The sequence below is a fragment of the Vulpes vulpes genome, chromosome X (genome assembly GCF_048418805.1).
Source record: "Vulpes vulpes isolate BD-2025 chromosome X, VulVul3, whole genome shotgun sequence".
In the NCBI taxonomy this organism is placed as follows: domain Eukaryota; kingdom Metazoa; phylum Chordata; class Mammalia; order Carnivora; family Canidae; genus Vulpes; species Vulpes vulpes.
Genome location: NC_132796.1, coordinates 91877493 through 92021671, shown reverse-complemented (window position 1 = coordinate 92021671; position 144179 = coordinate 91877493). Strand labels below are relative to the sequence as shown.

The window sequence follows — 144179 nt, the reverse complement described above, 5'->3', positions numbered from 1 at the left end:
ATTCCCTCTATTTTATTTTTTAAGATTTATTTATTTATTTATTTGAGAGACAGGGAGAGAGAGAGAGAGTGCAAGCAGGTAGAGGGGCAAAGCAAGAGGGAGAGAGAATCCTAAAGCAGACTCTCTGCTGAACATGGAGCCTGCTGTGCTGAGCTTGATCCCAGGACTCCAAGATCATGACCTGAGCCAAAATCAAGAGTCAAATGCTTGACTGACTGAGCCACCTAGGTGCACCTCCCTCTATTTTAAATACTCCGAGCTGTTTATATTTTCTGGCTGGACTCTGACTGACACTCTTACAAAGGAAAATAAACCAGGATTAGAGGGGTTTTCTTTTCCTTATAAGGCTGGGGCTTTAAAAAAAGATTTTATTTATTTATTTGAGAGAGAGCAAGTGAGTGAGCACGAGCAGCAGGGCAGGGGATGTTAGAGGGAGAGGGAGAAGCAGACTCACTGCTGAGCAGGGAGCCTGACTCCAGGCTCAATCCCAGGACCCTGAGATCATGACCTGAGCCCAAGGCAGATGCTTAACTGACTGAGCCACCCAGGTGTTTCAGGATTAGAATTTTTTAATATATGACACAGAAAGCTAGAAAATACTGGAATACCACCTATAGAATATTGGGAGAAGAGAACTGCTGGCTGACAATCCTATACTGAGCTGTGACAGGCTGCTTCTAAAATGGCTCCTAATAATCCTTACCTCCTGGTGTTCACTCCCTGTGTAATTCCCTCTTCTTGAGTGTGTTGGTCCTAGTGACTTACTTATCACAGACTATGGCAAAAATGATGGGATGTCACTTTCATAATTAGGTTATGAAAAACTGTGGCTCCTGTTCTGCTTACATTCCCTCTCTGGCTGTTCTTATACTCTGACATAGAGAGCCACCTGGCCAAAAACTGAGGACTCCAGTCCAACAGCCAGCAAGGAACTGAATCCTGCCAAAAAAACCATGTGACTGAACTTGGCAATGGATTCTGCCCCAGCTGAGCCTTGACATGAGATTGCAGCCCCAGCTGACACTTTGATGGCAGCCTGTGAGAGACCTTGAGTGGACACCTTGGTGGAAATCTTCTGAGAGATTGTGAAGTAGATGACTCATTAGGCCATGCTATATTCCTGACCCATAGAAATGATGAGATCATACATGTGTGTTGCTTAAGCTAAGTCTTTTTTTAAGTTTTATTTTTTAAGATGGAATTCAAGATTAAAAGCAATAAACAATACAAAAGGGGACATAAATTATATGATCCTTAATGATGAGATGAGCCAAAAACCTTTATGGACTAAATTGTGATAGCAGCTTAAGATCTAAAGCAAAACTCTTAGAAACACAAGAAGATTTTGATAAAAAACACAACCATAATGGGAGGCTATAATATACCTCCTTCAGAACTTAACTGATCAAGTACACAAAAAATAAGCTGGAAAATAGATGATTTGGGGGGTACCTGGGTGGCTCAGTTGGTTGAGCAGCCGTTGGTTTTGGCTCAGGTCATGATCTCAGAGTCATGGGATTGAGCCCCCTGTCGAGCTCCACACTCAACAATGAGTCTGCTTGGGATTCTCTCTCTCTCCCCCTCTGCTCTGCCCTGCCCCCCCCACCAGCTGACACTTGCTAAATAAATAAATGAATGAAATATTTTTAAAAAAGGAAAATAGATGATTTGATTAATACAATCAACAAACTCAATGTATGACTATATGTATATATCTATATGCATCCAACAGTATGAATTATTTTCTAATGTTCATTAACCATGTGTTTTATCACAGACGAAAAAGTTGATAAATTTAAGAGAAGAGAATTTCTTTTCCTTTTTTTTTATTTTTTTTTTATTTTTTTTATTTTTTGAGAATTTCTTTTTCTTAAGTAAACTCTACACCCAATGTGGGGCTTGAACTCACAACCCTGAGATCAAGAGTCGCATGTTCTACTGTCTGAGCCAACCAGGCACCCCTAAGAGAGGAGATTTTAGAGGCTACATTTTCTCATGATAATCCAGTGAAATTAGAAATAAATAATAAAAGATGGTCAAAATATCTTTACTACTTGGAAATTGAGGAATGCCAATTTAATCCTAGATTAAAGAGAAAATAAAAACAAAACTCAAACATTTTAGGAAGTAACAAAATGTGGATATACCAAAACCTCTGGGATCACCTGAATCTTTATTTAGAAGAAAATTTACAGCTTTAAAACAGGAATCACAAAAATCTAGGTGGGTGGTGGACATGTAGGAAGTGGCTAGATGTAAAAGTAGAGGGAGGGGGCCTGTGGAGAATTAGAAGGTACATGACTGCCCTGAAAGCACTGAAGTCCACCAGTTTGTTATATTCCATTTAAATGCTTTTAGTAGGTGATCCCTGGGTGGCTCAGCAGTTGAGCGTCTGCCTTCGGCCCAGGGCGTGGTCCTGGAGACCTGGGATCGAGTCCCACATCGGGCTCCCTGCATGGAGCCTGCTTCTCCCTCTGCCTGTGTCTCTGCCTCTCTCTCTCTCTATGTCTATCATGAATAAATTAAATGTCTAAAAAAAAATAAATGCTTTTAGCATTAAAAAAGAAAAAAATGGGGGTAGCCCGGGTGGCTCAGCGGTTTAGCGCCGCCTTTGGCCCAGGGCCTAGTCCTGAAGACCCAAGATTGAGTCCCTAGTCCGGCTCCCTGCATGGAGCCTGCTTCTCCCTCTGCCCGTGTCTCTGCCTCTCTTTCTGTGTGTGTTTCTCATGAATTAATAAATAAAATCTTAAAAAAAGAAAAAAAAGGAAAACATAAAGGAATCTACTAAGAACACAGTTACAAAGCTGCAAAATTATCTAAAAGAAAACATAAACGGAATTAATAAAAATAAAGCTCAAATTAGTGAAGTAGAAAATTGTCAACCCTCTTGCTAATTGCAAAAAAAAAAAAAAAAAGAAAAAGAAAATTGTCACAAGTTGGGTTCCCTGGGAAACAGATGCTGAGGACTAAAGGATCCAAAAGGTTTATTGGTTTATTGAGGAGTAACATCTGTGAAACAGAAGAGGCAGGGCATGTTGTCAGTAATGCAGACCCACAAAGTTTCTGCTAGCTCACTGGGGAGCTGCATAGCAAAGATTACCTATTAGAAGGATCCCGTGTTGGGCAGAAAAGGCTATACCCCAGTCCTACCATCTTGCTCAGTCATTAGCCGTGGACATCCCAAGAGCAGTGTGTCCCTCAGCTCAAAATCAGAGGTGGACTCTGAAGGTACTAACAGCTGCTGGCACTCCTTGCAGCTGGATGATTAGTCCTTTCTTGAAGTGGGGTCTGCATGTTGCCTCTCTGCCACAAAAACAATAAAAAGTGGTATAAAAGTTAATAAAACCTCAATAAAACCAAAAGGTGGCTTTACAAAAATTAATTCAATTTATTAAAGCTTGGACCTTTTGTGTGTGTGCACACAATTTGCAAAATTGTTCTGCAAGTGTAATATGTATGCACAAATCTGCAAAGAGTGGACATTTAGGATATGTTGAATGGTATGAGGTAAAAACAGGTAGCATTCAAAGACCTGCCTTTCATGGTGGGGCCTTTAAGTCCCTCATCTTTTTAAACCAGATTTTTGGTGCTAGCCTTCCTTCCACTGCTCTGTAAATAAGGAACTGATTTTTAATGACCTGACATTAAGAAAAGGCTACCCCTACTAGAAAACAAGAGAGGAACATTGTTACCGGTTTGAGGTTTCATTATCTCCCAAGATCAGGAAGGGCTGGGCTAGAATCTGACAGGGTCTGTGACTTGCACTGGACCCCTGAGGATTCAGAGATTTGATGGACCCAGATTGCCCCAAGTGCCCAACTCACTGGGATTTCCTGCCAGTTTCTACACTGATTTGACAGCATAATTCAAATGGGAAAAACTCACAGTCATTCAAATTTTCTGGAGCTCCCTGATAACATTTAGTAACAACTGGTAGGATGTATTCCACACATTGCATTATGGAATTTCTTCAAGGAATTGCTAAAATATATGGGGCTTAATTATTTTGTAGTACTCCTATAAGTTTTATCTAGATGAGATTCTAGATTGTCATTAGATTCATTAATTGGCTCTGCAGATTTAGCACAACTCTTCAGAACATTTGGCCTCAATGGCAGAAATGTAAGAAATGGCATTGTCCAGTATGCTGATCACTAACCACATGTGGCTGTTGAGCACTCAAAATGTTGGTAATCCGATTGGAAATGTGCTAGAGGTGTTAATACATGCAAGATGTCAAAGACTTGGTATGAAAAAGCAAACTAGGGGTGGTGTTAGGGGAGGTGGGTGGGGGATGAGGGTGACTGGGTGACAGGCACTGAGGGGGGCACTTGAGGGGATGAGCACTGGGTGTTATTCTGTATGTTGGCAAATTGAACACCAATAAAAATTTATATAAAAAATAAAATAAAATAATTTTTCCAAATGAAAAACAATTATACATACCTTTTAACCCAACTGTTTCACTTCTTATTAAAAGAATATTTTAAAAAAAGGAAAAGCAAAAGGAATGTGAAATGTCTCATGATTTTCATACTGATGAATATGGATGTATTTTGGATGTATTAGAGCAAATATATTAAGATTTATTTGACCTGTTTAACTTTTTAAATGTAGCTACTAGTATTTAAAATCACACACTTAGGGGTGCCTTGGCTGGCTGAGTCCGAAGGACATGGGACTCTTGATCTCCTGGTCCTGAGTTCGAGCCCCACATTGGGTGTAGAGATTACTAAATAAATGAACTTAAAAAAAAAGCCACACATGTAGGTCACAGTTGTGACTTGCATCATATTTCCATTGTACAGCGCTGCACTAGATATTTACTGCGAAGTTTCCCGAATGCCCGTTCTTTTAAAAAAATTGCTTATTTTTTTCAATTCCAGCATAATTAACATAGAGTTTGAATTCCCGTTCTTTGAACTCCCTCGGCGTTGCAGCCAGCACAGGAATGCTGGTAAACGCATCCGTACGGCTTGCTTTGCCTTGAACCGGATAAAGGCTGAGGTATGTCACTACTGTGTTCATTCCCAATTCGCCACAATCTTCTGGTCAATGGGGAGGTGACGTGAAGATATCCGGCGTCTGTCCACACTGAAAAGTGCACATCGAGGGCGGGGAACACGATGGGAAGGTCACGAGCAGGGGCGCAAACCCAACGAAAGGCTCAGTAAGTTCTCCGGCACCGCGAGCGGTCATGGCTCCAGCGAGTCCTTCGGTTGACCGGCCTGTGAAGGCCGACCTGCTCCGGGCGCGTTCAGCGGAGCCCCCGCGGCTGTGCGCCCCTCGCTCCCGCCCGGCGCTCGGCGCGACACCCGGTGCGGGGGACAAAGCGAGCGGAGGCGGCGGCGCGGCCGGAGCGGCTCCGGGAGGGACCAGGCACCGCGAGCCCGGCGGGGGCGGGGGCGGGGGAGGAGGTGACAGCATCCGGGGCCGCGACGCCGGAAGATGGGGCGGGCGGCCACTTCCCTAAGCCCGGAAAACCCCGGAGTTGCCGCTCCTGCGCCGCGGCTCTGGTTCCGCTGGTTCCGCGGTCCTGCTGCGTCCGCTCGGAGTGGCCGGGCCCCGGGCCCCGCGCCCGGGCGCCCCCGCCTGACCCCGGGCTGGGCTTCCCCGCCCGGCCGCCCGGCGCCCGCTCCCGAAGCCGGGTTGTTTGGAAGGGACGAATAAAATAGATGCACTCTTGGCCCCCAGACTAAGGTAGGAAGGAAGAAAAGGAGGAAGTGGAGGCAAAATATTAGAAAGGACGATGGAGATAAAAACAGACATATATTAAAAACCTTTAAAGAGAACCAATCTCGTGTGCGACAAATGTGAATGTGCGGACGGAAGGGTGGATTTCCTGGCAAACCATAAACTACCAGAATTGACCCAAGAAGTAGAAAACCGGAAAAGAGCGGTAACTGTAGCCGAGAATGGAAAGGCGGCAGGTCCAGTTGCTTTCATAGCGAAGTTCTAGAGAATAATAAATCAAATTTAATAAAACAAATAATTTGAATATCATGTGGTCCCTTTTGGACCAGTGTTTTTCAAAACATCTGTAGTGAAGGATCCGTTTATTTTTTTTCTTTTTAAAATTTTTTTTAAATTTATTTATGATAGTCACAGAGAGATAGAGAGAGAGGCAGAGACACAGGCAGAGGGAGAAGCAGGCTCCATGCACCGGGAGCCCGACGTGGGATTCGATCCCGGGTCTCCAGGATCGCGCCCTGGGCCAAAGGCAGGCGCCAAACCGCTGCGCCACCCAGGGATCCCTTTTTTTTTTTTTTAAATTTATTTTTATTGGTGTTCAATTTACCAACATACAGAAAAACACCCAGTGCTCATCCCGTCAAGTGTCCCCCTCAGTGCCTGTCACCCATTCCCCCCCACCCCCCGCCCTCCTCCCCTTCCACCACCCCTAGTTCGTTTCCCAGAGTTAGGAGTCTTTATGTTCTGTCTCCCTTCCTGATATTTCCTACCCATTTCTTTTACCTGTGAAGGATCCGTTTAAAAAAAAAAGTTTGATTATTGTGGAGAGGTACTTTTGTAATATTTAATAAGAATATTAGAGAAATGAAGTAAGCAAAGTGCGAGCACAATTTTTAAATGTTAAGATTCATCGGAAATAAATGACATTTTATTAAATATGATCAAAACCAATTTAACATATGGACAAAAAAGTAATTACAAAAACAGCATGCACTGTTCATTGATGAACCCAGCAGTCACTGCTTGGATGTCATAGTGATGTCAGATCGCTATAAAGGTTTCTAAACCCTCTCCATTTCTGTACTTAACCACCATGGGTTGGTAACAAACAGTTCAGGGACTGGCACCAGTTCTCAGTCCACGGAAACAGATGGAAAGATCCCAAATTCATTTTTAGAGCTACTATAGCCTTACATATGCTTATATGATATCAAAATATTTGTACAAAATATACACAGAAATTCCAAATAAAATCTTAATAAACAAAACCTTGCAGTGTAGCAAAAGAATAATACACCATGATCAAGTAGGGTTTATTTCAGAAATGCAAAAATGATTCAGCATTAGGAAGTTTATCAACAAAAAAAAAAAAACAAAAAAAGGAAGTTAATCAACATAATTTATGACAAAACAAATAAATGAGAAACCCCATAGTATTATGTTAACAGAAACTGAAAAAGCATTTAAAAATTCAGCATCCCATCCTTTAAATTTTTTTATTTAAATTCTTTTTTTTTTTTAATGTAGGCTCCACACTCAGGGTGTGGACCTCAACTCACAACCTTGAAATTCAGACCTGAGCTGACATCAAGAGTCAGATGCTTAACCAGCTGAGCCATTCAGGTACCCCTTCAGGAGCCATTCTTAATAAGTACTTCAAGTAAAATAGAAATTTATTAACTTACTAAAGTAGACATTTAAAAGAAACTACTTAAATATGATAAAGATTGCTTACCAAAACTCTACAGCAAACATTATACCAAATGATAAAATAGTAAACTCATTTCATTAAAGTCATGAATGAGAGAAGGCTGCTGTCAGCATTATTCAACATTGTTTTGGATGTTCTAACTAATCTAGTCAGACAAGACAGTGAAGTATTATGTGTAGCCTACTGTTGTCTTCGAAATTCTGTTCTCCCCATCTTCCTTAGAAATATTGTTTTAACTAAGGGCATGGCTGAGAGACTACATTTCCCAGTTTCTCCTGAAGCTAAGTGCAGCCATATGACTGTTTGCACCAGTGGCATATGAACAGATGTGATGAGGTCAACATATCCCTCAATTGCTTAAAAGGAAATTGTTTATTCTAGACTTTCCTCCCACCTTGTTCCTCTGGGGCTGGAACATAGATGTAACTGTAACTCCACTTCAACCATGCAGATGAGTACAACGCTCCAGTAGATGGCAGGACAACAAGATGATAGGAACACGGGTCACTGAATAACCTGGAGGAGCAAGGATATTTGTTCTGCCAGCCTGAACTGGTCAACAATTATGTATGAAAGAAAGAAACTTCGATCTTATTTTCATCACTGTATTTCTCTCTCTCTTTTTCTCTCTCTCTCTTAGGTGTATTCAGCTTTTACTACAACTAGAATGATAGGAATCTGCATTAGAAAGAATATGCAAAAATTATCCTATTTATTTTTTATTATTATTTTTATTTTTTTTTAAGATTTTGTAATCTCTACACCCAGTGTGGGGCTTGAACTTCCAACCTCGAGATGGACAGTCACATGCTTCACTGAGTGAGCCAGCCAGGCACCCCCAGATTATCCTATTTAAAAAATTATATTTGGGCAGCCCTGGTGGCCCAGTGGTTTAGAGCCACCTTCAGCCCGGGGCGTGATCCTGGAGACCCCGGATCAAGTCCCGCGTCGGGCTCCCTGCATGGAGCCTGCTTTTCCCTCTGCCTGTCTCTCTGCCTCTCTCTCTCTTTGTGCCTCTCATGAATAAATAAAATAAAATCTTAAAAAAATTATATTTGTAGAAAGCTTACTAGATTCTAGTTTTATAAAAACTACCAGAAGTAATATAAGTTTTTGGTGAGATGGTTAACTATATGAAAATAGGCAAAAACCAATAATACTTTTTTTTCCAAAAATACTTCTTAATATTATCAATAACCAGCTAGAAATAGTAGTGGGAAAGTATTCCATTCACAATACTGACAAAAATTTAAGATACTTAGGAATGAGGGGCTCCTGGCTGGCTCAGTAAGGGGAGTGTGCAACTCTTGATCTCAGGGCTCTGAGTTTGAGCCCCACATTGGAGATAGAGATTACTTAAATAAATAAAACTTAAAAAAAATACTTAGGAATGAGTGGAAGAGGAAATATACAGAATGTATATGAAGAACATTATAGCTTCTTACTGAAGACCATAATATAAGATCTGAAGGGGGTTGCCTGGCTGGCTCAGTTGATGGAACCTACAACTCTTGATCTCAGAGTCGTGAGTTTGAGTTCCACACTGGGTGGAGAGATTACTTAAAAAAAAAGATCTGAAGATATAGAAAGACATAATACAATACGAACAGTAATCTTCCCCAAATGACAAATATAGTGCAATTCAAAATTCAAATATGACGCTTATAAAAGTCTCATTATTTAATTAATCAAAAAATTAATATTTTATTTATTCTTTTAAATGAGTTAAATATTCATATTGTTCAAGATCAAAAGTTACCAAGAAGCATGCAGCTCTCGTCACCCCTCCCACAGCCACTTATCTTCTGCATAGATAATTTAGGTCATAAGTTTCTCCCATATACTTTCAGAGATATTTGATTCTTTTTTTTTTTAAGATTTAAAAAAAATTTTTTTTTTTTTTATTTATGATAGTCACAGAGAGAGAGAGAGACAGAGACACAGGCAGAGGGAGAAGCAGGCTCCATGCACCGGGAGCCCGACGTGGGATTCGATCCCGGGTCTCCAGGATCGCGCCCTGGGCCAAAGGCAGGCACCAAACCACTGCGCCACCCAGGGATCCCTTTTTTTAAGATTTTATTTATTTATTCATGAGAGACACAGAGAGAAAGAGAGAGAGAGAGAGACACAGGCAGAGGGAAAAGCAGGCTCCTTGCAGGGAGCCCAATGTGGGACTCGATCCCAGGACTCCAGGATCACATCCTGGGCCAAAGGCAGGTGCTAAACCACTGAGCCACCCAGGGATCCCCTATATTTGAATCATTTTTTAACACAGTATTCACATTGTTCTTCATATTACTTTCCCTTTTTTATTTTTTTTTAAAGATTTTATTTATTCATGAGAGACAGTGAGAGAGAGGCTGAGACACAGGCAGAGGGAGAAGCAGGCTCCATGCAGGGAGCCCGATGCAGGACTCGATCCCAGGACCCCGGGATCAAGACCTGAGCCAAAGGTAGACACTCAACCAAAGGCAGACACTCAACCACCCAGGTGTCCCCATATTGCTTTGTCTTACCAATGTAACTCTGAGATGTTCCTGAAGAGCTTGCTTCTTGTTCCTGAAGAGCTTGCTTCTTGTTCCTTTGTGTATATAGAATTTCATTTTAGGGATTTACCATTGTTTAACGAGTTCTCTGTTGATGGACTTTAATATTTAAAATACCTCACAGATCTCCTTCTATAACAAACAGTCTTTCAATGAATAGCATCATATATACAATATGTATATTCCCAACTATACGTATATATATATATGGGAATATACATATATAGCATAGGATTTCTAGTGCTTCTGTAGAGCACATAAGATTTCTGAGTCAAGCAGCATGTATATTTTAAATGCTTGTATAGGGTACCAAAACTGCTCTCCATGTAAGTTGTATCAATTTATATTTCTACCAACAATGTATGAAAGTGGGTGTTTCCCTGCATTCTCACAAAAATAGCATTATATTAGACTTTTTGGTCTTTGCTTATCTGTGAACTGTGGTTTCATTTTATGTTTTCCTATTTATGATAAAGTTTGAGCATGTTTACTTTTTTTTTTCTTCAAGGCGTATTTATTTCTGCGAGTTGAGCACACGTCTTGTCCCTCGCAGTTCCACAGTGCCTGCGGATTTAGTTTCTTTTCTTTTCTTTTCTTTTCTTTTCTTTTCTTTTCTTTTCTTTTCTTTTCTTCTTTTCTTTTCTTTTCTTTTTTTTTATAAATTTATTTTTTATTGGTGTTCAATTTGCCAACATATAGAATAACACCCAGTGCTCATCCCATCAAGTGCCCCCCTCAGTACCTGTCACCTAGTCACCCCCACCCCCCGCCCACCTCCCCTTCCACCACCCCTAGTTCGTTTCCAAGAGTTAGGAGTCTCTCATGTTCTGTCTCCTTCCCTGATATTTTCACTCATTTTTCTCCTTTCCCCTTTATTCCCTTTCACTATTTTTTATATTCCCCAAATGAATGAGACCATATAATGTTTGTCCTTCTCCGATTGAACATGTTTTCATATGTCAAAGAGCCATTTATATTTATGTTTTGTGAACTGTATGCTCATATTGTTTGCCCATTATTCTACTGGGTTGTCACTCATTTTCTTGTTGATTTTATTGTGACTCTTTACATGTTACAGAAATTGATCCTTTGTGAGATTAGCTGCAAGTATATTTTACCAGATATAAAAGGTACCATAAAATCACCATAATCAAAACATATTGATTGTTGTATGATACCTATCCAGGAATAAACATTTGGTCAACGAAATATAATTGTCCAGAAACAAAATCCAACTATGCATTGTAAAGTAATAGATAACAAAAGCAGCACTTTAATCCAATTGTTTGATAAACTGATGTTGGCACAATTGGCTATCCCACATGAAAGAAAACAGCCATGCCCCTACATCATACCACATCAAAAGTATAACTTAGATGAATGATCAATTTTTAATGAAATTATTTTAAGACAATTTTAGACTTACAGAAAAATAGCAAAGATAGTATGGAGTTTCCATAAATCTCACACCCAGTTTCTCTTATTAACATCTTACATTAATATAGACGGTACATTTGTCATAATTTGTTCACCATACAGCAATATTGATTCATTTTTATCAACTAAGCTCTATATTTAGGTTTCCTGAGTTTTACCCTAATGTCCTTTTTCTATTCCAGGATCCCATCCAGGATACTACATTACATTTGGCAGTCATATTTCACTGGGTTCTTTTTGACTGTGACAGTTTCTTAGACTTTCCTTGGTTTCCATTACCTTGACCGCTTTGAGGAATACTCGTTAGGTATTTCGCAGTATGTTCCTCAGTTGAAGTTTGTTTTCTCAATATTAGACTAGTGTTACGGGTTTTGAATATCACCATGGAGGTAACATGCTATGTCATCACATATTAGCAAAGAGGACATATTATCAAAATAGCATCTTTGTTCTTATTAACCTTGATCACCTGTTGAGGTAGCGTTTGTCAGTTTTGTCCACTGGAAAATTGCTCCCCCCATCACCTATACTGTACTCTTTGGAGGGATGCCATCATGCACAGTCTGCACTTTTTAAAAAAAGTTTTTTAAATGATTTTATTTATTTATTTGAGAGAGACAGAGATAGCGACAGAGAGCACAAGCAGGGAGGAGAGGGGGAGGAGAGGGAGAAGCAGGTTCCCCACTGTGTGGGACTCGAGACCATGACCCTAGCAGACACTTAACTGACTGGGCCACCCAAGTGCCCCACATAGTCCACATAAGTAGTGGGGGGTTATGACATACCTCCTTGAGGGCAGAGTGTTTACATAAACTTATTTGGAATTCTTCTGAGTGGGAGATTTTTCTCTTTTCCCTATGTCTTTATATAATCGTTTATTTATAAGAGTATGAATCTGTGAATATGTATTTTATACTTTAATCTAACACTACTTTTTTGTTGTTACTTAAGTTGTTCCAGCTTGGGTTATCAGGAGCTCTTTCAGTTTGACTCCTGTGTCCCTTTGACATACCTCCATCATTGTGGGCTTGTTTTTAAGATTTTATTTATTTAGAGCAAGCAGAGGGAGGGGATAAAGGGAAAGGGAGACAGAATCTCAAGCAGACTTCCTACGAGCACGAGCCCATCTTGGGGCTCGATCTCACAACCCTGAGATCGTGACCTGAGCTGAAAGTGAGAGTCGGATGCTTAACCGACTGTGCCACAGTTGCCCCAGAAGGCAGATTTTTGTCAGTGAAAATACACATACCCGCATAACTTTTGATTAGCAATCCTTAATTTCAGAGTCTATCCTATATAAATAGAAGTACTGGTTCCTTAGGCTGTATGTCTAAGAATGCTTATGGCAGGGCAGCATTGTTTGTGGAGGCAAGTCTGGAAACTACCTAAATGTTTAGCTGTAGGAGGATGGATATGGATATCCATATTATGGAATTTGACACAGCTATTAAGATATGAATTAGATATATAATTTATTGGCCTAAAGAATTTCCATAAAGCCTTATAAAATGAAAAAAGTTTATTGCAGAACAGTGCATATGGTATGAGTTTTTGGGAGGTAACAACCAACAACAATGGCAACAAAAACCTTCCATATGTGTATTTTTCAGTATGAACAGAGGCCAGAGAGGAGGTGTGTTAGGTTTGGTTTTCCCACCGTGAGTCACTGAGGTAAGGCTTTGAGTATAAGTAGTCTACTTGGGAGGTGATAAGCATCGGTAGGGAAATAAAAAAGCGAGGCAGGGAAGGAAGGAAACCAATGCAAATTGCATTAGTGAGCAGGTATGGCTCTGGGAAGTTAGGTCTCAGTCCTCATGGGGTGACTGTGGAATACACCTCAAAGTTGTCTCACCTGGGCAGGAGGTAAGGAAGCTGGCACTATTCCCTGCCAGTCCCATCAGGGTACGGCATTGCTTCTTATTTTCGCTGGCTTCGGGGAGTTTCCACTTAGCCATTTCTATCATAATGGCTTTTGCCTGTTATGTGAGGGAACAATTTGAGAGTTCTTCTAACTGCTGAATATGTCTCTTCCAAGAATATAGTCAGGGACCAGAGAAATTTCTCTGGTGTGGATCCATTGGATTCACTGTAAGACTTGGGCTAGGACTCCATTTCTTACTGAACCTCCACACATCCCACTCTAACAGAGGGCCCTATGACAGTGCTTTAGGTTCTCTGACATCACCTCCACAAAATATGGGTATCAGGTATTCCTTTTCCCTCTGCTTCACAGTCACACTGATAAATGGGCTAGGTCCTGCTAAGGCAGACTTGCTGGAATCATAACTGTGTATATTTGCTGTTGCTTTGCAGAATCCTTCCTCATGGGGACTTGGCCTTTCTTCATTTGATCAGTTCTGGGTCTGAGAACCTGCTCAGGGGTGGAAATCAGAAAAAGGAAAATGATTTTTCCACTGTGGCAACTGACAGGCTACTGAGTAAGTATTCTTGATTTGATCTTCATTTTTTTTAGTTTTATAAGCAATACTCTTGCTGGTTTCTGTTATGAGCTCAATTATGTCCCCTCCTCCCAACATTCATATGTTGAAGTCCTACTCTCAGTATCTTACAGTGTGATGTATGTAGAGATAGGGCTTTTAAAGAAGTAATTAAGGCAGAATGAGTAGGTCTTAATCCAATATGACTGGTGTCCTTATAAGAAGAATAAATTAGGACACAGACAACACACAGACTGAGGGGCAACAGGGAGAAGGCAGCCATCTTCAAGCCAAGGAGAGAGGCCTCAGAAGAAACTGACTCTGCCAACAATTTGATTTGGGACTTCTAGTTTTGAGAGCTGTGAGGAAATAAACTCCACTTCATTTACTATATAGGCTTTGTTGTTTCCAAGTTTCAAGGAGCCATTCCAGCAGCATACTAGGACTGACTCCAGGTATCCCTGCCAACATGTGAAATCCTGAGTCATGGGAGAGTGTTCCAATATCAAAAACTCTTCCGTATCCAGTTTTATATTCTTCCCTGGTCCAGTACCCCCAAAATCCATTCTCAGGTTTATTCTCTCAATTCCATCAAGTATATATTTACCAAGTCCTACAACTATGGTAAGTGAATAATCTCTTTTATCTTCTGCTAGAAATGGTATTTCTCTGCTTGGGCCATACTAAGAATTGTCCCTAAAACAAATATGCTGAGGCAGGGGCAGATCTTAAGAAAGATGAGCATCATCCTCCTTGTAACTCTACCACTCTCACAATCAAATCTGGGCCTGATTTTTAGCCTAGACTGCCCCTTTCTGGAAGAGATGAAAAAAGATAAAAGTTCACATGAAGGCCTTCTACTTCCATTCTGTTCCTTGACTTAATAACTGGTTGACCACATCTGTCATTTGCTTTCTTTTTTAAAAAAAATTTATTTGTTTTTTTATTCACGAGAGATAGAGAGAGAGGCAGAGACGTAGGTAAAGGGAGAAGCAGGCTCCCTGCAGGGAGCCCGATGTGGGACTCAATCCCAGGAACTCAGGGTCATGACCTGAACCAAAGGCAGATACTGAACCACTGAGCCACCCAAGCGTCCCTGTCATTTGCTTTCTTTAGGATTTCTATGATCATTGAGACAGGTCATGTCTTGTTGGACAAGAGCAAACCAATTCCCTGATTCTCAGTTTTCATCTTTCAAGCGCTAGAGCTATTGGATGAATCCGTGCATTTTCTTCCATTTTTATCCTATCCCAATCCAGCATAGGTAAGAGTCTCTCAATTGTAATTCTACAGCATGCCAGGGATTGCCACCACACTTTACTTACCAGTAGTAATGAGGTCTTTGTGTTCATGTGTTATATGAGTAATCCAATTCCAGAACCCCATACTGAAGGTCTACTTCAAAAGACCACTTCTGGTATCAAATTTCTTACTTTGGGTGAAAAAGACTTTCAGATGAGTATTTGAGACCAAGTGATTTATTTGGAAGGTAATCCCAGGAAGCCATGGAGGGGAGTGCGGAAGTGAGACAGGGAAGACCTGAAAAACAATACAACCTTTTAATGAGCAGGTTAGTGCTGTGAGCAACTGGGACTTGACTCTACTGGGACTTCAGGAAGACAAAATATGCCTTGGGTTTTCCTTTTTTTTTATTTTTTTATTTATGATAGTCACACACACACAGAGAGAGAGACAGGCAGAGACACAGGCAGAGGGAGAAGCAGGCTCCATGCACCGGGAGCCCGACGTGGGATTCAATCCCGGGTCTCCAGGATCGCGCCCTGGGCCAAAGGCAGGCGCCAAACCGCTGCGCCACCCAGGGATCCCTGCCTTGGGTTTTCCATCCAGGAAACAAGGAAGCTGGCACATTTTTCTTATATTCATTTTCATCACTGATAGGTTTGCTCCTTTGGACCTTAACTCCCTACCACACTGCTGGCTAAGCACAATCCTGAGCCAGAAAGTCCTCAGGCAGAGTCACAGGTGCCTGCAGTAAGAAGTCATTGAAACAGAAACGAGTGCCTAGGGAATATTGGGAGGGGCATCAAGCACAGGATGTTAACCTTTTCTTTTATATACACTCGTGTCCTTTTTCTAGTTGAGGCGAGCATGTGCCCTGTGCACTGGCTGCCAAGGGGCAGGAAGATGAAAGATTTCCTCCTTTAGACTTTGAAGTGGGCAGTGTAGTCCACGAATGCTGTGCACACTGGGGATTTCCCCCCAAATAGGAAGGGAATTGGATGTTGGACATAAAAAAATTCCACTGTGCACATATTTCATGATATTCCCTCATTGCCGTTTCTACCCACTTGTCACTGAGAGATGTTTTTGTCTGCATGTAACTGAATAACTACAAGAGCTGAAAAGTATGGGTCTATAGGGTTTTTTTTTTTTTTTTCCCGCTCACAGAGGGGAACTAGAAGACTAGATGTCAGGGGCTGCTGGCATTTCTTTAGCAGCTCAACAATATCAGGGCTGATGGCTCCACAGTTGCCTTGGCCTTTCCCTCAGGGTCACTGGATGACTTCTATGGCTGCACATTCAAGGCAAGAATAAGGAAGAAGAGGAAGGGACGATACTTTTATCAGGATAGCAAAAGTTTTCCCAAGTAATCCATGCATGAGTTTCCTATGCCTGCTCTAACAAAGCTCTGTAAATGTAGTGGCTTAAAGCAACACAAGCTTATCATCTTATAGTTCTGGATGTTAGAAGTCTGAAATGGGTATTGCTAGGCTAAAATCACAGTTTTGGTAGGGTTGCCTTCCTTCTGGGGTCTCTAAGGGAATGTCGATTTCCTTACCTTTTCCAGCTTCCAGAGGGTGCCTGTATTCCTTGACTGGTGCCCACCCTTCCATCTTCATAGCCAGCAATCACATTGCTGTGACTTCTGCTTTTTGTCATCACATCTTCTCTGACTTTTTGGCCCTCCGTCTGCCACATTTAAGGATCCTTGTGATTACACTGAGTCTACCTGGATAATCCAGGCTACATTCCCTCTTCTTTTTTTTGTTTCATATTTTTTATTTAAACTTTAGTTAACATATAGTCTAATATTGGTTTCAGGAGTAGAATTTAGTGATTCATCATTTCCTTATAACACCCAGTGCTTACATTCCCTCTTCTAAGGTTAACTGATTAGTAAGCTTAATTCCATCTGCAACCTTAATTCTTTGCCATGTAACCTAACATATGCACAAGTTCTGAGGATTAGGATATGACTGAGGAGGGCAGCCCCGGTGGCGCAGCGGTTTAGCTCTGCCTGCAGCCTGGGGTGTGATCCTGGAGACCTGGGATTGAGTCCCATGTCAGGCTTCCTGTATGGGGCCTGCTTCTCTCTCTGCTCCCCCTCTGTGTCTCTATGAATAAAAAAAGTCTTTTTTTTTTAAAGGATATGACTGAGGGGACAGTGATCTGTCTACCATGACCCACTTTTGTCTCATTGGCCAGAATTCTAGCTGGAAGGAGGCTTGAGAGTGGAAGTTGGGTAAGCTGAACAACAGCCATACCTTGCTAGCACTTCTCAAAGTTTGTAATTACATATTTCTTGTGTGATTTTCTCCCCCTAGTAGATCCTGTATTCCATGAGAGCAAGAACCCATGTCCATTTTGCTGAACGTTGTATTTTCAGCATGTAACGCGGTACCTAACATGTAGTAGCAGCTTGGTAAACTTTTAGTGTATAAAGGAATGTATGAACAAGTACGCAGACACAAACACACACACACACACATTTGAAAAAGCATACTATAGCATTTTCTGGATCATAGCCAAGAAATGGAAGCAATCTAACTGTTCATCTATAGGAAACTCATCATACAAATAATTGATTTTTAAAAAGTAAACCCCTGGTACATGTCTACAAAGGAATATTCAGCCTTTGCAAACAATGAGATGAATCTTAAATGTAGGGACATGAAAGATTGTTCATTATTTATCACTAAGGGATTATGCAAGTTGCAGAACAGAACGTATTGTATGACCCTATTTGTGTGATAGAGAATAAACTGAAGCTTCTTGCCCTGGGGAAGGAAGAACACAAGGAACCAGAAAGAACAAAGAGTCAAATTCTTAGCCTTAAATTGTTCTGGAAACCCACACCAAGCACATTCTTGTCTCATGGTCTTTGCACTGATTGTTCTTTCTGACTCAAATACTCCTTCCTCACATATTAACATATTGATATTAATTAACATTAATGTTAACTTATTAATAGCTTGCTCTGCCCGTGACATTTTCTCTATCCAATGTCATCTTCTTAAAGAGGGCCTGACTTGACCTCCCTGTCTTAACTAGCATGCCTTGTCACTCTTTATTCCTATGATCCACTTTATTTTATATGACATTATATATGTGTTTAATTGTTTATTTTTAAGTGTATTTTTAAAAAGATTTTATTTATTCATGAGCGACACACACACACACAGAGAGAGAGAGAGAGAGAGAGAGGCAGAGACATAGGCAGAGGGAGAAGCAGGTACCATGCAGGGAGCCTGATGTGGGACTCGATCCTAGGTCTCCAGGATCAGGCCCTGGGCTGAAGGCTACGCTAAACCGCTGAGCCACCAGGGCTGCCCTTTTTAAGTGTATTTAAGTAATCTCTCCCTGCCACGTGGGGCTCGAACTCACAATCCCCAGATCAAGAGTCACATGCTCTACTGATGGAACCAGCCAGGTGCTCCTTGCTTAACTGTTTATTATATCACTTCTTCACTAGAATGTAAATACCATGGGCCAGAGATCTAGGTGATTCTGTTGCAGGTTGCTGAAGCACCGCAGTTTAGGAATCACTTCTAACTCTTAGGGCAGCAGTTCTCAAAGTGCAGTCTCCAGACCAGCAACATCAGCATCACCTGGGAATTTGTTAGAAAGGCAAATTCTCCAGCCTCACCCCAGACCTACTGAGTCAAAACCTCTGGGAGTAGGGCCCAGCAGTCTTTTGTTAACAAGCCTTCCAGTTGATTCTGATGCTCACTCAAGTCTGAGAACCACTGACTTTACTTTTTCTTTTTTAGGCAGCATTCCTTGGCTCTTTACTCAGGGATCTTTTCCAGGTAGAAGGAGGTTAACTCTCTTCCCTATTCTTTCCTTTGCATGCTCCTAAGAAGATTCTGAATAAGATAGAAATGTTGAGATTCTGTGTTTAACTTACCTTAATGTAACTTAAATTTTTCTTGAACTTTACTGCCTAGAAAAGGGTCTGACAGTAAGCATTTTTGGCTTTGTGGGCCACACAGTCTGATGCAACTACACAACTCTGCCACTGTAGTGGGAAAGCAGCCAGAGACAATATGTAAATGAATGAGCATGGCTGTGTGCCAATAAAACTTCATAAATGGACACTGAAATTTGAATTGTCAGCAATCTGGTGGCATAATGTGTATATAATATGATGTTATTCTGCATTTCTTTGATTACATTCATTTGGCCTTTTCTGTGAAATACTTGCCCATTTCTTTTGCTCCCTTTCTTATTTGCTAAATGGAGCTCATTCCGGTGGGCAGTACCCTTGGGCATTCCTTTTGTATGGAGGAAGATGAAGCCTGATATAAGGACAGTAGATCCTGAAAAGTGGCTAGTATATTGCCTCATTGGAGGCATGAAAGGAACAACACTGCCATACCAGTGGCAAGGCTGTCTGGGAAAGAGGTATGTATATGGGCCACTGGGGCTGGCTCCAAGTGTGCATATTTTTGTCTCATTAATATTCACCAAAAAGCATCCACTGCAGAGTAGATTCAAAACCAACCAGGTAGATAAGCCAAACTTTCTCCTTGGCCACCACAATACTTGTGCAGTGGGCCCCAAATAGGTTGTTATGCTGACAGGCAGAGAGGGAGGCAATGAGTGGGCCTAGCAGCGTGGGCTTCACCTCTCCAAGCCTGGTTTAGCTACTGCCACTGCTGAGTGCCTAAGAAGCCAACAGCAGAGACCAATGGTGAGTCCTTTATTCAGTGGATGGCTAAAGGGACACTAGCCAACCACCTTATGGTCTTAATTCCATTAGACCCTTTCTACCTTGGAAGGGATGGCGAGTTGTCTTTGATGGAATCGACATATACTTTGGATTTGGGTTTGTTTTGCCTGCCTGTACTGCCTCTGCCCAGTGCCGCCTCCTCCTCATTTGCTTCACAGGTTTTTCTCTCCAGTAAATGCTTTGCATCCAAACTCAATTTCAGCTTTGGCTTCCTAAAGAATGCATTCTGTGACAACCTCTTTTCTAGGGGGAAATGAGACACTTGTAATGCGTGGTATGTGCTGAATGATGATTACTCAAATTATCAGCGATGGCGGCTTGAAATGGAATACAAGTGGAGGGCAAAGCTTTGGGAAATCAAGTGGCTAGAGCACTTATCCCTATGGTGACAGTGATGATTGCAAAGGATGTGGCTAGGGCTAACTGCTTCTGATGACCGTAGAGAGCTTATACAGAAAAGAGGACAAATGGAAAGCCTTGAATGCACAACACAGATCAGAGTGGAAAATCAAAGAGCCTCACTGTCACCATTTAAGTAGTTTTTATTCTCCTGGAACTGGAGGACAGATATGCCTGGCAATCATGCTCAGGGACTGATCATAAACTTTGCAAAGGTGCAGCACTGATTAAAGGTACGGCCTTGTTGGAGCTCTTAGGTTAACTGACAGGCTCTCCTGGGGAAATAATAGAACCCTGACACATTGGGTGGAAATATTTGGATATAAACAGATGAAGCTGAGAAAAATTTAACCTTCATGTTCCCCGGAACCTTCCTTGCCAGTAGAAGGAGTCATACATCTTTTGTCTAATGGTACCAGCCTTCCTCTGCATAAAAACCTTTTGATGACTTTCATGGGGGTGTTTGCCTCACAAGAAATACTGATTCTCCTCAGGACCAAACCCCACAACAGTTCATTGTCTCCACTCCCATAAGTGTTATTGGATTTCAGTAGAGCCTATATGTTCTAATGCCCAAGGAGAAGGGCATGTTGAAGTGGATCTATGATGTGCAATCTGCTCAGTGCCTGCCTCTAACTCTACTTGTAGAAAGACTGCAGTAGGGTTTCCTGGGCTGTGGGATTTTCAGTTTTAAAACTGTGACAGTCCCAGGAAAATCTGGACCAGTTGGTCACCCTGCTGGGAGGACACTCTTCACTAAAGCATTAAGAAATATATTGCTGAGAGGAGCACCAGTATGACTGAAAATCTCCACCGAATAGTCTCTGTAGGCCACAAATGATAGTGGGAGATGCTTCAGTGGAATTGGACACCCTGATTTCAATAGGATAATGGAGCCCTAAAAAGTAGAGTCCAGGCGATGGTGCCTAGCTGTCATAATTAATGTGGGTGCAATTGACATAAAGCACAAGGATAGAGTGTTTCGACTTCCATCTGTTGCAGAGGATGATTATGGAATTTCCTAGAAGTGAAATAGATGTGATACAGAGAAGCAGAAAAATTCTAGGTCAAGTGGGAAAAAATTTTGCAGGCTCTTGAACTCTTACTCTATTCCCAGATCTACTAGGCCAGTTCCCAGATCTGGAGCTCTGTGATTTTTTTTTTTTTTTTGGAGCTCTTTGGTTAAGGGGGAGGGCAGATCTCTTTGAGAAAGGACCTTACCACAATGCTATTACAGATGGATACTGAAAATCTTTTTCCAAGTCTTCCTTCCTCACACTGAGACCTGTGGTCATTTACTAGGAGGCCATGACCAGGGTAAAGAAAATATCTGGAAACTTTTGAGGGTTATAACATTCTAGCTATGAATTGATGCTAATTATTGGATAGTGTGCCACTGTGGTTCATATCCAGGGTGGGGACTTAGGGAGTCAGGTGATAAATTAGGTCTTGGTCTGAGTTCATTTCAGTGGGAACTTGGACCCATCTTGGCATACTCACCACACGTTATTTTTCTGACTTAATGATCCACGGAGGGAGGGTTCTTATTATAGGGAAAGGTCAAGTAGTTTCACCTGGAACTGCAACCCTTTCCCTTTCACCTCTACTGCCAAGAAAGTAAACCAAAGCAACACCAAATTCCTGGGGAAGTTGAAGAGATAAGAGCCACCACCAAAGACTTGAACAATGGAATTGTGATGACTCCAACCACATGCCCCGTTTGGCTTGTAGGAAAAGGCATTTAAGTTTTGGAGAATGCTTTTGAATTATTGTTAATTTAATCAGGCTGTGACACCAGTCACAACTCTGTTTCTTAATGTGGTATCTTTACTAGAGCAAATGAACCCAGCCTCTGGCACCTATTGACCTAACAACTATCATCAGCAGAGATAATCAGAAATAGTTTGCACTCGCTTTCTTACCTTAGGGCTATCTCAAACTATGCCATTTTCTGTCATAATCTACCAGAAGGAACTTCTCTTTTTACTCTATAGATATAATGCTGGTCCATGACATTGATAGCATTATGCTAATGAGTCTAAGGGGCAGGAAGAATCAAGTATTTTAGATGCCTTATGACCAGAGGATAGGAGATAAGCCTTGTGAAAGTTCAGGAGCCTGCTACATGGATGACATTTCTAGGGGTCCAGTGGTATAGGAGAATGTCAGAATATCTCTTCTGAAGTAAGAGATAAGTTGTTTTTCCTTGTACTGCCCACCACAAAGAAAGAAACCAATACTTGGACCTCTCTGGATTTAGGAGGCAACATATACCGTATTTGGATATGCTGCTCTAACCCATTTACTGAGTAATCTCTGAGGCTGCCAGTTTTGAGTCGGATCTGAAGCAAGAAAAGTCTCAGCAACAAATATGAGTCTGTGGTGCATGTTCTATGAAGCCTCGTAGTGCAGACTCTTAGGGTGCTGAAGTAAGGCCATACTTTCCTTTTTTAATAATTTTTTTTAAATTTTTATTTATTTATGATAGTCACACAGAGAGAGAAAGAGGCAGAGACACAGGCAGGGGGAGAAGCAGGCTCCACGCACCGGGAGCCCGATGTGGGATTTGATCCCGGGTCTCCAGGATCGCGCCCTGGGCCAAAGGCAGGCGCCAAACCGCTGCACCACCCAGGGATCCCAGGCCATATTTTCCTTAACTGACAGTTATTCTCCATTTGAAAGGCAATGGCTACCAGGCCCTGATAGTGATTGAATTCTGACCATGAGACACCAAGAGACTATGTGACTTGAACTGGCCATTAGGAAATGGGTATTATTTAATTCACTCAATTATCAAATGGCCATGTGCAGCAGCATTCCATTGTTAAATCGACACTGTATATGAAATCAGATCTGAGAAAGTTGGGAAGGTAAAAGTGAATGAGGAAATGACTCAGACTCACATGGTACTTGGTCCTATTACATCACTGCCTCTCCATCAGCCCCTACATATGACCTCAAGGAGAGTTCTCTATAATCATTGAACAGAACAAGAAAATGTATTCCTATGGCTTTATAGATGGATCTGCATGGTAGGCTGGCACCTGGCAGAAGTAGGTCACAGGTGGCTGACAGCTCCACTCAGGGATGGCCCCTAAAGACAGAAGGAAAGGAAAATCCTACCAAGTAGTCTATCTAATTATTTACTTTGGTGGATGGACAAATGGCCTAATACACTGATGTAGACTGATTCAGGGACAGAGGCTAACATGTTGGCTGGACAGAGAAGAATGTGGAAAGAACAAGATAGGAATTTGGTGATAAGGGGACCTGGGAAAAAGGTATATGTATAGGCCTCCTAGAATGGGCCAGAAGTGTGAAGATATTTGTGTTCCATACAATTGCATCTAGAGGACATCCACCATGGAAGAGGCTCTCAGTAATCAGGTGGATAAGATAACCTATTCTGTTGGTGTCAGCCTCTTCAGCTACCCTAGTGCTTGCTCAGTAGACCCATATACTAAATAGTTGTGCCAGCTGGGATGAGGTATATATACGGGGTCTTCTCTCACTGAAGCTGATCTGTCTGCTACCACTTGAATTGGCAACCTGCTTATCAGCAGAGACCAAATGCTGAGGCACCAATATGGTACCATTCCTTGGGGGGACCAGATAGTCATCTGGTGGCAGATTGGTTACACTGAACCCCTTCATCACGGAGGAGGCACTGACTGTCTTCACAGGAATAGATACATATTCTGAATACGGATTTGATTTTCATGCTTGCAAAGCTTCTGCCAGCACTACCATGTGGACTCACAGAATGCCTGATTCATCACCATGGTATCCTACTCAACATTGCTTTCAACAAAGGAACTCAGTTTAGCGTGAAGTAAGTGTGGCGATGGGCTTGTTCCCATGGAATTCTTTGGTCTTAGCACATGTCTCATCACCTAGAAGCAACTGGCTTGATAGAATGGTGAAATTTCCTGCCAAAGGCTCAATTATGGCACCATAACCTGCAAATTTGGGGTACTGTCCTACAGAACCTAGTATATACTTTAAACCAAGGGCTAATATATCATATCATCTCCCTTGTTGTCAGAATGTGTGGGTCCAGGATTTGAGAGGTAGAGGTGGGATTGACCCCTCTCCCTCAAGAAATGTTTGCTTCCCATCCCTACATCTTGGACTCAGTGGATTAAGAGGTTCTAATGCCCAAGGGAGAAATGCTTCCACCAGGGAACATGTCAGGATCCTGTTTTGGGAACTGACATTGCCCTCTGGCCATTTTGTGTTCTCCATGCTGTTTAACAGGCAGGCAAGGGGTCACTGTACAGACCAGGGTGGTCTATCCTGATTACCAAAGGCAGATTAGGTTGCTCCTACACAATGGAGGCAAGGAGAACTATCTCTAGAACTCAGGGGCCTCACTGAGGTGCCTCCTATCACTCTCTTGTTCAATAGTACTGGTCAGTGAAAACTGGTAACCCAGTCAAGGTAAGATTATAAGGATTCACATCCATGAGGATGAAGGTTTAGGTCACTCCACCAGGGAACATATCCTGTCCTACTGAGATGCTGACAGAGGGCAAGGGAAGCATGGAGTGGGTGGCAGAAAAATTGAAGCTATGATTATCAACATTGGGCCTGCTTGAAGGCAGAAGGAGGGACTGTAGCAACTATGTTTTTAAAAAAATTAAAATATTTATTTGAAAGTGGGGGGGTTTGAGGGGGCAGAGAGGGCACACACTGGGAGAGGGGCAGGGGAAGAGGGAGAGAAAGAATCTCAAGCAATCTCTACTCCCAGCATGAAGCCTAATGCAGGGCTTGATCCCACAGCCCTGATGACCTGAGCCGAAATCTAGAGTTGGACACTTAACCAGCTGAGCCACCCAAGTGCCCCTATAGCAACTATGCTTTATGTTTAGAGCCCCCATTCCCTTCTACTGTATATGAAAAGCACTGGTGGTGGTGAATATTTTTAGATTTCATGTGGAATTATGAATGAATTGACATCCCCCTGCAATAATACAGTAGCTGATGGCAATTTGTACATTCTGTTGGAGGGCATGGGTTTTTCATCTGGACGAAGGGCAAGAGTGGTTTGGAGGGGCAAAAGGAACAGTCAGTGCTGGGAATTCTGTTTTCCTTTTTTTTTGTTAAAGATTTTATTTATTTATTCATGAGAGACACGAAGAGAGAGAGAGAGGCAGAGACATAGGCAGAGGGAGAAGCAGGCTCCACGCAGGGAGCCCAATGTGGGACTCGATCCCGGTACTCCAGGATCATGCCCTGAGCCGGACGCAGATACTCAATCGCTGAGCCACCCAAGCGTCCCGTTTTTGTTTTTGTTTTTGTTTTTTTTTTTTTTGTTCCCTTTCAAGATTCACTTTACATCCTTCTCCACCCTGCTCTGTTCCCTGACCCATATTAACTGCATTTGGCTTCCCCCGCCCTCCCCCCTTATGGCTTTCAGTAGCCATCAGCCAATGGGAGGTATCAGCCACAGGAGATCAGATGGTAGAAGGAGGAAAAGTCAGGACATGTATTCCCCACATTCCCTCCCTGCAGGGATGTGAGTTGGCAGTGATTCCTCTACAGAAGGCCACATTTCCTGTTGAATGTTTCTTTCCTTTTTATTTTATTTTTCCTTATTTCCTCAGTTTTTGGTAACCATTCCCTCTCCTTGCCTCTTCAGGCTTACAGATGGTAACGTCTTTCAGTGTTGCCAGCCCTGAGGTGCCTCACCATCCATTGCTGATTTCCCTTAATCTGGCCCACTCACATCGTTGTGCATGGTTCCTTCATTAAACCCTCTTTAGGAGAGCCTGGCTGGCTCAGTCCATGGAGCATGTGACTCTTGATGTTGGGATTGTAAGTTTGAGTTCCACATTGGGTGTAGAGATTCCTTAAAAATAAAATCTGAGGGGCACCTGGGTTGCTCAGTGGTTGAATGTCTGCCTTTGGCTCAGGTCGTGATCCTGGGGTCCTGGGATCAAGTCCTGCATCAGGCTCACTGCAGGAGCCTGCTTCTCCCTCTGCCTATGTCTCTGTCTCTCTCTTTCATGAATAAATAAACAAAATCTTTTGAAAAAATCTAAAAAAAACCCCAACCCACCTGTCTTTAATTATCCACTTTGAGAGGTGCCTGGGTTCCTCAGCTGGTTGTGCATCTGCCTTGGGCTCAAGTCATGATCCGGGGATTGAGCCCCACGTTGGGCTCCCTAGAGCCTGCTTCTCCCTCTCCCTCTGCCCCTCCCCCCTGCTCCTGTGCAAGCATGATCTCTCTCTCAAATAAGTAAATAAAATCTTTAAAAAAATAATTATTATCCACTTTGTGTATGTCATCTATTTCCTGTCATGAACCCAACTGATACAATTCCTAATACTTGTTTATACATACCTTCTCCCATTTTTGTTATCAGTCTTTCCACAGGTTTATCTGTTTTTTTTTTAGGTTTATCTGTTTTATTAGACTTTTCAACCAACCAATTTTTGGTTTTATTGATCTTTTGTATCGGATTTTTTTTTATTAATATTTGTTATTTTGAAACATCCTTATTTTTGCTTTCTTTCATTTACTGTTATTGTAACTTCTTAAATTGAATGCTTAGCTTTTTAATTTCTAGCCTTCTTTAAAAATACAAAGGTTTCATGACATAAATATCTTTCTAAATACCACTTTGGTGGCAACCCATAATTTTTTATTAGTTTTCTTTTTTTTTTTTAAATAGGCTTTATGCCCAATATGGGGCTTGAATTCATGGCTCCGAGATCAAGAGTTGCTTGCTCTACCAACTGACCCATCCAGGTGCCCCTATTAGTTTTGATATATAATATTTTGATTATTGTTCTGTTCTAAGTATTTTCTAAGTTTTAGTATGACTTTTTTCTTTGATGTATGATTTCAAAGTATGTTTTGAAATTTCCAAACATAAATGTTTTCTTTATCTTCTTGTTACTAATTTCTACTTTAATTGCAGTGTGGTCAGAAAATGTGAACTGTATGAAACTGATTCTTTGGAATTTGTTGACTTTTTTTTAACCTAGTATATGATTAACTTTCATAAATGTTCCATGTGCTGGACCACTACTGGATGACATATTGCTTTTGTATGAATTAGGAAAATGTGCTCTTTCTTCTAGATGGATATAGCACCATACCTGAGCATGTGGTTTGGCAAGTGGAGCATGGGATGGATTTTGACCCCCGTTTGTACCCTTGGCTAAGTGCTTTTGATCAGTGAACAGTCTGTACATGGTGGCTTGTTCATGTGTTCTTGTAAAGAATGTTTATTTTCCAGTTGCTAGGTACAGTGTTCTTTGTGTATCTACTAGAACTAGCTTGTTCATTTGATGTTCAAATTTTCTACATCTTTACTGATTTTTTTTGTCTGCTTCATCTATGAATTTATGAGAGAGACGAATTAAAGACTCACTGTGCTGGTGGATTTGTCTATTTCTCCTTGAATTTGTGTTAATTTTTGTTTCACATAGTCAAAGCAGTTGAATACATCCAAGGTTAGTATTATATTTTTTCTGTTGAATTGAAATTTTATCAATATATTGTAACCTTCTTTATTTTTTAAAAATCATTTTTAAAATATTTATTTATTTATTTATTTGACAGAGAGCGAGACAGAGTGAAAGACAGCACGAGCTGAGGGGGGCAGAGGGAGAGGGAGAAGCCGACTTTGCTGAGCAGAGAGCCTGATGTGGGGCTTGATCCTGGGATGTGGGGCTGGATCCCAGGACCCTGGGATCATGACCTGAGCCAAAGGCAGACATTTAACCAACCCAACCACCCAGGCACCCCTAAAAGATTTTATATTTAAGTAATCTCTACACCCAACATGGGGGTTGAACCTACATCCCCAATATCAAGAGTTGCATGCGCTATCAACTGAGCTAGCCAGGCACCCCTTGTAACCTTCTTTAAATCTAGTAATTATTTTTCCCTTGAAGTTTGTTTTGTGTGATATTAATTTAGCTGTAACAGCTTAAGTTTTGTTGATCATACTATTTCCTGGTGTATTTCTTTCTATCATTTTTACTCTCAAATTTACTGTGTATGTGTGTTTTGGGGCTATCTCTTAAAAATAGCTAGACTTCTTTAAATCCAGACTGATAAATCTTTACTTTTAACTGGAGTATTTGGTTCACTTACATTTTATGCAATTATTGATATATTTAAGTTTAAATCTACCATCTTCCTCTATTCTTTGTCCCACTTTTCCAAAAAGTTTTTCCTTTGCCTTTTTTGGATTGGTTGATTTTTTTTTCTCTTTCTCTCTTTAAATTTCTCCCCTCTTGGTAGTTTGGAGGAGATATAATATCCTTTTATGATAGTGGTTATTCTAGAAATTTTGATATGTATATTTAACATAATTAAGTCTTTAGTTAATAGAAATCCATTACCAATAGTCAGCATTCTAGGGCACAATTCCACAACGGATACAGTTTTTGCATTCATTCTTCGATTATTTATTTTGTCTTGTTTTGCTTGACGTTACACGACCTAAAATTAACCTATCACTTCATGCATCAGACTGTCAACATTGAACACCCAATCCTTAGCCTTCACCACAGACCTCAGTCCCTGCCTAGTCCATTGGTACCCCGGAGCCAGTGAGATCACCAGGGAACAGTACTCTCAGGGCCTGAGTGAAAAGCCAATTAGCTCTGAGGAATTCCTAAAGGAGTCATAATAACATGTAAAAATAGTTCTGCAGGCTCTGGGAGAAGGGAAAATCAAGGCTTCAAAGGACATCACTGCAGTCAGGTCATACCACATTTGTGGCATACTGAGTAGTATGCATACTGCACATAGTTCAGTGTTTGGAAGGAGAAATCACTGTGATAAAGTGGCAAGGTAAACCACAATACAGCAGAATATGGTCATTGGCTCTCAACAGGGTTATTTGCACTGAAAGAGACATTTTGCAATGTCTAGAGAGCCTTTTGTAACAACTGGTGTGTGTTGGGGGGTTATAAACTGCACACCATCCTCCCTGTCCTCTGCAAAGATCTATTTGGACTCAAATGTAAATAATGCCCACTGCTATAGGTTACACAGTAAAGTATCCATAAGCAGCAGGAGAATGTTTCTTGTATCACAAAAGCCATTCTGTAATAAAGATTTCACATGTTTTTAAGGGAGGATGATGGTGCAATGAGGATTCACTGTGCCTTTCTGTTCATTTTTGAAGAATCCATAATAATGAAAAATGAAAAAAATCAGCGAGCATATCTTTGAACCTCCTTGAAATGGCAAAGGGTTTTTATGAACAGATTTCACTGAAACTAAACGGTGTGTATTTTCTAATTAGTGGCTTTAGGGCTTCAAAATCAGGACGTTAGGAGACTAGAAATAGCTGATGAAAAACAATCATGAACAATGTAGTATTTTCCCAGAACTTATTCTGAATACAGCCTATCCCTCCCAACATCTTTTCAATGCAAATGAACTTGATCCATTTGGTGAAAACTGCCAAATTTAGAAGATACTAGTTCTAAAGTTCATACCTTAATATATGTGTGATAAGGTTTATTTCTTTGGTTTGCCTAGGCTTTCTAAAATTTCTGCCAAACCCGTATTTTAAAAAACTTTTATTTTGAAAAGTTGCACAAATAGAACAGAAAGTCCCTGCATGTCCTTCACTTAGACTCCTAGCATGTTAATATTTTACATTTGCTTAATCATCCTACGGTTTTCTTCTGAGACATTTTAGAGTAAGTTGCAACATAATGTCCTATTACCTCTCAGTGCTCCAGCGAGTATTTTCTTAAACAAGGACTTTCACATTAACCATAGTACAAGTATAAAAAAAAAAATCAGGAAATTTACATTGGTAGAATATTGTTAATCTACAGATATTCAAATTTTGTCAATTGTCCCAATAATGCCCTTAGCAAAAGAAAAATGATCTTTTTCTGGCTGGGGATCCGTTGTCCTGTCAGTTGTTTCTACTCATCCGGAGGAGTTCCTCAATATGTCTAGATTGTCTTTAGTGACTTTGATGATTTTGAAGAGTGCAAGCCAGTAATTTTGTAGACTGTCCCTCTATGGGTTTGTTTGATGTTCCCTCACGATTGAATTCAGGTTCTGCGAATTTCCGTGTCATGAATGCTACAAAATTGGTTAGTGCTTTTCTTATCACCTTATCAGGAGGCAAATGATGCTCATTCCCGGGCGTGCTGATTTTTCATCATAATTGGGACGGTGTCCGCCATATTTTCCCACCATAGTTCCTATTTCGCCTTTGAAATAGTATTTGTCAGGAGATACTTTGAGACTCTGTAATGTAAACAAGTTGTTTCTTATGGTAATTGCGCCCCCTAGTTTTGTCTAAGGTTACGGAGACAGAGGCTGATTACAGTAGGGTGGCAGCGCTGATGGCGGCAAGTGTTTCCAGGGGTCAGTTTCTGCTTGTATCCCTTGTATTAGCATGTCTAGCACATAGTAAATGGCTGCTTATTTTCTGATGAATTTCTTTGATCTCAGCAGTTAGTAGCGTGTATTGTAAATTGATCTTCTTATGTTAGTTTTTCCCACAGACTGTGAGCTCCTTGAGGGTAGGCACAATGACTTGGTGCTTCTCTGTCCCCAGTGTCTAGCACACACTAGGTGCTTGAAAAATACATGTTTGAATTAGTGGCCTGGAGTAGATACTACCGAGGAGGACAAGGGCTATGTGTCGGTCTGGGGATGGCATTCTTCCTGTTCTAAAGGGAAGCCAGAGCAAGGGTTGTAGAGGGCGCGGTCGGCGTAGTCACTGCCAAGGACCCACGGGTCTCAGCCACCTGGTTGGAGGCCAGGCCTCGGGTTTCCGCGGGTGGGGATAGAAAGTGGGGCGGGAAACCGAAAACCGAACTCGCAGCTCCCGGCATTCCCCGTGGGCGGTGCTCCCCTTTGACCCCTCGCTCGCGTGCTACACATCCGGGCCTCTGCTACTAGTGAGGGGAAGATGGCGGCCGCAACTGTGGTGGTTCCCGTAGAGTGGATAAAGAACTGGGAGAAATCAGGGAGAGGCGAATTGTGAGTGTCCGGGCTGGAGGCGGGCGCACGGCCGGGCCGGGCCCGGGCGTCAGCCGTGCTCTCCCTTGTGGGGAGAGGTTGTGGGGGGAAGATGTGCCCCCTCCCCCATCCGGGCGGCGGGTGTGGAGGGTTGGCTAGGAGTTTCGAACTCGGGGAGGAGAGGTGCTGGTAACCGCCGCCGACCTCCTTCCTTCTCTGGCCTCTCCAAAATCCCCGTTGCCCGCCGTAGGCTGTCTTCCTTTAGTGTCTTAGCAGAACTCCCGTTTCGCCCCTGCGGGTCTACGTGCTCCCGCTCCGTCTTTTTGTCCCCCTCTTCGCTTGAGCTCACTTGGCTCCTTTCTCTTTACGGGGCCGCGCCGGGAGGGGGGGTTCGGACTTTACATCTTTGTGTCCCATTTCTTCACTCTGCACCCGTTCGACTCTGCAGTTTGGAGCCCGACGCCTCCTTTGCCCGAAGTCCGAGGAGGGCGAACCGTCCCGACTCCCTCCCCTCCTCTCCGCCCGCCGCCGCGATGCCCGGGGCGTCGCGAAGAGCCCCGGTTGGCACGTCTCGTCCTCCCGGGGAGCGGTCTTTCGGATTGTCCCGGCCTCGCGCGGCGCCGCTGGCCGTGGGAGAAGTGTAGCTGGGATTGCCGCTTTCCCACGAAGACCTACCGGCATTTCTTTGCTCCGGCTTTTCACTTTAGAGCCATTTCGGTTTTGATTCAACTTTCGTCATTAAATGTTTCTTAAACCCCATTTTGTCCTGGGACTGCAAGTAATTTTGGCGACTCTCAGGGTTCTCAAGTACCTGGAATAACGCGTTTCCTTTAGTCATAAAACTTGTTTTTTTCCCTGGTAATACAGAAAACAGTAATTTGCCATACCCGCGGTTTCCTCGCCCCAAATTTCAGTTCGCGCTCCCTCGGAAAGAAAGAAATCGTTTAAGCAGTAAAACCCCAGATTCAAAAACAAAGAATTTATTTCTAATTTCGTTCTCTGAATCGCTTTATTAACCAAAGCTCAACGCTGTATGAGCTAACTCTCGTTAGCCATTTTTGCGGTCGGCCGCCCCCTTCCCCCATAGTCAGTTTACGGTTGCTCGCGCGAAAGATAACGAATCTTTGGAACTTCGTTACTTCGAACGAAACCCGGGGAATGCGTTGCCCGATCTTGCGCGTGTGATATTGCCAGCTTGTATGGACTCCTCCTCCTCCCCTCCCGCGCCCCCCTCCCCCCCGCTCCACGCGCACTCGCACTCGCGCTGCTTTACCAAGTCTTAACTGTGTGAGCTCTAGAATTGTATTTCCTGGATAAGCGGCGGTCTTAGCCACTTAACTAGCTGAGTGACCTTGGGTAAGTTCCTTAACCACTTTGACCGTTTCCCCTTGAGTAAATTGGGATTAATAAGTACTCTACTCAAAGGATTGTTGTGAAGACTAATAATACCTGTAAAGCACTTGGCTTATAGTAAGTGCTCAAGTGATAGCTATTAAAAGTAATATTATTATTCCAATCTTTAGATATTTAAACTTCTCTGGACAGCTCTTGCTCTTAAAGTCTGTACCACTCAGGTTAGCAATTAGTTGGTCTTTGACTTACTGCTGCGTACTCTTGTACTCTAACGAATTGAGAGACCCTTGAAGAGTGGGGACTATGTTTCAAATTTAGTTTGGTCCCCCCTCCCACGCCGTCCCCCCACTGCAGGCCCCAGCTCCCGCCTCACTCCCCCTCGCCTTTCTAGCATATGCTTGGAGTGAGAGCTTTTTGGTTTATTAAATGAGATGTCTATTTGATAAACATTCATTTTTAACTGTTAGGAACATTTTCCAGATCCTTGTACATGCCATTTAACAAATTAAGCTATTAAGTTCCTTGTGTGCAGGGAAAGCAGAACGGGAGGTTACCTAAACCATCGTTTTCATCTATATTAGATTAGGATAACCTCCCCAAACTGATAAATCAGTCACTATTTTGTTTACTTATTTAGGGCCTGTCATCTTCATAGATTGCTCAGCTTCCTTGTTCCATCTGTTTTTGACAGTTTTATTATTGCTTTTACCTTACAATGAGTGGTATTAGGGCTAGGAGGTGAAAATCTGAATTCTGATTGGCTTCTTGGCATTGGTTGGAGAAAAATAGTGATGTAGGAGGTTGAAATACGTTGTCAAAATGAGATTTTGGATACGCTGTATGTATATTTGCATGATCCATGCTATGTGTATTGTTCCTGAAGAGCTTTTTCAAAACTGTTAGGGCTTATTTGTATGTAGTTACTCCATGACGTGAGGAATGTTGTTTGAATTATAGTAGATGCAAATCAGTGTAGTTTTATAATTGTATTCTGTTACATGAAGAGAGCATAAAATGGTCAGTTGTATGACATAATCAGATATTTTAAATAGACAAATACATCATCATCCAGTACTTAGGCTTCATTTATTTGACTCCTTTCCCCTCTTTGAAAACTTGGTTGCATATAGTCTAACTTCAGAGTTCTTGTGTCTAGCATTTCATTTTATTAGAATGAATGGGGTTGTAAATATATTACCAAAAATCTTTTCCTTTGTCTGAAAACAGAGCTTCTTAAATATAAACTAGCAACTAGAAATGTTAAAAAATGAAGTTAATGTGCCAACAGATAATTAGCAAATCCATTTATAGATTTGGCTTTTAGAATATGACCAATATTGTAAAATACACAAGAAAGGTGAACATTCCAAAGAATTAGAGAACAGAGAACTCTGAATGGTTTCATTTGCAGACATATTCCCTGAATATTAATTTAAAACAAATCAAGGCACCTGGGTGGCTCAGTGGTTGAGTGTTTGCCTTTGGCTGGGGTTGTGACCCTGGGGTCTTGAGATCAAGTCCCGTATGGGGCTCCCTCAGCCTATTGCTCTGCCTCTCTCTCTGTCTCATGAATAAATAAATTAAAATCTTAAAAAAAATAAATGCAAACATTTGAATTCTGCCACATATGAAAGATACGGATTTAATCACTTTAATTTTGGGAATAGAGTTTTAGTTTCTTGACAACTTCATTCTAGCATAGGACTTGCTATGATTATACTAATAAACTTTCATGTACTGGTAGATCCAGTGGTGAAGTTTGTTTTTAGAAAAATCGTTAACACGGGGAACTTAGCATTTCTTTGTGTCACAAGCAACCTTAATGGATTTATGTTCCAAGGTGTTAATCTAAAGATGTTAGCCTCATGTCCATACCTGGTCTAATTTTGAGATATTTATATTTGTTGAGTATTATCTATTTGTTAGAAGAACTTAATTATTTTAGTTTTTAAAAAATTACATCTCAATTTGAAATTTTTGTTAGGTCTTATTATTGGTAGTTAAAATAAACTTTTAAAATTTAATTGGCAGAGTTTTGGTTGCCATTCTTTTTCTTCTTCTGCTACTAAATGATTTTACATCTTACAGAACTTATCTAAGTGCATTTGGATGTTCATTAAATGTTGTCTGACCTGAATTTTTTGGAGGGAGGCAGGAGGAGGGAGTTTATGGCAAATAATCATTCAAAGAGATTTGTCTTGGTTGTTGAGTCTTTTTTTTTTTCTTCAAAAGATACTTTAAATTCAGCTGCTTCATATTTTAGTTTTCATTGACATTTATTTTCTCATTTTGACCTGTATTCACAAGCTAAGAATAAGTCTTGGTCCATTTTCCTGGTGAGAGATGTGTTTTTCAAAAAAAAAAATGTAGCAGTATCAGGAGATTTTCTAGGCTATTGCTTTCTTTGTTAGAAAAATTATTCTCCAATGCTTAAATATTAAGGTAGAGAGAATGCTCTTAATGTACTTGTATGCAGGAACCTTTGCCTTTTAAACATTTCCTGTTCCCTTTCCTCCGCATAAGTGAATATTTTCATTTTCATAAATGCATGTTTCAAGATAAAACTGCATGTCAAATATCTCATTTTTGTGTCATATTTCTGTTCTGATAATGATAGTAGAGGCAGTACTTTGCTTCACCAAATTTAGCCTTTTTTGTTGTTTTGCTTTGAAGACTTAATTGAAGCACAGATTGACATCAGCGTTTTATGTGTGAAGCCAACTTTGAGATGTTGGCCATAATCAAATAGCTCAGGCTTGTGGTGTGCTTCCTTTTTTTTACTGGAAAATGGGTTCAAGTAAGGTGGAAAGCTAAATACTCCAGAAGTATTCACAAAATATGTGGGGCCTTGGAAGAATTTAAGACATCAGTTTAAGTTTCACAGATCTTTGACAGAATGTAGATTCTGTCTTTGTTTTCAGGGATCTGAGACAGCATCTCCACAATAGCACCATATTGTTTTAAAAGTGGAAAAACTGGCAAACTCAATTATTTGAAGATTATGAGAGGAATAAAATAATATGGACTAAGGCATAATATTTGATTATTTTTAAGCCACATTGAAATGAGCACTGTTGGAGGTAGTTTTGTTTTTTTCTTCCTTTATAATTTAGGGTAGAGTACTAAAACTATTTAACAGGTGTGGTAAGACATGCAGCATTCAGAACCAGAATTTTTTTTAAGGATACTTTATGTTCTTTTAGTGAATTACTTAGGGAGAAGAGCATGGACTGATTGGGGGAACATTCTTAGCAATTGGTTTAGTTTCCTCCTACAACTAAGGAAGAACTTTTATACTAGGGAAATAAAAGTATCTTATGCAAGTGAATTGCCTTATCATAATAAACCATCAGTGATTCCTTACACAATTTGAGCAAATCTTTGAGATGCTAATTGATACTTTGTGATGACATTATTACCTGCATTTTTTTTTTAATTTTTTTTTTAATTTTATTATTTATTTATGATAGTCATACAGAGAGAGAGAGAGAGAGAGGCAGAGACACAGGCAGAGGGAGAAGCAGGCTCCATGCACCGGGAGCCCGACGTGGGATTCGATCCCGGGTCTCCAGGATCGTGCCCTGGGCCAAAGGCAGGCGCCAAACCGCTGCGCCACCCAGGGATCCCCTATTACCTGCATTTTAACGAATATGTTTGTGGCCTTGTGACTGACAAGATGGAATTATGTTTTAATTACTTCTTAAAATTATGTAACAATGGCTGTACCATTAGATGAGGTGGGATGAGGTAGGAACACTGACATTCCCTCTTCCCTACTGGAAGGATTATTGTGAAAGACACGCTTTAAGCTTATTAGCACAAATAGAAAATGAAGCTATTTAAAATGTGAATAAGCAAATACATTCACCATAAGAAGGAATATTTGACCTTGCTTTTTAGTAGCCGGGATACAAAGGGAAAGGTGAGTTACTTGATTCCATTCCATTCTGTCAAAAACCAGTGTTTCCTACTACTACTGTCTATAGGGAATTGAACCTTTGGGGGCAGTGAGAACCACAAGGAATTGTTTTATTTAAAGCAAATATTGAAGTGATCTTGATATACTTTCTCATATATTTCCTCTTAAAAAGGAGCTGGATGTAGACGTTTTTAGATTACATTTTCTGATGCTAGTCTGAATCAGATATTTCTGTGTTGCTTGTTGGAAGGAAGATTGATTCTGTTTTATATTTCAGATAAGCTTGTGGTAGGTTTAACATTTTGAGAAATTAAAAGCTTAACCACTGTTCTCAATGTATTGGAAGATCTGTCTAGTTCTTCAGGGAAGTAGTTGAAAGTTCTGGGTCAAACTTTAATCAGTTTATTTCACCATTTATAATGTGCTCTGAACGTTTTTTTAAATAGAAGTTGGTTAAAAACTAATAACTAAATGAGATTTTCAAACTATGCAGATTTAATTAGTCTCCTTTGACAAGGCTTTTTTATTCTTTGATTTTGAAGATAATTTTGTGAGACTCACAAGTGAATTGTTGACCAGAAAAAGTTTACTTGGGGATGCCTGGGTGGCTCATTGGTTTAGCGCCTGCCTTCGGCCCAGGGCGTGATCCTGGAGTCCCGGGATCGAGTCCCACATCAGGCTCCCTGCATGGAGCCTGCTTCTCCCTCTGCCTGTGTCTCTGCCTCTCTCTCTCTCTCTCTCTATCTATCTATCTCTGTCTCTCATGAATAAATAAATAAAATCTTTAAAACAAAAGTTTACTTTATTGACTTTAAAAAACCTTACTCTGCTCATCAGGATGATGGGGTATTGAAATAATCAGAAGACAGAATGGCCAGCTGCAACAGCATAGATAATCTGCAAAGTAGATAATCTCTCTGTGGGTGATTTATGTGGCATATTTCAACTTTAGGTGTGATATAGAAACATACTCTATAAGTCTTATAAGTTATTTTATGGATTTATGGGAAAAAGATTGCTAGACATAAAAGTAAAGAAAATATGCATTAATTTTTTTGTTGTTAGAGCCTTGTGAAGCTTGTAATAGGAATATTTCTTTTTGTAAGTTGTGCAATTAAATATAGAAAAGTGCATAAAACATAAACGTAGAGTTTAAAGAATCAGTGTAAGATGCACGCCTGTGTAACTCACACCCAGGTCAAGACAACTGCCCTTCCAGATTGCCCATTTTTTTACCTCTCCATGGTAACCATTATCCTGACGTTTATGGCTTTCTCTTCCTTGTTTTTATTTGCAGTTTTATTACCCTATAAGCTTAAGTTTGTTCTTGAATTTCCTATAAATGGAATCATAGAGAATGTATTCTCTGACTGGCTGCTTTTGCTCATTATTATATTTTTAAGATTCATCGATAATTTTGGAAGTATTAGCCATTCTTTGATTTTCATAGTTATAGGATGCTTCATTCCATAGCTGTACCATAATTTATCTCTTATGCTATTGATTAACAGTTTTGCTGTTTTGAATTTTCAGCTATTACCAACAGCGCCAATAGAAACATTCTTAAACGAATATCTTGGTGTACACAAGCACGTGTTTTTGTGGAATATATAAGTATAAGAAATCACTGGGTTCTAGATTGTGACTAACTTTAGCTCTCCTTTCAACTGTGAAACTGGGGCAGCCCGGGTGGCTTAGCGGTTTAGCGCCGCCTTCAGCCCGGTTTAGCACCGCCTTCAGCCCGGGTCGTGATCCTGGAGACCCACGTTGGGCTCCCTGCATGGAGCCTGCTTCTCCCTCTGCCTGTGTCTCTGCCTCTCCCTCCTCTCTGTGTATTTTCATGAATAAGTAAATAAAATCTTAAAAACTGTGAAACTATTTCAAAATACATTCCCAACAACACTTGTGTGAGAGTTCACCTTGCTTCACATCCTCACTAACAGTTAATATTTTCAGACTTTAAATTTTTTGTCAATATGGTATGTATGTAATGATGTTTTATTGGGGCTTTTCTTTTTTCTTTTTTAAAAATTTATTTAAATTCAGTTAATTAACATATAATGTATTACTGGTTTCAGAGGTAGAGGTCAGTGATTTATCAGTCTTATATAACACCCAGTGCTCATTACATCACATGCCCTCCTTTTTTTTTTTCTCCTCACATGCCCTCCTTAATATTCATCACCCAGTTACCCTGCCCTCACACCCCTGCCCCTCCAGCGACCCTCAGTCTGTTTCCTATGATTTTAAAAATGGAATTCCTGTTGCAGGGGCTTATGTTTTCATGGGCATCTTTTTATGTGTTTTTGGCCATTTGAAATTTTGATTTCTTGTGAAAGGCCTCTTTATATTTTTTCTCCCATTTTTCTATTGGATTGTTAGCATTTCTTTCATTGACTTGTAGGAGTTCTTTATATAGCCTGTATTTGTGTCCTTTGTGCATTATACCGTATATGTGGCAGATATCTTTTGTTACTATTTGGTTTGTATTTCCGCTCTTAAAATGATGAACAGAAGTTATTTATTTTAATGTCATTTATTTTATTATTTTTAAAAGATTTTATTTATTCATTAGAGAGAGAGAGAGAGACATAGAGAAGCAGGCTCCATGCAGGGAGCCCGATTTGGGGCTCAACCGCTGAGCCACCCAGGCGTCCCTTAATGTCATTTTTGATCCTTTGCTCTATGATTAGTAGTTTTTTTTTATTTTAAAAGATTTTATTTATTCGTGAGAGACACAGAGTGAGAGAGAGGCAGAGAGAGAAGCAGGCTCCATGCAGGGAGCCCAAAGTGGGACTCAATCCAGGGTCTCCAGGATTACAACCTGGGCCGAAGGCAGAGCTAAACCATTGAGCCCCTCGGGCTGCCCTGATTAGTAGTTTTTTTTGTGCTTAAGCAATCTCTTTCCCCATTCCAAGGCAAATGAACTTATCCTCCTATGATTTTCCCCATTCCAAGGCAAATGAACTTATCCTCCTATGATTTATGATTATTTAAAAAATATTTTATTTATTTATTTATTTATTTGACACAGCGTGTGTGTGCGTGCTCTGATGAGTGAGCACAAGCAAGGGGAGTGGCAGGCAGAGGGAGAGGGAGAAGAGCAGGCTCCCTGTTGAGCAGAGAGCCCAATGTGAGGTTCAGTCCCAGGATCCTGGGATCATGACCTGAGCCAGAGGCAGCACTTAACAGGCTGGGTCACCCAGGCGCCCCTGGAAACATCTTATTTTGCTTTTTATTTTTTAAGCCTTACCTGAATGGAGTTGATTTTTGTGTGTGCATAAAATAGAGTTTTATAGAAGTAGAATTTGCAATATATTGTGGTTGATGATGTATATGAAGAAAATCTAGCCTCACACAGGTAAATAGTTGGCAAAAGGAGGAGAATTTTAATAGTCTTTTCAGATAATTGAAGATAGTATTCTTTGATTATCATGACAAAATTTGTGAAGTGGTAGTTTTTATTTTTGGAAGATTTTATTCATGAGAGAGAGACAGAGACACACAGGCAGAGGAAGAAGCAGGCTCCATGCAGGAAGCCTGATGTGGAACTCAATCCTGGGACTCTGGGATCACGCCGTGAGCCAAAGGCAGATGCTCAACCACTGAACCACCCAGGCATCCCGTGAAGTGGTAGTATCTTAGTGATTTGTTGCAATGTCAAATCCAAAACAACATCAGTGAACTTTTTGTACTTTTTAAATTAAAATGCATTTGCCTTTTACTTGGGATCTTTTACCCATGCATTATTTTGCAGTATCATGCATTGGTCAATTGGAAAATACTGGTTCACTGAAGGATGCACCTTTTCAAAGTATTGACACAATACATTGTGTTAAATAAAAGTCCCCCACCCCCGCGTTCTTTAATATCATCACTGAACTAATCCGGAAAGTTTTTGTGAATTGGGAACTAGTCAAGTCCAAGGTGGTAGCTATAAGTTTTTCAATACTTGAATTTTTGCTTGAAACCTTATATTTTATCATTGGCAGCAAATACTCTCAGTTGTTTTCCTTGAAGTGACTGGCTCAGTTGGTTCATTTTTGAGAAAATGCCTGCCAAAAACCCAAGTCTGAATAACCATTATCAGTTCTTTCAAGTAAAAATGGCATTCTATGTAAAAGCAGCTAACTCAACTCACAATTTAAACAATTGCTTAAGTGATTTTCTGGAGACAACCATAGTATTTTGGTGTGTGGTAGAAATGCTTTATGTGTACTTTCCATTTTGTCACATAGAATATTAAAATACATGTTCTTAAAAAGACGTGTTATCAGGGCTCAGGATTTAATTAAATATTTTTCACTACTTCATCAAGCACATTTTTTCATTGTAGGTAAAAGCACATAACGAGATTAGCCTTAATAAATTTTTAAGTGAATGGTACTGTGTTAAAGATAAGCACAATGTTGTACAGTAGATCTCTGGATGTTTTTCATCTTGTATAACTGATGTTTTATACCCGTTGAATAGCAACTCCCCATTTCTCTTTCCCTCTAGTCCCTGGCAACCACTGAAATTATACTTTTTGCTTCTGTGAGTTTGACTCTCTTAGATATATTTCAATATAAGCAGAATTGTGCAGTATTTATACTTCTGTGACTGACATTTCATTTTATATACTGTCCTCAAGGATTATCTATGTTGTAGTATATGACAGGAGTTCCTTATAGCTGAATAATAGTCAATTGTATGTATATGCCACATTTTCTTTATACATTCATCTGTTGATGTATATTTAGATTGTTTCTGCCTTTTGGCTATGTGGATAATGCTGCAGTGAACATGGGAATGCAAATACCTTTTTGAAATCCTGATTTCACCTCTTGTGAATAAATACTCAGTGGGATTGCTGGATTGTAGTTCTATTTTTAACTTTTTGAGGAACTTTCAAACTGTTTCTCAAAGGTGCTGCACCACTTTACATTCCCACCAACAGTTCACAAGGGTTCTGGTTTCTCCACATCCTCCCCAACACTTGTTATTTTCTGTTTTTTTTTTAAAGATTTTATTTATTTATTCATGAGAGACAGAGAGAGAGAGAGAGGCAGAGACACAGGCAGAGGGAGAAGCAGGCTCCATGTAGGGAGCCCCACATGGGACTCAATCCCAGGTCTCCAGGATCCCACCCTGGGCTGAAGGCGGTGCTAAACCCGCTGAGCCACTGGGGCTGCCCTTTTTTTTTAAAGAAATTTTTTACAGCAGTTTTAAGTTCACAGAATAATTGAGAGAAAGGTACAGAGATTTCCCATTGCACCCACACATGCATAGCCATCTCCCTTATTTTCAACATTCCCCACCACAGTGGTACCTTTGTTACCATTGGTGAATCTATATTGACACATCACAGTCACCCAGAATTCATAGTTTACCTTTGACTTCACTCTTGGTGTTGTATATTCTATGGGTTTGTATAAATGTGTACTGATATGTATCCTCCATTTTGGTATCAGAGTATTTCCCCTGCCCTAAGTATCCTCTCTGTGTTCTGTTTGTTCATCTCTCTGGCTACCCCCAACCCCTGGCAACCACTGATCTTTTTACTCCCCATAGTTTTGCCTTTTCCAAAATGTCATATAGTTGGAAATACACATTATATAGCCTTTTCAGATTGGTTTCTTTCGCTTAGTAATTTGCATTTAAGGTTTCCTCATGCCTTTTCATGGCTTGATAGCTAATATCTGTTCAGAACTGAATAATTCCATAGTGTGGATGTACCAGTTTATTTATCCACTCACCTACTGAAGGACATCTTGGTTGCTTCCGGGTTTTGGCAGTTATGAATAAAGCTGCTGTAAACATCTATGTGTAGGTTTTTGTGTGGACATTTCTCACTTCTTTTGGGTAAATAACAAGGAGTGGGATTACTGGATCATGAGGTAAGAGTATGTTTAGTTTTATAAGAAACCATCAAACTATTCTAATGTGGCTGTACCATTTTTCATTTCCACCAGTAATGATTGAGAGTTCCTGTTGTGCCACATCCTTAATAGCATTTGGTGTTGGCAGTGTTCCAGATTTTGGCTATTCTAATAGGTGTGTAGTGGTATTTCATTGTTGTTTTAATTTGCATTTTCCTGATGACATGATGTAGGGCATCTTTTCATATGCTTATTTTGCCATCTGTATATCTTTGGTGTGAGGTCTTTTGCCCATTTTCAAATTGAGTTGTTTTTTTTTTTATTGAATTGTAAGTTCTTTGTATATTTTGGATAACTCCTTTTATCAAGTGTTTCTATTTCTGTTTTTTTGATAATGGCCATCCTTACAAGTGTGAAGGCGATATCTGTGGTTTTGATTTGCATTTCTCTGGTAAGTGATGTTGAACATCTTTTCATATAACTTTTGGCCATTTGTATGTCTGCTTTGGAGAAATGTGTTCAAGTTCTTTGCCCATTTTTTAATTGGATTTTTTGCTATTGAATTATAGGTGTTCCTTATATATTTTGGATATTAACCCTTATCAGATACATGATTTGCAGATATTTTCTTCCATTCCATAGGTTGCCTTTTCATTCTGCTCATTGTTTCCTTTGCTGTGTACACAATTTTTTGCTTGATGTCCTACTTGTCTATTTGTTTTCGTTGTTCTATCCAAGCAGTCATTGCCAAGACCAGTGTCATATAGCTTTTCCTAGGGATTTCGCAGTTTTGGATCTTAAATTTATTATTTAATCCATTTTGAGTTGGTTTTTGTATGATGTAAGATAAGTGTCCAATTTCATTTTTTGCATGTGATTATCTATAAATGCTGTTGAACCTCTTTGTGAATTTTTAGGTTCAGTTACTACATTCTTTTTTTTTTTTTAAGTAGGCTCCATGCCTAGTAAGGGGCTCAAACTCACAACTCTGAGATCAAGAGTTGTATGCTTTACTGTGACCGAGCCAGCCAGGGGCCCCAGTTACTACATTCTTTAGTTCCAAAATTTGTTTGGTTCTTTTTAAAATATTTTCTATCCTTTTGTTGAAAATCTTTTATACATGCATCATTTTCCTGAGCTCATTGAGCAACTTTACGGTGGTTATTTTATTATTTTGAAGATTTTTATTTATTCATGAGAGGCGTAGAGAGTGAAAGGCAGAGACATAGGCAGAGAGAGAAGCAGGCTCCATGCAGGGAGCCCGATGTGGGACTTGGCCCTGGTATTCCAGGATCATGCCCTGAGCTGAAGGCAGATGATCATTGAGCCACCCAAGCGTTACTATGGTGGTTATTTTAAATTGTCAGGTAACTCATATACCTCTAATTCTTTAGGGTCAGTTTTTGGAGACTTGCTTTATTCCTTTTATTGGGCCATCTTCCTTGTTTCTTTACGTTCTTTTTAATGTTGTGTTCGTATGATTGTATTTGAAAAAACACTCCTCTTTTCCAGTCTTTATGGACTGGCTTAGTAATGTACAGCCTTCCATTACCAGTCAGCCTGGCTATGGATTCTGGGGGCTTTAGAAACCTTTGTTTCTTTGTATCCTTTGGTGTCCATCTGTTGTACTGTGGGTCCTATGAAGTAGCAACATACCACTCAGCTCTTTTTTGTTTTTGGTGGTCCCGGCAGCTAGAGGAGGCTGGGTGCTGTCACGGCCCTAGGTCAGGCTAAACAGAAACTGTTCCTTCAGGCAGTATCCCCCAAAGCTGGAATGTTGGATACTCTTTCTCCCCTGAGGGAGAGGCTGTTGAGGTGTATTGATTTCTGTTTGCTGTACTGTGGATTCTCTGAATCTACATCTTGCCACCCAGATATTTTTTGTCGTTGTTAGCAGGCCTCAGGCACCAAGTGTATACAGAGTCCTGTCTGTGCTCCAAGATGTTCAGGAAAGAAACCAGCCCCTCAGACAGGCCATACCCCAAGTCAGAATGTTAGATGTAAAGTCCAGTCTTCTATTTCAATCCTCAGGGAGAATTTGGGGGCTGGAAGTTTTTTTCTAGTTGTGTGGTATTGTGCCAGGAGGAGGGACTGTGGTAAAAGGGTGGCATGAATTTTCCTGCTTGATGCAGTTAGTTTAGGCTTACATGGGGTGCAGGAGCCTCTTAACTGGTTTCTTAATTTCTCATAAAGGGAATTGGTATGTGTATTGTTGATGAGTTGATGTTTCATTGGGAGGAAGGAAAACCTGGGGTTTCCTGTTCTGCCATCTTGTTGATGCCACTTCCATCAAGTACCTTCTTAAGTGAAACTGGCTTGTTTTATGAATGATCATGAAAAGGTAGTGTGGTAACATCTTACATGGGACTGGCTTTATTCTTTTCTTTGATTTTTTTTTTTAAAGATTTATTTGAGAGAGAGTGTGGGCCCTCACATGCAAGTGAAGGGAGGGGCAGAGAGGGAGAATCCCAAGCTGCTGCTTCACCCACCAGGGAGTCCAATGTGGAGCTCCATCTCAGGACCTATGAGATCATGACTTGAGCCAAAATCGAGTCGGATGCTCAACCAACTGAGCTACCCAGGCGTCCCTCTTTTTTTTGATTTCTTGATCATGAAGAATCAATGAAGCAGTTTGGTTCAAATGCCTTGATACATGCTAAGATGCCAGCAGTCTTTTTCCTTCCTTTTCTTTTGAACTGTTAGTTCAGGGGCACCTGAGTGGCTCAGTTGGTTAAGCGTTGGACTCTGGCTCAGATCATGATCTCAGGGTTGTGAGATCCAGCCCTGTGTTGGGCTTTGTGCTGGGCACGGAGCCTGCTTAAGATTCTTTCTCTCCTTCTTCCTCTGCCTCTCTTCCCTCTGAGAAAAAAAAGAAATGAACTGTTAGTGTAAATGTTAATACTGCAAAAAAGGGAAATGAAGTCTTAGTATTATTATGAATACTGTTTTGATCTTGCAGAACTCTAGAAAGTGTCTTGGGGTCAGAGTTTCGTGAACCACACTATTGGAACTGCTACTTTACCAAATTATAATGGTTCCTTCTATTCCTTTTTTTAAGTCTTTTTAAAAAAAATAGTGAATGGATGTTGAATTTTGTCAAATGTCTTTTATATATCTGTTGAACTCGTGATTTTTTAAAAGTCAGTTTAATGTGAATTAATTTGAATCAACTTTGTGTGTTTGGGATAAACCCACATCAGTTTTTTTTTTAAAAGATTTATTTATTTATTCATGAAAGACACAGAAAGAGAAAGAGGCAGACACAGACAGAGGGAGAAGCAGGCTCCGCACAGGGAGTCTGATGCAGGACTCGATCCCAGATCCCGAGGTCATGCCCTGAGCCGAAGGTAGACACTCAACCGCTGAGCCACCCATACGTCCCAAACCCACATTAGTCCTGATGTATTTCAGTATTTTTCCATTTATCTGTATATTTAATACTGTACATGTTTAAATACAAGACACTATTATTATTATCAGTTAATATTCATTTAGAATTACCCATGTACTTGCTACTTTTTTCTCATTTCCTGCTGCAACTCTTTCTGTAATAATTTTTATCCTACCTAGAAAACGTCCTTAAGTGTTTATTTTAGCGTGTCAATCAGTTATTGTTTGTCTGAGCTCCAGTCCTTATTTTTCCTTTTCTTGCAACTAAATATTTTGGGTATAAAATTAGGTGGGCAAATACTTTGTTTTAGCACTTTGGATGTATCTTTCAGCATTCAGAGTTCTTGTCTAGAAGTCCTTAAGATACTGTCTTTTTTTCCCTTTAGGTGCTTAACTGATTTTGTCTTTGGTTTTCTCTAGCTTTATTATGATGTGCCGAGTCGTGGATTTCACTTCAGTTCTAGAAAACTGAATTCTTGGCTATTATTTCTTTAAATACTGATTTTGCCGTCTTCTCTCTTCTTTTTTTTTTTTTTTTAAGATTTTATTTATTTGAGAGATGGGGGAGAGGCAGAGTAGCTGAACAGGGAGCCTGATGTAGGGCTGGGTCTCAGGACCCTGGGATGATGACCTGAGCCGAAGGCAGACACACTTAACCAACTGAGCCACCCAGGTTCCCCATCCCTGTTCTCTCATCTCTGGAATTCTAATTAAGGATACCTCTTCTCACTATATTCTGTATATCTGCCCTTCCTTGCAATATTTAAATTAATCTAATGAAGAGGTATTTAAAATACAAGTTTTTTTTCCCAATTTTCTTTTTTTTTTTGTTTCTAAATTTTATTATTGGAAAAAAATCTCAGATGAGAAAGTAGAATACCAGTGAAATTAGCAATCAGCTTCAGTAATTGTCAACTGCTGGCCAGTCTTGTTTCGCTTGTTACCCTACCCATTTTCTCATTCTATTGAAGTAAATATCATTTTATCCATGACTATTTCTGTATTATCTTTTAAAGATAAATTTTTATGGAAATCTTTTTTTTTTCTGGATTCCTGGGTGGCTCAGTGATTTGGCACCTGCCTTTGGCCCAGGGCAAGACCCTGGAGTCATGGGATCGAGTCCCGCATCGGGCTCCCTGCATGGAGCCTGCTTCTCCCTCTCCCTGTGTCTCTGCCTCTCTCTCTGTGTCTCTCATGAATAAATAAATAAAATCTTTTTTAAAAAAGAATCTCTTATAAAAAAATCTTTTTTTTTCTGAAGATTGATTTATTTGAGAGAGAGCAGGAAAGAGCGAGCTGGAATTGGGAGGGGGGGCGCAGAGTAGAGAGAGAGAGGGAGAGAGAAACTCAAGCAGACTCCATGCTGAGTGCAGAGCCGCACATGGGGCTTGATCTCATGACCCTGACATCAGACCTGAGCTGAAACCTAAGAGCTGGATTCTTTATCTGACTGCACCACACAGGTGCCCCTAAAATTTATAAAATCTTTATAAAAATATTCCAGTTGACTCAGAAATAATAATTTTAAAAATACTTATTTGAAATAGGATCCAAACACTGTGATTGACATCTCTCAAGCCTTTTTTAACCGTGAGGATTCCCCAGCATTGTTAATTTTTCCTTGCAATGTGTTTGTTGAAGAGACAGGGTCATTGTAGAGTTTCCACAGTTTGAATTCAGGTTCATGGCTGGCTTTTCTTTCTTTCTTTCTTTTCTTTCTTTCTTTCTTTCTTTCTTTCTTTCTTTCTTTCTTTCTGACAGCTTCATAGGTGGCTGGTGTATTCTTTCATTACGATCAGGACATGCTTAATGTTTGTCTCTTCTTGTGATGTAAGAGCTATTGATAGATACTTAGATCCTTTAATTTATTAGGCATTTTTAAATGGTGATGTTCTTTTGTCATTATTTATTAGTCTCTTCAGTACAGAGACTTTTTTCTTATCAATTATTGGTTCATATGTGAAAGGCAGAATAAGTACTTGATTTTTATTCTTTTAGTTACCAGTTTTCAAAAATAACTAGCTTCCTCCAGTCCTGACAACTAGGGTTTTTAGGTTGGTTTTATTCTCATTATAAACTAATGGATTTAACACATCTGATATGTTTCCAAATATTTTTAGTTGATATAATTTGCTCTATAAGGATTGTCTATATTAGGATTGGAAATGAATGCAGATTATTTCTATTTTATTCTAGTTTGCATTTATGCCGGATCCTCAGTGAAAATAAAAGCCATGATAGTTCAACTTACAGAGGTAAGACTTTTTAAAGTATCATAGCTATTATTTTTGGCTTTGTCAAAATTAATAGATGTTCTGTTTTCTGTTAAATTGTTATGAATGAAAAGCAAAAGGTATGAGATAGTTCACATTATATAAAGCTTTTATATGAGCTCATTACAGTTAGGATTAAAACTATAGTTATAAAAAATAAATAAAACTATAGTTACAGTAAGACTATATCTCTCTCTGTATAGATACTTTATCTGCATAATAGTCATATGTTGCTTGGCTTTTATAATTGTGACATAGTATATTTAGCCAAATACCAGCAGTTGCTATCTGTATTAAAAATTACACAGGCTAGCTATCAGTTGTAAACAGAAGAGAAAAGCTAGCACGAAATAACTATTCTGATCTTGTTTGCACTAGGAAATTTCCAGAAACTGAGGTTGTGTTTTACTAAAGCTGGTTATGTTTAGGTAGTATCTGGGGATCTTATTAAAGGCAGTTGTCATGGAAAACATTAAAAGCAAAGGAGTTGTTTACTGCATATCACAAGTATGGTTTATTAAGTATGATGTAGTTAAACAGGATGTAAATTTTAATTTTAAAGGATTTTACTATTTAACATTTATTTAAAATTAGTCATTTGGATTTAGAAAAAGAGGGGGCAAAAACAAAAGCAAATACGGCTGGTAAATTTAAAGCATTTTCATGTGTAACTTTCACTGAGGGTGGAACTCAACAGTTTTTTCTGGAAAAAACTTATAACCAATAGATCTATTTTAAATAAAAAGTGATTAAATACAATTCATTATAGTTATTATGCTTTTGTGAATAAAAGATTGAAAATGCTTTTCTAAAGATAATTTACTTTGGTTTTATCAAAAATTAAATAGTAATATGAAAGTGTATACTTCTTTTTTTTAATTTTTATTTTTTTTAATTTTTATTTATGATAGTCACAGAGAGAGAGAGAGAGAGAGGCAGAGACACAGGCAGAGGGAGAAGCAGGCTCCATGCACCAGGAGTCCGATGTGGGATGCGATCCTGGGCGCGCCCTGGGCCAAAGGCAGGCGCCAAACCGCTGCGCCACCCAGGGATCCCCGAAAGTGTATACTTCTTAAAGAACATTTGAATTTTTGAGTGGAAAGCATTTTTAAACAAATAAATGAGCCATTTTTTTCTGTCATTTGGGTAAGACCTGTTTTAAGACTTAACATTCCTAGCCTGCACCCCTAGTTATTTTTCCAATTTATCCTTCTTATAAAGTTGCATGATCGATCATAAAAGATTTCTGAGGTTGCTTTAATGCCTTTTCTTTTGTATAAGTCCGTTGACTGCCAGAATTGTAAGAAAGTAAAGAAAGACTCTTTTCTAAAAGCATTTGGATACTTTACTTTTTTCCTTCCCTATCTTTATTTTTGTTTTTTAAAAGATTTTATTTATTTATTCTTGAGAGACAGAGAGAGGCAGAAACATAGGCAGAGGGAGAAGCAGGCCCCATGCAGGGAGCCCAATGTGGGACTCCATGCCGGGACTCCAGGATCACGCCCTGGTCCAAAGGCAGATGCTCAACTGCTGAGCCACCCAGGTGTCCCTCCTTCCCTATCTTTAAAACAAGTGTATAACTTCTCATTTAATTTTGATCTTGTTTGTGATTGAAATCTTATTGGGTAAAATAAGAGAATTTTCAGAAAACTGTAAATAGTGTAACATAGGATGATTACTCGTCAGTTTTAAATGGCACTGTATGCATCATTAATAACTTCCAGATTATTGTTAATTTGCATGGCTGTTCTGATTCACATATGAAACCCAAAATAGTTATGAGCATGGCTTCAGTTACTGAATTGCTAGACCTGCCCTTGCCTACTTCCTCAATGCACACATTCTTTGGCTGGTATCTGCCAACAATCAAGCTTTGGTCTCGGCCCCAGTTGGTAGTCCATGCAGGAAACTAATGGAATGTCATTTCTTCAGAATGTCCTTTGTTCTGTCTCAGGGGAATTGAGTTTGGGTAGTGTTCCCTGAATTCTTTCCCTTGCATATACTCTTTTTTTTTTTATAAGTTGCCTTTTCCCCAGTAAAATGATACTGTAATGATGGCTGATAAACATGAGTAGTCCTGACATAACCAAGAACTAGTGCCTTTAGTGTTCAGATCCCACAAGGAATGTCTAAGAATCACTAGAAGTCCCTTTTACTTGTGGCTCTCCTTAAAAATACTGTTTCTGTGGGGTGCCTGGCTGGCTTAGTCAGAAGAACATGTAACTCTTGATCTCCAGGTCATGAGTTGAACCCTTGTTGGGTGTAGAGAAGACTAAAAATAAACAAACAAACAAACAAAAAAGCCCTGCTTTTTCTGAGATGTTAGCATTAAGATAAAATCTTTTATTTATTTATTTTTGTGAATAATTATAAAGGTTATTAAGTTTCTCTCCATGTTGTAAATGTAATGTTTTTCAACTTTAGTATAGATTTTACAGGATTTTGTGGGGTTATTCTTGGTAATCTTAGAGTACCACTTCTTGTTTTTGTGGCTGAAAAACAATAGACGTTCCTAACCACTTAAATGGGCATTAAAAACATGTGAATTGGGAACTGCCTTTGCTAATTTGTGGATAACATTGTGATTATTTTCATGTCACTTAGTGTCAGCAAAGTGACCTGGGCTTTTTGTTCTCAAGGGGATTACCTTGTCTGATTAATACCAGAATTTCCTCAGTGCCTATGAGCCCATATTCTTCTGGGAATTTAATTTGTTGTTCAGCTGTTTTGTCCTTCTAAGAGTGATTGCTTTTTTAAAAACTTAGTTATCTGGATAACTTTAATTTTATTTACTTACTAATTTTAATAAGAGAGAGCCCGCATGTGACAGAAGGGAAGGGTGGAGAGAGGGGGAGAAGCAGACTCCCTGCTGAGTGTGGAGCCCAATGTAGGGCTCAATTCCATGTACCTGAGATCATGAGCTGAGCCAAAATCAAGAGTTGAATGCTTAACCGACTGATCCATCCAGGTGGCTCAGATTTAAAAAAAAAATTTAAAAAATAATTTATTTGAGAGAGTGAGTGGGAGTGTGAGAAAGCACAAGCAAGGGGGGTGGCAGAGGGAGAGGGAGAAGCAGCCTCCTCACTGAGCAGGGAGACTGATGTGGGGTTCATTCCCAGGACCCTGGGATCATGACCTGAGCTGAAAGCAGACACTTAGCTGAACCACCCAGGTACCCCTTTAGTTTTTTTGAAGATTTTATTTTTAAGTTATCTCTACATCTAACGTGGGCTTGAACCCACAACACTGAGATCAAGAGTTGCATGCTCCACTGACTGAGGCAGCCAGATGTCCCTGGGTAACTTCAAAAATGAGTAGTATTTGTTGTAAAAGCATTTTATTAATGGAAATTCAAAGCATGAAATTGACCTCATATTTCTACCATACTAACAAATAGAATTTTTTCCTTTGCATCTTAGCTTTTATATAGTTTATTATGAGTGTAATGAAGGCATATTTATTAAAAAGGTATAGAATATGTTTAATAATGAATTCATAAGGAATTTGGATACTCTGACTATATTTCTTTAGAAAATACTTTAATGGACAAATTTCATTGCAAAATAATAGCAAATTAATAAAATTGTCAATAAGGATTTTTTATTTTTTTATTTTTTTTTTTTTAAAGATTTTATTTATTTATTCATAGAGACACACACACACAGAGAGGCAGAGACACAGGCAGAGGGAGAAGCAGGCTCCATGCTAAGAGCCTCGATCCAGGGTCTCCAGGATCACGCCCTGGGCTGCAGGCGGCGCTAAACCGCTGCACCACCGGGGCTGCCCTCAATAAGGATTTTTAAAGGGGTATTGATATAAGTTTTGATTTCTATGCTGTTCCCTTTTTGTGACAAGTAGTCAAACTAAAGGAGATTTTTTTTTTAAAGGTTTTATGAGAGACACAGAAACACAGGCAGAGGGAGAAGCAGGCTCCATGCAGGAAGCCCGGTGTGAGACTTGATCCCAGGACTCTGGGGATCACGCCCTGAGCCAAAGGCAGACGCCCAACCGTTGAGCCACCTGGGCGGTCCCAGGAGAAGATTTTTAAGATTTATTTATTTATTCATGAGAGAGGGGGAGAGAGAGAGAGAGAGAGGCAGAGAGGCAGAGACACAGAGACACAGGCAGAGACACAGGCGGAGGGAGAAGCAGGCTTCTCGCAGGGAGCCGGATGTGGGACTCTATCCCAGAACCAGGATCAAGCCCTGAACCAAAGGCAGACACTCAACCACTGAGCCACCCAGGTGTGCCTTGTGAGAAGATTTTTAAATATTTGATGTTTTACTTGCTATTTTGCCCTGAAAGATTTTTGATTCCCTTCAGAAGGATATTATAAATTGACTATTTTACAGCTGCTTTTAGAGCTACAGCTGTTTTTCTATGTTTAAAATTGTATTTTATTGTATTTTTAAAAAGATTTTATTTGAGAGAGAAAGAGAGAATGAGTAGGGAGAGAGGCAGAGGGAAAAGCAGGCTCCCTGCTGAGCAGAGAGACCCATGTGGGGTTCAATCCCAGAATTCTGGGATCATGACTTGAGTTGAAGGCAGTCACTTAACTGAGCCATCCATGTGCCCCCTTTCTTTATTACTGAAGTATAGTTGACATGTAATAAATTAGTTCAACAACTCTGTGATCCTGTATTATGCTATGCTTACCACAAGTGTAGCTACCATCTGTCACCATACAGTTGTTTTTCTACCTTTTTTTTTTTTTAAAAGATTTTGTTTATTCATGAGAGAGAGAGAGAGAGAGAGAGAGAGAGAGGGAGGGAGGGAGGGAAGGAGGGGCACAGAGACAAAGAGACACGGGCAGAGGGAGAAGCAGGCTCCATGCAGGGAGCCCGATGTGGGACTTGATCCCGGGACTCCAGGATCACGCCCTAGGCCAAAGGCAGGCGCCAAACCGCTGAGCCACTCAGGGATCCCTGTTTTTCTACTTTTAATGAGAAGAAGGAGGTAAAGTTTTCAGTGTATACGACTAAAGAAAAATATGGCTAGAAGGAGGTATTCATGTGACCATTAACTCCCTCTCACCCAAATTCCTTCTCCAGCAAAGGAAGTGATAGTAATAGCAAATGAGACCATTTGTGGTTGACAGTTCTCATAGAACTGCAATTTTGTGTATGTATGTATGTATGTATGTATGTAATTATTTTAGTTTGAGTTCTGATAGAGGAGAAAAGATCTAGATTTGGGGAGAAATTTCTCTGAGAGTAGGATATGGATAAAACTTGATTTTATATAGACTAGTATTCTTTACCTGTTGTCAGTGTAGCCCTGAGATTGAATTGACTGTAATCTGAATTTATTTAGAAAAGTCTGTGAAATTTGCTGGTGAGAGAAATGGTTAAATTAGTTTATATCCACCTGCTAGAATTCTCTGCAGTCATTGAAAATAATTTTGGGGACTTTGGTAGTGTGAGAAAATACTTTAAAAAGTGTTTGTGGGGGAATCAGAATACCAAATCATGTGTACTGTGAATGAAAATACGTAAAATATGTGGATACATAGAGATTGGAAGGAAATGTTTAAACAGTAGTTATGTTATAGTAGTGGAGTCAAGGTTAACTATTTTCTACTTTTAGTATTGCATTTTTGTGAAAATAAAAGGGAAAAATCTGCTAGGGAAAAGCATTAGAAGTATATTTTTCTTACCATTTTAGATACTTACAATTCTGAAAAGTAGGAAATATAGAGGTCTTCCCTCAGAAGGTCTACCTTTCATGTTTAAGAAATTGTGTTCTTATATTCTTTCTTTTATGTTCAACAGATTTCCAACAGGCTCTTTATGAGTTATCATACCATGTCATTAAAGGAAATCTAAAGCATGAACAGGCATCTAATGTTCTTAATGACATTAGTGTAAGTATATTTATACACACGTTTTTTAATTTAATAATTGTTACATATTTCTTTTTAACCTTTGATACAAAGATCCCTAAAGTATATAACTTGCATTTCATTTTGTTGAAAGTTATAGTAGTGAATGTTTTAAGGCAATATTGGTAATTCTTTGTTGCTAGACAGAAATAAAGATATTTTATCTTTATGGCCAGATTTTTATCTGTTTGTAAGGCAGAAAACATTAGATAAGCTGAGAGGGAGAAAAAAAAGCCTGCCTTGTAATGAAATCAAGATATACTTAATTAAAAATGCAACTATAAAATAATATGGCTAGAATATTTTTCTCTTATTGTAGCATATCAAAACATTTGCTTTTGTTTGCACTTATGTTCAGAAATTAAATATATTTTAAAACTTTAGGATTATTTTATATTGAGATTGCATAGTTCTAACTAATGTTCACCTGCTATCAATTTTCAGGTGTTTGTTGTGTTAGGAAATATTAATAATTAGATATTTTCCTGACCTTTAGACGATTATTCTGTTTCATTCTTATTTATTAGAGAATTTAGGTTAGATTCAGACCAGATACTTTTCATGGGTTTTTGGTATTTGAATTGTAAGATGAGCTCTTAAATTTTTTTTTTAAAGATTTTATTTATTTATTCATGAGAGACATCGAGAGAGGCAGAGACACAGGCAGAGGGAGAAGCAGGCTCCACGCAGGGAGCCGGATGTGGGACTCGATCCCAGGACCAGGATCACGCCCTGAACCAAAGGCAGACGCTCAACCAGAGCCCCTCAGGCATTCCTGAACTCTTAAATTGTAAGGGTGTTGATTGTAAACCAGTAGTTAAGTTTCTTAAGTAGTTAAGTGGTGTATTATTCAATTATTATTAGGCTGGATTTTAACCCTGTATAAATGAAATTATCTATTCAGTTGAGAACAGCTTTCAAAATGAGTATTACTAAGGTAAGGGACCTGGAGCTTCTTGACACCAGGATGAATTTCCGCTGTGTTGCTTTAACTTTTGTAACCTTTTTCCATTAGGATAGGTAATCTTAGTATGCTTTTTGTGCTTTTGTGAAGATAGTTGTAAGAAACTTCTATGTTCAGCTGTTGTGATTCCCCCCCCCCCCCCCCCCCCCCCGCTACATATTGATTGAAATGTATTTAAGTAGTAGAGGTTCAATATGAGTTTCTCTTTGTCCTTAAACTGTCTCTATCTGACTTTAGCAGTATTAATTCATGTTGGAGTAGTCTATTTTTTCAACAACTAATATTCGATGTTGAAAACTCTGGTCTTCCTCTTTTCTTTCTGGTCTTCAGGTAGCTTGAGTACTTGTATTCAAGTAGACATAGCAAAAGTCCATAGCCCCTAAGAAACTTTTGAGAATGAAATCTGGTGTGCAGTTAAGGTTCTTTCATTCTGTGAATTGGCTATTGGTATAGTCTGTTTATGGATTTGATTCTAATACTTTTCCCATTTTTTGAAAATGAAAAGTCCAAATGGACTTAATATGTATTTTGTTTTTACTTGGCTTCCCCTTTCCTTTGAGTCCTTATACATACTTTTGCAGCTGGATTGTCTTTGTCATGGCTTTCTCATAGTCCCATATCTCACTATCTTATATCTTAGCCATAGAAATATATCTTGTATGTCTCTTACAGCTGCTAGTTTTTTCGTTAGGATTATATTTCTTTCTTTTACTCTGAAAATAGGCTAGTTTAAGGGTTGCTATAGTGCCAGCAAACTAATTGCAGTGATAGAACTATGATCTTTACTAATGGAAAATGGCTCTAAAATTGGGCATGGGAGTGGGAAGTCAGGAGACAAATCTAGAATACATGTTGAAGTTTTCATCCAGAAATGAAGGGAGAATTTTGCATTAGTTTTTCCAAAGGCTACAAATATTAGTGCATAAAGAAAATAAAGATATATTTTTGGTAATTATTTTCATTTTCAGAGAATCTTGAGTAATGGAACAACAGTTTGTAATTTTATTTGTCTTTTTTAGATGTCTGTTCTGACACCACTAGGACTTTTGCATAGGTCAGTGTTGATGCAGGCATAAGCACAACATTTAAAGTTGTAGATGAAAAAATGTGCCATTTTAAACAGTCTTGCTTTGGGTAGGTGTAAGGTTCTCAAATTCCAGTGGTTTCTAACATGAGGGAAAAGTCTCCCTCATTTGTGCTCTTTAATATTTCAGGAGGTACTTGGTTAGGTTTTTTATCAAGTTGTTTCATGGTAGACATTTAAACACTTTTTTCCAGCTGTTGTCTCTTTCCGTTTTCTCTGTATTATGAAACTTGCATTTTATTATTTGTCACCATAAGGGTATTGGGGTTTTGTTAGGTTTTAAGTTTTACTGCAGAGTGTTAATTCTGAAAGCATACTTGATGGTGTGCTATTCTTGTATTTACTGTGTAAATAATTATATTTTTATAATTAGGAATTTCGTGAGGATATGCCCTCCATTCTTGCTGATGTATTCTGCATATTAGGTAGGTATCAAGCCTTTATTTTACCTGTAAAAATGCTGTTTGGTAAATTAATGTACTGTGTTAAATAAAATGTTTTCTTTCAAACCATTTGTAGGAACTAGACTATATATTTTTTTACTTTATAGTGTTTAAGTCAAATATGAGTATAATTACTGTTTATAAACTAGCTTTAGATATAGTTTATAATTTAGTTTGAATTTATAGAATGTATTTTTATCTAAAATTCGACTAAATTAAATCATTTCAAGTAAAAAAAGCCAAGTTTTTTTAAGTTCAGTTAGTCTGAGTTACTCAGATTTTAGTACTGCATAATTAATCTTAATGCAGGTTATCAGTGAATGTCAGAATCTCAAACTTAAGGGCACTTGAGATATTTACTTTGTTGTTATACTCTTTTGATTCTTTTTTTTAAAAGATTTTATTTATTTATTTATAAGAGACACAGGCAGAAGGAGAAGCAGGCTCCCTGCAGGGAGCCCAAGTGGGACTCGATCCTGGATCTCCAGGATCATGCCCTGGGCAGAAGGCGGCGCTAAACCACCGCTGAGCCACTTGGGCTGCCCACTCTTTTGATTCTTAATTTTAGAAAGAGCAGGAAGAGCCAAAGTAATCAAAAGTACTTTTGTTTTGAGGATGAGAAACCAGCTTTGGAAATAGCATCTTCTCTATTTGTCCAGAATAAATAATTTATGCAAGATTTAAAAGGAATATTTCTTTGAATTATAACAAAAGGTAGTATCCCTCCATGGGAAGCATGGATTTAAAAAGATAATATATATTATAAATTTATTTCTCTTAATTTTAGATTTGAATTAAAATAACTTTGAACACAGTTTTCCCCATCAGTGTTATGCTTTCTATAACTTTGCTCTAATAGAAACCTTTACCAGACATTATAATATTCACTTTAAAATAAGACATCCTCTGAGAGTTTGTCAAACTGAAGTGAATTAATTTAGCTCATTAATCTTAATTCCTAGAATAGATAGGTTACTTAAATGTGTTACCGAGAATCTGGGAATTTGATCTTAGCAAATCTGAATGCCTGGTGCTTGATCTTGATCTTTCAGGATGTTTAAAATTTCATAATAGCAGTAATGTCAGGAACAGGTCAAAATGTATGTGGACTGTGAGTGATAAATGAAAAGAGCACATCACTGATGGGGTGACCATATGTCCCATTCTTGTTTTGTTTTCCCTGGCATAATTAATAGTGCCTTATTTCAACCTTAAAACTGTCCTGGTTTGGATCATAAAGTATAAGTTCATTTTGTCTATTGAATTGATTTACGCCAGCAACAATAAACCTTTTAAGCTTAATTTTTTAAAGCAGGCTTTAAAGTTATTACATAACGTGACATATAAGTATAGCTTGAAACAAGTTTAAAAAATTAAAAAAATTATTTATTATAAATTTGTAGGATTAAAAGTGATTTGTAGGTTAAGTTTTGTGGAAGATGTTGTCCTTGATAGTGTTAGTATAATTTATATCTTTTTTTGGGTAATCATCAACTATCAGCTTAATAGTAAGTCTTAATAATTTTTTTATTCATTTATTCTATTAGGATATATTGCCCCTTTGTATTTAGTAATATGAAGTATTACTACAAGTCACTGCTTTTTTACTACTCATATGAATTTATGAGGATGTTTGGTTGCTCTTGGGAAATTTCTTTCAGCCTATTCAGTCAATTTTTACAAGCAAGATTTGAGTGGCAAACTTGGAAAGAGAATTTCCGTCACCTGTCCCCTCGCTCACCCACCCCTACTGTTAGCAGAAGAAAAAATGATCCAAGGATGACCCCAGGCCAAACTAGGGGAGTAGGAGTAAGAATGGGAGCTACCTGTAAAAATAATGGCAATAATAATGTAGATGCTATTTTTGGAGCACTTTCTATGTTCTAAGCATTATGTTATGCATTTAGTTTCATTTTAATCCTTATAGCAACTTCTGTAAGGTAGATGTATAGATCAGAAAATTGAAGCTCAGAGAAGGGATTTTTCAAGGCACATAGCCAGTAAAGCAGAGTTTGAACCTGGGTCTTTTTTGTTCCAGAGCTCGTAATTTTTTTTTTTTTTTTACTATATCATGTTGTCTTTCTAATATTTTAAGAGTTCTAAGAGAAATCAGTGTTGTACTTCCCTGGTTAAGATAACAGTTTTCTTTAAAAGACTGATTATGTAAGGATGAGAGTTTCTGAAAGCTATATTGACCTGGAGAGGGAAGTCTGGTATAACTTGATGCACTGATAGGATCTCTGAGCTGGAGTGGGTGGTTTGATGACACTGGAACCTACAGTTGGAAATGACTGAGGGCTTTTAGCAGCATAGGGGAAATTAGTTTTTAAGAATATTTTATTTATTTATTTGACACACACACACACACACACACACACACACACACAGAACACAAGCAGGAGGAGCAGGAGTGGGAGAGGGAGAAACAGACTCCCCACTGAGCAGAGAGCGCAGTCCAATGCAGGGCTTGATCCCAGGACCCTGGGATCATGACCTGAGCTGGCAGAGGCTTAACAGACGGAGCCATCCAGAGCCCGTCATAGGGGAAATTAAAGAGAATTTACTAGGTACTGATTCAAGATTGATGAGTCAGGGATAATGAATTTATTAGTAATAGTTCATGAGTTAGGACAAAAAGAAGGAAGGAACAGGGAAAGCATAACTGTGATTATAAGAGTCCTGTATTGGTTGTTGAGATAGCTCAACAAAGAAATTTACTGAGGTTCTATTAAGCATTTCCTAACATGGTCAGAACCCAGAGAGTAGTATCTTGATCAGGTCAGATGGCTAAAAGGAGAGCAGACTTGGCTTGAAGAGGATGAACCTGCTACCCAGGTGCTCTGATCTTAGGGACTTTGGGGGTAGATCTCAGGGACTTTTGGGCCTGGGTAGATAGATATTGGTTAAAAGGATAGGCCCAGTTTAGTCCTGAGCCCTCAAGATCAGTGTCCTTGAAGTTCTAGGCCGAGGAGGGAAAAGAAGACCAGAAAATAGACAACTAGGAATCCCTGGAAGGGATTGATGAGATACACATGGATTAAAATTCTTACTGAGAGAATGAGATTGTATAGCAGTTTACATTGTATAAATTGTACCCTATAATTCTCTTAATATGTTTGAGCTGACCATGTGTTTAGCTCCAGTGGCCAGGATATTGGGAAATGGCACTAAGACTGGAAAGGGGAGAAGGGCCAGGAAAATGTGAACACGTTTGATGATAAATTCCTTTCTCTTGATTCTCAGTGATGGCAGTAGAAAGTAAACTGAAGTCAGTCAGTGCTATGACATCTGGGGAAAACTGTAGAACCCTTAGAAGACAATTTTATTACATCACCAAAATTGGTGTCTCTTGTAAATTATGAGTTGAGCTTAATATAATAGTATGTAATCATTAAAGCAATAATCCTGAGATCAACTTTGTAATCCTGTCAATCCTGGTTGAATTTTTTTGATGCTTGGCATTAAGAGCTAATTATTTTATGTCCTCCATAATCATAAAATTGTTTGACAGATTTTCTGAATAATCTACTGAAACTCAGGGAGGTCTCTGTTTCTTTTCTTTTTTTTAAGAGGGGTCTCTTCCCTGGGCCCCATGCTTTATTTTTTTTAAAGATTTTATTTATTTATTCATGAGAGACACAGAGAGAGAGAGAGGCAGAGACACAGGCAGAGGGAGATGCAGGATCCATGCAGGGAGCCCGACATGGGACTCGATCCTGGCTCTCCAGGATCATGCCCCGGGCTGAAGGCAGCGCTAAACCGCTGAGCCACCAGGGCTGCCCCTCAGTTTTTTAATATTTCAATAGGAAGAAAATAAAAATCATGAATAAATTTTTGTTTGCTGACTCGAATTGTAATTCAAAATAGGATGTTAAAAATATTCTTTTAATACTGTCTTTTCATAGAGTTGATGCCAGATAGCTTGGTTAGAACATGGTACATGGTACCAAGGTGGCCAAGGTCAGAGGTTTAATCTTCATAGGTAATAAGATCTTTAGTGTTAGGAGGTCTTTTTTGTCACCTAGTTCAGCTTTCCACCTAAGGAAGAAATCTCTTCTTCAGCATCTCTAACGTGTTGTCATTTAAACTTTGCTTGAATATTTCCATTTTTACAAACATTATTGTTTCAAAGTTTTGTTGCTTCCAGTACCATAGCATATAGCTCCTGTGTAATCAACATATCATTTTATGGATATGCTATAGGTCACAGGGTCAATCTCCAGTATCAGGAAAAATTAATCCTAAACATTCATATGCATATGAAGGACAGCTCGTGCTTACTATAGTTGCAAATTTTTTTCCAAATTCAGAATGAGACATTTTAAAATTAGGTAGCTTTAAAGAAAATAAGTATCTTAGTGCTTACTTAGTGCTGGAGACAGTCTAGAAAAATCAAACTTTTGTCTTTTTTTCTTCCATCATTATAGATATTGAGACGAATTGTTTAGAAGAAAAAAGCAAGAGAGACTATTTTACACAATTGGTATTAGCATGTTTGGTAAGTTATAAAAAAATACTTTCCCTTTCTAGATTTTTACATTTAACAGTTGTAATCACAGCTAATCATGTTAATGGAGGACGATATTGACATTCAGTTGGCTATTCATTATAAGGTGAGATTTGGATTTTGAAATGGAATGCTTTGTAAAATTAGACATGATAATTTTATGAAATATGCAGGCCTCATATCACATAAACTATCTGTATATATCAAAATTTGGTGATATTCCTGACCTAGTAAGTTCCTAAATAAGGAAAAGGTAAGAATCTATTAAATCAGTAGAAGTGATGTGGACAGCTTTTAAACTGAAGAGTTTTTCATAAACTCTTTATTAGGCAAGGAGAACAAGAATGGAGGTAGTTTAAAAATAATAAATTCTAGAACTTGTCATAATCATTGTCTAGTAAACTATTTTATGTTCATACATTTAGAACCAAGGAGAAATGCTATTACTCAGACCTGGAAGATGTCCTTGTCTTTGGTCTACTAGAATTTGACTTAAACAGTAGAAACTAATGAAGGCTGAAGTGCTGTGTTAATCTTAAAGAAAAATTCAATTTTAATCAGAATTTCATCTGTAGTTCTTGTCATTTGTATGCTGTGTACAGCATGCATATAATTTTTTAGTGAGTTTTATTTAAAGAGCTGTATGTCACACTTTTCAATATTTGAAGAGTCATCATTTTTGTTAAATTGAAGTTCCAAGCTTTTTTAAAAAAATAAATTGAAAGTTGTTGATATATATTTAAATGTGATTTTAATATTCTTATTTGGGAAAAGTTATTTTGAATGTACTTAAATTGTGGATATGCTAATGAATAAATGGCCTTTAATATTTTTTAATACAGTATTTAGTTTCAGACACAGTTCTAAAGGAACGCCTGGATCCAGAAACCTTGGAATCATTAGGGCTTATCAAACAATCACAGCAGTTTAATCAAAAGTCCGTTAAAATCAAGACAAAACTCTTGTAAGTACATATATCTTTGTGTTGCAGATCAAATATTTGAGTATGTTTTCTTAGTTCTCATTTTGAATACTAGAAGTTTTTAAAGGCAGTTTGAAGTTTTCTTTTTTGTTGCTGCTGTTGGAATGTCTTATGATTTTTCCTTTGAAAGAAGCCTAGGATTATTGAGTCAGCAGTGGACTTTACCTGTGTGAAACCAATGTTAATTTTTTTCTATATTAGAAGTTAAAATAATATTCAGTGCTTTTATTATTACTAATAAAATAATTTACAAGTATGGTTATACCCTAGGGTACATTCTTAGTCAACAGTGGAAATAGTGGTATGTTATTGTTCCTTTGGATTAGTAGTATTCTTTGTGTTACTGGTTTTCCCTGTGTAATTAACATTGAGATGTTCCTTATGAATCATTGTTATGTTCTATTTTAAAAAATAGACAAGTAAACTTTCAACAACTATTCTTATAATTGTTCTAATAGTAGATATGAAAATTCAGTGAGAATACAGTACTTGTATGTAAGCTTGTTAATTGAATTAATTTTATTCCCTTTATGATGTTTATCTAATTTCAGTTATAAGCAGCAAAAATTCAATTTGTTAAGAGAAGAGAATGAAGGTTATGCCAAGCTGATCGCTGAATTGGGGCAAGATTTATCTGGAAATATTACTAGTGATTTAATCTTAGAAAATATCAAATCTTTAATAGGTAAGACATATCTATGTGATAGTAAGTTTTTCTAAACTGTTGGAGAATAACCATAAAGACAAAAAGCGCATTTCACCCAATAGGTTTCTTTTTTTAATTAAGAAATGATGGGACGCCTGGGTGGCTCAGTGGTTGAGCATCTGCCTTTGGCTGAAGGCATGATTCAGGGTCTTGGGATCGAGTCCTGCATCAGGCCCCTCGAAGGGTGCTTGCTTCTCCCTCTGCCTCTCTCTCTCTTTCATGAATAATTAAATGAAATCTTAAAAAAAGAAATGTCTAGCTTGTACTTTTAAGATTTTATCAGTACTAATAAAATTTGGGATGATATTTATGAGAAATCTTTTTTTGTCACTGTTACCTGTGTGTATTAGTTTCTTTTCTCTCTAGTATTTCTACCTTTAATTTTTAAGTATTTCTCAGTAATTTTATAGAGGGCGGAAAATAAGAACATGTGAAACTTTAATAAAATCTTCATTGAACTCTCGAAACATGGTGATGTTTAGTTCTTTTGAGCTTGACTTTAAAAATACCTTTACAAGAGACTTTGATACATATCTTGTTTTATCATTACAACAGCTTATTTATTTATGCATATTTTTTATTGGGGTTCGATTTGCCACCATAGAGGATAACACCCAGTGCTCATCCTGTCAAGTGCCCCCCTCAGTGCCCGTCACCCAGTCACCCCATCCCCCTGCCCACCTCCCCCTCCACCACCCCTTGTTCGTTTCCCAGAGTTAGGAGTCTCTCATGGTTCTGTCACCCTCACTGATATTTCCCGTTCATTTTCTCTCCTTTCCCCTTTATTCCCTTTCACTATTTTTTATATTCCCCAAATAAATGAGACCATATAATGTTTGTACTCCAATTGACTTACTTCACTCAGCATAATACCCTCCAGTTCCATCCATGTTGAAGCAAATGGTGGGTATATGTCCTTTCTAATGCCTGAGTAATATTCCATTGTATACATAGACCACATCTTCTTTATCCAGTCATCTTTCGATGGACACCGAGGCTCCTTCCACAGTTTGGCTGTTGTGGACATTGCTGCTATAAACATTGGGGTGCAGGTGTCCTGCTGTTTCACTGCATCTGTATTTGTATCTTTGGGGTAAATCCTCAGTAGTGCAATTGCTGGGTCATAGGGTAGCTTTATTTTTAACTCTTTGAGGAACCTCCACACAGTTTTGCAGAGTGGCTGCACTAGTTCACATTCCCACCGACAGTGCAAAAGGGTTCTCCTTTCTCCACTCCTCTCCAACATTTGTACAACAGCCTATTTAAAATAAGTGTGGCAGATATTGTAAAAGATAGGGAAGTGTTACTCTCCCTACCTTTTAAATAGAATTTCTTTAGCATTAATCTTTTTTATTTGCATTGAGCATTTGGAGAAAATAGTTGGCTTCTGTAGAAAGGAGGAATGAATGGTAGAAAACTAGGGTAGTCCTGATTTTTCAGAATGGAAAGAGATTTTGCTATTACTTGTTAGGTGTGCTATCTTAGGGAAGATTTCACAATACCTAGAGGTCTTAGATTTTGAGACCTGTTGGAGAAGTCATGTTCCCTGCATTACTGGTTATATTTTAGGGGATGCTTATGCTCGACTTCTCAATTTTTTTTCTCTGCTTTTGAAATTTATGTATGAGTAAGAGAGAGGAAGTGTCCCAATCCTCATTCCCTTCCTCCATTCCTGTGTATAGAAACCCAGATAAAACTAGATTTACTACAGTTACCTTTGTTTTTACCTTAGGCTTTCGGTGATCAGCAGGTGTAGCAGATAAAGAACTTTTACTTTAAATTTATCTTTTTAAAAAAGTTTTTATTTAAATTCCTATTAACGCAGTGCAGTATTAGTTTCAGGTGTATAATATAGTGATTCACCACTTCCATACAAAACCCAGTGTTCATCACAAGTGTTCTCTTCAATCCCCATCACCTGTTTCACCCATCCCTCTCCCACCTTTGAAGTGAGTGTAGTTCTGGCAGCTGATTTATTCTCTTTGCTACTTCCTCCTGTTATCAATTTACCACTAAGACTAGTGGGCTGTGGGCTGCAGGGCTCTTATCTGTGTGGCATGACCTATTTTTAAAAAGCCTCCAAAGGATTTCCTTTCTATTTTTTTCAGGGTAGGCTCTACATTTTTCCTACAGCATTTTGATCTAGCTTGAGATGCTTGCTTTGTAGTATTGCTTTCCTATAGCTTTGTCATTCCTTACATCCTTCCATGTACTCTTTTAAGATGATATTTCTCAGATAAAAAAATTTTTTTAAAAAGATTTATTTATTTGAGAGAGAGAACGAACACACAAGTGGGGGAAGCGGGAGAGGCAGATTCCCTGCTGAGCAGGGAGCCCAATGCAGGGTTCCATCCCAGGACTCTAGGATCATGACCTGAGCTGAGGGCAGATGCTTAACCAATTGAGCCACCCAGGTGCCCCTCACATTAAAAATTCTTATGCTGTGTAAGCTCCTCAATTATTCTTGTGTTTCTGTTTTATCTATTTGTTGATAATTCTTGTCCTTGTTTCTTCTAAGTTTTGTCTTTGTGGGTTTATACCTTTTTAGTTCTTTGTTATTTTAGGACATTTCAAAGAGGGATTTTCTTGAAGGTATGCTTTTACCTAACTGGGAAAATATACACTACTTTCTTACCTTGAACTTGGCTCTCATATAGAACAGGTTATGTTACTGTCTCTGAAGAATGGTGTGGTAGTCACAACTGCAGTCTCACAATATACCAAGTGGACCTCCAAGCAGACTAGGCCAGAAGCACTCACATGTTACCTCCTCAGTATAGTCTTCCCTGACCATCCCCCTCAACACTCCCTTTCATTCACTGTATTTTCTTCTGAACACTTATCACCATATAATATGAAATGCATTTTATTTTCTTACCCCCCCCCCCCCCAAACATCAGCTTCATGAAAACAGTGGTTTTTGTTTTGTTCAGTACTTCAGAACCTGGTATGAAGGTACCAAGTAAATATTTGTTGAAAAATGAATATTTCTCTCTTTCTTGTAGAGTTTACAGTGATTCTTAGCCTCTTTTCCTTGACATGGAGGGTTTTTTTTTTAATTTTTAAAGATTTTATTTATTTGAGAAAGAGATCATGAGCAGGGGGGAAGGACAGAGGGAGGAGCAGGCTCTCCGCTGAACAGGGAGCCCAGTGTGGGACCCAATCCCAGGACAGGATCATGACCTAAGCCAAAGGCAAATGCTTAACCAACTGAGCCACCCAAGTGCCCCAATGTGGAAGATTTTAGTAAGCTCATCTCCCTGACTCAGTGTTGGTTTCTCTCTGGCTAGCTGAGTCTATCCTCTCCCCTATTGTCTGAGGAAAGAGTTTTTCATCAACATGGATATTGAGGTTAAGACTCCCAGTTCCAATGAGTACTTTTTCAGTGTTAAAATTTATTGGATGCAGATTCTACGCAGGCCTTGTCTCATCTGGCCAGAGCAGTTCACTGACCTAGCATCTTATTTTCAAGACATCTTTAAACAAGCTTCCCCTTGTTTATTCCCATCATTTTCTCTGTAGAGCAATCTAGACGTAATACCTCATACAAAGCTATCTTGGGTCTGATCTCCTTCACTAGCCATTGGCAGAACTGATACCTAATTTGGGAGGTATGCATTTAAATGCACTTATGTTTCAGGGCACTTGGCCTGATCAGGAGAAATCCTTATCATCCTTAATTAAAAGCTAATAAATTGCTCCCTAAAAGATTCTGACACATCAAAATGTTTGTATCCTAAATGTAATAAAAATGTTTATATCCTGTCAGATAGGACTGTTTACTGCATGAGTAAGCAAAGAAGAATCATGAATCTGTTTGGTGGTTGTGATCTCAAGTCTGACGCTAACTTTAAAAAACTTATTAAACGAGAATGGATAGTTATTAGTAGGGTCTTTAGCTACCAAGTTCTAGACCCCACACAAATGAACCCTGCATCAGGATGGCAAAATGCATCTTTTAGAAATTCAAAGAAAGATACCAGAGATGGACATCTTTGATTGTTGAACTAAACTATAAGCATTATTCTTCTGAATGCCCTTAAAGAGTAATAGGTATTCCTTTTCTTTCTTTTAAATTAGGACTCAGGAAACTTTTTCTATAAAGGATGAGGTAGTAAATATTTGTTTGCTTTGTGGGCCATGTGGTGTCTGTTGCAACTATTCAACTTTGCCTTTGTAGTTTTAAAGCAACCATAGATAATATGTAAATAAATGTGTTCTAGTACAACTTTTATAGAAACTGAATGGATTTGACCCATAGGCCACACAATGCTGATTTCTGCTCTATAAAAAGTTCTGGCTAAAAATTAGTCCTGGACTAACTTGAATGTAGTTTTAGGGAGTGGAAATAGTTTTTCCTAGTTTTGGGTTTAGTGGTCCAGGATCTTTTTTGGCCTAGGCTCTAACCCTTTCCTTCTCACTCAGAACCCAAGCCCTCTTCACCAAACCTCAGGACCTTAATTTGTTGCCTGGTTTCCAAGATTGTAGATTTGGCTGTGGGTGGGGAAAGATAGGGTGAGAATCTCTGCACATTTAATCTCACAAGTTCTCTTAGCTGCTTGGCAGGTGACCAGAGAGAGATTAAATAAGAGATTAAAATAAGACCCCAAGTCGAATGATTCTTGTGTATATTATGGGACATTTAACCCCTTTGACTAAGTTATCTTGAGTGCACTTTGTATTTTTTTTTGGACCATTCTGGATGTAAGAGCTTTTTAGCCTAGAAGCATCTTATCTGTTTGAGCTTTCTGCTGTCCCTTGAAAAGGGAAGCCCAGTTGACTGCCTCCTTTGTGTTTTTGCTTTATTGAAGTTTCTTTACTGTATACTAGTTATAAAGTTTTTTTCTGCTATGAAAAAGATGACTGCTGGGCTACCTGGGTGGCTCAGTCAGTTAAGCATCTGCCTTTGGCTCGGGTCATGATCTCAGGGTCCTGGGATAGAGCCCTCCCTGATCAGATGGGAGCTTGCTTCTCCCTCTCCCTCTGCCTCTGCCCCTGGCCCGCCCCCTCCTCGTACTCTCTCCTTCATTCTGTCTCAAATAAATAATAAAAAACTTAAAAAAAGGAAAAAGACAGCTATTGGAGTTCTCAAGCATAGATTTTTTTCCCCTTAAAATTGTACTTTGTTAGGTGCATTTCTCTGCATCTTGGTTCTCTGGTTCTTTCCTTGAGATGTACAGTTTTTTGCAAATATTATTTCTTAGAAATAAGGTTTTTATTAGCCTGTTTTAGTCCGTTTGGACTGCTATAACAAAGTTACCACAGATTGGGTGGTTTATAAACAATAGAAATGTATCTCTCAGAGTTCTGGAAGCTGGAAGTCCAAAATCAGGATTTTTAGTGAAGGCCTCCTTTAGGTTGCAGACTTCTGAGTTCTTGCTGTATCCTCACATGGTGGAAGGGGCAGGGAAGCTCTATTTTTTTAAGGGCATTAATCTCATTCATGAGAGCTCTGCTCTAGTGAATAACCTAATCACCCCTCAAAGCCCCCACCTCCTAAATACCATCACATAGGGGATTAGAATTTCCACGTACGAATTTTTGGGGGCAGCCTGGGTGGCTCAGCGGTTAAGCATCTGCCTTCAGCCCAGGGCATGATTCTGGAGACCCCAGATCGAGTCCCACATCCGGCTCCCTGCATGGAGCCTGCTTCTCCCTCTGCCTGTGTCTCTGCCTCTCTCTCTCTCTCTCTCTCCCTCTCTCTCTCTCATAAATAAATAAAATCTTTTTTTTTTTAAAGGAATTTTTGGTGGGAGGGTCCAAGCACTCAAACTACAGCATAGCCTGTTTCTAAAGTAATTCTAGATGCCAGATCATGTCCTTTTATTCAAGACGTGGTTTTTCTCTGTCTCATAAGGTCCTTTCTGTGTGGAACGTGATAATTGAAGCTATTCTGTTTTCTCATCTCAAGTGTACAGGCTGGACATTTCTCCCAGTCATGTTTACAATATTACCTTGGGATTTCTTTCCTGTTAGGAATCTCAATTTGGCATATTCCTCACACAGCCATTGTAAGTTTAACCTATAATTTTTTTTTGCCTCTAGTTGCAATCACTTTCTCTAATAATGACTATTGCCATCTTGTCTGTCTTTGGGAAAATTTCAGTTACTTTTCAGTGCATTTCTAAAAAGATACATTCAAAAGGTGTAAACTCTGTTTTTAGACATTTTATTAATCTCCATATCACAAGTACCTGGCACATAGCAGGTGGTTAATGAATGTTTATTTAAATGAAGGACTGCATCCATGGCCATTACAGGTCTGTTACTGTTACTGCTTTATTTTTCTACTTGTTCCCTGCTTGTTCCTCAGAAGACATAAAGGCATTATATGTGTGCATATATCCCTAGTGTAGCTGGTGATAGAGGTAGGGAGCTAAGCATATGATCTCTTTCAAGATCACCTGACTTGATTCTTGGGCTACACAAAAGCCTTTCTAAGATGGTTGAGCACAAGAGTGCTTATGTTTTACCACAGCTGCCATTAGAACAAAAATTATTTTGGACATTCCAAGCTTGCTGATTGTTACTAGAGTCTTATTCTATATGAAATAACTGTTATCTAGCAAATCTTTTTTTAATATTTTATTTATTTATGAGAGAGAGAGAGGCAGAGACACAGGCAGAGGGAGAAGCAGGCTCCAATGCAGGGAGCCTGATGTGGGACTCGATCCGGGGTCTCCAGGATCACACCCTGGGCCGAAGGCGGTGCCAGACCGCTGAGCCACCAGGACTGCCCACCTAGCAAATCTTTAAGGTTTTAAAAATCATCTTTATAAATCTGTGGTTTGGTTACTTTTTCCATCTTATGGAGCAGAGGTCACTCTATTTAGTTGCAGTAAATTTGAGACATTTAATAGAAAATTCATAAGCCAGTTTTTCTTTTGTGAAAGATGCAAAGGTTAATATCTGTCATAAATAAAAGTACATATTTTCTCTTTTAGATTACTGCCTTAAATTGCACCTACAAAGAAACTGGTAGTTACTTGACAGTACAGATCACTGATAGAATAGCCTTGATACAGTAGCACTGTTAAAAAAAAAAGCAATAATGAGGGTGGTTCACATTGTAGCACATTGAAAATATAAACTTGAAAACAGTGTGAATGAAGCACAATATTCCCATGTGCCATGTTGTTCTAGTCATTTCACAAGTTTTGTGTATGTAGCTTGATGGGTAATTATCAACCAGCAATTTTTCAAAATTAAATTATATTTAATGTATCTTTTGTCATCTATGATCAGAGTATTCATTTTTATTTAGTGATTGGATTTTCATATTTAGTAAATTAGGAGCAGATATAAGGCTGGAGAATTTGCTAGGTCTTACTTTCAGTGTTTACTGTCAGTGTTAGAATAGTTTAGAAGCATTTTTTCAGTTTTATTGAGGCATACTTGACATAAACTGTATATTTTAAGTGTACAGTTTGAGTTATAACGTGTATGCATCTGTGAAAATATCACTGCAGTCTAGATAATGCACATTTACCACTGCCTTGTCCCCCCAGATTTCCTCATGCCCCTTTTGTTTCATCCTTCTTCATTCTGTTTCCCCCTCTCCAGGCAACCACTGATACCTTTTCTGTCACTATAGATTAGTTTGCATTTTCTAGAATTCTTTTATAAATGGAATCATATAGTGAGTATTCTTTTTTTGTCTGGCTTCATTCAGCATAATTATTTTGTGATTCATCCATGTTGCTTGTATTATTAGTTCTTTCCTTGTTTTTTCTGAGTAGTATTCTGCTGTTTTTATCTCAGTTACACTGTTCTATCGTTGGTCCATTTATGTGCTGATAGACATTTGAGATTGTACTATTACAAGTAAAGCTGCTATCAAAGATGTGTACAAGTCTTTGTATGAACATAGACATTTATTTCTCTTGGATAAATACTTAGGAATGAATTGCCTAGATCAGGGTAGTTATAAGTTTAATTCTTAAGGAAACTGCTAGTTTTTTTTTTTTTTAATTTATGATAGTCACAGAGAGAGAGAGAGAGAGGCAGAGACATAGGCAGAAGGAGAAGCAGGCTCCATGCACCGGGAGCCCGATGTGGGATTCGATCCCGGGTCTCCAGGATCGCGCCCTGGGCCAAAGGCAGGTGCCAAACCGCTGCGCCACCCAGGGATCCCGAAACTGCTAGTTTTGCAAAGTAGTTGTGCCATTTTACATTTTATATTTCTACTAGTAGCCTTTAAAAATTCCATTTGCTATTTTTTTTAAAAAGATTTTATTTTTTTATTCGAGAGAGAGAGAGAGAGAGAGAGGCAGAGACACAAGCAGAGGGAGAAGCAGGTTCTCTGCAGGAAGCCTGGTGTGGGACTTGATCCCGGGTCCCCAGGATCACACCCTGGGCTGAAGATGGTGCTAAAGTGCTGAGCCACCCAGGCTGCCCCATTTGCTATTTTGGATTCATTTTTACATTCATAGGCTATACTTTTTGGGGGCACAGGGCGAGACAAAAATATTTAGAAGTTTTCTTCTCAGAACTTTTGGTAAATATTTCTTTGGAGAATTTATCAAAATCTGCAGCTCTTTTCAGTAAGACATGATCACTGTGTTAGTCTTTTTCCCCCTTAGAATGAGAAGTAGAAGAAAATGTATTCTTTGGATTTCATAAAAAGAGGAAAGAAATACTTTTTATATTTGGAGAGTTTGGTTTTCCAAGTGATTGCTAAGATACTGTGAATCAGGTATTAGTTTTATAGCATTCAATGTGACTCTGAGTGTGGAGTTAATAGAAGTAACTCTGGAAATCTCCTCTCATAAAATACCTTATATAAGAATTTTCTTTGAAAAATCTCCTAAGTCATCTATCTATAACTATAACAACACAGTTGTTCTTTCTTCCTCCAGCGTTAGAAGAAATGAGTATTTATTTGTTTGCCTCAATGAAGTGGTTAGCTTGCATTTAGGAGTTATATCTACTGAAAAATAGGTAATTCAAAATTGTAGAATTCCATTCAGCTTGATGTACAAGACATATGGGAATTGATATAAACTGAGGGAACAGCAGATTGATATTTTATGCTCACTCTGGGTCATAAGCATACATTTTATTGAGAGGAAATGGTGGGTGGAATCGCTTGTATTTACATTTATTTCTTTTTGTTGTGTGCAAATGGTTGTGCATATAATATGACTGCACTATAATATAATTATGGTACAGGTGAAGCTGAATGCAAGTGGAATTAATAATGTATTAAGAATAGGGTGGCTGATAGGAATGTATTAAATCCGTGTTTATTGGCCCTTTTTAGCTTACCCCCAAGAGATTAGGAAGGATAAGTAACCAATGGAACCTAGTTAGTGCTTCTTTTGCTTTCTTTTCTGGCTCTGCCTAGATTGTTTTTCTCCTCTCTTGCCTGTGTTAGCTACACTCTTTGGTTATTTCTCCAACTCCTTGGTATTCTTCCATCTCTTCAGTATCAGTAGTATACTCGTTTTCCTCTTCGAATGTCTGCCCCAAACCATAGATATAAATCAGTGGTATGGTTATGGTTTATAGTTCTGTTGTATGTAGGATGAACTAAGAATTGATTCTAAAAATGATGTTCTGCTTTTATGAACCTGAACTTTTAACTGTTTACCAACATTCTAATTGCTTTTTTTTAATTTTTTTTTTCTAATTGCTTTTTAAAACATGAAAGAAAACTCTTTCCTTTAGTTGCCTAACTTGTAAATGCATTGATTGTCTTATTTTCCTGAGAATTAAAAATGCGGAGCTGTTTAACTAGCCTGAGTAATCAAGAGAGTGTGGAATACAAGAAAGTTTACTTGATTGTGCATCGTAGGTCCTGGGCTCCAGCCCCAATTCTGTCATTAACCCCTTGGTAATCCTGGGCAAGTCATATTTCTCATCTGTAAAATATGGGGAGTGGACTTGATCATCTTAAAAATTATTAAGATTATCCTCTGGTGCGGGGGAAGCAAACTTGTAAAAGAAGTTGTTTTTAAAAACATTTTTATCTTATTATATGTTTTCCCTGAAAGTTAATGGTTTTATTAGAAATGATGTATAATCACTTTTGAATTTGTGTATATCTCCTCTGTTGCAGGATGCTTTAATCTGGATCCCAATAGAGTTTTGGATGTCATTTTAGAAGTGTTTGAATGCAGGCCAGAACATGATGACTTCTTTATATCTTTATTAGAATCTTACATGAGTATGTGTGAACCGCAAACACTGTGTCATATTCTTGGGTTCAAATTCAAATTTTACCAGGTAAAAAAAGTATGTAAGTGTATGTGTGTACATATGCATGTGTATGTGTGTGTTACAGAGAGTGATAAATCTCATTGTTTTATATGTACAACTTAATTTGAATTTTATTTGTAAATGATTTGTTTCAGCTTGGCCATTCTAGCTAAGGAGGTAGATAAATGGATAGCTACAATGCCATATGATAAGTACTGTATTAGTAGTATGAATGATGTGATGTGAAAGCCTAGAGGAAAACATAATAAATTTTAGCCTTGGGAGAGATTAGAGAAGACTTTATAGATACAACCCTTTTTAAATCTGGTCCTTGAAGGATGAGTAGGAGTTGATTGAGAGTTGTCTGTTCAGAAATAACAAATACTGTGAGTGAAGACAAGGCAGTATAAATGTATATAACTGATTGAAAAAACGGTACATAGTCTGATGTGGCTGGATTGTAAGATACAGGGGAAAGAAGGGACAGGAAGTGAAATTGGAAAGGTAGGCACACTTTAGATTGTCAAGGGCCTTGACTACTGTGTTGAGTTAGAATTTTATTACACAGATGGTGACCGTGGGAATTCTTTTATGGACGTGGATAAATTATTGAGGCATTTTACATTATTTTTCATTTAAACTACTATAATAATTATATCTAATAAATCTGTGCCTCTGATTATTTCTCTTTCAATCCATTTTTCATATTATTACTACTATTACATTCTTTTTTTTAATTAAAGATTTTATTTATTCATGAGAGAGAGAGAGAGGCAGAGACATAGGCAGAGGAATAAGCAGGCCCTCTGCAGAAGCCCGGTGTGGAATTCAATCATGGACCCCAGGATCACACCCTGAGTCAAAGGCAGACGTTCAACAGCTGAGCCACCCAGGTGTCCCTCTACTGTTACATTCTAGAAGAGATCAAATTGCTCCAAAACCTTTGTAGGATAAAATTCAAACTTCTAAACGTGGCAGAAAAGGCTCTTTACAATTTAGCCCCATTCTTTCTTTCCAGCCTCATCTCTAATAGTCCCCCCCCACTCAAATCTTAATATTCTAGTCATATTAAATTACTAGCCATTTTTTTGAACTTAGGTATAGATATTGTTTTATTTAGGCCTTTATTTATATGCAGTTCCTTATAACTAGAAACTCTTACTTAGCCCTCTCACCTGTCTTTTCTTTGTCTTGAGGACACTTCTATTCTTTTTTTTTTTTTAGATTTTATTTATTTATTCCTGAGAGACATACAGAGAGAGAGGCAGAGACATAGGCAGAGGGAGAAGCAGGCTCCATGCAGGGAGCCCGATGTGGGACTTGATCCCGGGACTCCAGGATCACGCCCTGGGCCAAAGGCAGGCACTATACCGCTGAGCCACTCAGGGATCCCCCAAGGACACTTCTGTTCTTTAAGTTCAAGTGCTGCTTGTTCTGTAAAGTCTTGCTGGACCTTCACCCCTTTGGAATTGGTAATTTCTTAATCTCTATTTTCACAAAACTTGACACAGACTTCTGGCACTTATCAGGTTATATTAGCATAAACAGGCAGCCCTGGTGGCTTAGTGGTTTAGCGCTGCCTTCAGCCCAGGGCGTGATCCTGGAGACCCGGGATCGAGTTCCACATCAGGCTCCCAGCATGGAGCCTGCTTCTCCTTCTGCCTGCCTCTCTCTCTCTCTCTCTCTGTTTATCTCTAATAAAAAAAAATCTTATATTAGCATAAACTACATCTGTGTCTATATTTTACTAATTTTTCTGGATTAATATACTGCTTAGCCTATAGTAAATGCTCACTAATTGTAAATGACTGATCTATGTTTTTAGGAAGAGGACTTTCATGATCGTATGGAAGATTTTAATTTAATAAGGCTTTATTGTCCCTTTGGTATAGCTTTCCTAATTTGTCTACCTGCCTGGGATACTCAGTCAAGAAATACTCATTTATGGAATGTTTTTTTTTTTTTTCATTTATGGAATGTTTATCATACGCTGTTGCTTTGCTAGGCACTGACGATATTCTGGTAAAGACGGTCTATTCCTGTCCACTGGAGCTCAAATTCAGGATAGTAAGAGGATTTCTTTTAGGATTCTCAAATGATAACACCACTTAATGCCTCTGGTTATCTTTTATTTTCCAGTTTTTGGGATGCTCCAGAAGAGAAATCAGTTCAGAACTTCATATAGCATTTTGATACAAATAAGACACATGGCAGGGTTTTTAGGCAAGATTATCTTTGTTAAAAAATCAGTGATCTCAGCTTTCCCTGTTTCTACTAGCAGCTGGGGAATCCACTCTTAGTACAGGGAAAGAAAAGTTGAAGTATTTATCACATCTTAAGAGGTACTACTGTGTTTGCTTTGGGTTTGAGAACATGAAGCCAACTGCTGAAGTGACAGGGTAGCTGAAATTTAACTTGAGCTTAATTAATTAGAATATAGGTGAGGGCTTTGGAGACTGTAGGTTTCAGAGTGTATTACAGTGAATAATGATGACCTACTGTATAACATCAAGTATTGTTAGTTGAATGTGAGTTTTAGAATCTTAAAATTTTTACATGAAAATATTCCTTATAATGGTAATACTTTTGAGCTGAATTTAAAATATCCTTGGGGGTTTGACATTGTTGGAATAATTTTTTTTAATAGATGATGGGCCCTTTTCTTATATAAGAAGTACCCAGTCAAGAAACATTTGACTTAGAAATAACCTATTATTGGAAAGTGTAACCCTCATATTGCTCTGTGTAACACCATTCCTTTGTTTCTGCTACTTGAACTATCTTATACAAATCCACAGACTGAAGGACCACTGAAGGTGGAGGAAGAAATGTCAAAGGTTTTAGATAATTTGTGGTCTGGGAGGTAAAGTAAGGACAGCCGTGAAAATGAAGAGCATAAAAGCCTAGGAATTGGCTCCTAGGCATATATGGTCAGCCTTGTGTATTGGTCCCTCGCCTTACTCCACCATCCCTTTTCCTATCACTACCTGAAAATGTTCATTCTCGTTGCCCACAACCCATATTTTTATCAATTGGGAATTACTTGGATGAATAAGCTTTTTTTTCCCCCTTAATGCTAGAACTTCTAGGCAAAGCTTATTATATGCTATGAAGTCAGTGAGAGTGATTTTATCCTAGTTTCAACCCAAGATCAGCTATACTGGATGTTTTGATTTAGAAGGGTGGCGTGGAATGTAAGCAGGTTGAGAGCACACTTTGGAAAATTTGGCAGACACATTTGCTTGATTCCCTAACAGAGATGGTTATAATAGAGGGCTTAGGGACAGCATGAGGGATCAGCACAAAGGACAGAAAGGAGTACTAGAAAGTGCGAGGGTACCAAAAGATAAATAAACTTGGCTGGTGTTGTCTTGCCACAGGAAAGAGGAAGGAGATGAGGACTCTTACCCATATCACAGTCCCTTGGTTTCTGGATTCAAAACACAACAATAGGAGTAATAGTGGTATCATGGCTAGGCATTGTTATAACCTAAATTCACTCACATAAGAGATATTGATTGGGGGTATCTGGGTTCAGTCAGTTAAGTGTCCAACTCTTGGTCTCAGCTCAGGTCTTGATCTCAGGGTCATGAGTTCAAGCCCTGCGTTGGGCTCCACGTGTGGAGCCCACTTAAAAAAATATTGATCTTTGGAGCACCTGGCTGACTTGGTTGGTGGAGCATGAGACTCTTGATCTTGAGGTTGTGAGTTGGGTATAGAGATTACTTAAAAAAAAAAAAAAAATAAGGGCTGCCCGGGTGGTTTAGCACTGCCTTCAGTCCAGGGCGTGATCCTAGAGACCCGGGATCGAGTCCCACGTCAGGCTCCCTGCATGGAGCCTGCTTTTCCCTCTGCCTGTCTCTGCCTCTCTCTGTGTCTCTATGAATAAATAAATGAAATCTTTAAACAAAATAAAATATTTGATAAAAAAGGAAACATTGATTGAATACTTCTTATGTGCCAGGTAATAATGTTCTAAGTGCTGGGGCTACATCTGTAAACAAACAAATTCTTCCCTTCATGATGCTTACTTTTGAGGTAAATTATATGGTATGTTAGAAGATGATCAATGAGATGAGGCAAACAAAATGTAGAGCAGAGTAGAGGAAAAGTGCGAGTGATAGAGTGGTAGGTTGCAATGTTACATAGAATAGTGAGCATATACCTCATTGAAAAGGTAAATTTAAACAATGAAACAAAGGATGTGAGGTTTAAACTGTGCAGATATCTGGGGAAGAGGTACTAGGCAAAGAGAACAGCCAAAAAGAGAATAAGGTGACCAGTGTGGCTGGATTAGACTGATGGGAAGAGTGGTAGGAGATGAGGTCAAAGATGAGAGAACACATCACATAAAGCTAGTGTTGCAAGATTTTGGACTTTGATGGTGGGGTGAAGCTGTTGGAGGATTTTGAGTAGGAGAGTGATGTGATCTGACTTTTTTGTTCAGACTGTTTTGTTCAAACTGTTTTGTTCAAAACTGTTTTGTTCAAACTGTTTTGTTCAAACAATGATCAGGTCAGAGGCCATGTGTTTTATTTGTTAGGATTATTCAGTCTCTTAATTTAGAATAGTGTATCCTCCCATTCCTTTAATGGCTTTGACTTGTTGAAAAGAACATTACCATAGAAGACTCCATTCCATTAGTCTTCCAAGTATTATTAGATTTATCTGATTGCTTTTTCGTGGTTGGTTAAATTTGTTCTTTGTCACCAGTCTTGTCTTTTGTACTTAGATCTCAGAGCTTGACCATGTTCAGGTAAAATATTTAATTCCACAAGACTTCACAGGTTGTGCTATATGTTTCATATCATGTAACATCTCATACCTGTCTGACTTTTAATGTCCTAGTAAGCTGATGACAGTCTTATCCCTCCATTCAACAATGACATTTTCCCTCATATTAATAGGAAGTTATCTGTATGTTGATACTTTGGCACCACGTGAATATCCAGTTTTTCGTTAACCTTACATTACATGGCTTAGAATACATGGATGATCCTTTCCTGAGTCAATTGTTACCTTAGGGGTTCCGAATTGTTGATTTTTTTTTATATATATTTTTTAATTTTTACTTATTTATGATAGTCACACACACAGAGAGAGAGAGAGGCAGAGACACAGGCAGAGGGAGAAGCAGGCTCCACGCGCTGGGAGCCCGATGTGGGATTCGATCCCGGGTCTCCAGGATCGCGCCCTGGGCCAAAGGCAGGCGCCAAACCGCTGCGCCACCCAGGGATCCCCCGAATTGTTGATTTACTAATGTTATTATGCCTTCCACATTTATTAGCTATCATTTTTCTGTAAAGAAGAATTGTCCTTTATCAACTTGGGTTGCTTGGTTACACTGAAATACAGTTCCTACTGGAATGGCAGGATGATTCCTTCACTTCCTCCCCCCACTATTAATTACTAGCTATCAGAGTAAAGGGTTTTTTTAGTAGTGGCCTCTAATGGTGATATGAGTGGTATGGATATGAGAGAGAGAGATAAGAGGCAGAAGACATTGTGTGCATGTGTATTTTGACTTAGGTTTTCAGTGAATTGATACGGTTAATGTGCAGTGGAAGTTGATTTTCCGAATGGATTTCGAAGGTAGAGCCAATAGTATTTGTTGGTTCATTAAATACAGAATGTGAAGAAGTAGAGTTAAGGCTATTTCTAACCTCTTTTTTGGACTGAGCAGCAAAAAGGATGGTGTTATATCAATTGAGATAGGGTAAATTTCAGGTGGAATGGGTTTGGTGTACCTGGGGTGGGAATCAGGAATTTCAGTTTTGCATAATGCTGAGTTTGAGATGTCTTAGATATCTAGGTGAGACGTTGATTAAATAATTTGATGTACAGATCTGCTGTTCAGGAGAAAGGACTGGGTCAGAAATAGAAATGTAGATGATCTATAAAGTTGTGATACTGGATGAAATCACCAAGAGTTGGGTATAGAGAGACAGAGAAGAGAACCAGTGCTGAGCCTTGGCACTCCGATGTTAAAGGGCCTGGGGAAGAGGAGGAATCAGCAAAGGAGATAGAGAAATAATATATAAGGTAAGAGGAAAACAAAGAGAATATAGCATCTTGGAAACTAAATGAAAGAAGCAATGATGAACTTTGTTTAATGCCCTGATAGGTCATTTAAGATGAAGACTAAAATTTGTTCATTGGATTTATCATTGGGGAGGGCAAAACTAGCCATTTTGGTAAAGTTGGATTGGTGTTAGAGAATGGGGAGAGTAGAATTGGAGATCGTGAGAGTAGACAACTCTAAAGCAGTTAATACAAAGAGGCATAAAGGTAGCTGCCAGGGGAAGTGAGCTCAAGAGATTATTCTTTGAAGATGAGAGAACACATATTTATGCTAATGGGAATGATTGAGTAGAAAGGAAGAAAACTGTAGGAAAGGAGGAGAGAGTTATTGGAGTAATGTTCTTGGATAGAGAGAATGGAGTTTAGGGCATCAGTGGATGGATTAACTTTGGGAGCATAGAGAATTCATCTAGAAAAGCAGCATATGTAGGTGGATGGATATGGTGGTGAGAGTTTGTAGAAATTTCACTCATTGTTCCAGTTTTCTTACTAAAATAGAAAATAAGGTCATCAGCTGAGAGAGGATGAGGGAGAGGAGGTATTGGAGGTTAGGAGAGAAGGTAGGAAATAATTATATAGGAGAGAGGAGAATGAATGAATGAATGAATGAATGAATGAATGAGAGAAATAGAGTGTGACTGTCCAGCAGCATTAAGGATCCATTTGAGGGTAGAGATGTGAAACTGACATTTTGGAAGGAATGTAGGTATTGGTAATATTAAAGTTTAGGATATAGAATGAATGGCTGAGATGGGGTAGAAGAGAAGATCTTTGGAAGAGAGAAGTTCCAGGAGCCAAGAGGCCGGCATGATGGAAATATCACTTACATATATATGAAAGTCTCCAAAAATTAAGAAAGGAATAGAGTTGGACAGAGTGACAGTGAGTCAGAAGCTATAAGATCATTGCTAAATGAAGGACAGTGACCCAGGAATCCATAGATGGCAAGAGTAGGACATAACTGAAAATGGAAGAGTAGGGAACTCCAGAGCTCTGTCCCTCCATGAAAGCAACTAATGAGCTGGTAAAAACTGTCAATCAGCTTTTACGAATTCTGGGTTTTAGTTTTCAACAAGAAATAATGAAGTATGCAGTGAAACAAACTCTGGCTCATTCATAAGGGAAAAAAAATAGACACTATCCCTGAGCAAGTCCAGGTGATTACTTATTAGATTATTTAAATCACAGTCCTAAATATGCTTATGATTTATAGGAAACCATGAGCAAAGAGCTAAAGGAGACCAAGCAATATAAAAAAAGAGAAATTATATATAAAAAAGGGAACCAAACAGATTCTGGAGTCAAAAATCATGATAATTGAAATGAAAATTGCACTAGTGGAGTACAACAGCAGACTGAAGAAACAATCAGCCAACTTGATGAGCCAGTTGAGGTTATCCAGTATGAGGAGCAGAAAGAGAAAAGAATGAAGAAAAATGAAGAGTCTAAGACAATAGGTTACCATCCAGTACCAATATTTACATTGGAGTACCAGAAGCAGAGGAGAGAGAAAGGGACAAGAACGCATGTTTGAAAAAAAATAATGGCTGAAAACTTCCCAAATTTGATAAAAGCTATGAATCTACACATCTAAGAAACTCTACAAACACCAAGCAGATGAATTCAAAGAGAGCCACACCAAGACATATTATAATTATACTCAAATTGTTGAAAGCCAGAGACAGAGAATTTTGAAAGCGATAAAACAGATATGACCCATTATGTACAAAAGATCTTCAATAAGATTAACAGCTGATTTCTCTTCAGAAGACAGTGGGGTGGCATATATAAAGTGCTGAAAGAACAAAATTGTCAATAAAGAATTCTGTATTCAGTAAAACTATCCTTCAAAGAGATTATGACATTCCAAGATAAACAAAAGTTGGGGGAATTTGTTGCTAGTTGACCTGCCTTACAAGAAATGCTAGAGTCCTTTGAGCTGAAATTAAAGGACACTAGACAATAATTTGAAGCCATATGAAGAAATAACACTGGTAAAGGTATCTACATAGGTAAACATAAAAGCCAGTATTATTGTATTTTTTATTTGTAGCTCATTTTACGTGATTTAAAAGATAAAAGAATAAGACAGTGGTTATAAATTTAATTGGCAAACAATAAATATAGAAGGGGGAGGGATTGAGATGTATAGGTACAGAGTTTTTGTATACTACTGAAGCTAAGTTAGTATTGGTTCAAACTAGATTAAGTTTAAAATATCACTTGCAATACCCATGGTAACCACTAGGAAAATAAAAAACAGAAAAGGAAAGAAGGGAATGAAAAGACTTCACTACAGAAAAACAAAAAACAAAAAAACCAAAAACATAAAAGAAGGCAATAATGGAAGAAATGAGGAATAAATTAGGAATAAATGAGGAATAAATAATATAATACCTGTAGAAAACAAATAGAAAAATGGCAAATGTCCTTCCTTTTCAGTAATTACTTTAAATGTAAATGGATTAAAATTTGTGATCAAAAGGCAGTTTGGCAGAATGTATAAAACATGATTCAACTATATGCTCTCTATAAGCAACTCACTTGAAATTCAAAGATAGAAATATATTCAAAGTGGAAGTATGAAAATAGATATCCTATGCAAATAGTATCCACGAGAGAGCTGGGTGGCTATTATATATTAGATATATATTAAAGTCTATTTAAGAATTTTACAATACACAGCAAAGGACATTATATATTGATAAAAGAGTCAGCCCATTAAGAAGATAAAACAGTTGTAAACACATTTGCACTAAACAGAGCCTCAAAATTTATGAAGCATACATTAACAGAATTGCAAGGAGAAATATTTCTGCAACAGTTGTTAGACATTTCCATACCCCACCCCACTCTCATTAATGGATAGAACAACTAGACAAAAGGAAATAGAGGACTTAAACACCCACATAAACCAATTAGACTTAATATACATAGAACACTACCTAGCAACAGTAGATTACATATTTTTTCAAGTGTGCATGGGATGTTCTCCATGATAGACTCTGGTCACAAAACACATCTCAATAAATTTAATACTTTGAAATCCTACAAAATATCTTCTTTGACCACAATGGAATGGAACTAGACCACAGCAATAGTAAGGGATTATGAGTGACTGGAAATTCAAAATTAGGTGGGCTTAAAGGGAGGGTAGAGGGAGAATAATCTGAAAACAACTATAAAAAGCAAAGATGAATCATACCCTACCTCCAGGCCTAGTAGGTGTGAGGGGTCTGGAGAAAAGAGCCACTGCTTGACTGGATTACAGTGAGAGTAGTGTTCCTGGGGCGTCTTAGGCTCTCTTTGAGCAGGACGGTAGAAGGAACAGTTAGAGGATAGGCTCAGGATATATATAGAGGGTTTTGCTGAGGACGGATTATGAATTCCAGAGGATTCCATGGAAGGTTTTCAAGAATACAGAATGACAGATTAGGACAGAACAGGGATTGTACAGAGCAATATGAAGATAGTATGGGAGTTGATGTTTGGCCCAGGAGTCGGGCTTCTTGTGTTGAACTCATTGAAACACAGAAATAAGGGGAGTAATGAGAGTGTTTTTGGTGGATTCAAGTCAGATAATAAGCTTTTGTGGGTTTGCTCTGAAACCCTGACTACCATTTGTTTTTATGGGAAAGTGAAATGTTTTGATACTAAATAACCATTTATATACATTTAGAATTAAACTTTTGTGAAGTTGAAGACTTACCTGTCTTAAAAAATACAGTGAACAGTGCCTTTTTTATATGATATCCATTAGTTTGGTTAGCTTCCTATGTTATATCCATAACACTTACCACAATTGTGAGGAGCCATGCAAAGATTTTGCTTTCAGTGTTGAGTAGAAGCAGAACATAATGTACTGTCATTGTTTGCTTTTTATTTGCATCTGGCCATTTAGTAATTGCTAGTTGTCGCGACTTCTTCCATTCAGCTGACCACAAGCAGTTTAAGAATAGGGGAAAATTCTTCTTGATAACATTCAAATATCCTTCTGTTTCTGTGCAGGGTCCACAGGGCTGGCCTGGAATTGGACATTCTATATTTTGAAATGTTGATTTATCCATATGTAATATGTATAGACACCTGTTTTGAAGGGGAAATCAGTTGACAAGCAGATATATTTAACACAAAACCCAAGAAGTAAAATAGGGAGAAAAGTGTAAAGTAGACACGGTTCAGCACTTCCAAATTTGCATTCTTGTCTATTTGCATCTCCACTGAGAAAAACTTGAAAAGCAAGTTAAGAAAACACACGTATAAACAAAACCTAAAACTAAGTATTATGCAATATAAAATCTCACTTCGTTTTCAGATTTTGTTGAAATATTAGCATGCATTGTAAAATGTGTCCATTTTTGAAACCTTTATTTGTGTTCATCAGAAGATGTTTGACTGTGAAAAGGGATGTTGACCTAATTATCTTTGTCCTCAATTCAGATGTATGTTCAGGAAGAACAATGAAGCTTATCATTTATTGATCTAGTTATTTGGTGTAATTGTTCTTAATTATTGATAGGTAAAGGATATGATTTTAGTTGCACTTTATGCGCTAAACAAACTTTTTTGTTTGTTTTTCAAGGAACCAAATGGAGAGACTCCTTCATCTTTATACAGAGTTGCAGCAGTACTTCTACAGTTTAATCTTATTGATTTAGATGATCTTTATGTACATGTAAGTCAAATGGGCTGCTAAGAATATTTGGTTGTCCATCCCAGGGGTGGGAAGAGGAGTGAGTAGGCAGCCATATAGCACTTCAAGGTTGGTTCTAGGGTCTCAAGTTTTAAGTTTTGAAGCCTTAATGCACATTATTGCTTTGTGTTAACTTTATGAAGTAAATTAATTTAATTCTTCGACAAACTATGGAAATTAAATACCTTCTGTCACTCTTAGTTCCAGGTTGGATATGAAGTTCTTAATTGTTAGCAGAGTATATCATGGGAAGAGAGGCCAAGTTCTAACCAATGTGGCTTTAGACTTCTGTCTTATATGCAAATTATCAGAAATATGAGATTATCTAGATACTTTTTCCTTCTCCCCAGCTGTTAATTTTAGGCATTCAAGATGAATGGAGAACTCTTTATATTCTTTAATGGTTTTTCTTGTGTTTTTACTGGGTAGTAAATAAATAGTATTGTGCTTTTATTGCTGGATCCAGGATCTAGAAGAGTGTGTATGTGATTGTGATTGATGACCTCCAGTTTAGCAACAGTTTAGCCTGTCAGTTTGAAAAAACTAGGTTTGGTATAGAAATTTTTGTTTTATTTGGCTGTACATTAGGATACCAATGGACTTAAACCTGTCTAAAGCCGACATCATCTTCACTGTCTTTGTAATCACTTTGTCACTTTCTGGTCTCTCGTACTGTGGTTACAGACTTGAACGAAACTCAGTCTCTACCTTGGAAGCAGTCATAGTCTAGCAATGGAGGAAACACTTTGCATTATGTAATAACTACTATATTGGAGGTATTCACCAAGTGTTGTGGGGGCTCAGAATAGATAGTAACCATGTTTGTCGGGGGGATTTTGGAAGGCTTTTCCAAACTAGTAATGTTAGGAGTTTGGATTTTTTCTTATTGCAAGTAGAGAGCCATTCAAGATTTAAAGGAGAAAAGTGATATACAAACTGAGAATGGAATGGCATGTTGGTCAGAAAAAGGGGAATTCAAAGACAGGTGTAAATTTATGGGCAAGTGTAGACTGGTAGGACAAATGGAAAGATGATAGATGATGATAGATTTATTACTGAATTGCTTGAGTTTAACAATAAATGCAAGTGGCCTAAGTGTTCCTGTTAAGTTGTCAAAGATTTTCAGATGGGATTAAAAACCCATTTATTGTTTATTTTTCACATGAGACTTCTAAAACCTAAGGAAAAAGGAACGTTGAAGGTAAAACGGTGGGAAAAATATATCAGGGAAGTTATTATTGTTAGACAAAATGGACTTTTTGGCAAAAAGAGTCACTTCATAATAAAGTTGTGTTCACTAGGAAAATAAAACATTTATAACTTTATATGCACTTAATTACATATTCTCCAAGTACAAAAAACTAGAAATTGAGAGGAACTATAAGAAGAAACTTACAGGGATGCTTGGCTGGCTCAGTAGGTAGAGCATGCAACTCTTGATCTCAGGGTTGTGAGTTTGAGCCCCATGTTGAATATAGAGATTACTTAAAAAAATAAAAGAAGAAATTTACAGTTTATTCATTATAATGGGAGATTTTTAGAGGCAATTGCATTAATCTGGGTAAAAGATGAAGACGTATGGCAGGTACATAAGTAAAGCAATAAAAATAGGTCTGATGGACAGTTGGAAAGCAGGAAGAATGAGAAAAAGTCTTGCTTACATCCTTGCCATCAGTGCCTGGTGACTTTTCTCCTGCCCCCATTTTTGACTGATGGGATGAAGTCTACAATATGTAGTTTAATATTTCACTATGTTTCCTTTTATTGTTTAGTGTTTATTTACTTTGCATTAGACTTAGTTACTGAAGTAGATTATGTATTTCTAGAGGCAGGAATGCTTTTATAGCCCACCATTGTGCCTAGCAGAAACTACTAAATAATTTGTTGGCTATATTTTCGTGTTGGGTGTTTCATTTATTTTATGAAATATCTACATTAACCATCTTCCACTCATACAAGATGGCTGTACTGGAGATAATTGATTCTTTTTTCATAGTGGAAGGTCGACTATACATAATACATATTACTTTCTCTTTTGTAATAAGCTAGAAACTAGTTTGTGATTTAAGTCATCAAATAGGTATTAGAAAATGAAAAGTGAGATGTCAGATTGCTCGTAATTTTTTTACTTGAGATTTTTCACCTAGAGGAATTAAATTTACCCCTTCATGTAATTCAGTAGCTCAGCTCTCCCAAAATGGATCCATATACAGTACTTTATTTAATTTGGAGTTTGACCTTTAAAGGGGAAATCTGTGATATTTTTAATGGAACAGGTACACATTTTCTTGGGTAAACTAATAAATTCAATGATAAACTGTTGTATTATTGGTTTAGTATAGGAACTCTAACATAAAGAAGAGATGGAACTTAAAACTACTACCTGATTTTAAAAGGTGTATAAAATTCAAGTACTTAACTCTGTTAGATTATAAGAAAATAATGGAGAGAAACTTATTTTAAAGGCAAATCATGGTCATTAATAGGCTAGACCTTATTTATAGTTTTATCAATTGAGAGTAGACAGTGTTGCTTTTTATGTATACAAATAGTATTAGCTGTTCTATGAAACTTTAATGAACCATTTTTAGCTTCTTCCAGCTGATAATTGCATTATGGATGAACACAAACGAGAAATTGTGGAAGCTAAGCAAATTGTTAGAAAACTTACAATGGTTGTATTGTCTTCTGAAAAAATTGATGAGCGAGAGAAAGAAAAGGAAAAAGAAGAGGAGAAAGTAGAGAAGGTATATATGGTTCCTTTTTGTAAAATTAACATTGCCTTCTGGATTTAGAATTATGGGAGAATAATTTATTAATTTTGATTGTGGTGAAATCTGGTTTTTGGAATACTAATTTGAAGAGATGGTTTTATTTTTAATCTGATACCTTCCCAAAAGAGGCTGCCATATTTTTTTCTTACTTAAATTTCAAAATGTATTCTAAGTAAAATATATGGCTATATTTGTGCTCTGTGTATTAATGTCTTCAAGTCCTAAGGGGATTCTCAAAGATGAATGAATTCTAGTTCCCTATGGCACAGTTAAACATTAAATAGAACTTAATTTCAGGCCTAAAAAACTTTCATGCTGTGTCTCCTAAAAAGCATATCCTGTTGTTTTTTTCGATAGCTAAAAAACTTGATTGTACTTTCAGGGAAATATTGCATTTCCCATGAGTGGCAGCTGTTGCTGATATACATTATTATGGTGTTTAACTCAGTTTTTTAAAATAAAATAATACTGACCTTTATCAGAATCTGTATTCTGAGTATCTTCACTGTAATTGTTCATTTTAGCCACCTGACAACCAAAAACTTGGTTTGTTGGAAGCCTTGTTAAAGATTGGTGATTGGCAGCACGCACAGAACATTATGGATCAGATGCCTCCATACTATGCAGCTTCACATAAGCTAATAGCCCTTGCTATTTGCAAGCTTATTCACATAACTATTGAGCCTCTCTACCGAAGGTATGTTACTGTATGCTTTTCTAATCATCGAGGTAGATGCAGTTTAGGACTACAAAAAAATCTGCACATTTATCTTGTTTCCTCCAACCAAGCAAATATTTAAGTATATTTTATTAGAAGATAATATTCACAGAGTGTATCAGTTTTATACGTATTAATCAGTGACTTGTCCCCTAATGTCTAGAGCAGGTGATGCAGAATGTGTGCTGCAGTGTAGTCTAAAAACTGTAGATTAGACATCTAGGTTGGGTTGCTCCATTGAGAGTGAAAACTCCATTCTTCTGTTTTTGACTTTGCCTCCTCTCTTGGGGGAGGGCAGAGAATTCTTAAGGTTTTTACTTGGTGTAATTTTCCTCTGTCCTGGGGTTCAGTGGCTCTGAGTGAGGACATTGCCTCTCTGCTTGCCTTATCTCTTCTGGCATATAGGCTGCTATTCTGGAATTTGCTAGTGCAGCCTTTCTCATCATCCCTAGTTATTGTGTCAACCGGTCCTTTAGCCCTCAGCCTACTTGCAGGATACTTAGGAGCAGTATTGGCAGCAGCTCTGGCTTCAGCCCCACAGATCAGAGCCTGCCTCAAAAGCCCCAGCCTTGTGACTCGTGTATAGCTGCTGGCTGCTGCCTTCAGTGCCACCTGGGCTGTGGACCATGAAGGCTTCTTCTCAGAGAGTGACCCCTGTGACTCCACAGCGGGACACCTGCTCAGTAGGTGAGAACTCTGGGCATGCTGTCCTTTTTAGTGTGACACCCTCTTTCATTATGCTGCTCACCTTCCCTACCACCACCTACCTCATACTCAGTCTTAGATAGTGGAACCCAGATTGAGAAGTGTTTATTGACTTGAATCACTGTTGTTATATCCATATTTTTCTGTTTCATCTTCCAGTGTCTCTGAGGTCCATCTCTTGTTCCCCATTCCCATATCCAAATTCCTGATACTGGCCAAGTTAAACTAAAAACAAATTCATATGATGTATGTTAAATGTTACTTGAAATCTGCGTTTCTCTGATTTCCTTATGTAATTAGTTTGAAACATTCTATGAGCTCTGAGTTTTTCCAAATGAGTATTGTTTTTGTCTTTTTCTACAAGTTAAATTATCTGGTACTAATAAAGTTAGGCACAAGTGAAATATAGAAAGCAAATTTGAGCAAGAAAAGCTTTACTTACTGATTAAATATAACTGTGTTAACTTAAAATGAAGTATTGTATACATAGAAATTTTACTTCTTTTTATAGAGTTGGCGTTCCTAAAGGTGCTAAAGGTTCACCTGTTAATGCTTTGCAAAATAAGAGGGCACCAAAACAAGCAGAGAGCTTTGAAGATTTGAGGAGAGATGTCTTCAATATGTTTTGTTACCTTGGTCCTCACCTTTCCCACGATCCCATTTTATTTGCAAAAGTGGTGCGCATAGGCAAATCATTTATGAAAGAGGTAAGATTTTTTTTCTTCCAAGCAGAAAACTAAATTTTGAAACGAAAGTGTTCTAGGTATATTTGTCTTATGTGTATCTCTAGAAATAAAAAGAAAGTTGAATTTACAAATTGAATTTACAGAAAGGATATGTTGAGTAAAGCTTGGGGAAAGTCCATTGTGTCATAACCACACACACACACACACACACACACACACACAGTCCATTGTGTCCTAACCCACCCCCCCAACACACACCCCCGCTTAGGAAAATATAAATTATACAAGGATTCCTTTTTGAATGCCTTTATAATTTTAGTGGTCAACTCAGCTTTCTTTCCCCTTACTTTTCTTCTACTCTGTTATTTTCTTGGCTGCAATTTTGAATCATTGTGATTATTTGTATGAAGTCAGACTGTTGAGGATCCATTCTTTTCTAGTAAACTTTTTATTGAAATAAAATGTACAGAAAGTAACACATCATAATTGTACACCTCAGTGACTTTTTCCAAACCGAACACCCAGGTATCCTCCACCTGGATCAAAAAATAGAACACTACTCCAAGTTTCCCTTGTACTCCCTTCTAGTTACTATTCTAAGGGTAACCATTTATGCTATTTTAAAAATTTTAAATCAGCTTTGAGTTATAATTTATATAGAGTAAACTTACAATTTGAAGTGTACAATTTGAGGAGTTTTGACAGATGTATACAGTTGTGTGTCCACCACCACAATCATGGTAGAGAATATTTTTATCACCCCAGAAAGTTCTCTCTTACACCTTTGCCTTCAATTCTGTCCCTTTGTTGCTGGTTCCTGGCAACCACTGATAGGCTTTCTGTCACTATAGTTTTGCTTTGTCTAGAACCTTATATAAATGGAATTGTATAGAATGTACTCTTCTCTGTCGGGTTTCTTTCACGTAATGCTTTTGAGATTCATCCAAGTTGTTGCACGTGTCAGTAGTTCCTTTATTGCTGACCAATATTATATAGATATAGCAGAGTTTATGCATTCACCGGTTGATGGGCATTTGGGTTGTTTCTAGTTGGGGGCTATTAATAAATAAAGCTGCTATGAATATACCTGTACAAGTCTTTTTTTGGGGGGGGCGTATGTTTTTGTTTCCCCAGGAATGGGATTGCTGGGCCATATGGGTAAGTGTATAACTTTTTGCCAAACTGTTCCAACATGTGTGTATCATTTTGCATCCCTGTATATGACTTCCAGTTTGTTCCACATCCTCATCAGCATTTGTTATTGTCACTCTTAAATTTTAGTCATTCTGGTGGGTATGTAGTGGTACCTGTTGTGCTTTTAATATACGTTTCCCTGATGATGGGTGGTTTTGAGCATCTTCTCATATTCTTCTTTGCCATTTGTAATCATCATATATTGAAATGTCTATTCAAATCTCTACTCATTTTAATTGGGTTGTCTTTTATTATTATTTTTCTGATTTGCCTTTTTATTATGTTGTCTTTTGAAACGCAAAATTTTAAATTTTGATTAATTCCAATTTAGCAGTACTTTTCTTTTATGGTTTTCTCTTGTGTTCTAAGAGATCTTTGCCTAACTCAAGGTCTTAAAGCAGAAAAGAATACATAATTTCTTTTCAATTGTAAAACAAGGCTACCAAAAGTTAATCTGCAAATTGTTAAGCACAAAACAGTTTTCTCCAGTGTTTGGTGCTTGCATCTAATTTTAATTTTTGACAACAGTAATTTATCAGCTGTTGTATATTAATCCTTTGATACCTGAAGTATTTGATTTGGCTTTTAATACTTAACTGATAGATTTTTTTGATGCTCACAAATTTACGTTGTGTAAAGGTACTCTAAAGAAATCTACTAAGTTTATTACTATAGAAATCATTTATTATATAACATATATAAAGAAAGTATAGTGATGTTTCATTATCTTAATTCTTTTTTCTTTTTTCATTATCTTAATTCTTATAGTCTGAAAGGGATGGGTCATGTTAACTAGTGCCTGTTCAAAGAACAAAAGGGTCAATGTCTTTCCCAGTGCCCCCATATTGGGAAGCATATGAAGTCAATTTATCCCATTACTGATGATGTTAACATTGATCACTTGGTTAAGGTGATGGACTACCAGGTTTCTCTAGGGTACAACTATTTTTTTCCTTTATTGTTAATATAGACCTTCCGGGGAGATACTTTTCTGACAATGTAAATAGCCTCTTTCTTATCTTACCTTCACCCGCTAATGCAGTTCTTTTTAACTGAACATCTTAATGTTCAGATCTCTTGTTCTGAAATTCTTTCTTTGGCTGTATTATAAACCTGTAAGCAGGAGACCAAACATTCAACTTGTGGAAGTCCTGTACGTAGACATATGCATGAACATATGCCTAAACATAGACAGTATTGTTACCAAGATGCGTAGGTTCTAGAGCTGTCACCCTTCCCCTCTGCCATCTCCATCGCAGCTCTCCTGTACCTCTGTTCTATTACAGTTGTGCCTGGTGCCTGCCCCTAACTCCAGTCTCTATTTTTGCAGAGGTAGAAGGGCAGAAAGGAAGAAGAAAATGTTTATTTTGATCACAGTGTGAGAAGAAATCTGTCTTCTCTCATTGCTAAGGTTGTGGTAGGAAAAGTGAATCTTTCAAATGATCTGAATTAGAATTTTCGTTTATTTTTTACCCATAAAGATATTTCACTCTAACAGATTTGTCCTGTGTTTATAGGTTTAAAAGGCTTTTGTTGTGTAGCTAGGAATTTAACTAGGGTTTATAAGACTGTTTCTAAAGGGAGAATGTGAACTTTGTTCCAAAAATATAATTAAATTTCTTGAACAATTCATTTATAAGCTTGGGGTTGCTTGTATATATAACTTATGCATATTTTGAAAATGTTGCATATGTACTTATGCCAGCTGTCACTTAATGGTCTTCTAGCTTACATTTATTTATAATCATTTATTTCTGTATTTTTTAAATTTGAGGTACATAACATAGAACCATCTAGTACAGGGATCTTCAAACTTGAGCATATATAAGAATCACCTGGAGCTCATCGTAAAACACATTGTTGGGTCCCATCCTCAGAATTTTTGATTCAATAGGTCTGGGGTGGAACCTACTGAAGGGAATCTGCATTTCTAACAACTTACCAGGTGATACTGATGCTACTGATTGAAAGACCAAACTTTGAGAACTGTTGTTTTAGTATATTAACCAATATTGGTCTTTATTTTAGCCTCAAAAGAGGGGGAAGCCCTAAAGAATATTTCTATATGAATGGACAGATTTTGCTATTGTTAATTTTCTTTAATTATAGAACATAGCTTAAACACACTCACCTGACATACTTAAATGGCTTTGACACCTGCACACCTAAAGATGAATTCCTTGGTGCTTTTTTGCATCCAGCTGATGTTAATGGGTTAAGTTGTTTATGATAGTGGCAGCTAATATTGAGCTCTTACTGTGTGCCAGGTTCTATTCTAAGTACTTTATGTGGATCAGCTAATTTAATCTTTACCATACCCTTTATGCTTTAGGTTAATTGTCCCAGGTCACACTGTTAATATGCAGCAGGGCTGAGATTTCAATCCAGGCAATTTGGATTCAGAGGCCAAGTTCAAAATCATCATGCTCTCCTGCCTATACAAATGTAGTGAGTGTGAAATGGAAGAAATGATAGGTTATCTGAATTTTGCAATTCTTGAAATTCCTTGCTATTTTAAATGAAATCTGTTAGTGGTATTTTGTTTATCTCTGCAATCTGTGTTCATCTTGGTCTCTGTATCTCATCTCCAAGCTTTTCTTGTTTTATTAGGTTCATTCTTAATGCTTTTTTCTATGACTATATGTAGATACTTGTGGAGAATCTGCCTCTGTCCTTTGTGTTCTACTTTTGTCCACACTAAGTTCATTATCTTTTATATGCTTGGCGGGGGGCATGCTATTTATGTTTCCATTGTAGTCACAGCATTTCATTTTATCTTAATACGTATAGTTCTGTTCACAACTTCTTTCTGATAGAGTGAGAGTAAATCCTTTTACCTTTCCTACCTTATTTATGACCACTTCTCCTCTCTCCAAGCTGCAGTCTGAGTATTGGGTTCTCCTTTCAATCTTTTATGTAGTCTCTGATAGGGGAGTGAATGAGCTCAGTGAGGCTGAGTGTAGTCCTCATTTGGAGTACCTCTGCTTTCTCTTCTGAGATACTATTACCTATCCTGTACTAGGCATGTCTAGCCAAGTGGGTATCCCAGCTCCCTTGGACTTTGATTCCCTCAGCCATCTGTGCACAGTTCCTTTGAAAGATAGCAGGTTTTAGCAGCTGGTTCTTCCTTTTCCCGAGTCCTGCTGAGCAAATTTTTCCTCAGTCTACTCACTTACCTTGCAGGTCTTATTGCCTAAAGGAATTTTTTTTTTTGCCTAAAGGATTTTGTTGACTTATTTTCCTTTGTACTACTTCTGGGATTGGGTTAAGGGCAGGTGCCATACCACACTGTGGGACCAGAATCGTGTGTGTGTGTGTGTCCATGTCCCCATGTCCCCATGTCCCCGTCCCTTTGAAGTTAAATAGCAGAGTTTCCTCTTATTTGGTTGGTGGTGGATTTGCAACATTAAAACAACAGCAAGGCATATCTTGTTAATTGCATTAGGGATAGGGGACAGAAATTCTGTGTATATGCTTCACTCTGTCATCTTAATTCATTTTTCTGGTCAGGCTGTTTCTTGTGTTGGCCTTTCGTAAAAGCCAAAGTGTTTTATATTGATTCACAGATGAAGCTTAGAAACCTAGAGTCAGAGGGTCAGAATATTTCTTAGACTGGGCATTAGATGATATTAGGAATAGCTAGCTGGGATAATGATATTGTGGTAATGTGGAAGAATGTTATTTTTAGGAGATGCATACAGAATTATTTTGAGATGAAATATATCTGCTATGTTTTTTTGTGAATCAAAAAGGCAAAATGTTAATTGTTGAATTTGCAAAGTAGATCTGTGTTTATTGATAGTGCACTATCCACTGCACTTTTATGGAAACTTGAAATTTTTCATAATAAAAATTGCAGTTGCTAGGGACAGAATCTATATTAGACCATTGATTCCAAAGCTCTAGTTTATGAAACAGTTACTTTAGAATTTTGGCTTGATGTTTACTTTTTTTTTCTTTCCAAACTGAAGATCTACCCTAGTTGTGTAGGTTAGAGCTCAGAATTAATATTCTTTTTGGATGCAGGGACAAGTACAGTGGAATTATACCATTACTTGTGCTTAATTTTTGTGAATGTGGCCAGACTTGTTCCATCAGGACACTCAAGTGTGTATGCCTAGGAGTAAGGGTGAAGTTGGATAATTTTTTCCTCTCCGTTTGGTTCAGTTTCTCAGGTCCTTTACCACATTCAGCAGGAGTCTAGTTTTTTTTTTTATAAGATTTTATTTATTTATTCATGAGAGACACAGAGAGGGGCAGAGACACAGACAGAGGGAGAAGTAGGCTCCTCGCAGGGAGCCCGATGTGTGATTTGATCCCGGGACCAGGATCACCTCTTGAGCCAAAGGCAGACAGACGTTTAACCGCTGAGCCACCCAGGTGTCCCATGAGTCTGGTTTTTAAAGTAATGTGTTTTCATGTGACTTGGCCATTAAATGCAAGCCAGTTACTTCATTTCATGTTCACATGACTTCATGTTCCTATCTCAGGTTCACTTAACAGTGATTTCTTCTAATACTGTAGGGGGAAAGACCAGTCTTGTGTTGGAATGAAATGAAAGATAATGTGTCTGTTACTCTATAGATAATTTAAGGGACTTTTAAGGATAATTGTGAGTATATGTCATTTCCATTGTATATATTGACTTTAGAACCTAACTTGCCTACGAAGAGTCAACTGGTTTCATCAGGATGAGTTGCTAGCTGAGATGCTAGCTGCTTGGTAGTTCTGTGACTTTTAATCTGTCTGGACACTTTTCTAGGCCAGAAATGAGTGGTAAGAATATTTGCCTTATCTAGTTCCTGGGGTTGCAATGAGAATCAAATTAATGTCTCAACATTAATTAGATACTAACGTTAATTAGGCACTAAACTTTAGAGAGTTAAAGTTGTCATGAATTCTTTAGATCATAGTTAACAGCTTTACTTTTGTAAGTTGTCACAACACTAGCTTTTGATGATGATTTAAAGTGTTAATATACTTTCATCTATCTCTGTTTGTAAGTAATAGATACTACTTTAAAGTAGCAGCTTCATTTCCCATAGGGGCAGATTTGATTTTTATATATGAATGCCTTTGGCTTCTTTCAGTGTAGTGGTAATTAGATGTTTCCCCCCCCTTTTATTGTGGAAATTGTTGTTATAAATTGGTGACAAATCAACATTTTTATCAAATAAAGGAAATTTAGAAAAAGATTTATTTATTCATGACAGACAGACACACACACACAGAGAGAGAGAGAGAGAGAGAGAGAGAGAGAGAGAGAGAGAGGCAGAGACACAGGCAGAAGGAGAAGCAGGCTCCATGCAGGGAGCCTGACGTGGGACTCTATCCTTGGTCTCCAGGATCACACCCTGGGCTGAAGGCGGCGCTAAACCACTGGGCTACCGGGGCTGCCCGAAATAAAGGAAATTTTTATTGCTGGGGTTTTGTGAGTAAACTAGTTAGGGGTAGCTATGGACATGTCAGTTTCCAATTTTAAGTGGATATGTAAGAATATTTTTAAGACAATCAGAACCTTGCATTATAATTCTTAATTGTCCAGGAGATAGACACTGCTCTCATTGGCACTGTATGTTAAGCTCCTCTATGTACTTTTGCTATTATAAGTCTCATACAAGGCAAATTTTAATCTACAACATCCTTGCTATTTAATGAGCCTGAGCAGGGAAGAACTGTTAGCATGTTTATATTTGTACTTATATTGTCACCTGTATTAATTGGTTTGAACTAAAGTCACCTTAGATATTACTGAATATCTTCATGTGACAATTCTAATCAAGATGTAGAATCATAGTTAAAGTAATAAATTACAAATAGGAGGATCTTAATTTTTACCATTAGCTATGCTTTTTACTTAAGAGAGACATACAGACATAGATATTAAGCCCTAATAGGCAAATGTCGACTTTATGTACAAACAGTATAATTTTAAGAAGTATATTTCATACAAAAAAGAAAAGTAGAATTTTTACTGTGTACTAGATGCACACTATAAGCAAATGATTCTGTTCCTCCTCTCAAAGACTGTTTCCTGAAATTGAACCTCAGTGTTCAGTTTCAGGAAAAAAATTCAGAAAGTATAAACATGAAAAAATATTTGTGAAAAACTCTCCTCTCTTAGAGGTTTGGCCATTTGTCCATGCAGGGCGTAGCAGATGCAATTAGATTCCATCTGTATTCCTTTGGCTCTTACACAGCCAAAGGTTTTCAGCTGCTGGCACCTCTATCTCATTTTCTGAGGGCTTTTCTGGCCCTGGAAGCCTGCATAGTAAGTGTATCCTGGAATTGCTGGAGAAGTAACTCACCTTGCCCCCTCTCCTCAGCCCTCAACCAGGGAAATGATAGGAGTTAGTGTTTAACTACCATGCCTTAAGATGGAATAATAATCCTGAGATGTATTTCTCCACAGACCCTCAGAGTCCCCAGTGGGATTAAGCTCCAGTTAACCCATAGGAATAATTTCCTACTGGTGGTTCCTAGGATTACTTGCCAAATAAACTATGCCTGCACTTGAATAGAGTCTGCTTTTGGGGAATGTAAAGGAAAACACAGGGGCATATTCCTTTAAATGAATTCCATATGAAAACCTTAATTATCCCTAAAGATAGATTTACAGGGCAATTTTTTGTTTTACAGAAGACTTCTTTTATGAGGTCCATTTATACAGAGAATTCATTTAAATAGATTACATATTCGTATTCATTAAGTGCACCAGAAATACCTGTTTTTACACACAGCTCGTTAGAACTATGCTTGTGTAAAACAGCACAGTCTCATATCATAATCAATGTTTTAAACAAAGTAATTACTTTTGGGTAGTGAATTTTATGAAACTAAGTATAGCTATTTAGCATTTTGTTTTGTTTGCTCTATTTTAATGTTTAAACCACTCCCCACAAGTCTATTTACTGCAGTTTGAATGCTACCATGTGGTAGGGAGACCATGTACTTTTATTGTCTAAACCAGGACACTCAAGATGGAAAGGCTGTGCTGGTACTTAATACTGGGATAAAAAGTGAGAACCAGCACATAATGGTCATCCTGTGTATATATAGATGACCATATTATTAACTCTTCGGTACAGATTTTTATTTTTCATACAGATTTGTAGTGATTAAAGATGAAATGTGTTGGATGATCGTGCTTTTTCATTTAGTAGCTCTTTTCGGAAATGGTGCAGTATTAATATTACTGATTGTTTCTAGGTATTTTATAAAAATTTAAGAGTCTCTGATTAAAAGATAAAAACAAAACTTTCAAACGAAACATTGAAGGGTAATTCATTTTTCTATTCTTTAGGCTCGGTAAACTCATAGTCCTGTAACTTAACCTGTTACAGGTTATATTTTCCTATTTCTGAGTTATTTTGATGGGTTTTAGCTGGATCCTTTCTAGCAAAAAGATTTTCCTTAGAGTTTTAAGATCTAAACGTGAAGTTCTTAGCCTAGTGTATGGCACATAGTACTCAATAGATAGTTAATCAGAATGAGAAAAATAAGGTGAAAATAGTGCTGTAATTTACTTAGATATAGCTTCAGGTTCAAATCTAGTCATAAATTTTAAGTATTTTTCTTTTTTGTTTCTTTTCTGAAATATAGTCTAAAGTAACATTTCAGATATTTATGGGTTAGAGATAAAAAATAGGACATTGGTAACGAGTTATCTAGTTAAATCTACAACTTTCCCCCAAGGTTTATTTCTCGACTCCCCAGAAGCCCCTCTCTTGGTGGAGGACCTACATTCTTTTTGTACCCACTACTGTTATGCAGCCTTGTCATCTGATCCCTCTTTATAGGGCAGAAGTGGAACCTGCTTGGGGCCATTCATAGCTGATGGTTTGTCTAGGAATAATTATGAATACTTAATTTTATTGAGACTTAAAAATTCAGTTCCTAATAGTACATTGGCAAGTGTAGTTTTGATCTTCAAGAAATCCTCAAAGATAGGAACTGTCTTTGTTAGTTCCTCAAAGATAGGAAGTCTCTTTATCTTTGAAATCCTAGTGTCTGGCACATAGTAAATGAATGAATGAAGTGGATGTCTTTGTTCGTCCCCTTCCATTTTTCCTCCCATTTTTTCCTGGACTGGCCATTCAATAAAATAGTATGGGAATGGAGAGTTTTATATTTACTCTGAATTAAAAAGCAAATTAAACTAAATTAAAAAGCATCAAGGGAGTAGAATGTGTCTTTATATTCTTACCAAAGAAAAGAAAATTACTTGCCTGTACCTCTCCATCTACTTTTTGTTCATCTTCGTTATAGTTAGCCTTTGATAGAAATGTTCCTTACTGCTCTTCTAGTTTCATTGTGCTTTCTGTATTTTTCTTTTTCAAATTTTCCTGGTTATGAAATGTAGAGAATTGACAGAGACTGCAAACTTAAATAAGTATTTAGTATGGGAATTAGGACAGCTTAGTAGGTAAGAAAATGTTTTATTTCTATTGAGAAAACTTTGTGTAGCTTTATTAGAATCATAGTATAGTAGAAAAGGAGTGGCTTAACTGCCTTCATACCCAACATAAATATACTGTAAATCTAGTTCTTCCTAGTATGCCACCAGAATTACCCCCCCGCCCAACCAAACAAAGCAAAAAAGTGGCTATCTACTTTGTTTTTTGTCAGGTTACTCCTTCATAACCTCAGCATTATTTGCTGACCAAGATACATGTTTATGTAACATTTGTTTCTGTGAAGGGGAACCATATCTTTTTAACCTGCTGATTAAAAGGGTGGGGGGTTGTGTGTGTTTTCCCATCAGCGTGACCGCAGTCCTGGAATTAGTCTTATATGAAAGTATTGTACAGAAGTTAGACTTCTCTGTAGTAGTACCCATTAAATTATTCAAGCATGAAAACATACGTGCACAAAATACTCAGTTCTGCCAAGAAAATAATAAGCTCATTAGCTGCATGTTAGCTTTCCCCCTTCCCTCACTTGGTATTGAGTTAAATCTTTCCCAGAAATCTAGATTGTCCTTGACTGTCAGTGCTTCAGTTGTCATTTTGGCCTTTGCACACTCCTTTAACTCTCCACCTGCTTATATACACACAAGTATTACTATTTCACTTTGAATGAACAACATCAGCATCAAACATGGCACTTCAGCGGTCCACCTGCAAATCATTGATACAAAATGACCTAGATTTTTTCATTCAGTCCAACTTACACAGTGGTCTGGTCTTTGTCAGCAATGTTACTAATATTTTGGGTTTATTTCTCATTGAGAGTTTAATGATGAATAAAAACAATTTAAATTTCTTTGGGTTTAATTCTTTTGCTATTGCTTTAGTTTTAGATTTTACAAATTCTGTAGCAGAAAACCAGAGCTTCTGGATGAAAAAAATGGAAATGCATTATAACTAAATTATGCTTGATACAATCTTATAATAAATACTTAGATCAGTTTTAGGATGCTTTGGTTTGTGATAATGAGGTTGAGAAAAGAATTGGCTTATAAAATTGACATTTAAAATTCATGAATGTTGCAACTGATTTGGAAGTTAGAGATATAGGTGAAATTTTAAAATGTTAATTGGTAATACTGGCTATATTTAAAATCTACATTTGTTTAAAAAGTAAGGAAATAATTCACAACCTTGTACAAGTTAATTTTCAAATAAGACGCTAAATTGTGACATCATAATCTTAACCTTTTTGCATTTTATTTATAGTTTTTTTTAATTTTAGTTTCAGTCTGATGGAAGCAAACAAGAAGATAAAGAGAAAACGGTAAGAGACTAGAAAAATCTAACGTGTCTGATTTGTCTATATACAGCATATATAAATTTTACTGTGAACAAGCTTAATTTTACTGTGCAAATATTTTGTATTCTACATGCTGAATCTAGCTTTTGGCATATCATACAGTTATCTTTTAAGATTGACAACCCCTGGTTTTGAGGATTATCATGTTGAAAAAGGAAGAAGGATAATTAGAGTCCCTCATTCTCCTGCTACCCCTTTCCTTACCTCACCTTATTGCTTTCTTAGATGGGAGAAGCACAAATATCCATTGTGAAAAGAACAGTGATAGTGTGGGAAATTAGATGTGGGTGGTATGAGATCCAGGAATGGAATTTTCTCAAAGGCTGATATAAATTTATTTTGGGGGGATTAATATGGATCTTTTACTAAAATAATTTTTCCTCCCTTCTTCTTAGGAAGTTATCCTTAGCTGTTTACTTAGCATTACTGACCAGGTACTACTTCCATCTCTTTCTTTGATGGACTGCAATGCTTGTATGTCTGAGGAACTATGGGGAATGTTTAAAACATTTCCATATCAGCATAGGTAAATACATAATATTTTTGTATTTTTAACTACTGTTCTAGTGCATTAACCTCTAAGTGTTTAACTTTTTCTAATTCTTCATCTCATCGTTTTTTAAGATACCGTCTCTATGGCCAGTGGAAGAATGAAACTTATAACAGTCACCCACTTTTAGTAAAAGTTAAAGCCCAAACAATAGACAGAGCCAAATATATCATGAAGTAAGTCTTAATTTATTTTTCTTTGTATTAGCGGAAAGTATATCTGGATCTAATTTACTTTCTTTCAGCCAACTTCTGCTATCTGAGTCTCAGTTCTGAGGAAGCCCAGGAATATTTGCTTAATGGTATAGCTGATTATATACTGAAGATAGAACGACTGTCAATTTTTTTAAAGCTCATTTAGACTACCAAATTAGTTTTTGTAGTTGTCATGCTTGCATAGCTGTAAAATCTAATCTTATTTAAATATGTCATATTCTAGGATGAAGGTTTTTTTTTTTTTTTTTTTTAGGATAGCCTTTGCTCAGTTTGCAAGATACATTTAATGGCTTATACATGGTGGTCAAAGTTCTCGAGATTTTCTCTACCAGAAGTTATTGTAATAAAGGTTTTTCTTGGGTTGCTCTTGGCTCAGTTGGCTAAGTGTCCGACTCATGGTTTTGGCCCAGGGTGTGATCTCATGGGTTGAGTATTGACCCCTATGTTGGGCTCTGTACTCAGCATGGAGTCTGCTTGGGATTTTCTGCTTTATCCTCTCCCTCTGCCCCTTCCTCTGCTTGCACGTGTGCTTTCTCTCTCTCTCTTTCTCAAATAAGTAAAATCTTTAAAATATTTTTCTTTTTTGGAGGATCTAATGGGATTATGCAGAACTACCTCCTTGAGTCAACTTTTGAAAAATTTCTATTTTCATTTGTGTGCTTTACTTTCATGTTATTAAAAACATAAGAGTGATGTTATTTTACTTCCTGGTAAACTGAAATTTAATTATGAAAATTGTATACTTCAGATTGGAGTCAGTTTATATGCTGATTACACTGCTATCTTACAAGTGTTTTCAGCAAGGCTATTGATTGTCGTTTCTTTTATATTTGTGCAGTGGTATGGTTATTCTAAATTAAAATAGTCCATTCTGTAGTTTAACTAGATTTAACAGTATGCAGTGATACTGTCTGCCTAGTGATCCTGTCCCTGGCCACAGTTTCCTGGGGAAACAGGTGCACAGTCTGGTTCAGTAGTTGTTGTTATACAGCATATTTAACGTTCTTTGGGAGGATAGAGAAGAGAGTGAATTGTTTCACCATGTGAACGTTGGTGAAGTCATGGAAGGAGATGATATTAGAATTGATCCTTCCAAAAAGAGTTCTGGTCTTAAGAATTCCTCAAGTGGAGTATCTAGCATAACAATAGCAGCTAATATTTATGGAGCCATTAATATTTATATGTGCCAGGTCCTGGACTAAGTGCTTTAGGTGGATTATTTAATAATACAGTTGACCTTTGAACAACATGGGTTTGAACTATATGGATACACTTATATATGGGTTTCTTTCAATAAATGTATTGGAGGGACACCTGGGTGGCTCAGTGGCCAAGCATCTTTTGGCCCAGGGCATGATCCTGGGGTCCTGGGATGGAGTTCACAGCAGGCTCCCTCTGCCTGTGTATACTCTGCCTCTCTGTGTGTCTCTCATGAATAAATAAACAAAATCTTAAAAAAAAATAAAAGTATTGGAAAATTTCTGGAGATATGGAACAAATTTGAAAAATCTTCATGCAAATCACATAACCTAAAAATATTGAAAAAATCAAGAAAGAGTTATGTCATGAATGCATAAAATATATGTAGATAAGTCTATTTTATCATTTGCTACCATAAAACATACAACGATCTATTCTAAAAAGTTAAAATTTACCAGAACTTATATGTACACTTACGTGGTGACGTTCATAGTCCAGAGAGATGTAAACAAATGTAAAAATTTAGTATTAAGTCATAACTGCATAAAACTAATACTGTACTGCTGTAATAATTTCGTAGCCACCTCCTGTTGCTGCACAGCACCAATACTTCCCAATTCAAGTATTGGGAATATCCTCTTAAAACACTGCGTGATGCTAATCTCTGAGCAGTTCACATCTCCAGTAAATTGTGTATTGCAGTAGAAAGTGATCTCTCACGGTTCTTATGTATTTTTCGTGTTTACTGGGTATTGTAAACCTTGCATAACACCCTGGGACCCATATGAAGTGCCTCTGGTGTGGCCGGAAGTGCTCCAAAGCAAAGAAAGATCATGAAGTTACAAGAAAAAGTTGAATTGCTTAATATGTACCTTAGATTGAGGTCTGCAGCTACAGCTCTCAGCCATTTTAGGATAAATGAATTTAGTGTAAGGACTGTCTTTTTTTTTTTTTTAAAGGAAAATAAGGAAATCATTGCTGTAGCTCTATGAGCAGATGTGAAAACCTGGTACTTTTTTGTGACATACCTTTTATTTTTTTGTGTGAAATACTTTTTATCTTGTATTGAAAATCCAACTGTTGTGTGGGTGCAAGATTGCTGTAAGAAAGAAATATTGATTGATTCTAATATGATTTGAGAATATACCAAGTCATTATATGACAACTTAGAGCAAATGGAAAGTGAAGGATCAGAAGCCAGAGAATTTAATGCCAGCAAAGGATGGTTTGATAATTTTAGAGAGGTTTGGCTTAAAAAATGTCAAGGTGACAGGAGAAACAGTGAGTTTATGCTCACCAAGAGGCAGAAAATTGATGAGTTTCCAGGTGCCATTAAGACAGTCATTGAGGAGAAGGGATGTCTGCCTGAACAGGTTTTTAATGCAGACAAAAGTTACCCTATTCTAGAAAATAAAGCCACAAAGGATATTTACTAGTAAGGAAGAAAGAACAACTACCAGGATTTAAGGCAGGAAAGGATAAGCTAGCTCTGCTGTTTTGTGCAAATACAGTCAGGTTTATGATCCAGATTGCCCTTATATATAAAACTGCTAACCTCTGAGCCTTGAAGGAAGAGATAAACATCAAGTGCCAGTCTTTTGGTTGTACAACAAGAAGAGCCAGACAACAAGAACCCTTTTTCTGGATTGGTTCCATCAATGCTTTGTCCCCGAAGTCAGGAAGTACCTTGTCAGTAAGGGACTGCCTTTTAAAGTTCTTTTGATATTGGACAATGCCCTTGGCCACCCAGAACCCCAAGAGTTCAGCACCAGAGATGGCAAAATGGTCTTCTTGCCCTCAAATACAATTTCAATTCAGCCTCTAGATCAGGGGCTTTAAGACGCATTACATGCCATACTTTATGGAAAGGATTGTGAATACTATCAAAGAGAACCCAATAGAGCATCATGAAAGTCTGGAAGAATTACAACATTGAAGATTGCCATCATTGCTATAGAAAACGGTATAAAAGCTTTTAAGCCCAAAACAAATTCTGCTGGAGAAAACTGTCCAGATGTTGTATATGACTTCGTAGTAGGATTTATAACAGAACCAATCAAGGAAATCATGAAAAAGATTGTGGATATGGGAAAAAAAAGTTGGAGGGCTGAAAGGTGTCAAGGGTATGGAGTTTGGAGAAGTTCAAGAACGAATAGACCCACATAGAAGACGATTTAATGGAGATGAGTGCTTCTGAACCAGTGCCAGATGATGAAGAAGGTGTAGAAACAGTGCCAGCAAACATATTGACACTAGACCATCTGACAGAAAGTTCTGATTATTCTAAACTGCTTTTGACTTCTTTTATGACATGGACCTTTCTATGATACGGGCAATGAAACTAAAGCAAGTGGTGGAAGAAGTATGGGTACCATTTAGAAACATTTTTAAAGAAGTGGAAAAGCAAAAAATGTCAGACAGAAATTACCATGTACTTCCATGAAGTTACACTGAATATGCCTGCCTCATCTGCCTTCCTTCCACCTCCTCTGCCTCTTCCACTCTGCCATCCCTGATAGAAGATAAACAACCATTCCTCTTCCTTCTCCTTTTCAGCCTACTAAATGTGAAGGCAATGAGAATGAAGACCTTTATGATGATCCACTTCCAGTTAATGAATGTAAATAATCATTATGCTATATAGTTAATAAACTTATCTGTTGTTTTTGTGTGTCTTTGTGTGAAAGTCTAACCCAATGGCAAGAACTGTAGGAGACATTTTTTTGTGTCCTCCTCCTCATCATGTAAGACATGTATAGAAGTGGATAGCCTATCCTTACATAGGCATAAAGTGAATAGTATTTTACAAAATTAAGAATATATTTATTTTCTTACTGTTTTATAACTTTGCTTTCAAAGAATTGTATTACTGTACAGTATGCCTTTCTCATAATTGGACAAACTGCATTATCAGCCTATCATCACAGGTAAGTGGTTTTTTAAAAAAAGTAACAGTATTTCTAATACTGTACTATGAATATGACTGTAAAGCTATATGCCATAAAATATTAGGACAACTCATTCATTAGTGTATAGCCTAGGCTACCATGAAACAATCGTATCGATTATACTAGGCTTCCATAAAGCAATCATAATGTTGCTGCTTCGTTGTCAGTGCATGAATCATCATACCTGTAAATAAATATGAATTTCTTTTTCACATTATCTTTTCATTTTTGATGTCTAGTGTTAGTGATGCATATAACATCCAGTGTTTTGTATCATATAATATTGATGTAGGTACTGACAAACTGTTCATCTTGTAAATAGATGATGTAAACTTAACAGTATTGACAAATAGAGTACAGTACTGTAGATGTATTTTCCTTATGATTTTCTTTAGTTTATTGTAAGAATATATAATACATATGTGGAATATGTGTTAATTGGCTGTTTATGTTATTAGTAAGGCTTCTGGTCATTAGTAGGCTATTAATAGTTAAGCTTTTGGGGAGTCAAAAATTATACACAGATTTTTGACCGTATGGGGGCGTTGTTGCCCCAGTCTCTATGCTGTTCAAGGGTTAACTGTATATTAAGTAGTATCGAATATCTTGACCCTGTCTCTTTCACTGTCTACTGCCACTAACTTATTTCTTCTATCTGGAGTATTATGGTGCCTTGTATTCTTTGTTCAAGATCCTTTTGTGAGATGACTAACCATTGCCTACAGATTATGTGTCAGCCTTTATGGCATGGTGATGTAAGACATCTTTCGTGATGTCCCTCCCCATTTCCAACCTCTTTGCCTGCTAATTCTACCTCCAGCTATACTGAGCTCAGTTAAGTTTTCCCTGAATGTGCTGTGGTCTCCTTTTTCTTTGTATTTTTCATTTCTTCTCTTTGTACAAGGTTTCTCCTTCTCTCTTTTTCCTCTCTCCATCTGGTAACCTCCTCATCCTTGGAGGGTGGGTTCCAGTGTTGGCTCCTAATGAACCCTTTTGTAGCACATACTGTCAAGCGCAATTGACTATTCTTTATTTGTGCCGTCATTGTCCCATATGCAAATGATGCTATCATACCATTTAGATACATTGCTATGATTATTTTTATCTAATTAATCTTTTGAATAGTTTATACATTCACATGGTTTAAATTTTAATAAATATAAAGAGGTAGATAATAGAAAGTCTGTAATCCCATTCCTTATTCACTCAGTCTTCCTGAAGGAAAATAAGTAGCTACTGTTTATTTATTGTCCTAGAGATTTTTATGTATATACAGATGGATACAAATATATTATTCCCCCCTTTCATAATACTGATAGCATATAATATGTACTATTCTGTAATTTGCTGGATTTGAGAATGTAAATTTAAAAAAATAGGTTAAGTCCATCTCCCCAGCTGGACTAAGCTTGAGATGAGGAGCTATTGTTCATACTTGTATTCCTAGTGTTTAGCTCTTTGCCTGTTATAGAAGACATTAATATGAGTTAATAAAAATGTATGTCACAGAAGGATATCTGTAGAATTTTTTATGTACTTGGATTTTTGTTGTATTTGTTAGTTGTAACTGTTTCACCAGGCTTGAACAATGTGATTTTGGTGTTGATTGAATTTTGTATGTTGGGAATGGAATGTATTAATTTATTACTAGGAGAATTTCACAAGTTTTGATTACTGTTTAAAAAATGAATTTGCTGTAAGGCATTCGGTAGTTTATTCCACAGATGGTCATTGATTGTGTTCCATATGCCAGACATCGCAGTAGCTAGAGGGGAAGACTTAATCAAGAAAGTATTCCTTTGATTTCCCCCCCCCTTCCACAGTAGAGGCAGAAAGGGAAGGGGATAAAAGGCATAGAGAGGAGGAAAGGTTTGCTTTGGTGAGTAGGGGGACCTCCTGAAATAGTAGGAACAGAAGTAAGGACAGGTGGTAGTAAGTTTGAAGGTGGAACAGAGTAGAGTCAAAGTTTCAAACTTGATAGGTCTCTCTCTTCTGTGGGGGAAAAAAGGAAACGGGGCCATGGAGAATGGGAAAGGGAAGCAGTTGATGATGAAATAATTTTGATTGATGGGTCAGTTTTGTCATAAGAAACATCAGAGAATATCAAGTTTGTTACTTCCAGAATGATCCCATTCCTTGAACTATCAATTCATTATTTCCTTCGTTGGATTGTATTTTCCTTCTAGAAAGCTTTCAATCATCAGGATTTTTTAAGTTTTTAGATTTATTATGTAATACCAGAAGAGTTTAAGATGCTGTATAGTAATTTTGAGCTGTAAGCATTCATAGATGTATTTTCCAGAATGTTAGTAAAAGAAATACTGAGCAGAGGAAGAATTAGAGGAAGGAAAGGAGTAGAATTGATTTTTAAAAAAATCTTTACTTTTAAAAATTGTTTATATGAAAACCAGAGAACTTCCTATATCAAGGAGTGCAGCATTAGCTATTACTCTATTAGGGTAACTGAGACAGATGATATTTCAATACATTAGGTATTTCATTGCATTACACTGAATTTGATATCTTAATCCTTAAGCTGATAAATGAGCACTTCTAAATCTAAAACAATTACGGTTTTCTTCAAGAAGAGTTTGATGTATTTGTAGAGTATATTAAAAGTTTTTGATTATTAGACTTCCTATAAAATGGAAATGTATGTATTAAAAATGTTAAGTATTGCAAAATCTTAAAACCCTTTGTGAGAACACCTAATCAAAGTAACTTAAGGCCTATAGTAACGTATAAGAAGAATGTGGTGGTTTTACATGAATCCATTTTGGATACTTGGGAAAGAATTGGTTTTTGTTTTTTTTTGAGTTTGTTTTTTATAATATAACAAAGCTATCAATGTTTTGAGGGAAATGACTTAAGATGATCCCTGCCACCTTTTTCTCCCCTTGTAGGCGTTTAACCAAGGAAAATGTGAAGCCTTCTGGAAGACAAATTGGGAAATTGAGCCACAGCAATCCAACCATTTTGTTTGATTATGTATGTTTTGAGGTTAATATTATTTTAAGGGATTTTTCTTTTTGTTGTCTTTAAATCAGCACAAGCGGAAATGGAATGATAAAATTCTAAAAATGGTAGTTTTAGGGGAAAAAATCTTTAGCAAATGAAACATCATATAATTACTCTAAAAATAAAACAGCATACAATATATTTAACACATTCATCTACTCTTCTGGTCATATGTAACTGCTACTACTGTTAACAGTCTAACATTGTCTTGTTTACCCCTTGTTGATTTATAAAAATATCAATAAAGAGATGCATTATTTTTTATTTTAGTTGTTAGAAACAGTTGAATAGCATTTCTTTATGATTCAGGTATAATACTTTCATATTTAGAATGAGATTTATAAAAGACATTTTACATTTATCATTCCAAAGTTCAAGTTAATATGTCCTGGAATTATTTTCTAATTGGAAAATGTAGCCTCAGAAAATATTTTCTAAAGAAATGATAGAATAGTAGTTTTTGCATAAATACAAAGTAGAAGGAAGCTGCTTTAATTTTAAGCATTATTTCTTTTGAAAAAAAGTATAGCCATTATTTAGCACCGAAGTTCTCTTTTGAGTTAATGCCATCTATTCATTGTTGCTGTCTTTCAGATCTTGTCACAAATACAGAAGTATGATAACTTAATAACACCTGTAGTAGATTCATTGAAATACCTCACTTCATTGAATTACGATGTTTTGGCCTGTATCCTTTCAAGTGAAGTAATACATAAATTTCACATTTCATAGATCTTAATGATGAACATTTACTTTCTTTTTTTTTTTTCTTTTTCATTCTAAGTTCCATTAGTAACCATATGAGGTTACTCCCATTGACTGATGTAAAGGTTGGCCAGTCAGGAGTGAGTTTGTACGTGTGTCTGTGTTGTGTGTAGGGAGAGAATGTTCAGTTTACTAAATGGGGTAATATAGGTGGAATCTGCCTTGCTGAAAGATGGAAAAGCGGCTAAAGAAGAAAAGTCGGTACTACAGTGAGTGGAATTTTCAATAATTCTTAATAACTTGAGGCTAACAATTTATTTTTCCCCCAAGATGTGGCATTTTGTTGTTTTGGGTCTTTGTTAGAGATGTAGTGACTTAAAATTTTTCCTTAATGTGTGAAAGATTGTATTATTGAAGCTTTAGCTAATCCAGAAAAGGAGAGAATGAAACATGATGACACAACCATCTCAAGCTGGCTTCAGAGTAAGTATTTTTATTTTTCCAAGAATGAGATTTCCGTCTTTTGTAATTGCTGTGTTATGTATTCTATTACCAGTGTTAAGAGCCTGTTTGTTAAGAGGTCTTGAGAATACCTAGCCGCTCAGCTTGCTCTTGGAGTGTCTAAGTCTTCGGTTGTGTAAGGCGGTTCATATAGTACTCATTTTCCAACTCAAGAGTCTGCTATTGGCTATGATAGAATTTGTGCAAGCATTACTGGGGAGTTGAAAATTCCCTTCTATTATTTTAGGGGAATTGATCTTAAGGGAACTCTTCTCATTTCCATCCTGAGGTTTCAGTCATCTTAAAAGAACAAAAACTTGGTTGTTAACAGAAACCCTAGTTTTGTTTTAAATTTCTTGTGCTTTTGATTTCTAGCAGTGAGTTCTCTTTTCTTTTGACCTATTGTTTCTGATAGCTGAATCTTGTAGTAGCTCCCCATTGCCCTTTAAAGTCTGAAATCTGGGATCCCTGGGTGGCGCAGCGGTTTAGCGCCTGCCTTTGGCCCAGGGCGCGATCCTGCAGACTCGGGATCGAATCCCACGTCGGGCTCCCGGTGCATGGAGCCTGCTTCTCCCTCTGCCTGTGTCTCCGCCTCTCTCTCTCTCTCAATGTGTGACTATCATAAATAAATAAAAAAAATTTATTAAAAAAAATAAAGTCTGAAATCTGCATTAAAGTCATACAAGTAAGTTCTTTTGGGATCAGGTCCTTGCTTGGTGTATTAGGGTCATCTTTTGCCCTTCCCTAATATTCTAGGTTCCAGTAATACTGAACTTGTACTTTCTGTGGCCCTTTTGCACATGTTATTGCCTCTACTTGGAATACCCTTCTATGCTTACTCATTTTCTCCACCACGTCTTCTACTTACAGATTTCAGCTTAGGGGTCACTTTTCTTCAGAAAACTTTCCCTATTAGTGCTCCTGCCCAAAAGTTAGAATTACATGCTCCTCTCTGTACTCCCATGGAACCTTTTATTCATCATAGTTATTTCAGTTTACTTTTCTGTATCCCTCACTTGACTCTAAGCTCCTTGAGGGCAGGACCTGTGTTTTGTCCATATCCTTTAAGGTGCTCAGCGAATAATTGTCGAAAAGGCTACAGGTCACTTGATTTTACTAGGATTTTCTCTTGTCTTTCTGAGGTTTGCTCCCTCCTAATGATGTGGTAAGGACTATTGGTTAAAATTGGTCTTTTGTTTGCTTCTAGGTCTGGCAATTCTTTACCTGTTTGCTTGCCTCTCCACAACTAGTAGCATATTTCTAGAGGAAGATAGGGTTTTTTTGTTTGTTTGTTTGGTTGATGGCTTTTGTTTGTTTTTGTTTTTGTGACTCAAACAGTGGGGCAGGTGTTTTGTTGATGATTCAAATTTACTGAGTGAGCTGCAAGATTTTATTGTGGCCTAACAGGCTCTGGAATCAGGCCTTATTGGTTTGAATCATTGCTCTACCTCATACCAACTATGTGACATGAACAAGTTGCATGATATATCTGTTCCAAATTTTCTTCATTTGATTGGTTTATACCAACCTGAGATGATTATTGCAAAAATTAAATGAATTAATTAACATAAAGTGCTTACATAGTACAGTGCTTAGCATATGTATGCTCAATAAATATTAGCTATTATTAATTGTAAAGCTCCTTTCAATGGCATCAGCAGTACAATTATTCCTACCTCATTTTGTTTTAGAAATTGAGTTAGTTGAGAAATGCCACTTAATATTGTGTTTTTTTGTTTTATGAACTGTTTTTTAAAAGCCCTATTTTTTTATTTCATATAGGTCTGGCTAGTTTCTGTGGTGCAGTTTTTCGTAAATATCCAATTGATCTTGCTGGTCTTCTTCAATATGTGGCTAATCAGCTAAAGGCAGGCAAAAGGTATTCATAGCAAATTATATGTAAATGAAATTCAATAAGTAGACTACTTCTGGTGGTATTGGGATATTGAGATTGCTATTATTCGGAAAAACTGTTTTGTAGGCTTAAGTAGAATAGTTGCTCACTTATTTATATGGAATTCTTTAATAAAAGAAATTGTAATTTCATACATAAACACTTTTTTGCAGAATGAAATGTAATTTTTGGCTATATATGTAACTTATTAAAAAGAATTCATTTTGACTGCCTGTTAGGCTCTTGAGTAAATGGTTTATATGGTATGTTATAAATCCTCTTATGAGAAAACGTATTACATTATTGATTTTGCTGCTGGACAGTAATTGGTAGGAACATTTATTTTGAGGGTGTACACAGAATTTTTTAAAAATAAATTTTTTAGAAATTTGAACCTCGGAGATACGTACAGTTTATATACCTTTTGGGCAGTGTCCTCTTTTCTTTATGAATACTATTCATATTATTATTTTATTCTGGAAAAATATTACTATTTAGAGTTTGAATTAGTATGTCTATTAAACCTCATCAGCAGTACACTGACTAGAATCAAATAACTAGAAATTATTCCAAAAAACTTTCTGGTAGAAGGCAAACCAAAACTTGTAAAGCTATCTAGTGTTCCACCCAAGTATTACCTAAGTAATTCTTGACAGATTATTATTTTGGATTAGGGAAAACAAAAAAAATTTAGATTTAGGATTTTATCAGTATTTCACTCACTATGCACATCTGTCCACCATTCCTATATACTTTGCTCTTCTGTGTCTATGGGCCAGGAGAATATAACATTATTTTAAAATCTAAGTCAGTTTTCTGTGCTGTGAATATAGTTTTTAATTAAAAGATAGCTTAAAGAAAAATTAAAACATTCTATTGGTACTTGTTGCATACTAATTTGCATGAGGGCTCTCTTGTTTTCATAAACTATGTTTAGGGAAGGCAAGACAAGTTGAGAGAGTAAGCACTTAAGAATCCTCAAAACCTGTGCTTTTTGTCTGTTATTAACTTGTGTTTTGAGTATGTCTGGCTTTACCTTTGGAAAAACATCTGTATTTGTTTTGTAGGAAAGGAGGTTTCCACTTTATCTTCATTACTTAACTAATTAAAGAAGATCTTGAAAGTTATAAGTTGTTATTTCCATTGACAGTCCTAAACTTTGAGAATTAAAATTCATAACTATTGGCACAATAACATGTTCTTGAGGCTGTCATCTTAGGCTCATACACCACAACTTGGAACTTCATTCCCTTCCCTTTTTTCTTCTCTTCCTCACTCCCTCCATTACTTCCAAGTGTTTGTGATTGCTTAGAGAGATGGCTCTATACCACCAAATCTATGTATTGGCCACCTTGTACTGGAGGAAAAAAATGCTGTGAAGAAGTGAAGGGGATTGAGAGTACACTTAAACAATGATGAGCACTGAATAATGTATGGAATGTAAATCACTATATTGTACGTGACTAAAACTAATATAAACTGTTAATTGTGCTTGAATTAAAAAAATAAACATTAAAATATGCTATGAAGTGCTACTGGGTGAACTGATAAAAATGAAATATGCACTATAAAGTATTAAATCAATGTTAGATTTATTAAAATTGATAACTATGCTGTGGTTGTGTTAAGAGAATAGCTATATTCCTAGAAAATGTACTCTTAGGAAATATACTAGGAATTTCGGGGGCAAAATGTGCCCTTAAAATGATGTTGCTTACTAAATAAGTTAACTCTCAGATGGTTCAAAAAAACTGTATGTGTGTGCGTGTATGTGAAGAAAGGGAGGGAGAGAGAAAACAAATGATAAGACCAGGAGTAAGAATGTTTTAATATTAATAATAGGTGAAGTCGGGGTAAAGGTTATATTGGTGTTCTTTGTACTATTTTATATCTTTATATTCTATCTGTAAGTTTGAAATTATTTGCAAGGGAAAAAGCTAAACCTATTACATGCCCCAAATATTTTCCAGTATAGTTCTAGGAATGCAGTTTTCCCTTAAATACCGCTCCAGCCCCTCCTCCTCCATATTTATATACAAATAATTTAGGGATTCTCAGCATATTAATTATAATATATATAGTCACTTTTATGTTTGAAGTTTCAACTGTAGACTTTCTTATTTTTTGTGAATAGTTTTGACCTGCTTATATTGAAAGAAGTGGTACAAAAAATGGCAGGAATAGAAATTACAGAGGAAATGACAATGGAGCAACTAGAGGCCATGACTGGTGGAGAGCAACTAAAAGCTGAGGTGAGAGTTGCTAATTTTTTAAGTTGACTTTTTAAGTTCAAAATATATGCATACTCATACTAAAGAATCCAAACAACACATAAATGCATGAAACCAAATGTCAAAGCCATACATACCTTTCCCTCATGACTGTCCTCACCTACCTTTTAAAAATTGAGATATACTAGTTATTTTAACCCTTTGAAAAAGCTGAAACAAAGTATAAAAGACAGTAATAGATCTATAAGAGAAATAAATATCTAGTCTTCTATAGTACCTGATAGCATAGCTGGTGTAAATCTGAACATAGTTACTCTGTTTTTTAATCTTTTCCACATTGAATAAAGAGTAATTCTTTTTAAGGGACTACAAGGTAGAAAATGGAAAATATGCAGAAATTTAAAGACAATTGACAGTTATCTTTAAGCCAGTGACTGTAATTGGCAATAGTGTCACCAAAATAAATTTGTGAAGAAAGGGAAGGAATGTAAAGTTTTTTTTATCTTCAGAACTATAACTGAACCTTTTTTGTGTTTTTTTTTTCTTCAAATCAGGTAGCATGTGTTAATACATTGTACACTGGTAAATTTATGTCTTCCCTTATGCAGGGTGGTTATTTTGGCCAGATCAGAAACACTAAAAAATCCTCCCAGAGATTAAAGGATGCACTATTGGACCATGATCTTGCTCTTCCTCTCTGTTTGCTTATGGCTCAACAGAGGAATGGGGTAATCTTCCAGGAAGGTGGAGAGAAACATTTGAAACTTGTGGGAAAACTCTATGATCAGGCAAGTTAAAGTGGCTTTTGTGTTTATGTAGAGTTTTTTTATCCTGATAATTGAAAATATGGACTGTGATAAAATTTTTAAAATGTCATTTCACACATCAGCTCTAATGTAAAATAAACATTCTGTGCAAATTATACAATTTAAGAGAAGGCTCCAGGAGATGTAATAATATGTAATAAGGTTCTCAGTTAAGTAGTTAACTTCAAGTTGTTTGCTCATATCTTTACTCATCTCTGGAAATCTGGAATTTCAATCAGAACAAAGTTGATGTGATCTTTATAAAATATATCTATAAATATGAAGCGGCAAAACCTGTGATTAGCCTACAAAATGTGTTTATTACCTACTATATTATAAGGGAAAAAAGATCACATGTATTTTATACATGAAGTTTTCTTAAGGGTAAGGAGAGAAAAAAAAGGCAAGGAGATTCTGTATACATAAAATTGTTACATGTGATGTAGGGTAAATTATTCTGCTACTTAAAGTGATGAACAATACCTTGGAACTTGAGACCTGGTTGACTATTAAAGCCTTAGACTGATCAACTTTTCAGGACCTTGGCATCTTTTTTGGTAATATGATTACGTGATGATATTATAGGTTATCTCTGAAGTTCTTTTAAGTTGTAAAATTTGAATTCTTAAATGTCAATCAAAATATTGTTAAAATGACATAATCATTTTAGAATATTTTTATGTTGGTTTCATAAAATGGTAGCACATTTGTGTTTTTTGTCTTATTTTTTAAATTTAGTGTCATGATACCCTGGTACAGTTTGGTGGTTTTTTAGCATCTAATCTAAGCACAGAAGATTATATAAAGCGAGTGCCTTCTATTGATGTGCTCTGTAATGAATTTCATACACCCCACGATGCAGCATTTTTCCTGTCTAGGCCAATGTATGCACACCATATTTCGGTAAGTGTAAGTGTCTTTGCTGCCATTCAAGAATGATTCCAAATTATTTCTTAACTGTAAATATATTTCAGTTTGACACATAATAGATTATGTTCTTGGGGATTTACTCTTAATACTCATCTCTCAGCAGTGTACAATGAAAATGCTCCCTTTAAAAGTAAGTCTTAATAGTACTATAATTTTACTGTTACTATACCACCAGTTGTCCAGGTTGATGTCTTATGGGTCCTTTAGAACTTAGTGCTCAAACATTAATGTAAATGAGAGTCCCCAGCAAAGCGTCTTCAAAACGCAATCCCATGTCCCCATATTCTAATTTAGACCTGGGAATTTGTTTTGTTTTTGTTTTTGTTTTTTTAACAAGTGCTAGTTGATTCTGATAACAGGAAAATATGGTATGTCCTTCTGCAAAATGCTCCTTTCCTTAGTAACAATATCCCTGTCAGTTTACTTGCTAGTCATACTGCCTTGAGAGAAATAAAGACAGACTTACAGACAGACTTAACCACCCCCAGATACTCTAAAAACGTTTATAGGCTGTGTTATATAACTTCTCAGAAAGGTGTATTCATAGTTCTTGTTTTATTTCTCTCCACCTAAATGAGACAACTAAAAAGAGAAAACTACAAAGCAAACCTTCCCAAGCAGGACATCCGCACAGTGACTGAAAGGATGGTAGGGGGAAGAGGAGACCGCCCTCCTCCCTCTTCTCTTTTTTTTTTTTTAATTTTTATTTATTTATGATAGTCACACACACAGAGAGAGAGAGAGAGAGAGAGAGGCAGAGACATAGGCAGAGGGAGAAGCAGGCTCCATGCACCGGGAGCCCGACGTGGGATTCGATCCCAGGTCTCCAGGATCGCGCCCTGGGCCAAAGGCAGGCGCCAAACCACTGGGCCACCCAGGGATCCCTCCTCCCTCTTCTCTATCTGCCACCTGTACTTTTGCCTGCCGAGCAGTGACCTCTAATGGGAATTGACTTCCTTTTCCTTCAGACCATGGTCAAGCCTCTGTTTGGAAACTATGGTACTTCTCTACTCTGACTGGAGCCCCAGCATATTCTTCACCTTTGTGTAGGCTTGAATTCTGGCCCTTCTGTTTATTTGTTGTTGGTTTTAATCTTGTACTGTGTAAGAAAAGTTTTCACTATAGATTTTGGGGAAGGTCTTGGTCTTAAACTATGATCCCTTCTTTGTTCCCAGTAGGAATGTAGGGTTGTGTAGTAGAGGTGTGGAGAAAAGATGCTGAGAAATTTGGAGTCTAATTGATCATTTAATCGATCGACCATCAGCTGTTAGTGTTTACATATCAGCTGCTAAGTGTCCTACTTCCCTCTAACAACTACCTGTTAATTGATTTAATTATCACTTTATTAGCATTATGCAGTAATACTGTGCTATATTCTTCAGAAGGGAAAAGGGGACAGGAGTAGGATTAGGTCTCTTCCCCCCCTTTAGAATCTCTCAATCTAGAAAATTGTGTGCTCTCTTTGCATAGTTATGTCTCGTGTTGTCTCCCCACCCCACAGTAGATCAGTTTCAGCTATACAATAGGGGACCTGATTTCTTGAAGGACTGAGGTGGGAGAATTGCTTCATCTCAGGAATTCTGACCTGCCCTGTGCTATACTGAGAAGTGAACACACTAATCAGTGATATTGAACCCTAGCAAACAGGAACACCTGGTTTCCTGAGGTTGGCTGAACTTTTCCAGGTCAGAAATGGAGCAGGTCATTCATGCCAGTAGCTACCTTTTCCATAGCCTGTGTACAAAAATCTAAACAAAGAAATGCCATTTCTGTCTCTGGGTTGCAGAGGGAAACAAAGAACTATATAGAGGTGACTATACAGCTAAATCAGGGATGAGTCTGTAACTGATAGGCCACGTAACATCCTCTGGAAAAGGAGTTCTTTGGAAACCTTGGTTGCACTGGATGGACATCCAAACTTCCCTGGGGATCCTTGCTCTTGCTTCTTGGATGAGAGCCCATTTTGAAGAACTTTTGATGAGAGGGTAGGAGTATTGGAGGACTGCTAGGACCCTTCCATAAATTAGCAGGCTCTCATGGGAATAATTCAGCCAACCAAACACTGTTCAGGTTATGGCAACAAGAGCTTTTTGAACAGGAATTAGAAGTATAGCACTAACTGTGGATATCAGTTCTATGCCATAGGTTTAGTGCACTGGATGACTTGAGATGTAGAGCTGTCATGTCTCTCCATTTGACTAAAGGTGTAAGCTTGGAGAGGAAGTTTAACTTCAGACAAGGAAATATTCATCTTAGTTAAATATGAAATATAGCTGTCTTTTCTGATCAAGCCTGTTTTTTTTTAAAACTAGATAGGAACTAAGTGGGCACCTAGTAATAGAAGTGACAGATTCAGAACCCGAGAACTGGGGAGATGGGGGTTGTCCATACCCCATCATTACTTTCTCATACCTAAAATCCTAATTTTAAGTTATAATTATTGAGACTCACCTTGTAACTCAGTTCTGAAAGAAAGGCTTTCTCTCAGTTTATGTTCTAGATCTTGTCCAAATCAAGTAGTTAAGCTATCCTATGTAGGGAGTTTCAGCACTACTTATCCTATGTTTTGTTAGAACTTTAGCAGATGTCATTCTGCTTCACATAGATTGATACTAGTTACCATGGACAGGACCAGCTCTCAAAGTTTTAAAACCCTTTCTTTTATTCCTGCTACTATTCTCTCAGGTCTGTGATGTAATTGGGACTTCTCTCTCATAAGTAATATTGTTTGTAGTTTTGTCACCTGTGTGGTCTCAATAATTATCAGCATGCTTTCTTAAATGGGGTTAACAGAAGATAAATCTTCCCACTTAGAGAAAAACTGTAAGATTCTCAGTTGTAATTATATTTTAATAATTGTAAGTTGCTGCTTGAGATACCCTCTGGAACAAAGTACTTGGTTTGTCTTCAGTCCAGTTAGCCTGGTGTATAGAGGCACTCAGGAGGGAAGACAGCTGGAGTGTAAGGAGCCAAGACTCTTGCCTATCACAATGTAGAACTGAAAGTGGAACCTTTGACCTCTGATCTTCTAGTTCTGGGTTCTGTGTTTAGTACAAACTGTGATGATTTAAATGCTTTTCTAACAAAAAAGAAGTGAGTTTTAGATCTTCATTGAGGTTCACCTTCAGGAATGATGCCTAACCCAAACAAAATTTTCATCCTAAAGAGACTGAAGGACATGAGATAATAGCAACAATACTTTGTGTTATTTTCTTTTTTACATTTGGTATTATACTCTATGATCTAATAATGTAGTTCCCTCCCACTGTACTAACAGATTCTTTTCCTCATACTCTTAAAAGTTTGGCCTTCCTCAGACTCTCTTCTAAATTAGGATTAACCAGTCTGGCCTAAAAAAGCTGCAGTGTCCATTCCCACATGTTTTAAACTCTAATACACCATATCCATTCATAGAAAGTCTTATTTAGGGGCACCTGGGTGGCTCAGTCAGTTGAGGATCTGCATTCTGCTCAGGTCATGATCCCAGTGTGTCCTGGAATCGAGCCCCATGTTGGGCTCCCTGCTCAGTAGGGATTCTGCTTCTCTCTCTCCCTCTGGCTTTCCTGCTGCTCGTGCTCTCTCTCTCTCTCTCTCTCTCTCTCTCTCTCTATCTCTCTCTCTCTCTCGTGCATGTTCTCTCTCTCTCAAATAAATAAAATCTTAAAAAAAAGTCTTATTTAGCTTAGTAGTAGGGTGACCAGCTTGTCCTTGTTTGCTTGGGACTTTGCCAGTTTTGGCACTATACTCTTGCATCCTGGGAATCCCCTCATCACTCTACTTAGCAGCAGTCTCATGGTAACTTTCTCATAGCCTTTTTTTTTTTTTTTTAAATTTTTTAATTTATTCATGATAGAGAGAGAGAGAGAGAGAGGCAACACACAGGCAGAGGGAGAAGCAGGCTCCATGCTGGGAGCCTGATGTGGGACTCGATCCCGGGTCTCCAGGATTGCACCCTGGGCCAAAGGCAGGCGCCAAACCGCTGAGCCACCCAGGGATCCCCCCTCATAGCCTTTCTTAATGTTGATCCAATTTCTTTCTTTTTTTAAAAATAATCTCTATACCCAACATGGGGTTCAAAATCACAACCCTGAGATCAAAAGTTGCATGCCCCACCGACTTAAGCCAGCCAGGCATCCCAATCCACTTTTTTTCTTTTTTCTTCCCTCTAATCTACTTTCTTAATTAATAAATTGTAATGGCGAATAGGGGCTATGTGTAGTAATAAAACATTCTGTGCTGGTTGGCTTATTACTAGTTCCATTATGCTTCTTTACTAGTGTTAAGACCCTTTACTTGGTTCTCTTGAAGATCTTAAAGCAGGAGTGGAAATCCTATATGTTCAGTCCTTAATGTAGAGTAAGAGAGAGTAGGGTGGGGGATATGGATGGTGGAGGGGATATATATACACTATTTATTTACATAACAGGTCAGGTTTAATAAGAATCTTCTGAAAAGCTCCTGGTGAGCACAAGGGACTAAAGATTAGAACATCAAAAAAAAAAAAAAAAAGATTAGAACAGTTTCCAGGGATGATTTATCTTAAAATAAATGCCATTGGTAAGAACTTAGAATTCCTACAACAGTTTTGATTGGCTGTCCTCTGATTCTTGAGAAGGAAACATTGGTTTTTATACTATGAAAGTCAGTACTATAAATTGTATTGTGTTTGTTTTTACTTTTTATCTCCAGTCCAAGTATGATGAACTTAAAAAATCAGAAAAGGGAAGTAAACAGCAACATAAAGTTCACAAGTACATTACATCATGTGAAATGGTGATGGCTCCTGTCCATGAAGCAGTGGTCTCCTTACATGTTTCCAAAGTCTGGGATGACATCAGCCCTCAATTCTATGCCACATTTTGGTCATTGACAATGTATGACCTTGCAGTTCCACACACCAGCTATGAACGGGAAGTCAATAAACTTAAAGTCCAGATGAAAGCAATTGATGACAATCAGGAAATGGTAGGTCTTTGTTCTAGTAGGTCAAGTACAGCAATTTTATGGTATTAATTCAATTACCTATACTTTGTATTAGCTCAGGTTCCTTAAATCTATGATCTTACTGCTATATAATATTTTTCTAAGTGAGTTTGTGGTGGGGGCAGGGCTTGGTGAATTAATACATGACGGTTATGTTCACACAAAAGGTATTTGAGCTTGCCTTTTTTTTTTTTTTAACTGAAGACTGTGTTAGCAACTTAAAATGATCTGTGTGACTTCAAATATAAGAGCATTAGGAATTCCCCAAAAGAGAACTCTTTAGGAGAAGGCTTTATTGAAGAGGTGAGTCTTGAGCTGGGTAGGCTTTGAAGATAGATTGTTTGGAGATAGGGAGGCAGATTGGTCACTCAAAAGCTTCAGCAAAGGTGTGAAGTAATTTAAGGTTTAAAGAGACTACTTTTACTGTCGTGAATGGGTTTAGTGATAAATTTGTGAATGGTTAGGATGGACCAGATTATGTAGAACAGTGAAAGTTAGAGGACTTGATAAAATTGAGAGCTGAGTTAGATTCCTTAGCAGGGAAGTGATAATGGTAAAAATGATAATTGAAAAGATTACTCTTAACAGTGGTATGAAGAATACATTTGTTAGGGGAAGGGACTGGCATCAGGCCTGAGTCCAGCTAGGTGGCTCTTTGGGTAATTCATTGTCAAGTACTGAGAACATGGATTATTGGTAGAGGTAGTGGGAATGCATGAGACTTGGTAAGCAGTTGGGATACTGGAATGATGGAGAAAGAAGAGTCAAAGATGACTTCATGCCTGAGATTAAAAGTATCAGTGCTAGGAAGATGGCTTGTTTTGAGGGGAAGACCAGATTTTGGATTTGTTGAATGGAGGTGAAAGCACATCCAAGTAGACTCCTCAGTATCCCTGTGAAATAATTAATATGAAATATCAGCATTGATCTCTTTTTGAATTTTTTAATTAAAAGAAGGGGAGGTAATGTGCTTGTAGTTAGAAAAGTATCTAACTTATACTTTGTAGCCTCCAAATAAAAAGAAAAAAGAGAAGGAGCGTTGTACTGCCCTTCAGGACAAGCTTCTTGAAGAAGAAAAGAAACAGATGGAACACGTACAGAGAGTTCTACAAAGACTGAAACTGGAAAAGGACAACTGGCTTTTAGCAAGTAAGTTGTTGGAATTGTTACATTCCTGCTACTGCCAAATTACAAAAGCAGACCTCTGTAACTTCAGATGTGTTGAAGTGTATTATGTTTGTATTTCAGCTCAGTGTTCACTATCCCATTCTTTGGTTATTCATTAAGGCAGAGTCAACCTCACATGTTCACTGAAGGAACTGATGTAGTTTGCTGGTGAAATTAATTAATTTACAGTTACAATATTGGCATCTTATCATTCAACTTTTCTGTATGAAATCATGTTTCTGGAGAAATATATAGAGAGAAATGTCCACAGAGTGCAAATGAAAGTTTTATCCCAGGCATGACCTTTTGGTTACAAACTACAAAGAGTTTGTGGGTTTTTTTTATAACATTCTCTACACTAAAATTAATATGTTGTCATGTTTAATGGCCTTGAGGCACTTGAGGAAGAAGTTTACCACTTAATATATTCTTCCCTTATTTTTAGAATCTACCAAAAATGAGACCATCACAAAATTTCTACAGCTGTGTATATTTCCTCGATGTATTTTTTCAGCAATTGATGCTGTTTACTGTGCTCGTTTTGTTGAATTGGTACATCAACAGAAAACTCCAAATTTTTCCACACTTCTTTGCTATGATCGAGTAAGTTCTTTTTATTGCAACCTTTAAAAAAAAAGTCTCACAAAGATAACTAAAATTATAATCTGTAGAGGTTTTATTGTGTGTATGGTTAAAAGCATGAACTCAAGAGCCAAGTGCCTGAACTTGAATCCTAGCTCTGCTACTTTCTAGCTATATGATCTTTGGCAGGTTTTTTTTTTTTAACTCTCTGTGCCTCAGTTTTCTCATCTGTAAAATGGAATGATAGTACTCGCTTCATAAGATTGTTGTGGATTAAACAAGTCACTGCACACAAAAGTGCTCTGAATAGTGCCTGACATATAATAAGCACCCCTGGTAAATCTGTTAACTCGTAATATGGGTTTATACGTTTGTCATAATAGGTAGAACTCTCTTCTTAACCTTCACTCCCTCAAGAAACAACAAAACAGCTTACACCTTCACACATACATAAAAGCAGGGATGCTTTTCAGTATAGTCACATTTATGTATATTTGCATCTGGCTTTTTTCTTAATAGTAAATTACTGCATTTGTGGTTTAAAAATGTATATGTCATAGCATGTCAGCTGCCTATTTCTGGTTTCTATCAGCCTTACCTCTGCTTACTGTCCTCCTAACCCCAGTAATATCTATGGTTAAGTCTTTGTTGAAGAAGTTATGTTGTAATAATAATGATAGTTTTTTCATCTGTTATAAATCAGTTTTTCAAATAAAAGTTTGTTGCTCTATGAATGTGCTGTTTCCTCACAAATGCTAAAATCTTTGGTTTCTGGAATTGTGACTCTAAAAGGACAAGATACATTTTGACTAACCTGTTTAGTTTGTTATTATTTGCTATAACATAACCTTTTAATATTTTGAACTAATTTTGACCTTGATTTTTCATTTTTCAAACATCTTTCCTATAGGTTTTCTCTGATATAATTTACACAGTTGCAAGCTGTACTGAAAATGAAGCTAGTCGATATGGGAGATTTCTTTGCTGCATGTTAGAGACTGTAACCAGGTGGCACAGTGATAGAGCCACATATGAAAAGGTATGACTAATAAACACCCTTACATTTTACTCATGTATGTAATAACAACCACTTTCAGTAATCCTTAGGTTGTTTAGTTCTAAAAGGGAAGCTGAGTTTTAAGATTGAGTTATAAAACAGTGTTTAAAATTTAAACATCATTCATTCATTATTAAAAAGTGCTTTTTAAAAAAATCCTATCTCAAACTGACATTCCAAATTAATACCGTTGAATAAGCTGAACCTTTCTTTGAGAACTACCTGTCTTTCAAATACACATCTTGTTTTTGCATGGAATCATTAATCTGGTCCACTTAAGTTTTCAGCTTCTGCTATTTTGGGGGCAGAATTTCTCTTTAACAACCTTTTTTTTTTTTTAAAGGAATGTGGAAATTATCCAGGATTCCTTACTATATTACGGGCAACTGGATTTGATGGTGGAAATAAAGCAGATCAATTAGACTATGAAAATTTTCGACATGTTGTACATAAATGGCATTACAAACTAACCAAGGTAAAAAAAAATATGTTTCTCAAAGGTGGTTTTTTTCTCTTTATACTTAAACTTTTATAATAATAGATCTTAAAATGTTTGTTGTAGGCATCCGTACATTGCCTTGAAACAGGCGAATATACTCACATCAGGAATATCTTGATTGTGCTAACAAAAATACTTCCTTGGTACCCCAAAGTTTTGAATCTGGGTCAGGCTTTGGAAAGAAGAGTACATAAAATCTGCCAAGAAGAAAAAGAGAAGAGGCCAGATCTATATGCATTGGCTATGGGGTAACACAATTATACTTTAATGTGATTTATGAGACTAGATGACAGAAGGATTCTGAAGACTTTAAAATGTTTTACAGTGTTGAAGTTTATCTTCTGCCTTACTTCAGGAGATTATGGGAGATTATGCGATCATGTTCCCACAGGCTGGTGAGAGTTGTCACTTCTGATTATCAGCTTCCGGTCTATACTGGATGATAGTTTCAAAAGTCATATATAATATGTCTTGATTTGGAGGAAATGTAATTTTATCATCAGTTGAGTTTTGGATCTTCACTAGTGGGAAAAAAAGGCATCTTAGTTTAAGGATTAGTTACATTGAAATTTTTATTTTTAAGGAAGCATCTGAAAAAAAAAAAGAAAGCATCTGGGGCTCTCTATAAAGACCTTCAGGAACTTATTGAAAATTAATATTTTTTATTCTCTGAAACCAAGTAGCAAAGTGAATAACTTGCCAATTTTATTCTTTTAAGCTCCATGTTTGTGCTTTTGATTTGTATTTGTATATTTAAACACTTTGTGCGACTTTCAGCTACTCTGGGCAGTTGAAAAGTAGAAAGTCATACATGATACCTGAAAATGAGTTTCATCACAAAGATCCCCCTCCGAGGAATGCAGTTGCCAGTGTACAAAATGGGCCTGGTGGTGGGCCTTCTTCATCGTCGATAGGAAGTGCATCTAAATCGGATGAAAGCAGTACTGAGGAGACTGGTATGCTTATTTCTAGAAATTTATAAGTAATAGTTTTGTTTCCACCAATTTAGATCTTTTATATCACATGACAAGTAAAAATGTTGGCTTGATATTATAGTTTCTATCTTAGGTAGGAATATTTAACTATTAAATAATTAGCCCTTTCTATTTAATTTCTGATCATTTTGCTGTGAAATTGTAGTTTATTTACAGTTAGGGGCTTGTCAAATAAAACCTTACCTTTATTTCAGATAAATCAAGGGAGAGATCTCAGTGTGGTGTGAAAGCTGTTAATAAAGCTTCTAGTGCCGCACCGAAAGGGAATTCAAGCAATGGAAACAGTAGCTCTAACAGGTAGGAACATTGTGCTGTATGTCAGGATTCTGAATTCTTATATTATATTTTAACCTCATTGGACATGAATGAGAGGGTGGTAAAGACTATGAAAGTCATTTATGTTGGACCTTGGAATTTTATACGTATCCCTAATTTGATAATGTGCTTAACCGTCCTCATTATGTTTTGTATAATGCTGAGACCAACTTTGTTTCCCTGCTGAGTTATGCAGGTGAAGGTAGGTGGTGAAGTTAGAAAAACATTTTAGGATTTAGTGCTTGCTGTGGACATTCTAGGTAAGGATAATGAACATAATAGAAGCCTACCCTGATTTAGACCAGTGATCCATCCAGCCAAGTAATCCAGTTCCTGATATTAGCACCCTTGGTTGGCTTATGGGATAATTTTTGGTTGTTACCTTGTAATCCTCAGAGATTATGAGCATACACATAAAAAGGGCCTGATGTCACTTTAATCATTCTTTTTTAATCTGGTGTTCATGAATCTGGTCATTCATTATTTACTGAATAAAGAAGTACTTCCTATTTACTTGTCTTGAGGTCCTTGAGTTTTCAAAGGAGTACTCTTAGTTCTAGTATTTTTGAAGTCAGAAACCCTTTATGGTTTATAATATGGAATGTTTTATGACTTTGTCTTAAAATTTCATGTTTTTATTCTTAAGCAGCAAAGCTGTTAAAGAAAATGACAAAGAAAAAGGGAAAGAGAAAGAAAAAGAGAAAAAAGAAAAGACTCCAGCTACTACTCCAGAGGCCAGGGTACTTGGTAAAGATGGTAAAGAAAAACCGAAGGAAGAGCGGCCAAATAAAGATGAAAAAGCAAGAGAGACGAAGGAAAGAACACCCAAGTCTGACAAAGAGAAAGAAAAATTCAAGAAGGAAGAAAAAGCTAAAGATGAGAAATTCAAAACCACTGTCCCCAACGTAGAATCAAAATCGACTCAAGAAAAGGAAAGAGAGAAGGAGCCATCCAGAGAAAGAGATATAGCAAAGGAAATGAAATCAAAGGAAAATGTTAAAGGAGGAGAAAAAACACCAGTTTCTGGGTCCTTGAAGTCTCCTGTTCCCCGATCAGATGTTGCAGAGCCTGAAAGGGGCAAGTTTGCCTTTCTTTATTTGTATTTGTTTACTTTTGGCTCTTGTTAATATATAATTGGTTCTTGTCTCCTTGTTTTGGCAAGTTATCTCGGGACTTCATTGGGCAGTGGCGGAGGGCGGGGGACTGCTGCTAATACTTGATGGCCTTAAAAGTGATGTTTTTTTTAAAGTGTTTGGAAAAAGTAGAAATCTATCTTATGGTGACCATTTCTTTTTGTACCAACAGAACAAAAACGCCGCAAAATTGATACCCACCCTTCTCCATCACATTCCTCAACAGTAAAGGTTAGTATAGCCTGAGGAAGGCAGCGTCCATGTTAGGCTCACCTGGTTGGAATACGTGTCCTGACTTCCTTCAAGTCTTGTGCCAAGTATTCACTGGAGCCACTGGAGGTTTTATATTGCATTAGAAAATGAATTTTTTACATATTGGTGGACTGATATTTTTTTCCTATTGAGTATTTTTATTATAAAAATATTAAAACTTCAAGGACCTAGCACTAATTTTGTAGTGTTTCAAAGTGCAAGAGAAATTTTACCCAGAAGTGCCTCACTGCTTTAAGCAGTCTTTTTTGGAGTGCAATGGTAGCTACAAGCAAATGAATCTTTTCAGCAGAATGAAGCCTATTTTTCAGCATAAATATTGAAGAATATATAGCACTGAAGACTTCCTGGATGATACAGGATAAACAAGATACCTCTGAATTCATCAAGCTTCTTGATGAGCATCATACCGATGTGTGCCTTCTAAGAAGGAATCTTGAAAGGAGTTCCATTTTAAAGTCTCCTTGGTGATCAGTTCTCCTGTAGTTGTGTATATTCAGTGAGCATGCAGCTTCTGTTGTATCTTCCCTTGGAGGTTTGTTTATACCCATTGGGTTCCCAACAAGTTGAACCTTGCGTTACGATAAAAGCAGATGTGGCATCCAATCCTACCACCCAGCAAAGAGAAACCCCAGGCATTCAACTGCAGCACAAAATCGTGGGTGTAGCCTTCTTGAAGACTCAGGGTAGCCATTCCTTGCTCCATATTTAATTTTAATTCTAAAGTCATCTAATTTCATGGAATCTTTGAATTTGCAGTACGTTGAACTTTTAAAACTGTAAGTTAACTAATTCCTCATAAAGAGCACTGTGGTGGAATACCGTAATTTATTTCTTTTTCTTTCTTACTTTTTTTTTAAGTGCTTATTTTTGTGGGAGGCATAAGATTCACCATCAGAGGCACTTTGCAAAAAAGTGACTACTCTTTTAGAGAATACATACATTTTGTTTTCTTGTTAATATAATGCCACTGAGTTTTTTTGGCTAGGATTAAAAATGTGTATATTTATGGTAGAGTCATAAGTAAAGTAAGATTTGAAACCTCCCAATTAAAAAAAAAAAGAAACCTCCCAATTAAAGAAAAACTGTGAAAATGTAAGATAATCTTCTTCCACAGTGACCTCCACTGTTTTAACCTTTTTGTGGAGGGAAAGAAATGTTTTGCTTTCTTAAGCTTCTTAACATTAAGTACAGTGTTATGAAAAATGTGGCATTGAAATTTATTTTTAAATTATGAGCAGAGAAAGATTATTTGTTACATTGAGTACATATGATTTAGTTTTTTTTTTAACATTACAATTCCATTACATGGTTTTGCTTTTTTTTTTTTTTATTGTTGATATTCATATAATAATTGACATCACAAGATTTATCCTCACAAGAAGTAGCTGGTTTATTTCCAGGTTACAGCCATACTTCCCAAAGTTCCTCTGGGTTCTGAGAACTATGCCAGCTCACCTGTCATCTCCATTCATTTTCTACAGGACAGTCTCATCGAACTCAAGGAGTCTTCAGCAAAGGTTTGAGTCTTTTAAAATCATCATGCCTAAGTAAAACAGAAAAAAATTCTTCATTTATTTAGTAGATACCTTCACCCTAGTAAATTCAGTAAGCTAGTGAATAACCTTTAAAAATACGTGTCACAAACTGAAACAGTGGATGACAACGGTCCCTTTTAATGAGCTTGTTATGAAATGCGTGTAATGTGGCAACATTTCTATAATCTCTCTCTGCTTGCTGTGTTGTGCATTATCCTTTTATGCTTCAAAATCTGGAAATAAGTTTAAGGTTTGGGCAAGAGGTTATTGATTTATTTTGGGGAGTAGGCTTGCTCAATTTCTCAAAACAAATCCGTCAGGTTATTTTCGGACTTTTTTAGACAACCCCAAAGACCAGAAAATAAATTTGATGCATTCACGTAACTATTCTAAAAACTGAGCCCATCTCAATCCCTAAAACTTTCTGTTGTCTCTGCTGAGCTACCTATTTGGTAGTTGTAGCATAATATCAAGAAGTATGGTTAATGTCAACTGATCATTCTCTTGGAGGGGAATACTCAACTGGATGGTCATGTTTGCATGTCAGTATTGATTCTTGCCTATTACTCTGCTTTCTTGAGTATTCTTCTACTAAAAATAATGTGCAATTTTTGTGTATCTTATTACAGAGTTCATTTCATTATTGTAGTTGAATTGTCCATTGTTCATGTTATTTTGTCTACTTATTATAAAATTTGTACCCTCTTTCACTTTGATTTTCAACTTTGCCTCCTCTTATATCTGCTAAGTATTATCTCTTCCTGGTGGACCAATACAAAATGAAATTTTGAAACAAAGCCAGTTGACATTACTAACTGCTTTTAGGTTTATAGCTTTATAATGAAATGTCTGTGGATATTGGGCAAATAAGCACTAATTTAATAGTTTAGGTTAGCCAATGTGCCTTTGTCCTGAAATTGTAGCATTGTTTTTAGAGTATACTGTATTAATCAAGAGTATTAGCTGTACTGTGTGAATGCTTTCTTTTAAGGTAAAACTCTTTATTGGCTAAATGAAGTATGTATTGCAATACAGTTGGTTTTCATAGCCAGTTTGGGATTGTGTATGTCAGTCTTAACCATCAGTAGTTTGTGTGGGCTATTTTAAATTCATGGGTTAACAATGTTACCTTGTAAGTATTTATTTCCTGAAATATACTTTGAAGCAGTTTGAAACCTGCTGTTATAGTTAACTGGAATTTCTCATCCGTGATGAAAATTATGGTTCCTTACATTTGTGAAAGCCTTTTGAAAACAAAAAACAGGTGAGATACACATGTTATCTCATTTCATGCCCATAACAGTGCTGTAAGGTAGATAGGACAGGAGGGTAGTCTCTTTTTGACAAATAAGAGATTGAAAAAGTTCTTGATTTTTTTCCCAGTGGCATATAACTTGTTAGTACCAAAACTTATACTAAAATTAAGGTTCCTCAAGTATTCTTACCACAATGAAAAAAAAATTGCAAAAAAAAGTATGGTCCCTTGATTCTTAGCACCTATTTCAACAGTAGTCAAAAGGGGTTCCTAACTTCTTTAGTGTGTTTGCCTTGTTTTTAAAATTATAGTGCTTCAAGTTAGTCTCCCTAGCCCCCTTTAAAAAAATAGTGATTTTCTGGGCATTAAAAATTCAATAGGTTTATTCCACGTTCAACCAGAAAAATTTGAAAATGGCATCTAAATGTACTGTCAAAATCGTGTGACTCATACCACTTTTCAGGGCCTTAGTGCTTAGTATGATAACTTGGGGATATGATTAGGTATTCAATAACTATTTGAAATGAACCTTAATGCCTTTGGACTTTGGTAAAGCATCCAAAGATTACTGGTCTGCAATTTTATATGTCTAGGAAAGTTCAATAGCATATGAAAGTTTTAGGGAAAAAAACGTTACCTGACTTTGATCTCTAAAATTGACAATCTATATCAACTCATTGTTTCTGGGATAGCTTTTATTTTTTAGAGGATTCTAATGATGTGTGTCTATTTTTTTCATGTTATCTTGTCACTTGTACATGCAAAATTGTTTCTATGCTTTAAATTTTTAGTTATGCTTTTCCCCTGAGATCCTCTTTTTTTATTAAATTACTTTTTCCCTTTCTAATCCATGGTAAAAGTAATACATGGATTTGGCTTTTCAAGTGGGATTAAAGGGAGAAAAATCTAGCTTAAAATATCCAAATCTTTTTGTGTGTTTACCTTCCACTCCCAATTTCCAATTGGCATATTTCCAGTTTGGTCACTTGTGTTTTCACCTAGCAGTCTTAGCAGCTACATTTGATGAAGAAAGTGTGAAAAGCATTTTCCTTTACCCAAGCTTCTCTGTAATTGAGGAGGGCAGCAGTGACTCCTCAAAACAGGTTTTAATTCTGTTAATCATCTTAAAACAAGGATTTATAATCAAATGGAAGCCTGCAACTGAGGCCATCTTTATACATGGTAGCCTTAAAAAAGTCAGTGTAGCAGTGTTAACAGATTTTGAAAACCAGTTGTATTGTTTTTTGGACCTGTTGATCCCAATGTCAAGAATAAAAGCAAATCAAAAGCAAAATCCATCAATACTATATGCAGATCAATTTATCAAATCATTCCTTTTGTTTGGCAAACATGTGTTGAGTACTTGGTGTGTACCGGGCACTAGGATATGTGTAAAAATAGAAAAGACACATTAGTTTCCATACCAGACTGGAAACTATGCTATGGACAATAATAAATGATTTGAAATTAATAAGGAATACCTGTCACAAAAAAAGGTTAATATAAAATAATAAATAACGAGTTCACCAGAAAGTGAGTTGAAAGCGAGTTGCAGAGTTGAGGGACGATTGAAGTGATGATGGCTTTTGAGCTGTCTTTGAAGGCTAGTAAGATTTTAAGAGGTTAAGATAAAAGTGAGCAACCATTATGGTGAAGACAACTGCTGGGAAGGACAGGGTGTTAGGGAGCCAGTGGTAGCCACAGCATAGAGTGCATTGGGTCACTTCACAGTATGATATAATTGTGCAAAGATTGTGAAGAGATTGGACATAACCTAAGCCAAGGATTATGCATTTTATTCTGTAGGCAGTGAGAGACTACATGTTACTGTGGAAAAGAGTATTGTGATCAGAACTATTCTTAGAAGGGTACGAAGAAGGAATAGAATTAGGTATATTTCTAAATTAAGAATATATAGGTTTCTCAGTTCCTTGCAATACAGAATTTAAGTTAGGCACAATTAAAAACCTCATTCTTGTGGAAGAGGTGTGTGTGTGTGTGTGTGTGTGTGTGTGTGCGCGCGCGTGTGCGCACACACACACACACTTATCTGTGTACTTTGTATACTTATCTGTAATCACAACTCCCCCTTTTTTTCTTTTTATCAGGAGAATTAAGCAATACTTCCCTTAGAGGAATCTTCTTTGAGTATTGCTGGAATATATTATTTCTTTTGTCTTAACAGTTTCATAAGTAATATTAACTTAAGATATGAAGAAACCTCGTAATTAGAAAAGTGTCGAATAGGGCATTAACCCAGCAAGAGTACCATTTGGACTAGCACTTTTATGACTGTTTCTTATTCTCTTGCTCTTTGTTATTAATAAACATTTTGTCTATTTCAGTTGATGATCAACTTTTAATCATTGACATTTTAAAGAATCTACTTCTGCATTGCTATGGCAGTATTTCTGAGCCAACTGAATCGAAAATATTTGGTGGTGTTAAAAAATAAGTGTTTCTTTAATTTTCAGACTGATGGTCTTTTTTTGGTGTATTCCTTTGAATACCAAAGGATTTCCTCACGTAAAACTATTTGACTTTTGACTCACTATTCTTTTCATTCCTAAGGTATATCTAGGATTGTGTAGTTATGTAATGAGTTATATTTCATATTTCGCCTAATTCTTGTCTTAAATTGAACATAAGCTTGTAGCACAGTTATAAATGCTGTAAGGATAGGTATCTGATTACTTACTTAATGTTTTCTTTTATACTAGATTTCCATATTTACAACTTGTATAAGTTACTAAGGTTATTTCTTAATTATTTAGGTAGCACATCCTTCATCTTTGGCTGTTTATTGCCTGTGAGCCTTTTGCTGGAGAAACAATAGGCAGACATCAGTTCATCATTTTTCAGTCTTTGAGTTGTTTTATCATCCTCAGCTGACCAGATGGTTTTCTGAGCTATTTAGAACCAGTAAGACAAATTTCACAGTCAGTTGTGATTATTTGGTAGAAATTGTAGTGCTTTCAGAAGTAGAGAATATGCAGCCTTTATATTTATAAAAATAAGTTTAGATAACATATGCATTATGCTGAGGCAAAAAAAGACTTAGTAGTAGTAAAGTCATGGCTAGGTTTTATTTTGTACTTTTTGCTGTCATCAAATGCCTTGTAAGTGGATGGTAAAACCATTTAAAATTTTGTGATTCTGTAGAGATTGTTTTTTAGAGAAAGTCCAGTCATTATTTTTCACATATGGACTCCTGTAGTGGTGATTATAGATCTTCACAATAGAGCTATAAAGGGAACTGTAGCTTATAGATTTAGTAATGAGTCTCAGTTAAGACAGGAATGAACCAATTGAGTTTAAATGAAAATTTTTGTAAGGCCAAGAATGGAAGTCTGCATAATTTGTGCCTTGCTCTTTTATTTCACCTCTTGTAATCCAGACAGCAGACCAGTTTTGACTTTGGGTCTAACTACCAATTGTCTTTCATTAAATAAACAATCAAGCAGATGATGCTGATACTGGAAAACTAATAATCTTTAGTAATATTGCCTTAATTTAACAGCTCTACATTAATCATACTCCTCCACCACTGTCCAAGAGTAAGGAGAGAGAAATGGACAAGAAAGATTTGGACAAGTCAAGGGAAAGATCCAGAGAAAGAGAGAAAAAAGATGAAAAGGACAGGAAAGAACGGAAAAGGGTTTGTAACTTTTTGAAAAATAGTTTGGAAAGTCATTGTATCGTATGGTAGTGTGTTTGTTGCCTTTTTTTTTAAAGTACTAGCTTGTTGCATGTCAGGCTGTTATTAAATATTTTAACTGGTATTTTCACCCTAAAGTGTGTTTGAATTGAATCTTCTACAGTAATAAGGATCTTCAGCCTAATAACCTCTACCAGCTCTGCTTGTCTTTCATATCATTTTACCAAGTATGTAAAACCACTGCCAATATTCTCCAGTGCTAGTTAGCTGTGCCCTTATATAAAAGTAATTAAAAAAATAACATAAACTCTTGATCAATGTAGTTCACAATTCTTGGTTCTAGGATCATTCAAACAATGACCGTGAAGTGCCGCCGGACTTAGCCAAGAGGCGAAAAGAGGAAAACGGAACAAGTAGGTGGATTTATTAATACTTTCGCAGCAGTCATCAAACTGAATTGGAAAAGGCTTTCATGATTCTCTTTTATGCTTTTAGTGGGGGTTTCAAAACACAAAAGTGAAAGTCCGTGTGAGTCTCCTTATCCAAATGAGAAAGACAAGGAAAAAAATAAGTCAAAATCTTCAGGCAAAGAAAAAGGTGGTGATTCGTTTAAATCTGAAAAGATGGATAAAATCTCCTCCGGTGGCAAAAAGGTAAATTAGGGAAACAAAGGAACAAAAGGCCTTTTCTTAAAAAAAAATTAACTATTTAGCAAATATTGAGTTTTTTGGTAATCAGATAGTCTTTGGTTAATTATTTGAGGGTGGGAAGAGGAGGCAGTTGGGGAGGGCAGGTTATCTGGGGGAATTCCAGCCAGTTGGGTCCCAACTTACTGGGAGAGTAGAATTAGTTTACCTTTGAAATTTCTTTTGTCTCCATTTCACGCCCACCTACTTGTATTCATTGAGTTTTTCTCTTTTTGTTTTCTTTTATTTCCTCTCGCCGACAGTGTTTTTTGGTTTCTTTACGTTCGTGAGATTAAAATATGGTCATGTGTATTTTTTCTCCCTGATCATTACATTGTCATAAAGTCCTTATTAATTGTGATTTATAAAAAACATTTTTATAACATTTCTCATAATAAACTTATGTGTTTGCAACTTTGTATTTGATTTTCAAACTAAGTATAGTGTGTATTCTCTTACTCATGGATGATACTCACAATACATTTCATGCATCTGCCATAAAGTAGGCAAGTCATTACTAAGGTATAAAGTGTTTCAAAAGCATTATTATGGTACATATAGTCATAGTTCTTAAACGCATTTTTCAAAAATTGCAAGGTGATTGTTTTAAAATTTCTCTGTGCTTTGGGGCACCTTGGTGGCTCAGTTAAGTGGCTGGCCAACTCTTGGTCTCAGCTCAGGTTTTTTTTTTTTTTTTTTAAGATTTTATCTATTTATTCATGAGAGGCAGGCACACACACACACACACACACACACACACACACACACACACACACACACACACACACAGGCAGAGACACAGGCAGAGGGAGAAGCAGGCTCCATGCAGGGAGCCCGACGTGGGACTTGATCCCGGGTCTCCAGGATCATGCCCTGGGCCAAAGGCGGGTGCCAAACCACTGGGCCACGGGGGTTGCCGTCAGCTCAGGTCTTGATCTCAGGGCCATGAGTTCAAGCCCTGAGTTGGGCTCCATGCTGGGTGTGAAAGCTACTAAAAAAAAAAAAAATTCTATATGTTTTAAAAGTGATGCTGCTCCTATATTTAAAAGTGTTTTTCTTTAATTGAGGTAAAATTCACATAACATAAAAATAACCATTTTAAAATGTACAGTTCAGTGGCATTTAGTATATTTACAATGTTGTATGATCATCATGTCTATCTAGTTCCAGAACATTTTCATCATCCCAGAGAGAAACCCCATACCCATTAAGCAGTCATTCCCCATTTCCCTCCCCTTTTATCCCCCATCAACTACTAATCTGCTTTCTGTCTCTATGGGTTTACCAGTTTGGGATATTTTATATAAATGGAATCGTATAATAATGTGGCCTTTTGTGTCTGACTTCTTTCACTTAGCATAACATTTTTGAGATTCTTCTATGCTGTAGCATGTATCACTACTTCCATTTCTTTTTATGGCTGAATAATATTCCATTGTACGAATGTACCACATTTGTTCATCCATTTGTTAATTGATGGACTTTTTTGTTGTTTCCCTTTGGCTATTGTGAATGGTGTTGCTATGAATGTTTGTGTGCTGCTCTGAAGTGTTTGTTTGAAGACCTGTTTTTAGTTCTTTTGTGCGTATACCCAGGAGTGGAATTTCTGGGTTATATATGGTAATGCTATGTTTAACTTTTTGAGGAACTGACAGACCGTTTTCCACAGTGGCTGGACAGCTTATGTTTTACCAGCAATGTATGAGGGTGCCAACTTCTCTACATCATTGCCGACAGTTCTTTTCTGTTTTATTTTTTTTTATTTTAATTAAAAAATTTTTTTTATTATAGCCATCCTAGTTGGTATGAAGTGGTATCTCATTGTGGTTTTGATTTCGCATTTCCTTAATGACTAATGTAATGATGTTGAGCATCTTTTTATGTGTTTGTTGACCATTCGTATACCTTCTTTGGAGAAATCTCTTCAGATGCTGTGACCATTTTTAAATTGGATTGTTTGTCTTTTTGTTGCTCCGTTGTAAGACTTCTTTATATAGCCTAGATACTAGATCTATATGAGATGTATGATTTGCAAATATTTCCCCCCATTTTGTACATTGTATTTTCATTCTCTTGCTAGTGTTCTTTGATGCATGAAAGTTTTGTTTTTGATGAAGTCCACATTTTTTCCTTTGTTGCTTGTGCTTTTGGCATCATTAAATATGTTGTTGAAGAAAAATGTATGACTGATGGGTGATAAAAAGGGATTTTGAGCTGATTTTTATATTTGGTTTTCCCTTCCCAAACTAATTCCACCATTCCTTATAGGAGTCCAGGCATGATAAAGAAAAGATAGAAAAAAAAGAGAAACGGGACAGTTCAGGAGGAAAGGAAGAGAAGAAACAATATCCTTTTCATCTTATTGGAGTTTTTAATCAGTGTAATGGAAAGCTTTGATACTGGTCATGTTTAGAATTGTACCCTTGTAGTACGTGGTCTGAAATAGTCTCTTCAGTTAACTCTTAATTGTATGAAATGCAGAAGTGGGAGACTTGATGTGTATATATATGTATGTATATATATATATATTTTTAACTTCTGTGGTGCCTGAGGTTGTTTTATGCCATCAAAGGATTTAGATTCTCGCTGGCTGTATTACCACTGAGAGGAAGAAAGGGAACAGAGTTCTTTGGGGTGGGGATATGGGGAATAGAAGGGCAAGATGATGCAGCAGATGAGCAGAGCTGGTAGAAGTTGAGGTTACCAGGCTCATCAGAGCCAATTAGGCCTGCAAGCTGAAGAACTGCACTAAAAGTTGAGACACCATTCCTTTTTTTTTTTTTCCAAAGTTGTTTTCCCTTAATTTGTCATCTACTCATAAGTCCTCGGACAAGCACAGATAATGAAGACTTTCAATCAAGGTGAGTGTTTTCTCACCTCCTTTCATTTAAATATAGAAATATGAAATGAGGTATGATAATGTTGAAGAAACTAGATACATTTTGCAAGATACAACTTGAATTTTGCACCTAACTCTAATGACCAGGTCTTTGGGTACAGATGCAAAACAAGATTCATGGTTATTTTCAAGCTGCTTTCATCTTAAGCTTGCTGATTAGCCACAAGGTTTTGTTTTTTTTTAAGCACCAAGATGTATTTAAAAACATCTGGCTTTCTTTTCACCACTCATTCCCATCTTCTCTGGATAATTAATCACCTTTTTAAAAATACCTGTAGCCTTGTAGGTGGTTCTGGTATCTGCACTTTTATAGGTGAAGAAACTGAGATTCTGAGAGGTTAAGTTGAAGAGGCTAGCAGAGATATTAGCTGACAGAGCCGGAATTCACAGAATAGGTTTTTGTGCCCTTTAGTGTTGTCTGTTCTTTTTGCCTTTTCATGCAGACGTGTTACACAGAAATTTTTGTTCTAAGTTTTTATGCCTCATTTGCTGCCACAGCACATGTTTTGCAAGGCCAGAAAATGTGGTCTGCTTTTAGTTCTGGAATTTAAAATATGCAATTTCATTTTCAAGGTAATAATGCCTTGTATGAGACTTAAAAAGTGTTTAACCATCTTAAATAAATTGTATGTGTACAGTAGTTCACTCTTAGTGAAGAGAGTATTCAGAACTTAAAATAGTTTTTTTTTTTTTGAGCACTCAGGTCATCATCTGAATAGCTCTTATTTGTGATGCCTTAGAATTAGTGAAATATGTAGGATGATTTGCCCTCTACATTTAATGGTTTGAGATGGCCGTATTTGAAGTTGTCAACTCTTTTGTAGCCCATTTTCTTCCATATTAGCTGTCATTTCTTAATGATATCAAGTATACTTGCTATCTATACCCTCCCCCAATATTATTTGCTGGTGCTTTTATGAAACCAGAGAGATAACCAAGGCTGTTCACAGTTTAAATTAAGAGTCAGAAATGTATGAGAGCCCCATCTATATAGGGGTATGAATTTTAGGGTATGTAATTTGTTGAATATATTTTGGCTGCAGGACAGGGACTGGAGTTTGCCCGATGGCTAATATCCTGACAAGTAGTGTGTGCCTTTTCAGCTTTTTTATTCTCTGCTTGTTATCTAAGTGATAGAATAGGGTAAATGAGAGTTAGGTGAGAGCATTTAGAATTCAGTAGATTATCTTTAAAACCTTGAGAAAGATTGCCCATTCCTCAGTTCTATTCATTTCTTGCCCCAACAACTGTCTGTCTTCCCTAGTGAACTATAAACTCTTTAGTCATTTTTTTTTTTATTTTTAACTTTTTTATTTTGGCATTTTGCTTTTTTACTTCTTACTTTTGCATGGTCTCCTTATTAAAGAAAACAAAAAAAACCTACCACTTATATATTCATTACAAATGGGCCAGTCATTGTGACTGACCACTTTCATTCACTGTGATTTTTGTATAATCTCTTTACTCAGTACATAAATATTATTCTTTGGTATGTGAAGGTTTTACTATAGATTTGAGTTCTTATTCATATGGGCCATGGATTTGTACTCTACCTCTTTCTATAAATGTTCAGAACCAAAGGCATGAAAAGACTGGTTTGGCATGAAAAGATGTTAGGTTGGTGGTCTTGTAGCAAACCTTACCAATTCAGATATCCTTTTAAGATACATCTGTCATGATGTTCATTCTATTCAATTTCTTCTTGACAGCCATGTCCTGTACTTTCCCCTTGGGTAGACTCTTAATTTTGTGAGGCTCTGGTTGATTTTTCCTTCATGCTATTCTGGCTGCCTCTTATTTGGATATATTCTAGGATTGGTCAAGTCTTTCTGTTGTTCTTCCTTTTCCTTTATTATAAGTCTCATTATTTCTGATTGGCACCATTTGCCTTTAAGCTACTTCAAATCTGCTGCTCCCTGCTCCTTTTTTTTTTTATTTTAAAGATTTTATTTATTTATTCACGAGAGACAGAGAAAGACAGAAAAGCAGGGGAGAAGCAGGCTCCATGGAGGGAGTCTGACATGGGACTCGATCCCGGGTCCCCAGGATCACACTCTGGGCTGAAGGTGGCACTAAACCACTGAGCCACCCGGATGCCCTCCTTTTTTTTTTTTTTTTTTTTTTAATTAATTTTACATTCTGCAGAAAAGAGAGCTGCTACATAATGTCACATTTCCATGATTCAAACAAGTTACTGATTGTAAGAATCATTGTTGGTTTCTAGAACTATTTTTTGAGCAGAGTGGATAGAGAAATGACACTGATTTGCAAATGTTGCCCTGATTTCAGGAAAATTAAAATGATCACATTAGAGGTAAGAAAATACAATATATAAATATGACCCAGATTAAATTCCTTCCAAAGTCTTCTGTTGTCTTTTCCTATCTTGTGATTTTTAGTTGTAAAATCCTTTCTTCTTGTTCTATGTATCTTCTATTACTTGTTATTGCTAGTGTTTTTGTCCAAATTCATCTTATCTCTCCTTGATTTAGTCTCTTGAACAGTACTGGCTGCTTTGCCTTTAACTTTTCCCCCTAGTTTAATATCTAAAAAACTCCTGTGTATTAAAATTTTTCTCTCAGAACCAGGTTATTTTAGCTTCTCAATTTTAGTTTGATATGCGTGGTCCTCAGTTCATGAGTGTCAAGTTTAGCTAACTTTTGAGAACCAGATGTTGTGCTGAGACTTGCTCCCAGACTTTGAGAAACTCAGTCTCGGACTTTGATTCTTGATTTCAAAGGACATTAATAGTTTAGCTCTATCCAGTCCATCTGTAGTTGTAGTATACTACATTCCTATTCCAATCCCTCACAGAATGTGGCTTATTATGTATACCTGGCCTCACACAATATTTAAGTGATATGACAAAATCCAAATTTCAGTTTCTCCTAAAGAATTGGACCATCTGGCAACATTGTGTCCTGATTTTTGCATGGCAACAATCAGCTAGGCTGGCCTAGGGTGCTGTCCACCCCCCTTATGTTGAGAATGGGTCTTTTTTTTTAAATAGTTTACCTCAATCAGTCCCCACCCACTTCATTTGTTTCCATTATATACTAGCCTCTGTAAAAAATTGATTTTGTATTTCCTTTTCTGAGCCTCTTTTCTTCATTCCGTAATTGCAAACTGACCTCCTAAGGGCTCAAAGATAGCTTATTTTAGGAATCTGTCACCATGGTGAAGCACAGTACTAGGTCCTGGTAATATGTGTTGGAGTGGGGAATGTTGTTTCTTTCTCAGTTTCCCATTGCTTACATGCGGGCATGTCAGCTTCCCTACAGAGTCCTAGTCCTAGATTCCTATGTAATATATGAGTATATAGCATATCCCTCTCCTTAGATTGTGATCTTGTTGAAGGCAGTGGCTTCATCCTTTCCTTCTAATCAACCAGGTAGTTTTCTTTATTGCCTGCTGTGTTTCAGATACTCTGTTAACTCTACAGGGAGGGCTCTGTGCAGAAGTATTATGTATATCTGTTTGTTATTGATGAGGAAAAGAGCATTGACTTTTTTTTTTGCCCTCAAAAGAAGGTTCACTTTATAGCATTTGGTAGTATCCTGTTTAAGAAGAAATTGCTTTTTGTGTGCTACAATATATATATATTTTTACTTTATTTATTTATTCATGAGTGACAGAGAGAAAGACAGAGACACAGGCCGAGGGAGAAGCAGGCTCCATGCAGGGAGCCTGACGTGGGACTCGATCCCTGGTCTCCAGGATCATGCCCTGGGCTGAAGGCAGTGCTAAACCGCTGAGCTACCTGGGCTGCCCTACAACATATTTTTTGAGGGCAGGTTTATTATGCTTTCCTTTGGGTCTGTATGTAGGAATTGTTAAATGTGTTTGAAAGTTTTGTTAGGAGATTGAAATGATAGATACAAACTATTTTTCTCTTCATTACCATCATTTATACTCTTTAGTATGTGTTCTTTGCACTGATATTCATAGGTACCAAAAAATTGGTAGGACACAATAGGAAGAATTTTCTATTTCCTTTTTCCCATGTAAGGTAGACCAAATATTCACTAGGCATTGTGCTATTTTTATTGGGGCACAGCATGAGCACTTAGAAAAGGAATCCAATGCCACATTTACCCTGAGTATGACTATCCCTATACATGCCTTTATTCTGAGAGGCACCTCTGGGTGTGCTAAGATTCAGGTCAGAATCTCAGTTTTAATTCTGTGTTACATTTATCTATGTGGAACATCTCAGGAAGTATGTTTGCTCTGATAATTCCTAGGTAGCAGTATAAGAGTAAATGAAGGAGTAAAGTAGAATTAAGATGGCTATCTCTGTCTTCTATATCTTCTTTTCCTCATAAATGTTCATTTGGCTTTTTAACTGTCAGCTTCATCCATATATGCCTTTCTACTCTGTGTGTGTGAGAGAGAAATAGGATCACAAAATCCTGACAGTTTCAGAAACTGGTGAAAATGAAGGGAACCAAATTCTCAGATGCCTCCTTTGAGGTGAAGACACTTAACCCAAAACAATCTATTCTGTGGGCCTGTGTTTTATAGTTTCTCTAAAAAAATTCTGTTGCCATCAAGAAGGCTCCTTTATGAGGAATCTGTGTACTGTTGAAACATTTCTTAAGACCTTTTTGGTGAATTTAATCATAAGATTAGAGAGAGAGAGAGCACGCGTGTGTTTATAAAGGCATTACCTTGGATGAAAAGGCTGAATTTATATTTGCCTTTCTTCTCTACTTTGATCACCAGTCTAGTTGTTCTTTTCTCCAGACCACCCTACTTTTCAGACTTGCCTCTTGCTGTCACAACTCTCTATAAAGTAACATTTAAACCAGCTGCCTCAGCTGTGAGAGCATGCTCTTTGAGGGCATTTCATGCATAGTTGTCTAATACCCAGGAGGGGAGAGAGTATGGTGAACCTAGGGAAATTGCAACCTTACTAATATAGCATGGCCTACTTCAGGGGGTTTTGGGGAGAAGGAAGAAAAAAACCTCAGGATGTCCTGTCCAGCTAATATTCATTCGGTAGGAAGTGATGTTTACAGATATAATCCTAATCTTGTCTTTCTGAAAACACAGTATTACCAGTGCAGTTGATAGTACCGGTAGAGGTGTCTAGGATGGAGGACAGCCAGCTCTGGACCAAGCCTGAAGTAGAAACCCTGTGAGAAACATCAGCAGTCCTAGGTGTGATAAAGATCGATCTGTGTTATCTCTTGGATTTAGCGCCTGTGCTTTCTTACTTACAATCGTTAAAGTGGCACATAATTTTTTTTAAAAATAGTTAAAAAAAATAATCTCAGGAGATTGTTCCAGGTAATGTGGTATAAACACATTGTTAATGACAAGAAAATATTACTCTGCTGGAAGATAGAGTCCTGAAGGCTGAGTTTGGCACTGTTTCATCACTATATGACTTTCTTCTTGATGGCAGTTCTTTCTGAAGTTCACTGAACTCGGGGAGGTTTTCAAGTTTGTAATCCCAACACTTCAGCATTGTATTGATAATACGCTCTGGACACTGCTGAGAGACTGACATCCAGTATCTTCTTTCCACTTGCTCTTGTGCTTGCTGATTTGTCATTCCAGGGTATGGACAGACCCCTAAGCTGAAGGTCTCCCAGAGGAGGATGCCAAAGCTCCATGCGTCACTCTCAGAACGGTATCTCCCATAATTAAGAGCTTCTGGTGCTGTCCATTTAATGGGAATCTGCTTTAAGTCAGAAGATGAATACACACCACCATCCTCTTGACGAGACATTCCAAAGTCACTGATTTTCAGAACATTATTTTCACCTCCAGGCAGTTTCTTGCAGCAAGGTCCCTGTGTATACAATTTTTACTCGAGATTTCGCCATCCAGAAGCAGCATCTAATGAAAAATTCAATAACTGTTTTAGTTCATCCTTCTTTCTCAGAAAGGAGAGGAAATCGCCTCCTGGACCCAGTTCCTTAATGATATAGATAGGCTGTATTTGTGTGCGAACTCCTGTAAGTTTGATAATATCAGGATGATTATATTGCTTGAGGATTTTGGCTTCTTGTAAAAATTTTAATTTCAGCTCCTGGGAAAGATCATCTTTACATGTTTTAATGGCAATAGCAGTTTTATCCTTTAATGTGCCCTTAAATAATGTCAGCAAAAGTTCCCTTGCTCAGTAATTCTACTGTGACATCATCATGAATGAGACCCCTATTTCTTACTCTAGTTATGGCCATACTGATACCATAATACTCTTTATTACAACACTTTTTTTTTTGCAATTTAAAAAATTAGATAAAATTTACATAACAAAATTTGCCATTTTAAAGTGGTTTTTAGTATATACACTATGTTGTAGCCATCACCACTAATTCCAGAACATTTCCATTGCCCCCAAAAGAAAACCCATACCTATTAGCAATCACACCCAGTTCTCCCCTTCCTGCCCCTGGGAATAACTAATGTAACTTTCTGTCTTTATTGATTTCCCTGTTTTGGACATTTCATAAAAATGGAATCATGTAATGTGTGGCCTTTTGTGTCTGGCTTCTTTCACTTATCATGTTTTCAAGGTTCATCCATGTTGTAGCATATATCAGAACTTCATTTCTTTTTATAACTGAATAATACTCCATTGTATGAATGTGTACCACATTTTGTTTATCCATTCATCAGCGATGGACAGGAACAATGAGTTTAAGTATTAAAATTGTAAGTTCAACATTAGTGTATCCACAGTTATAATTGGTAATGTCAAGGTTATACATGGTGTGAACAGAATGCTGTATAGAAATAATGTGTAAATTATTTGTCAGCATTTCATGCAAGTGTGATTACTTTCCAAGGTCCTTCTAGCTCTGGTTTTATGAAATATGTGAATGTAGTATTTTCGTCAATAAAGTTTAATGCTTTAAGCATTAGTTTAAAATTTGAATGAGAACAATGTTAGGCAGATATGAAGTTATTTGCCACATGTTGTAATGATCATGTTTTGAATTTATTTCAATATGCAGTATTTGAAAATGTCAGTACATAAAGGAAAGGAAATGAGTATAATTAAGTCAATATATTTTTAAAGCAATTTTTATAATTTAGCAGACATTGCATCTTAATATAAGTCACTATTAAAATCATGTCCTTGTGAAAAATGTGATGTCATTTTTCTCTTTTTTTGTTGATCATGTAAAATTGGTTCCTTTTCATTGCTATGTGTTCTGTTTACTTTTGACAAGCTATTGCTTGCCCCTGTGGAATATTTTACTTGTTTCTATTTCATTTATCTTTTCTCCCCTCCCCCTCCCTTCTCCTTCTCTCACAGACAAAATATTTAGTGTTTTTTTTTTAACTCCTCATAGTGTACCTATCTTTAATGGTTTCTGAGAGTGAGCAGTGATGAGAAATACACAAATACTTTATTCTTCTCTAATAGGGACTTAATTCAAGCCTTTGTTGAGAGAATTCATTGATTTTTCTTTGTTTCTTAAATCTTCCTTCTTCCTTCCTTTCTTCTTTCCTCCTCCTTCATTCCTTTCCTCTCTCCTTTGTTTTGAAACTTCCCTCTCTCTGTCCCTTTTTTCCATCCATCCCCCTTCCCTTTCTTCTCCCTCCTTCTTTCTCTTCCTTCCTTATCTATCAATATAATCACTTTGTTTCTTTCAGGTGAGATTGGAATGAAATTGTTCAGCTGTGACCAGAAATTTATTTTCCTGAATAGATTGCCAAGAATTATGAATCAAGAGGGCCCATTTGCATCTTCTTAAGTTATTCAGTTATCTGCTTTATTGCTCTATGCTGAAAACTTAAAATTGTTGAGTTGTGCATTACTATATTTAACTTGTTGCTTAGTTTCTACATGTTTATTTTCAGTAAATGGCTGAAAGTGTTAACTTTTCCATATTTTTAGCACAATGTGCTGCATACAGTTCCCAACAAGCAAATAAGGTTACATGTGTACAGAATTTCACTTTAGGTTAACTAAATATTGCCTGGGTTTAGTTTTTTGTTTTATTTTTTTTCAATATGAAATGCTTCCTTTTTATTGTTTGAAACTGAAAATAAACAATTATTGAACCATTTTGAATTTACCTCATTTTCAAACTCAGTTTTAATTCATTATTTGGCCTGTTTTTAATACTAGTCACTAAAAGTGGGAGCAGTGTCTTATGCAACGCTTAGAAATCATTTTATATAGTATGTGTACAACATTAAAACCTGTTTAAAAAAGAAAAAGGTACCAGCACTCACTTGTCCCTTGCCATTTTTCCTTGTAATTATGTTAGACAAATCATGAGGGGGGGAATAAAAAGTTAATTATGTTTTAATTCTGCAGCTACAGGAGCTTTGTATTGCTGAACTTTCATCTGGAAAAGTTTCACAGTGACATTTTTAAAAGAAAATTTTTTTATCAACTGAATTCTACCAGTGTAACCTTTTTTCTAAATAAACAATAGTTTTCTCAAATGATTGTATATCATTGTGTATATTGTTGCTTATTCATAATAATTTATCAAAGATAATTCATTGAGGCTCCTAGTCCTTTCTTTTCCATTTCTGTCCTAGTCCATGGTCTACAGTGTTTTCAAATGATATCTCATCCAATAATATGAAAAGATCTTATTTGCTCACCCTGCAAATAAGATCTGCGGTAAACAGTGCACTGAAAACATACCTAAAGTTATCCATATACTCTTCAATTCTTTGGAACCAATGATACCTATGCAAATAAATTTTTTAAGAGAATGACAAGGCTATAATTTTTTATTTGAAGGATTGAGAGGGATGCTTTTTGGGTGGCTCAGTGGTTGAGCTTCTGTGTGTGGCTCAGGTCATGATTCTGGGATTGAGT

General features: G+C 37.4%; 1 protein-coding gene and 1 pseudogene across 13 annotated transcripts; one reads left to right on the top strand and one right to left on the bottom strand.

Annotated features, from left to right (window-relative positions):
- Nucleotides 1-31011: 31011 nt before the first annotated feature.
- On the top strand, nucleotides 31012-143802 carry THOC2 (THO complex subunit 2). 13 transcript variants are annotated; one of them, XM_026017883.2, is made up of 39 exons: nucleotides 31012-31177; nucleotides 47876-47934; nucleotides 53724-53815; nucleotides 56255-56306; nucleotides 60752-60822; nucleotides 61674-61795; nucleotides 62365-62498; nucleotides 72580-72746; nucleotides 83383-83475; nucleotides 86085-86240; nucleotides 86792-86964; nucleotides 88202-88397; nucleotides 99264-99305; nucleotides 99737-99867; nucleotides 99966-100067; nucleotides 107158-107242; nucleotides 107867-107960; nucleotides 108380-108460; nucleotides 110261-110357; nucleotides 112507-112624; nucleotides 113212-113391; nucleotides 114148-114312; nucleotides 119029-119304; nucleotides 120330-120471; nucleotides 120935-121092; nucleotides 121982-122110; nucleotides 122472-122603; nucleotides 122691-122875; nucleotides 123405-123583; nucleotides 123817-123919; nucleotides 124587-125014; nucleotides 125243-125301; nucleotides 126825-126860; nucleotides 131654-131791; nucleotides 132135-132204; nucleotides 132287-132444; nucleotides 134746-134822; nucleotides 135293-135338; nucleotides 140942-143802. In XM_026017883.2, exons 1-38 carry the CDS (start codon nucleotides 31107-31109, stop codon nucleotides 135318-135320), a joined length of 4779 nt encoding a protein of 1592 aa, XP_025873668.1. In that variant the 5' UTR covers nucleotides 31012-31106; the 3' UTR covers nucleotides 135321-135338; nucleotides 140942-143802. The 13 variants fall into 13 exon arrangements, with proteins under 13 accessions (XP_025873668.1, XP_072600181.1, XP_025873667.1 ...); XM_072744080.1 differs by having other exon boundaries at nucleotides 126729-126860; XM_026017882.2 differs by having other exon boundaries at nucleotides 124584-125014.
- Nucleotides 139090-141570, bottom strand: LOC112934448 (tyrosine-protein kinase Fer pseudogene; annotated as a pseudogene).
- Nucleotides 143803-144179: the final 377 nt, after the last annotated feature.

Coding starts and splice junctions, on each gene's coding strand:
- THOC2 (XM_072744074.1), top strand. CDS start 31,107: ATGGCGGCCGCAACTGTGGTGGTTCCCGTAGAGTGGATAAAGAACTGG. Junction 123,920..124,583: donor GGAAACAGTAGCTCTAACAG/GTAGGAACATTG, acceptor TTTATTCTTAAG/CAGCAAAGCTGTTAAAGAAA. Junction 132,205..132,286: donor AAAAGAGGAAAACGGAACAA/GTAGGTGGATTT, acceptor TTATGCTTTTAG/TGGGGGTTTCAAAACACAAA.